Source organism: Mesoplodon bidens (genome assembly GCF_964165515.1).
Source record: "Mesoplodon bidens genome assembly, chromosome: 10".
Taxonomy (NCBI): domain Eukaryota; kingdom Metazoa; phylum Chordata; class Mammalia; order Artiodactyla; family Ziphiidae; genus Mesoplodon; species Mesoplodon bidens.
Genome location: NC_138172.1, coordinates 81,684,349 through 81,828,527, shown reverse-complemented (window position 1 = coordinate 81,828,527; position 144,179 = coordinate 81,684,349). Strand labels below are relative to the sequence as shown.

Below are 144,179 nucleotides of genomic sequence, written 5' to 3'. Positions count from 1 at the left end.
GAATCAAATTGGACTACTTTCTCACACCATATATAAAAATTAAACTCAAAGTGGATTAAAAACTTAAATACAAGACCTGAAACCATAAAATTTCTGGAAGAAAACTTAGGCAGTATGCATTTCATATTGATCTTAGCAATATTTTTTGGATCTGTCTCAGGCATGGGGAAAAAAGCAAAAGTAAACAAATGGGACTATATCAATGTAAAAAGCTTCTGCAGAGTAAAGGAAACTATCAAAAAAATGAAAAGGCAGCCTACTGAATGAAAGAAGATATTCGCAAACTATATATCTGATAAGGGGTTAATATCCAAAATATACAGAGAACTCACAACTCAACATCAAAATACAGACAACCCCGTTAAAAAATAGGCAGAGGACCTGAATAGACATTTTTCCAAAGAAAACATACAGATGATCAACGGGCACATGAAAAGATGCTCAATATCGCCAATCATCAGCAAAATGCAAATAAAAACCCACGAGATATCCCTTCACACCTGTCAGAATGGTCATTATCAAAAAAAACAACAAATAACAAGTTGTTAACAACGATATGATCCAACAATTCCACTTCTGGGTATTTATCCAAAGAAATCAAAAACATTAATTCAGAATGATATGTGCACCCCTATGTTCATTGCAGCACCATTTACAATAACCAAGATATGGAAACAACCTAAGTGTCCATCAATAGATGAATGGATAAGAAAGACATGGTATACACACACACACACACACACACACACACACACACACACACACACGTGGAATATTACTCTGCCATAAAAAAATAATTAAATCTTGCCATTTGTGGCAACATGGATGAACCTTGAGAGTGCTATGCTAACTGAAATAAGTCAGACAGAGAAGGACAAATACTGTATGATTTCACTTATATATAGAATCTAAAGAACAAAACAAGCAAATGAAACAAAACAAAACAGAAACAGACTCATAGAGAACAAACAGGTTGTTGTCAGAGGGAGGGGCATGGGGGGATGAGTGAAATAGTTGAGGAAGATTAAGAGATACAAACTTCTAGTTACAAAATAAATACAGTAAGTCATGGGGATGTAATGTACTGCATAGGGAATATAGTCAATAATATTGTAATAACTTCATATGGTGACAGATGGTAAGTAGACTTATCATGGTGATCATTTTGTAATGTATAAAAATATCAAGTCACTGTGTTGCACACCTAAACTAATATAATATTGTAAGTCAATTACACTTCAATAAAAAATAAATTAAATTAATTAAATTAAATAATAAAATTAATTTTATTTATTTATTTATTTATTTTATTATTACAGCGGGCTTGTGCCCTTCACAAACTGTATCCCAACCTGGGGGAAATTTGATGAGGAGTTTTATAGCAATGGTTCAAGGGCAGGATTGCTGATAAGGATCAGGGTGTGTGCAGGGACTGCATTCCTGTAATCTGGCCTCAGGTGATCTCCTGATGAGCTTCTGTGTTTCCTTCAATCTGGCCTCAGACGATCTCCTGATATTCTCTGAAGAATGCTTCATCAAGTAGTCAACATCTTCCATTTGTTGGGAGTTTTAGTTCTGCAGAAGAGCTCAAAGATATTGTTATGGGTATCCCTTGAGGCAGAACTAAGATCCTGCCCCAAGACTGCACTCTTGTTTCTTGGCTGCCTCCCTCCTTGTCTCTGCATCCACCCCCCTTCCCTGATTAGCCACTGTTTGAACCTGCCCTTTGGAGCTCAGAGAAGTTCATGGGGGCTAAAGCCTATTCCCTACAAACAAGAAACGGGGGACACAGACAGGCTTCCGTGCCCGGGAGCCCCACAGGGTCCTGCTTGGTTTCACTAGGAGCCAGTTAGCAAACCCAGATGGGTTTCACATGGACCAACCCTTTTTTCCCCTCGTATTTTTATAAGTTTTCACCTCCCTGATTCTACAGAGCCCCCAGTCACCCTCCCCTGTATCCTCTCATTCTCTCTTTAAAATACCCAGTCACCTCTGTTTAAGTCAAAGTTGAGTTCAGTTGACACTAGACCCTTTTCCCTATTGTCATAGTAGATTCCTAACTAAAATCTGCCCTGACCACTTTAGCTAGTGTCCAGCTTTGTCTATTAGCTGTCACCAAAAACGGGTTGAGCAGAGAAGAGCCTACAAGGGGCTGACAATCAAATAACAGACAGGGCCCACATACAATAAATACAAACACAGCTTCCAGAGTGACAAAAAAGGAGGTCAGAGATTTGCAGCAGAATTATAGTATTTGATCAAGGAAGTCTTTTGGAAAGGAGAAATTTTGAGAAAGCAATGAAAGGGTATTTACAGTTTAGAAAAGAGCCAAAGGTCACATCCGCCTGAAGTAGTCTTGTTAGGGTTGGAAATCAACAGTGGGGTGTGGACATTGTTTGAGGGACAAGTGTAGTGAGAGTGGAGGGGTGAGGATCACAAAGGAACAAGGGAGCATCGGGAGTAATCTAGATGGTTAGAGAGTCTGTAACCCAGGGAAACACCTGCTTTGGGTTGTCACAGAGCATATCACAGTGGCCGCCATCTTTAGCTGCAATGGCCTCTTCTCCGACTTGGCTGAAGAAAGGCTCTCTCCAGCACAACAGGGTGACTGTGTGCAAACCAGAAAAGGCTTTTCTGCCTCAGGCAGAGACATTTACACGGAGTGAGGGGAAGGGAGGAGTTTAAAAATACTGAATTAGCATAACGGGGCTCATCCACGTGCAGCCTCTGTGCTGAGACCCTTGGAACACAAAGGACCTGAGTCACTTTGAGGGTTGGGGTGGAGGCAGAGATTCACTTTGTTTTCTTTTAGCTTTCAGGGGGTTTTGTTATCTTTGCTTTGGATTTGGGGTGTTGTTGTTGTTGTTGTTGTTGTTGTTTGCTCCTCTCCTAATTTGTCTGGCTAAGGCCACAGCCTGAAAACCTTGAGTTTCTCCCAGACGGGATAGCACAGCCTGCACTTATCTATAAACACTCCTCCAAGCGCTTTCGTAAGTCCCTGAGTCCTTCCAATCAATTTACTTCTGAAGTATCTCTAAGCGCATTAAGAGGGTTACTTCATTTCTAGAGATTTCCTAATTCAAATCTCCAACAACTCTCACTGTAACCACCAACTGCAGAAGTTTCTTCATTGTTTCTAGCTCTCCTCTCCAGCTCAATCCAATATGTCATGGACCTTTCATCAGAATCACCTAAGACAGATCTGATCTTATCACATCCCCACGGAAAAACCCTCAGGGTCTCCCCATTTCTTAACTGAAAAAGTCCAAACCCTCAGCACAGAGGCACAGTCTGTCCCAAGATCTTCTGCCTCCTTCCCTCTCTGGCCAGAATCCCTCTCCTGGCTTTGAGATACCAGAGAGTTGCCATTTTTCAATGGTGCCCAGCATTTTCGTTTTTCCATGCCTTTGTTTGTATGGTTCCCTCTGCTCTAATGCCTTCATCCTTATACCCCCATGTCTGACCAGCACTCTTTATATACCTTCAACTCCAGCTTAACTGTCCCTTCCTCTGGGAACCACAGCAACGTTTACAGGCAAAATGAATCCTTCCCGTCTGAATCCGTCTGCTCCCCAAACCCAATCCCCCTACTGTAAATTCTCATTGCTTTGGTCTTTACTGAACACTGTAAAAATATCATTTGCTTAAATAGTCTTTTATGAGATTATAAAATCCTCAAAGGTAGAAATGAAGTTACACACATAATTTGACACATAATGATGTACTGCCTCAAACTGTTTCCCTTTTTCTCATGTCTTCTTCCATCTTAGAATGTAAATTTCTTGAGGAGTTAAATCCTTCTCTTCCTCCTTCACTTTTCGAACCCTTACTCTTGTGATGAACCTAATTTATCCTTTTATCTGTAAAAGGATAGATTAGATCACCTACTGGGTTGTATCTTGATGTAACATTTGGTAATTCTGAGAGCAAACAGGAGGAACCCAAGAAATACATCATACTGATTACACAAGGGCTGCTTAGGTGGTATTTATACTTAGCAATTGAATAGTAATTACCTTTTTTTAAGTAGGAAAGAGGCATAGAATCAATGAAGATCCTCTTCCTGCATGCTCCTGGTTATTGATGATTTACTACGGTGCCCGACACTAATCTAGACACTGGGGATACAGCAGAAAATGAAACAAAACCACACAAAGGCCTTGCCGTCTGTGGAGCTTGCAATCCAGGTGGGGAGACAGAAAACAAAGACGTATATGGTACCGTCAAGGGGCAACGATTCTATGAACAAAAATACCACACTCCCACTGTTAACAGTAACAACGATGATATAAACCTGGTGACGAGCTACAGAGCGGTGAAAGGCAGTGATGTTTAGGAATGACAATCAGAGAAGGCTCTCAAAGGGGCTGCTAACGTGTGCAGGAAACACTGCTGTGGGTCCCCAAGACTATCCTCACCACTGTCTTAGGAGGAAGACACTACAGTGTGGTTACAGCCCAGAGCTTTGCCAAGAATGGGGCAGACGGGATTGTTTACCTGATAAAGGGAAAACACTTAAGAAGGTCAGTGGAGAAACACATAAATGAGTAAACAAATTATGGTATAGTCATCATCTGTTCCAAAAGAGAACCTCTTATTTTATCTCTCATCATAAATGGTGGTTTGAAGATTTTTTTAAACCTGGAGAATCTCTGACTCAATAAAATATGAGCCACAAACTATACATACGTATGATCTCAGCTGAATTAAAGTTATAATTACGTACGTGTGTGCACAGAAAGTATACTAGAAGGAACATCACAAAATAGTAATAGTGTCTCCAGCTGGTAGAATTACAGGTGGATTTTATTTTCCTCCTTATCCTTTTTAATATTTTTAACAGTTTCTACCTCAAGCATGTCTCACTTATACTTTTTCATTTTACTTTTTTTTTAACTTGTGCTAAGACGCTTGAGATACAACATTTTAACAAATAAGTGTACAATGCAATATTGTTAACTACAGGCACAATGTTTCATTTTACTTTTAATTTTCATTTTAAAAATGATATGTGTGCATTAAAAATACTTCAAATAAACCAAAAAAATAAAAATAAAATAGCAGAGATGTGCAGAAGGTAAAAAATAAACATCTCCCCTGCCCTTTCCCACTGGTTTCTCTCCTCAGAGCTTTCACACTAACAGTATCTTTCAACAGGCTTTTCCATAGCCTTAGAAAATATTTTATGCAGGTCCAAACATATACATATACTCTTTTTCCCCCACAACTGGAATTATAATATATATACCATTATATAAGTTATTCTTTTGTTATTGATTTAGAAAGACTTAAATACATTCCTATGTCACAACACAAAGAGATGCCTCATTCTTTTTTCAACCACTGAGTAGAATTCTTTTTTTTGGTGTCCTATATTTTACCTAAATGGATTGTTGCCAATGCTTTGCTATTGCAAATAGAGCTGCAAACAGCAACTGCCTGCGGTTCAAGGGTGTCTCCAGCCAGCAGGGTTATCTGATGTTCGGGGCATCCGAAGACAGACCAGCTCAGGGGTGGCCCACTGACCTGGCTTCGCGGAGGCTGAAGTGTCTTCTGCACTCATTTCTAGGTTAAGAGATTATTTCTCAGAGCCCTTCAGCTCTAGAGTCATTTCTGAGATGGGCTGGAGGGTCTGCTGCCGTCAGGAGCAACACACACACACACACACACACACACACACACACCCTGGCAGTACTCTCTCCTGGTTTGCCCTGGGCACAGGCCCTGTCTTCTCTGAGTCCCCTGATTGCCTCCTTTCTTCCCATCTTTAGGCTGAAACCACCCACCAGGTTGGCCTTCACTTTCAGACTCAAAGACCCACACTCTGGGGTTTGGGGTCTGGCTTTTCGGGCAGCCATGGAGGAGCCAGATCACCCAACGCAGATGCATGGGGAGTCCCGATGGGGTGAACCCTAAGTAGTAAGAAAAGAGAGATGAGTAGACGGGAAAAAAAACTCCCCCAACTTTGTCTCTTCTGCAGACAACTAGGAGGCCCAGTTCTTCCCTCAGCTCTTCCTGAGACGTCCTGCCTGAACTGCCCACCCAGCCAGCCATCAGCTGAGTCCCTCTGTACTTTGTTGGGAAACAGCAGCCAGTGAGGAACCACTGTGTTGCTTCACAATTTTCCTGGCCTTGCCTTCTCTTTATTCCTCACCCACAAGTCCTGGGACCTGCCAAATAAAGTGTCAGCACTTTATTTTTGCCTCAGGCTGCTTTCTAGAGGACCTAGGCTAAGGTATACATTAAAAGAAAAAACAAGCCTTTTTTTTTTTTTTTTTAAATAAAACCACCGCCCTATAAGGTGGCTTTAGGAAGAATTCTCAGAAATAGATAAGGTCCCGTGTGTGTGTGTGTGCGTGTATGTGTGTGTTTGTGTGTGCATGCACATGTGCGCCCATACACACATATGAGTGTAAGACAAACTTTAATACCTCTTTTTCATTAAAAAGTAATAAATTCTGGTCATCACTGTTTAAGCAATAAAAGAATCAAGGCTGCAAAAAAAAATCCTTGTACAAACATACATATCTTTTCTTATGCAGACATATGTGTTATTATATACATATTTAATTTGGTGCATGTTGTGAATTACCCAGAGGATAAATTTCTAAAAGTGAAAATACTGGGTCAAGAGATATATGCATTTTTTTATTGTGATAGGTGTTATTAAATTGCTCTTTAAAATTTTTACATAATTAGGGCTTCCCTGGTGGCACAGTGGTTAAGAATCCACCTGCCAATGCAGGGGACACGGGTTCGAGCCTTGGTCCGGGAAGATCCCACATGCCTCAGAGCAACGAAGCCTGTGCACCACAACTACTGTGCCTGCACTCTAGAGCCCGCGAGCCACAACTACTGAGCCCACGCGCTGCAACTACTGAAGCCCGCACGCCTAGAGCCCGTGCTCCACAACAAGAGAAGCCACCACAATGCGAAGCCTGCACACCGCAAGGAAGAGTAGCCCCCACTCACCACAACTAGAGAAAGCCTGCATGCAGCAACAAAGGCCCAATGCAGCCAAAAATAAATGATAATAAAATAAATATTTTTAAAAATCTTAAAAGAGAAAAATTTTCACATAATTAGCTCTTCACCATAGTGGATTACTCTTTCCCCAAATCCCTCGCCTATATTGAGTCTTATCAAAATTTTAATCAATTGGGTGGTTTTGACAATTCCTACTGGCATTTTTATTAGGTCTCTATTACTGTGTAGATTAATTTAGGATTGACGCTGTGATAATTGCTATCTAAGAGCAGAGTATGTACATTTTTAATATCTTCAGTAGAATTGTAAGGTTGTCTTCATATAGGATAGGTATTTTCTGTTACGGTAGTTAGGTCTGTTAGACTACAAGGGATCATTCCTTCCATTACACTTTCTAAATATTTTCTATTTGTACATATTAATTTGGAAACCAGCTACTATTCTGAATGTTCCTATTGCTTCTAGAAATGTTTCAGTTGATTCTCTTGGAATAAAGCTATATTATCTACTAATAATGATAATTTTGCCTCCTCTATTCCAAAACAGAACCTTATTTTATCAGTCATTAATTAACTAATTCCACAAATAACGGAGTTTCTATTGTATGCCCAGTGCTGGGCTAGGCTATGAATCTAAAATGTTTGGATACTATTTTCAGAACTGTGTTCACTATAGCGTGCAATAATACACTTTCTGGTCTTTTTCATTTAATTTTCATAGAATAAGTAGTGTTTTTGTGCTTCACTATTAAATGTGAAATGGTATTTACTTTGAAATATACACATTTTTATCAAGTGGAGGATATATTAATATATACCTATTATGAGAATTTTTATTAAAAATACATGTTGAATTTTGTCAAATGCCTTTTTAGCATTAGAATGATCACAATATGTTTCTTAACCAACTAGTATGGCTGATTATATAATATTAATCCCATTTTACAACTATTTTTGCATTTCTTCTCTGTTGAAATGTGCTGCTAGATTCTACTTACCAATATTTCAAGTCCCGTTGTAATTTTAATGTAGTAATTTATTCTATGTGCTAATATTTTGTGCAGGATCTTAGCATAAGTGAGATCTGTCTGTAGTTTTTAAAATGACTTAAATGATAAGAAAAGCATGCACTCCCTGAGAGTAAAAAACACATCAGTTTCGTATTCTTGTGTCTGCAGAATCCCGATGTGAGAAGGAAACAAGAACAGCAGGAGAAGGCTCACACTCTCTACCTGAAGTCTTGGCTTGGTGTTGCTCTATGAGATTATCCATGAACCTGAATGCAGTAAAATAGCCTCACCTTTGATTTGCCAAGATGTAAGGGCTAATCACCAAGAAGTAATGCACACAGCATAAAGCTTGACAGCTTATGTTTGTAGTCAACCAGACCTGGGTTCAAGTCCTGACGTTGTCATTTCAGGCTCTGTGACCTTGGAAAAGCCCTTAACGTTTCTTGTTCTACAAAATGGGAACTATCACTCCAGCCAATTTATAGGGCTGTGATGAAGATGAAATATGGTAAAGCACATACAGTGGTTAACACAGCACTCGGTGTGTTGATATGCTTGACTAATTTAGCTATTAATAACGATTAATAAATGGTTATTGCTATTCTTCTACATAATCATCTAAAGGAAGTTTAAAGAGTTCTGAAATCCACATGCTATAGGTACCCTGACACCGAAACACTTATGCCCTCATCCTCTGGCCCACCTTGGTTAACCGTATCTCAAGGAGCAGGTCACAAATTCAGTACTAAGGCATTCTGACTCAGTAAGTTTCCAAATTTATAGAACATTGTCCTTCGCTATGCTCTACGATAACATCTTTCTCTGTCAGAAATTGAAGCGCTTTTGACACAACACTACACAGAAAAACAAGGTGATTAAATCAATAAATGTTTGAAACACACACACAGCTTTTCTGCCTAAATTAACTATGAGATTACTTCATGCCTACAAGTGGCAATTGAGTTGACATGGGGTATGGATTTGGCAATGGTCATAGCTGACATCATAGTCAGTTTCAGCTAATCAGGCTGTTCTTCAAGGGACTAAAACAAAAATGGAGTCTTTTCTGAATTTTCAGATACTTGTCTTTAATCACTGACACACCTTGCTTAGTGAATTCCGCAGATGTCAGTAAAGCTTAGAAATGTTATTTCTCTCTTCCTAACTGACCCTGAAAAGAACCTAACAGAGTGGCCACTTACATATGGTTTTCTAGAAACACAATTGAAGTTCTAGGTCTGGGCTCCACTGAAGTGGCCAAAAGCAAGGTTTCAAAAAAGAAAGGAGGTGGAGGAGATGGGGGTGCGGGGCGGGTGATTCACACTCTTAATTTCCTACTCCCTGAATGCACTAGTCTCTACCTGTAGCTGCAGCCAGTCTTGAACCGTAGAGACCATCAGGTTTATATAAATACAGCTGCAGCAACTAGGGATTCTAAGCATCTGACCAAATGATGATAAATTCTCTGAAAATAATTTTTAAGGCCTGCATAGACCATTGCATTGGGTATGTTTAATGGGATGGCCCCAGGTCAATCCAAGTCTTTTATGAAACAGCTCCTGGCACGACTTAGGACTGTTCATTTCTATCCTGTCTTGCATTAGAATAATCAAATTATACACTAAGCTACTGAAATGAATGCATATGCACTAGGATACTCTAAACAGAATTGGTGAAGTGGCAAAATTCTCCCTCCTTATATTCATCTGCTGTGCTAAGAATGTGGCCAAAGGTCCCATGCTGACCAGACACAAGGGTTCTTGTATCAAGTAAATGTGTAACAGAGGGAAACAAAGACAGCTCCAAAGTACAAAGGATTTCTTGTTTAAACATAAAAAAACACAAAATTTTCTAAGCAAAATTACAGTGAAAAATTAAGTGTGCTGTATATATATGTATATATATATATACATATATACACTAAAGTATATTTGTATAAATGGTGTTTTTATAAACAAAAGACAAAAGACAGGAAGGCAATAAAATAAAACATTAATAGTGAATTGTGATATGATGGGTAGTTTGGGTTATTTTCTTCAAACTTTAGCATTCTACAATTCAAGTTTTCTACAAGGAATCTGTATTACTTTTATAAACAGAAACATATACAAAAAGAAAGTAGGAATTTTTTTAAACTTAGATTTGTAATGCAGACAGCTGGAACCAGCACATATTTAAAAGGAAACTCTTATACACTGTTGGTGGGAATGTAAATTGGTGCAGCCACTATGGAAGACGGTCTGGAGCTTCCTCAAAAAATCAAAAATAGAACTACCATATGATCCAGCAATCCCACTTCTGGGTATTTATCCAAAGAATACAAAAATACTAATTTGAAAAGATATATGCACCCCTATATTCATAGCAGCATTATTTACAATAGCTAAGATAGGGAAACAACCTAAGTGTCATTGACAGATGAATGGATAAAGAAGCTGGTATATATGTATAATGGAATATTACTCAGACATTAAAAAGATGAAATCTTGCCATTTGCACACAATATGGATGAAACCACAGGGCGTTATGCTAAGTGAAATAAGTCAGATAGAGAAAGACAAATACTGTATGATTTCACCCATATGTGGAATATAAACAAACAAACAAAAAACAAAATAAATGAACAAACCAAACAAACACGTAGATACAGGAATAGAGTAGCGGTTACAAGATGGGAAGGGGTACAGTGGGGAGGAGGGGAGGAGGGCCAAGTGGGTAAAGTTGACCAGTGGTATGGTGACAGATGGAAACTAAATTTTTGGTGGTAAGCATGCCAGAGGGTATACAGAAGTGGAACTACAATGTTGTACACATGAAACTTATGTAATGTTATAAACCAATGTTACTGCAATAAAAATTTTTAAAATAAATAAAATTTAAAAATAAATGCAGACTTAAAATTAACACTCCCTGCTGAGCAGATCTGACCCTGATCCTAGGCCATCTCTGCATCCTGTCTGGGATGGGGCAGAGGCTTTGGCTGAGAGATACTGGGAAGTCTGCTGTAGCTGGTGGTTCCAGTCACCCTCCTAGTCCTGGGACAAAAAACAGGGGAATACAGGTGTTCCTGTTTGGTGGTCAGAGAACACTCAAGTTGAAAGCGATGACATGTCAGCTCTATTGAAAGAACACAGAGTCACACCTCCTGAGCTGTCTCATTCTGCAATTAATGATGATGTGCCATTAGAAGCCAGCCTCACAATTATTAAATAAAGCAAAGATGCTGAAAACAAAACAAAGTTTATCATCTACAACAAAGAAAAAGAGCTGATAGAATCATGGACCACACTCCTAACTCTTCTGATACTAGAGATATGAAAAAATACTGCTCAGCTGGAAGACAGGAAGCAGCCTGTTACTATGCAAAGAAAAGGGGAAACTGCAAAAAAAGGATGAGAGAAGAAGGCACATGGATGAAAACTTATATTCGTGGTCAGAAAGAGCAGGAACTGGTGTAATACTTGACATTCAGGGAAGCGTTTGCCTCCTCTGAGGCAATGGTTGGATATTTTGAGGAAATATGAAAAACACATTTTTTCATATTTGTAACTGGACCAACGAAGGAAGGAATATTTGCATGTGGAAGGAGATGGACACTGACCAGTCTGCAGCATAGCCTGGCTCTCATGTACTGCTTACCAGAGAACTCACCACTGACAGTTGGGAAGAAAAGGCATATTCGTTTTTATCAATGAACTCAGAAAAATAGTACTGAAAAATCTAGGAGTTGCAAAAGAGGTTTGTCCAAGTGCTCATAGTGTCCACTGTAGTACTTAAAGAAGCTGCCCTCAACAGCCAAGTTGCCTGGGAACTGACCACCCCAGAGAAAGCCTACTGACTTGGTTTATCAGTCAAATCATCCGGGAGCAGAAACAAGAGATCACCAAAGTGTGCACATCTCCAGTCTATAAGTATAGTCTACAGTATGTCAAAATATCCCAAATTGTCTTTGCCAGTCTCTTTTTCTTAGCTGTTTTTAGGCATGAATTTTCACCCACACAGCTCATGCCATTCCCTTGGAAGGAATTCACTAAGATTTTCGTTGTATATTCATTATACTTGGGTGCACACTGAGTCAACATTTATTAGATGTCTCTGCATTTGATGATTTCAATAGATATTTTTAGCATTTAAGAAACAAATGTCTTTTTTATGAATTTCTTTTTTTTTTTTTTTGTCTGTGCTCGGTCTTCGTTGCTGCGCGTGGGCTTTCTCTAGTTGTGGCGAGCGGGGGCTACTCTTCGTTGCGGTGCACGGCCTTCTTATTGCAGTGGCTTCTCTTGTTGCAGGGCACAGGCTCTGGGTGTGCGGGCTCCAGTAGTTGCAGCACGCGGGCTCAGTAGTTGTGGTGCACAGGCTTAGTTCCTCCATGGCACGTGGGATCTTCCCGGACCAGGGCTCAAACCCGTGTCCCCTGCAGATTCTTAACCACTGCGCCACCAGGGAAGTCCCAACAAATGTCTTTAAATTAAAAACTTATTTTCCTAATCTGTCCTATTCTAGCCATTAGAGCTTTCCCCTAAAGGATTATAGTCTTTTCCTTCTTCAGGTTTTGATGGCTTCTGTACCCCTCTTATGAAATATTGTATTTTACCTTTTATTATTGTTAGTAGTTATTTCCTTCATCTGGGTGAAAGCCATTTAAGGCAAGATTTGTCTTATTTGTCTTTGTATGGTCTCTAACACTTAACAAGTGGTAGGAACTCTGGAAATATGTGTTGAGCTGAATTAAATATAATTACTTGGCATAAATGACAGGAGTTGTACTGTCCTAGATAATTGGTACAAAATATCCAAAATTGCATTCATTATATCGCTCAAATCCATCACTCAAAAGCCTGCTTATTGCCCTGAATTTCAGATAATGAATGTCACCAACCATGTCTCAGATGCCCGTCACCTCATGAATTCTCTCCTTTTGCAGTCTCTCCCCTCTCTTCTCTGTCTGACTATAGGTCCATTATTTCATAACAGTCTCTGTTTAAGCCGCTCCTGATTTCTCTTATTCCCATCTGGCAAATCCTTCTCACCACTGCCAAGGTAACCTTCCTAACCCAGGTAAAATCTTATTTTTCTTCCTCAAAAACCTCAAAGCACTCTCAGGTACCCAAAACCTAAATGGCTTCTCCCGACGCCCTCTACTCTGATCTCAAGCCAGGCCTAACTTTCCAGCTTTCAGCTCCACAAGGCCCACACTCTGGCCACCTGGGTCAGTGACCTGCTCCCAAAATTTTACACACTTTCTTCACTCTCTGTTGCCTAATTATTTCCCTAAAATTTCAAAAATTCTTCTGAAGCTCAGATTTATGCAGACTCAAGTTTAACAGAAACAGGTAAAAGGGAGGTACCTGAAACTTCTTTAGCTATTAGAGGTCACACATTTCTTTTGCAATAAGAGGGCAGAAGAACTGAAGCTATAAGCAGAGACACTCAACATCATCCCTACAACATATACCATATGGGTGTCAAACTCCTGGAAAGCAAAAAGGTGATGATACATTTTGACTCTGGAAGGGAAGGGCTTTTTGTCTGTTTTGTTCCCTGATCTCCCAAGAGCCTCAAGCAGTGCCTACCACATAGTAGAAACTAGATAAATACCTGTTGAATGAGGAAATATATCAGGAGGCATATTCAGTATGGAAGAAATTGAGGACAAAGAGGCATTTCGTGTGCTCCCAGTCTGTACCTGGCAGTGCATGGACAATGGGGATGGAAATGGGCAAAGGAAGCCAGGCCCTGCCCACGAAGAGCTTATAGCCCAGAGAAGGCGACCAGCACAGGGGGATTATTCAGAATAACTCAGGTGGGGAGTTTTAATGTTAGACTGTGGTCTCCCCAACCATCAGAGAAGAAAGTTGACTAAACCCTCTCCAGTCCCTGGGCCCTTCTTGTCTGAAATATGCCGTTGACATTTCCCACATGAAAGTTCCAAGAGGCGCAGGGCTGTGCCCTCTCACCTTTGTATTCCTTGCAGTAGCCAGTACCATTCCTTGCAACTAATTGTTGCTTATTATCTTTTTTAAATTGAACTGATTGCAATTGTCTAATTTTAAAAACAGAGATAAAATTAGAGATAAAGAAGAAAACCTCTCTGCACATTATAGTAAAAATATATAAATTGGGAGATCGGGATTGACATATACACACTACTATATATAAAATAGGTAACTAATAAGGACCTACTGTACAGCACAGGGAACTCTACTCAATACTCTGTAATCGCCTATATGGGAAAAGAATCTAAAAAATTAGAGTGGATATATGTATATGTATAACTGATTCACTTTGCTGAACACCTGAAACTAACACAACATTGTAAATCAACTATACTCCAATAAAAATTTTTTTAAAAATCATCACACACACACACAAAAGAATAGGATGTCACCAATAAATAGATCTCAATGTATGATGTGAGGCAACACAGAACAGAAAAGGCAGAAAACCTTGCACATTCAGAAAATGAATAGCTTCTTTGGGGAAATTGCTTAGCAACTTTGTCTTGACCTCCTCAAAAATAATGAGAATAATCGACCTACTTCACAGGGTTGAGAGAAACTAATCAGATAATGGATGTGAACTTGCTCTCTAAGTATGAAGATGTTCACAGACATTAGTTAATACTATTACCACTGATCAGTTCCCCGTGTGTGGCTGCAGATCCCTCGCACCTCTGCTGCCTTCTTCCCTAAACTAGTTAGTCAACCGGGTAGAGTACGGAAGAATTTTGTCTTATATCCACTAACCTCCTTAGATTTAAACTATTGGCTGTCTCACATTTAGGATTCAACAGGTAGCTAAAATCGGGTTTACTGCTGTTGGAAATGTTTATTGATTAATGAATGTGGGGAAAGAAAAGAAAGTCAGGAGAGATTAAAAAAAGTATGCATACTTTTGGTTCAATATGATATACCAAAAATAAGAGAATTATTCAAAGAAGGAAAAAATATGTTCACAAAGATATTTATTGCAACATTAACTTACAACAGTGGAAAAGAATGACTTTCCTCTCCAGCTGTAGCAGAGCTCTAAAGGCCCTGCTGTCCTCTAACCTCAGGATGACTGCTTTTGGTAAAGCAAACTGTATAATGAGGTTCTTGAGCTCACCCCCCAGTGCAGTTGACCCTCAAACAACACAGGTTTGAACTGCATGGGTCCACTTATATGCAGATTTTTTTCAATAGTAAATACTATAGTACTACCGGTCCGAGGTTGGTTGAATCCGAGGATGAAGAGGAAGCTCGGATACAGAGGGCTCACTGTAAAGTTACACTCGGATTTTGGACTACGGGGCATCAGTGCCCCTAACATGCTCATTGTTCAAGGGTCAACTGTATTTTGAATTCAGTAGGTTTGGTTCAATGCCTAGAAATTTGCATTGAGCACCAATCGTGTAGGCAATGGCTGTGGTACCATCATTTAATGGACATTTTATAAAAGATAATGTAGCAATAGAAAAACATTATAATTAACTAGGAGGTTAAGGAAAAGCAGAATCAGGGACTTCTCTGGTGGTCCAGTGGATAAGACTCCATGCTCCCAATGCAGAGGACCCGGGTTCGATTCTTGGTCGGGGAACTAGATCCCGCATGCATGCTGCAACTAAGAGTCCGTGTGCTGCAACTAAGAGTCCACGTGCCGCAACTAAGCCCTGGCGCAGCCTAAATAAATAAATAATAAAAAAAGAAAAAGCAGAACCAAAATTGCACAACTGTGTAAAAGTTGTATGTTCAAGTTGACGAGGTACAGGATCAATTTTAAAGAACAATTTGATTTGTTAATCTAGAATACTGAGAGTGAATTATTGTCTTCCTTTTATTTTGAGGGCTGTTGCTTAGCTGATTTTAAAATCTGTACTTGTTAAAACCAATATGTGGATTTGGGAATTTATGAACACTTTAGAAAACAGAAACAGCCAAAAACGATGGCTTCTGCCTTTCCCACTAACGTTCTAATTAATGTTAGTATGTAAATACTTACATGATTCTAGGAAGATAGCTTAGACTTGTCAACAAAGGCACAAGAAACACACAGAACCATAACCATTAACCTCTCTCATAAAAATCAACAACTACAGTAACTTCTACCACAAATTTAGAAACCAGAAATGTCCACACCAGGACAATTCAGTGTGCAGACACTATAATCACATTACATATAATACCACTGGGGCTTTCTCAGAACCATCCAAAAGATTAAAGAACCTTGACATTTATATGACATAGTTATTGCTAGAATAAAAGGTTTAGATGATCTCTTAATCCCTTAGCATCTGTAGTTGAAATGCATTCTCTGGCATTACAGATAAGAAGAAATGAGTCAAGAAACTTGTTAATTTATAAAATAGTGATTTTTCATAGTCTCCTGTTTGGAGCCATATCTGTATAGTTAATCTCAGACAATCGAAGCATTTAATAGATGAGTACTTCTTCCCCATGCCTCTTCATTTCCCTGGGAAGGTGTGTTATGCTCACATTTCCCATTGAAGTGGGAATTGATGGATGCTAGAATCATTACCAAGTTAAGTTAAACCAATTGTTACTTAAGAGATTAAGGCCAAAGCAGATCCTCCTCTATTTTCAGATAACTACCTCTAATTCTTACTTGGTCAAGAGCAAACATAGCCATGGAATGTCTTAAATATAGTGGAGGACAGAAATAGAGCTTTCTTTTCAGAACTGACAAAAAGGAATAATTCACACTAGAAACTCAATTACTTATGATATCTAAAAACATAATGCGAAGTCCTAGCCATGATCTGGCCATTACAATAGGAGTTAAGGGTAAAGTCCCATCAAAGATACTATTTTCACTGGGGTTAGGATATGGGAATTTGGATGGTATTAAAAATATACTCCTTCACCCCGTACCAGCAACAATGCTGGAGACAGTTGTTCCAGGGACTGACTTTTGATAACTATTGGAATGGTCAGACCAGGATATAATCTTAGGTCTCACAGAGATCTTTAAAAAGAACTAAACTACATTAATTGAAAAACAGCAATAAATATAGATACATAGGTTTTTTAGCAGTTCTATTATGCTTCTGATTTCATTTGGGCAGAGAATGACCCTGCATTGTTTTATAAAGTACTGAATTCATATTCTAGGTGTATAGATTTTTTTTCCCCAGTGAGCTTGGGTTTTCCCCCCTTATATTCCCAGGGTCAGAGTCAGCTTCAGCCCAACCCAGGTGAAATTTTACTTCTGGAGATGCTTACCAGGCTGGACCTGGTGTCCAGCCTCAGTGATGGCCATTCTTAATCTGCGGCAAACCCAAAGAGCTGGGCTGTTTCCTAAACTGTGTAGAAGGCTGTAAGGATGTGTTGGAGCCAGGCTCAAATCCCTGAGGATCCACGAGATCAGCCCTGCATCAGTTCTGGATCTTGTATCTCCCACTGGCTTCTCTGAGCGTCAGAAAACGTGGAACAGTTGAATTTGTCTCCAACCGCTGTCTTGCCACCTTCTCCCATACATTTTGTCCTTGGGCCCAGTGCACATTCTAAGTTTGGGTCAGTACTTGCCTGTCTTCCGGGTGGTTGAAAACCTCACAAATAGGACAATGTTGGACACATGAAGACAACCATTCTCCAAGAACAACGTTCTTCAGCTGGTGACAGTGCAATTTTGGAAGAGTGGGTTTCTATACTTGAGGTATCAGGGAGTCATAACAAATGAAACTTCTCACAGTTTTATATAAAAGATCAAATATGTGGCACTGGTAGAAATAGCCCCAAAGCTCGAGCTTCTCTGCAGAAGCCAGAGCAGATGGAAAGCATCACCCTGATCACAATGGAAAAAATTTCATACCTGTGATTAACTTTACCTGCGCCTCACCTGTGCCTCTCACCCCACTCTCGCCTCAGATTAGAAAGCTCTTCACACACAGTACCCATGTGATCCCACAACAATTAAGGAACACCATGCTGGGCTTACTGCCAACTTATCCCATTACAGTAGAGATAACATTATCTCTAGAAGGTTCTCACTTCAGCCACAAAGAAAGCCCTTCCCAGATTAAATCTTACTGTGCATCCCTCCCCACTCCCCAGGCTTTTCCTCATATGCCTTTTTATACAGAGCGTATTCCACCAAATCCTAAATTCTTGGGTTCATCATTATCTGCTACCCTCTTACCCTCCTTGTAAAGCAGACTTCCTGGTGCCACAGACATTAGTGAAACCTTCATCTCAGAAATTTACTCATCCATCCCCAGGGTTCCCAGTTGTTTAACCCAGTGTCATCCAATAGAACATAATGAGAAAGCCACTTATGCAATTTTAAATTTTCTAGTAGCCACATTTTTTAAAAATTCTATTTATTTTTTGGCTGCGCAGGGTCTTCGTTGCTGTGCGCAGGCTTTCTCTAGTTGCTGCGAGTGGGGGCTACTCTTTGTTGTAGTGCATGGGCTTCTTGTCATGGTGGCTCCTCTTTGCTGCAGAGCACGGGCTCTAGGCATGCGGGCCCAGTAGTTGTGGCATGCGGGCTCAGTAGTTGTGGCACGTGGGCTCAGTAGTTGTGGCTCACGGGCTTAGTTGCTCCGCAGCATGTGGGATCTTCCAGGACCAGGGATCAAACCCATGTCCCCTGCATTGGCAGGCGGATTCTTACCCTCTGCGCCACCAGGGAAGTCCTGGTAGCTACATTTTTTAAAAGTAAAAAGGAATAAGTGAAATCAATTTTTAAAAGTGTATTGTGGTAAAAATTCACCATTTTAACCATTTTTAACTGTACAATTCAGTGGCATTAAAGTTCTTACACAATGCTGTGCAACCATCAGCACTATCCATTTCCAGAACTTTTGCATCATCCCAAACAGAAATTCTGTATTCATTAAACACTAACTCCCCACCCCCACTTCCCCTAGCACCCCGGTAATCTCTATTATACTTTCTGTCTCTATAAATTTGACTATTCATATAAGTGGAATCGTATAATATGTCCTTTTGTGGCTGGCTTGTTCCACTTAGCATAATGCTTTCAAGGTTCATCTCTGTAGTGGTGTGTGTCAGAATTTCATACCTCTTTAAGGCTGAATAATATTTCATTATATATATCGCGTTTTGGTTATTGATTCCTCTGTTGATGGAAATTTGGGTGTGACCATCTTTGGGCTATTATGAATAATGCTGCTATGAACACTGGTATACAAGTATCTGTCTGAGTCCCCATTTTCAGTTCTTTGGGCATATCCCAGAATTAGTGAAACTAATTCTAAAAATATATTTTACTTAACCTAATATATTGAAAATATTACAATTTCAACATGTAATCAGTAGGAAAAAATGAGATACTTTACATTATTTTTACATTATTTTTTTGTATGGGGTTTTCAAAATCCAGCGTATTTCTTCTCAATTCAGATGATAAATTTTCAACAAAAAATTGATCTGTTTAGATTTCATAAAATATATATTTGAAAAAGTAGATTCACACACCCACATTGTTCCAAATATACGTTAGAATATGTAAATTAATTAAAATTAAATAGAATTTAAAATTCAGTTCCTTAGTCACATTTCAAGTGCTAAATACCCACGTGTGGCCAGTGGCTCCCATACTGAAGAGCGCAGGTCTAACAAACTGAGTAGAAACACCTCTTTTTGGTACTATACAAGCCACTCCATCCTACCTTACTCAGCCTGCCTCCCACTATTTCCCAACAACTGATCCTGATCATTAACTCGAGAAATATTTATTGAGCACTGACAATGTGCTAACCACTGGATATAACGGGAAACAAATCTATGTCTGCATGGAGCCCAAAACCAGGTGGGGCCAGCAGACATTAAAAACAAGTAATTGCATAAATACATATACATATATATGTATATATACACACACACACATATTTATAGTTATAAACCTCATGGAAAAAGAGGGTGTGATGACAGGACAAGCAGATGTCAAACAGAATCACATGAATAACAATATCTTAAAATTTTTGATAAGTACCTGGAGAAAAAACAGATCTGATGGGAGTTATGATAGTGGGCTTTATGTAGAAAAGAAGCTTCTCAGAGGAAGCAACTTGAAGCTGAGAAGGAAGGACAGATGAGCTGGGGAACTGGGTATAGAAGAGAGGCAGGGTAGTAAAGTGACAGGCAGAGGGTCAGCATGTGTGAAAGGCCTGGGGTGAGAAAAAGTTTCGTCTCTGAGAAACAGAGATGAGGAGAATGGTGCAAGTGTAGACAGCGGGGCCCCAAATGGGTACATAAGCAGGACTCAGTGTAGACAGTGGGGAGGATGGGCAGGTAAGCAGGACCCAGCTTATGCAGGTTTTTATATCATAGTAAGGATTTGGGATTTTGTACCAAATGCAACGGGAAAGCTATTAAAGAACATTTAAGAAAGTTGGGCTGGCATTTCTTTTAAAGGCCACTTTGACTGGTGAAGAAAAGTCCCGACTCTGCAGCTTGGCTCTTAAAAGGGCCCTTCTTTCCTTCTTCAGCCTTTTGACCTACGTTGCTTGGTCAAAGCTGAACCATAATTCTTAGCTTGTATTTATCTACTGTCATTGTATGTACTGCCTTCCTTTACTGTTATTCATACACTCAGGTCACTAATGCACCTCACCCTAACTGTAATCTTTTCCAGCAGGTGGAAAAGCTTCTCACCCATCTTTGTGTGTCCACAGCCTGGAGTATGGAGCAGACAGACCCAGTCAATCTGTTAAATTGGATTGAGGTCAAAGTCTAATCATAGTTTGCTACTTTCTCCCTCCAAAAAGCATTCTGTGACCTAATTAACTCTTTGATCCAACTTTTCTGTACTCTGCTTGCCACAAAGAATGAAGTCCCTGAACAAGAGCTGGGCAGCCCTCCAGCATCCCGGCAGGCAATACTTAATTACAAAAAGGGGTTTTGTTTCAGGTCATGCTAGGGTTACAAAAGACATCAGCCCATATGTGACCTAGCATTTCAGAGCTTCAAGGAACTCTCCTTCTCCCCTTCAAAGTTCTGGCACGAAAACTATGTACTTGACAGAGTTCTCAAGAAATGCAAACCCATCTCCAAGAAGTGCTTGCACACTGGGCTAGATGCACCATCCTTAGCTAAGGGTGACAAAAGCATTAGATTCCTTTCTACCTTCCATTTATTGTGATTCCATGATCCGGGGGTAAGAAGTGTGGAAAGGGCCCAAACTCTGCGATACACAAACTGTGATCTTGGCCAGATTAATCTCTGAACCTGTTTTTTTTTTTTTTTTTTGCGGTTCGCGGGCCTCTCACTGCTGTGGCTTCTCCCGTTGCGGGGCACAGGCTCTGGACGCACAGGCTCAGTGGCCATGGCTCACGGGCCCAGCCGCTCCGCGGCATGTGGGATCTTCCCGGACCGGGGCACGAACCCGTGTCCCCTGCATCGGCAGGCAGACTCTCAACCACTGCGCCACCAGGGAAGCCCTCTGAACCTGTTTTGACATCTAAAACAGGTGATAATACCTATTACTACAGACTGGTTAGGCGGACGAGGTGAGAAGTGAAAATATCTAGCAGCAGTTTGAGGTCAAACTGTTTTCTGTGCCTTAAGGTTTGGGGAGGGGGCAGAAGGGAGGGGTAGGAAGAAGGGAGTGACCTCTGTCACCAACAGAGAAGCCACCAGGTTTCCTCTTAATCCTTCCTGATGAATAAGACATTACGGTAGATAGCTCAGAAGAAAAAACAAAAGCCCATTTATGAAACATAGTAGGACAGATATTTTCAATATCACACAATTTTTGAAGATACAAAGAGTAAATATAATTTTACCTCTACAGAAGCAGCCTTTTGTTTTATCCCCACCCTCGGCAGCCTGGACGAGCATTAACAAAGTCTACCACTGCGGGCTAATTCCCGGATTATAAAAGATAACTGTGAGAGATGAGTAAGGACTTCAGGCTTCTCTCCACAGCCCTCCCCTAGCACCGCACTTGGGCTGAGCTGTCCAGAGCCACATTTTCCTGCTGCTTCATCTTCCCCTTTTCTCCTGCCCCACCCAGTTCCACCCAGGGGCGCGGCTCGGGACTGGGAGCTTCCTACGCGCCAATCTGGATGCTCTGGGCTCTAGGTCCGAGGGGCGTGGGACCACTGCAGTCAAGACCACTTTCCATTCTTCCCAACCACCCTCAGATCCCAGGACTCCTCCGTCCGGCCCGCACAGCTCTCCGCCCCCTCGCCCGGCGTCTCCCCACCCTCACCCAAGTGCCCGCCGGGTCAGCGCGAGGCCGAGGCAGGTCATTGCCCGGGACTGACCCAGGCCGGGCCCGAGAAAGGATGAGCGTGTGTCCGGCGTGGCCCCGCCCCATCGCCAGATGCGGAGCTGTGGGTGCGCGGTGATTGGCGGGCACGGCCGCTGGATGAATGGGGTGACCGCAGCGGGGGAGCGGGGCGGGGCCGCGGAGGACGCCGAGCGGTGGAGCGCGGCCGGGCGCGGGGCCGGGGTGGCACCGCCCTGCGCCGCAGGCGGTTAACGGTCCCCACGCCCTGAGAGTGGAGGAGGGGTCCGGGGGGCGGGCTGTGGTCCCAGGGCCCGGCGTGGCTGTAGGGCCCGGAAGTGATGGGGGCCCCGGAGGTGTTGCGGTCCAGACTCGGGCGCTGGAGGTTGGAGTGGGGGAGGAAAAGCAGCGCCCGCCCCTCCGGCCGGCGCTAAGGGCGTCCCCACTCCCTGAGGATCCCTCCTGGGCTCTCGGAGCCTGTTGGTGCAAAGATGGCCCGGAGCTCTTCAGAGGAAGAGCTATGACAGGAATCCATGTCCGGACACGCAGCATTTTTCCATCCCTCGACCAGCACCCTTTTCTGACTTCGCATTTTACATTGGGTCATCCAGCAAATATCTATTGAGCGCATACTTTATGCCTGGCACACCCCAGTGAACAAGGCGGACTTGTTTCTGCCATCACAAAGTCTAAAGCCTAATTGGGAAGGTAGGGATAAAAATAGCAAGCAAAACAGTCGCAGATTGTGTGAAGTGCTGTGAATTGAGCGTAAACTAGTGGCTGAGGGAAAGGAGGTGAGGAACTGATTTTAGCCGGGGTAATAGGAGAGACCTATCTGAAAAGGTGACTTTTAAGTTGAGACCTGCAAAAGGGGAGGTGGGCAGTTTTAAGTGGAGGGTATAGCCTTCGCAAAGGCCCTGCTGCCTGAAAACCCTTTTCTCATCCTCTCCAATACCTGAATTCCTGTGGCACCTTTTTACCAAGTATTGTAGTTTTATTATCTCAATTCCTGGCACACACCAGGTCCCCAAAGAACATTCAGTAAATATCAACTTAGCATTAACTGAGTTGCAGATACCCTGCTAGGTGCCCAGGTTAATTTAAGAAGTGAATAGACTATTCATGAATGTTTCCTGAATATTCATTTTGTCTTTTTTGTGCTTGTCCTATATACTCACTGTAGCACCCTGTATCCCTAGTCTTTGGGAATTTTTCTTAATTTATTTAACCAGAACGCAACTTCCCAGGCTTTCTCACTTTCAGAGCTTAGCGACTTCTTTTTTTTAATTAAGTTATTTATTTTTGGCTGCGTTGGGTCTTCATTGCTGTGCGCGGGATTTTTCTCTAGTTGCGGCTAGCGGGGGCTACTCTTCATTGCGGTGCACGGGCTTCTCATGGCGGTGGCTTCTCTTGTTGTGGAGCACAGGCTCTAGAGTGCAGGCTCAGTAGTTGTGGCGCACAGGCTTAGTTGCTCCGCGGCATGTGGGATCTTCCTGGACCAGGGCTCGAACCCGTGTCCCCTGCATTGGCAGGCGGATTCTTAACCACTGCGCCACCAGGGAAGTCCCGCACAACATTTTTAACTCAAAGCTTCTGTAGGTGAGGAATCGGGGCATCACTTACTTAAGTGGGTTCTCTGCTCCAGGGTTTCTCACGGACTACAGTCAAGATGCCCACTGGGCCTGTAGTCATTTCAAGGCTGCACTGGGTAAGGATCCACTTTGTTGGCAGGATTCTGTTCCTTGTAGGCTGTCATACTGAGGACCTCAGTTCCTAGCAGTCTATTGGCTAGAGGCCACCCTTAGTTTCTTGTTATGTGAACACCTCCAACATGGCACCTTGCTTCATCAAAGCATGCAAGTCAAGAAGCTATATGGAGAGAGCCAATAGGATAGAAGTCACTTCTTTTCTACCTAATCTTGTAAATGTCATTCCATCATTTTTTCCCATCATTTTTGCCACGTTCTTTCTATCTATTAGGAGCAAGTTACTAGGTCTAATCCATGGACATGAATATCAGGTGCCAGAGATCATTCGTGGCACTTTCAGAAGCTGCCTACTGCATTATTAAAGAACATTAAACTGTTGAAATAAACTTGGGGCTCCAAAAGTCTTTCATGCATATCCTGAAACAGCCTACTATGTTTTATTTGCCGTCTTTATCATGAAGAAAGTAAATGGTCTTTGAAAATCTGATTCAATAAACATTCATTGAATGCCTACTATGTATCTGGTATAGCATAATGCTAGAGGAACAAAGATAAATGACACATCTTCCAGCCTTGAGTTGGGGAAGAGAAGTAAAAGCAAATAATTACAATATTAATATCATAAGTGATAAAACAAAGGCCTGTACAGAGTGCTCTGGTTACAGGGAGAATAGGAAAGAAACATTCTGTTCTAGGTTACATTCAGAAAGTAAAAAGGGTGGGAGGAGGTGGAGAGAAAAATGAAAAGACAACATATAGATTAAGACTATGTAGAGGGCTTCCCTAGTGGCACAGTGGTTGAGAATCTGCCTGCTAATGCAGGGGACACGGGTTTGAGCCCTGGTCTGGGAGGATCCCACATGCCGCGGAGTAACTAGGCCCGTGAGCCACAACTACTGAGCCTGCGCGCCTGGAGCCTGTGCTCCGCAACAAGAGAGGCCACGATAGTGAGAGGCCTGCGCACCGCCATGAAGAGTGGCCCCCGCTTGCCACAACTAGAGAAAGCCCTCGCACAGAAACGAAGATGCAACACAGCAATAATAAATTAATTAATAAACTCCTACCCCCAACATCTTAAAAAAAAAAAAAAAGACTGTGTAGAAGTTAATCTTCCTGATTAGCAAAATGCACAAGTAATAACATATGATTGTACTTTTAACCTGCTAGACTTTAAACAATTTTATGTGTATAGGGTATCTGACAGTTTTTGTTTTTTGTTTTTTTTTTGTTTTTCTGGCCGCACATGCAGCATGTGGGATCCTAGTGCCTGGACCAGGGATCGAACCCGTGCCCCCTGCAGTGGAAGCATGGGGTATATGACAGCTTTTTAAGTTGTATACCTGCGTCCATTCTGTTGAAATACATCTGATGGAGGGCAGTGCATCATTTAATCATTCAGATTAGAAGACAGTACTATAAAGCTATTAAACCTGAAAGAGAATTGACTGAGTGAACCTGACATCAGGGAATATAGGAATTTCAAAAAAAAAAAAAAAGTGCTTCACCAACAGATGCCAAGCAATAGTTTGCAGAAATAATAGAACTGCAACATACACTTGTAGATTTCATTTGACACTTAAGATGCCACATTTACTCTCAGCAAAAAGGGAATTTGAGATTGTGAAAAGAAATGGCACCGACAGTTTTCGACATGTAAGAACATGTCTAATATTGCAGGTGTACAGGGCTTCCCTGGTGGCTCAGTGGTTAAGAATCCCCCTGCCAATGCAAGGGACACGGGTTCGAGCCTTAGTCTGGGAAGATTCCACATGCCGTGGAGCAACTAAGCCTGTGCACCACAACTACTGAGCCTCCGCTCTAGAGCCCGTGAGCCACAAGTACTGAAGCCCGTGCACCTCGAGCCTGTGCTCCACAACAAGAGAAGCCACCACAATGAGAGGCCTGCGCACTGCAACAAGAGAAGCCACCGCTCGCCTCTACTGGAGAAAGCCTGTGCACAGCAATGAAGACCCAACACAGCCAAACATAACTAAAATAAAATAAATTGCAGGTGTACAAAAGAAAGGCGTTTTATGACATGTTATGCATATAACTAATACATCACATAACCTAGAATAATTAAACCAATTATGGCTAATGTTTGGAAAACTTGTTTCATAAATAACAGAATTAGGGCAAAGCATATACTGTACTATATCACCAACTCCAAAATCATCTAGAGCACTTATAGAACACACTGCTCAACCAGGACATAGTCCACACAAGCATGTTCTTAACAACAGAACCATGTCACTACTCTTTGCCAGTTGCACATAGTTTTTAGCCAGAAGTTTGGTTATCATCTGCTTTTGTCTACTTCCTAGAATTCTTTAGCTCCTTCGTATGTTATAGAATGAAATATATCAATTGAGAAATTTCTCTTTCGATAACCAGCAAAGTAAAAGACACATTGAGAAGCTCTCCTGATTTAAGATCTTATCTTTGACAAAGCTCAGCCTGTAAAGAGGTTGAGGACTGAGACCTGAATTCAATCTTCGTTCTTCACTAACTGGCTTTGCAGCCTTGCGATGTCACTTAACCCTTCTGTGGCTCAATTTTCTCATCTCATTATGGTGCTGAAAGGATAAAAGGAGAGTGTATTGGGAAAGGCTTTAGAAATTTATAAGTAGTAAAAAGAAAAAGAACTGGTGCCAAATTTGACTTATCATCTAAATAAATATCATAACAGTCTCTATTTCAAGAGAAAGTGCTTGATATTCAAGATAACTGATGCAGGACTTCCCAAGTGGCACAGTGGTTAAGAATCCACCTGCTAGTGCAGGGGACGTGGTTTCGAGCCCTGGTCCGGGAAGATCCCACATGCTGCAGAGCAACTAAGCCCGTGTGCCACAACTACTGAGCCTGTGCTCTAGAGCCTGCGTGCCACAACTACTGAAGCCCACGCACCTAGAGCCCATGCTCCGCAACGAGAAGCCACCGCAATGAGAAGCCCGAGAACCACAATAAAGAGTAGCCCCCGCTCAACTAGAGAAAGCCCGCTCGCAGCAACGAAGACCCAACACAGCCAAAAACAAATTAATTTTTTTTTTTTTTTTTTTTTTTTCTTTTTGCGGTATGCGGGCCTCTCACTGTTGTGGCCTCTCCCGTTGCGGAGCACAGGCTCCGGATGCGCAGGCCCAGCGGCCATGGCTCACGGGCCCAGCCGCTCCGCGGCATATGGGATCCTCCCAGACCGGGGCACGAACCCGTATCCCCTGCATCGGCAGGCGGACTCTCAACCACTGCGCCACCAGGGAGGCCCCACAAATTAATTTTTTAAAAAGGTAACTGATGCATTTATAGAAGAGTAAAACATCCCGAATTCATACCAATTTAAGACAATGGTATGTCTTTTTCATCGTAACCATAGTTATAGTCTTTCTCCTTTTATAGCACTTTAAAAAGGTTAAGTATTCTCTTAGAGTGTGTTAACTTTTCAGATTTTAACATTTCAGAAAGGTGGCAGGAAAAACTATCATTAATGGGGAACAGAAAAATATTACCCATTGACAGTAATTTTTTAAATTATTGTAGTTGTTATTTTCTTTCTCTTAGACTTAATTTTTGGCCAAGGGTTTCCTAGTAAAAGCATATCTTACTGACCTGCATTTCAATTTTCCATTCATTTGTTCATTAATTTATCCATTGAGTAAGTACTGACTGAGCTCCTACCAGGTGCCAGGCAATGTTCCAGGTGCTGGGGTTTCAAGTAGTGGTGAACAGGACAGTCTGTGCCCTCAGTGAGTTAACAAGGGGATGAGAATAAACAAATATTAAAAGTGAGCCTATAGGGACTTCCCTGGTGGTGCAGTGGCTAAGTCTTAGTGGCTAAGTCCATGCTCCCAAAGCAGGGGGCCTGGGTTTGATCCCTGGTCGGGGAACTGGATCCTGCATGCATGCCGCAACTAAGAGCCCTCATGCCCCAACTAAAGATCCCGCACATGGCAACAAAGATCCCACATGCCACAACTAAGACCCAGAACAGCCAAATAAATAAATAAATAAATTTAAAGTGAACCTCTAGTATGTCTGACAGTGATAAGTGCTAAGAAGAAAAATAAAGCAGAGTAAAAGGGAAGCAAGGAGGGAGATGTTACAAATTTAGATAGTGATCAAGGAGAACTCTCCAAAAGATGACATTTATAGAGATCAGAGTGAAGCAAGGGTATAAGCCTTGGAGATTTCTGGGTTAGATTATTCTAGGCATGGGGGAGAGTAAGTGCAAAGGCCCTGAGGCAATTCTAGTGCTTAGTGTGCTCAAGGAATAAGGAGGAGGCCGTTGCAGGTGGAAGACAGAGTAGCTTTAGAAGGTCCAAGAAATGACAAAGGTCTTATATGTTGTTTTAAGGGTTTTGACTTTTACTGAGTTAAGAGTTTGATAGATTGTTTTAAGTGACTTAATCTGGCATTGGTTTTAAGAGGATTGCTCAGGCTGCTGGGTTGTGAATAGACTGTAGGAGGAAAACACAGAAGTAGAGGTCAAGTTGGAGACTATTGAAAAATTCTGGGAAACAGCTGATAGTGACTTAAACCAGTGGCTGTCATAAGGAGGGTGAAAAGTAAACAGATTCTAGATATGTTCTGACGATGGACTAGGCAGGATTTTGCTGATGCATGAAGATAGGATGTGAAAGAAAGAGGAGTTAAACATAACTCTAAGGTGTTTGTCTTGAGAACACCACAGAGGGAGCAGGTCTGGGGAAAAATCAAGAGTTCACTTTTTAGTATTCTCAGTTTGAGATGCGTTTTAGACAGACACTCAAGAGGAGGAGTCATTAATAGGCAGTTAAGTATATAAGTCTGGAATTCAGGGGAAAGGTTTGGGCTGGAGAAATACATTTGGGAGTCAGCAGATTGTAGATGGAATCCAAAGCCATAAAAGGGGGATGATAATACACCTAGGAAGTAATATAGATAGAGGGAAGTGAGGACACAGATGCCTTTCATTGCCCAGTTGCTCCCAGATAGAGTACTAAAGACTATAAAAGGAAGTGGAGAAGAAAAGACCAGAGAATCCAGAAACAGGTCAAATTGTTCACTCATTCAGCAGATATTTATGAGCATCCGCTATTTATCGGAGGTTCTGCTAGCCATTGGGAAAACAACATGGTAGACAGGCATGGGCAGTGCCTTTCAGTAGCTCACATCCATTAGGATGAACACTCAAGGACAGGAATAGAGATAAACCTGGTTACATGTTGACCAGCAACAAGGAAGAGTAGCAGCAAGTAACAGAGGAAGCATGGAACAAACCCCAAGGTCTGAGGAGGAAAGAAAACTGCCTTTTTATCTCTAGGCCAATGGCAGCCCCTGGCAACAAGATAACAGAAAACACAAATTAGAAAAGAAGAAAAAAGTAAGATCATGGGGAGGAAAAACAAAAGGCAGAGACTGAATAGTGTTACCCTTAGCATAAACTAGCTTATACTTGGTTTATATTTTCATCAACATTCAAATGTCCAGAGGCAAACATAGGCTTGTATTTTATCTCAAAAGAGAGGTTTCATTAGGTTGTGCAAATACCTCCTAAGCACATGTAGTATTTCATCTTTAAATCAAACAACACTCATTAGAACAGCATTCTAATGAAACTTTCAATCATATGTCTTAATTCAACTTCAGATGCTACAACAATAGAACAAATCTCCCAATATTTCTCAATACTGAAGCAACCTTCTGATACACTTGGAAGTATATGGTTGGAGGAGATCTGGGATCACAGAAGGGAAAATGCTGCCAGAATGTAAAAATAAAGAAAGAAAAGCAGGAGGAGGGAGAGGAGAAGGAATGAAATAGTTAACTATTACGTGAAGATAATTCAACAATCACTTCTCAGGGGACTACCATGGATGCTATAGGGCAGGGGTCCCCAACCCCCGGGCCACAGACTGCTATCAGTCCGTGGCCTGTTAGGAACTGGGCCACACAGAAGGAGGTGAGCAGTGGGTGAGCGAGAGAAGTTTCATCTGCATTTACAGCCGCTCCCCATCGCTCGCATTACCGCCTGAGCTCCACCTCCTGTCAGATCAGCAGTGGCATTAGATTGTCATAGGAGTGCAAATCCTACAGTGAACTGCACATGTGAGGGATCTAGGTTGTGCGCTCCTTATGAGAATCTAGTGTCTGATGATCTGACGTGGAGCTGAGGTGGTGATGCTAGCTAGCACTGGGGTGCAGCTGCAAATACAGATTATCATTAGCAGAAAGGTTTGACTGCACAGAGACCATAATCAATCAATTGCTTGCAGACTCATAGCAAAACCCTATCAGTGAGTGGCAAGTGAAAACAAACTCAGGGCTCCCACTGATTCTGCATCATGGTGAGTTGTATAATTATTTCATTATATATTACAATGTAATAATAATAGAAATAAAGTGCACAATAGATGTAACGTGCTTGAATCATTCCGAAACCATCATGCCCCCACCCCCTACCCCGGTCTGTGGAAAAATTGTCTTCCATGAAACCGGTCCCTGGTGCCAAAAAGTTGGGGACCACTGCTATAGGGAAACAAGCAAGAGTTACAGGGCTTTGTACTGCACCTACTTGGGTTCATTTTTGACAGGCTGGTTATAAGGATTGGGATGGCTCCAGCACAGGGTCTAGAACCCAACTGGCGAGGAATTTGATTCTGACACTCAGGAACACACTTTCCTTGAACCCTGGCATGGAATCCTAGGCACTCTCTTGATCTATTTTGAAAAAAATACCCACAGTTAAGTTGAAGAGTCATTTCTTGCAACTTTATCCATGAATGCAATGGTGTTGCCAAATGGAGTAACTCATACTGAAGTCATGGTAGTCAGTTTACACTGCAGGGTTAAGATGAGTTGTCTGGGGGGCAGAAATTTCTCCCTAAATCATATATGTATTGGGAACCCTAAGTCTCTGGATGGGTAAAGAATGAGAACATGACCTTACTAACTTAGGTTTGAGAGGAGTCAATAGTCCCGGGACATAACTATGTGACAGAGGGTTGGAGTTCTGGAGCAGAAAATGGAAGCACCAGTGTGATGATGGTGAGGGGGAGTAAGAGCTCACACACTTATTCAAAACATATTTACTAAGCTCTTATTATATACCAGGGACTGTAGTAAGATCTGAGGATAAATAATGAGCAAAATTCAACATGGTTCCCCCTCCAATGGAGTTTACAATCTAACGCAGGGCTCTTTAAAGTGAAGGTACAAGCACCCCATGGATTGAAGAAGATGGGACAGTCAGGAAACCACAATGCAGAGTGAAAAATGCTCTAATGGAAACCAAGATACACAGACAATAACTAAGGCATATGAAAAGGCATCCTTTGAAGGCTAGGAATAAAATAAGAGAAATTTGTGTTTACTTTTCTCTTAAACTATGAAAAATCATTTAATATTTAATGTATGACTTGACAGTTACATAAGCCATAATTAAAAATAAATACAGATATTTTGGTAGTATGGCCGAAACATTTTACTGATAGGTGAACACAACAAAAACAATTGTGTGTGGTGTAAAACTGGAGATTTTTGGAATATCAAGTTAAATTTGAAACTTTTAAAACCCGGAAAGATAGAACTTGTTAGCGTGATGAAGAGCTGAACCAGCTCTGGCCTTTAACTGCGGGCAGAAGAGTGAAGCATAAAGAAGATACATTTGCCCAACTCTTCTATGCCTCTGGCATATGCTTTTCACATGCTCCTTGACAGAAAGTTCTTCATTAATCTGCTTATCTTGGTTTCCATCGTAGTGTTTACCATTCTGCATGGTAGTTGTTTCCTGACTATATCATTTCACAGGGGGAGGGGGTCCTTGCAGTTTTTTATTTCTAACACCTAGCATAGTATCTGTCAAACTGAAGTCAGTGTTTGTGGAGTTGAATGGCAATCGACTGTTAAAAATCTTGTTATTTGTTTATGTTTACATTATGTCGTTTGTATATAGTTTGTACACCTGTATTCTTAAGGCAATGGGCAATGGCCGAGGGCCTGGAACGGCTGGCACATGATAAACATTGTAAATACGTAAAAGAATAAACTTGCCTACATTAAACAGTTGACTATATTGGGTCCATGGGCATGGGGTAACAGAAATACAGCCAGTGGGCACTGGGAGAAAGGCTTAATTTCTGGGGCTTGATATGGGGAAAGCATAGGATACTAGGATGATGAAGGCCTTAAGTTATCCAAATATCAATGAAAAACAGCAAGGATCTTCCACTTGTGCCCTGAGCACAAAGCACTTTGTCTTATGCGCTTAAACCTGTCTAGCTGAAAAGATGTCACTTACTCCACCACATTTTCTCCTTCTACAAAAATTCTTGAGGAGAAATGGAGTTGGTAGTTATCACTAAAGGAAAATCAGAATCCCTAAGAAAAATCACGGTAAATCTACCCACCGGGAGTTAAGCTATAGCATCAGTTTCGAGCGCTTTTTTGTTGTTGCCTTATCTTGTTCGCGCCGGTGATCTCCGCAGGCATTTAACCCTTTCATCCAAAACCAAGAAGAACTGGCTCCCTTCCAGAACCCGCGAGGAGACGGCACCAGAGTGGGCTTCTGCTGTCCAAACGCGGCCACACAACCTCGCCACGCCTGGCACTAAGAGAATCAGAGTTCAGGGCATCGGGAACTTCACTGGTGCTATTGCGCAGGCTCTGCGTTCCACGCAGGCTTATTAGGAAGAAAGGGGATAAAATTGCCCAGAGACACGTGAACCGGAGGGGACCAACCCAGACCACGGTTCCCCACTGCGTCGGATTCTGGAATTTACAATCACGAAAGTTCTATTGTCTCGCGATTGGCTCCGGGGCCGCATGACATCATAGCGCTTGATTCGGCCTCCCGGCGGCGATTGGCTGGCCGCGCCATTGTGATGTCACTGTCAGCCCACGTTCAGATTGTAGATACCCGGAGCCTTCCTCTTCCCATCCCGGCGGCTGCTGCTGGCCCGGCACTCCCTCCCGCCTCCTCCTGGCTCGGCTGGCCCCGGGCGCTGCCGTCGCCGCCGCCTCGCCGCTTCTCGGAGCCGCAGCCACCCTCGGCCTAAGAGGTAAGCGGGCGGCTCCAGGAAACTTCGCCCGGTCGCCGCTCGGCCATGACACCCGCGCCGGCGCGCGGCCGGGACCGAGGGTTGCGACCCACCATTGGGTCCTGAGCCCGGTGCGCACGGGCGACTGCCGGCGCGGCCCGCGCTGCGCCCGCGTGGCGGAGGAGTTCGGCAGCTCCGGGGGCGCCGGCCCGCTCCCGGGCGCGATGGCGGGCTGGGGGAGAGCTGTGCGGGCGTCTCGGGAGTTTACGCGCGATGCTCTCACCTGTTCGGCGGTAGAAGCCGCCGGCGGGCGGTGTGCATGCTGACGGGCGCGGCGGGAACGCACCCGGCGCGCCGACGGGAAGCAGGGCGGGTGGGCTCTTGCGCTCGGGTCTGCCCGCCCGGGCGGGATGAACGCGCGGCCGGAGGTCCGGGGAAGAGCCCCGAGAGCGATCGCGCTTCCTCAGGGGAGAACAAAACCCGAGGGAGCTGGGAGAGCTGCCACGGGGTCGCAACGCGGGTCGGTGCGCGGCGCCTCCGGCCTTTCCTTTTCTCTCTTACCCTCCCGCCTCTGCCCCTCGGATTGGGAGCCCGCTAGCCCGGGAACGCTTCGGGTTTTATTAAAACCAGATAACTGTAGCCCGCGGATCCTCGGGGAGGCCGGTGGGGAAGCGCGGGGGAGGGGACTGGAGAGCCACCTGGGCGACCCTAGCGGGAGTCTGAGCGCGGGGGCGGCCGGGGAAGCCCTGGGGTCGCGTCTGCTGCGAGTGGCAAGGAAAAGGCTCTTTTACAGTTTACACGCAATAAGACTCGGCCCCCACCCCACCCCCGCGTCCGCACGCCCGCCTCGGGGTGGAGGGAGTCGTGCCTGGAGCAAGGCTTGTTCTTTTAAACTGTGTCTTGCAACCGTTCCGTGCCCTTGCACTTTTAGGTTGATGGTTTCCCCTGCTCACGATGGTAGTTCAGCTCAGCTCCTGGCTTCTTGATTGCAAATTGTATAATGCATTTGGCCCACTTTGGGGCGAGGGGTGAGGAGTCCCGTATGGAAGAATCCAGTGCATGACTTGTGAGCTGGGCTGCGGAACCTAGGCATGCGGCGGGAGAATAGTGGGGAGCGAGCAGCCTTAATTCTTTAATAGCGGGCCCCGTGGCAGGAAGTGCTTTCTTTATAGGGTAGGACGGAAGAGCTAACGTTGCTTGTTAGGTTTTGTAACTTGTCCGCCTAACCACTCCGTAGATAACCTGTTGGTGTGCACTTGTTTTGCTTGCACCACCTCGCAGCCAGCAGCGTTCGGTGCATAATCTCAGATAGGGACACAGCCGGTTTGGCTGTGGACGAACACTAACTTTCCATCTGCAGTTAGGGGACAAGCGGATCACTTTTTTAGTTCGTTCGGAAGCTGCCTGGGGTTCTCCAAGGAAAGCTCCGTACTTGAAAGAGAAATGTCACTCATGTCCCTTTTAGATTCTTACCCCAGATTATAACTTCTCATTGCCAGGATTTTTTTCTGTACAGTTCCTCTTTTTTGTATTTCTTTTCTGTTTCTAACTGAAGACAAAAGGGAGAGTGTTATTGATGGTTGCAGAAGGTTAATTTTACAGAATATAGAACAGAATTGGGCTGAAAAGTGAAAGTAGAAAGTGTATTAAGATTTGATGGCCAGATTTTTTTCAAGAAAAGTACATCATAACTTCAGACACTGTCCTCACCCTCTTGACTCAATTTCCTTGTCTGTCCACAGGTTTCACGTTGCAGAATTGTTAGGGATTCCAAGAGATGACACAGTTGAAAGTGCCCAGCATGGGGCTTGCCAAATAGTAGTTTGATAAATGTTTCTTCTTCACTTATTTTTCTTCTTGGGGAAGGGGAAGTGAGGTTTAGGGGATGTGGCCAAGGATAAAGCTGGAGAATCTCAAGTAACTGGGAAAATATGCAAAAACTAGGTTTTCACAGACACTAATGCCAGTATTCTTGCAAAGTCACTTTTGAAAATGAGGTGAGTTATCTCCTTCCCTGGGATCGACTGAGCTTCCTTTTTCTTTTTTGTGCAGGAGGGGTGTCAGAATTCTTAATTTTTGCATGTTTGCAAGGATCTTTTTTCCACTGCCTCCTCTTTTCCTCTTAGCATAACGATTGATTGCCCTCCTGTTTGTAGGAGTGAGTATCGGTACTTGGGTGTCTTATTTTCAACTTGAATTATACAAATCAAGGCAAAACTGTTTACTTTCCTTTAGGGTGACTTTCATGCCTAAGTAGATAGTAGAGAGTGTGAGTGATGGTTTTACTTCTTTCTTACTCGGGGCCATATCCTTCCCCTAAGAAAATTTGTAATTATGTTTAATACCTCCTTTGTGCCTACCAACTCTTCTGTTACTGATGGGATAATCTTTCCGTTAGTTACCCAAAATAGGTCTGTCTTTGCATGCATTCAGTTTCAGGTATTACTGATGTGAGCACCTTCCTATTAATTAATTAATTTATTTTTGCTGTGTTGGGTCTTCGTTTCTGTGTGAGAGCTTTCTCTAGTTGTGGCACGCGGGGGCCACTCTTCATCACAGTGCGCGGGCCTCTCACTATCGCGGCCTCTCTTGTTACGGAGCACAGGCTCCAGACACGCAGGCTCAGTAGTTGTGGCTCACGGGCCTAGTCGCTCCGCGGCATATGGGATCCTCCCAGACCAGGGCTCGAACCCGTGTCCCCTGCATTAGCAGGCAGATTCTCAACCACTGCGCCACCAGGGAAGCCCCACCTTCCTATTAATAGTTGCTTTCCGTACATAATTCTTACAGCCTCCCTGTAAGAAGTGCTATCCCCTACCTCTTTTATAAAGAATTGAGAACTGGGACTTCCCTAGTGGCACAGTGGTTAAGAATCCGACTGCCAGTGCAGTGGAAATGGGTTCAAGCCCTGGTCCGGGAAGATCCCGCATGCTGCGGAGCAACTAAGCCCGCGCGCCACAACTACTGAGCCTGCGCTCTAGAGCCCGCGCGCCACAACTACTGAGCCCGTGTGCCACAACTACTGAAGCCCGCGTGCCTAGAGCCCGTGCTCCACAACGAGAGAAGCCACTGCAGTGAGAATCCTGTGCACCACAGTGAAGACCCAACGGATAAATAAATAAATTAATTAATTAATTAAAAAAAAAAAGAATTGAGAACTAAGGCCTAGAGATGCCAAGTGACTTGTCCAAATCACATAGCTCTGTCTCCTGTAACATACCTGCTCCTTCCTCTGTCCTTGCTGCTGGGAGGATTTGGTCAGTGGGCTCTGCCCTTTATGTAACTCTGTTACTCTGTAACTTAAAAATCTAACCTCATGATTAAAGGTCCATCTTCGAGCCATCCAAGATTAACAATTTGCCATTTTTAAATCTGTGTCAAGTCTGTTCCTTCCTTTTAGCCCACATTTGATTTACTCTCTTTATTCATTTATTGACTTGTCAGTTACTGAGTGTGTACTGTGTGTGTGTGTCTTGGGGGAAGAGGTTGTATACAAAGCTGAACGACAGTTCCTGACTCCAAAGGGCTTCCTGAATGAGTTTACACTTTAATCCTTTTATACCCATACTTAATCTGCACCTAGGACTAGAAGGGTATCAGAAGCAGATTTCCAGGGGGCTTGTCTCACTGTTTCTGGGAAAGCTTTATGGTAGAGCTCACCATGTTAGATGTATCAGTGCCTGGCACTGATGGGCCTGTTTTTCGCGCAAGAGACAGAAAACCCAACGCAGATGGGCTTAAATGACCATCTGACCTGAGAAGTCCCATAGGCAGAACTTTTGCTCTGTGTCTCTGAAGTCTCCTCAGATGTTGGTTATGTCCATAGGCTGATTTTGCAAGATGACTGCCAGCTAGTCTGGACCCCTTGTTACCATATTCTCATGTGGGAACTTCCCTTCCCACCACCTTCCAAAGAGGGTCCTTGGCCTTGAGGTGATTGATTTTGGCCTTGGTTACTTGAAGTAATAACTAGAACAATGAAATCTGATAACCTGGGGCCCATCCCTAACTGAGGAAGTGGATTTAAATCTCATCTCACCTACCTGGCTGCTAACTACACTTTCAGGAAGGGCCTCTGTGGACATGGGGGTGTGTCGGCTATAAGAACCTCCAAGGATGTCAGGCCCCATCAAAGAGATGATTGGATTAAATGAAACAGAACTGAATCAATATTTGAATTTCACTTTACCGTCATAGAGGAATCTTACGGGCGCACAGAGGTCAGAGGATGGACATGCTAGGAGAGGGAGTTCGGAGAGCAAACATGTGAATCATTGGGCATTAAAGCAAGTAGCCCAGTTGCCTGAAGCTAATAGGGCAGAAGTGGAAAGAAAGGTTAGAAAGGCAAGTTGTTGATAATAATAAGGGCTAGCTTTTTTTTTTTTTTTTTTTTTTTTTTTTTTTTGTGGTACGAGGGCCTCTCACTGTTGTGGCCTCTCCCGCTGCGGAGCACAGGCTCCGGACGCACAGGCTCAGCGGCCATGGCTCACGGGCCCAGCTGCTCCGCGGCATGTGGGATCTTCCCGGACCGGGGCACAAACCGTGTCCCCTGCATCGGCAGGCGGACTATCAACCACTGCGCCACCAGGGAAGCCCAAGGGCTAACTTTTATTAAACTTATTACGTATCAAACTCTGCATTGAGCCCTTTTATGTGGATTTATCTCAAGTACTATTAATTGGTACTGTGAGCATTCCCACTTTACAGATGAGGAAATGGAGGCTCAGAAGATTTAGACTTGCCCAAGGTCACAAAGCATTCCAGCCTGGGTGGTCTTGACCCACTAGCCTGCTGTCTTTCCTGAGATGTTGGGTAACAGGACTGCTGAAGCTTTTGAGCCAGAAGGAGTGTGTTGTGAATCCTGTGTTCCAAGAATATGAGTGTGGTCAGAGTACGTGGCGGGGACTGGCAAGGACGGACACCGGGGCTGTATAGGGTGGACTGGGAGGCTGTTGGAGGCCAGGGCAGTGGTGAGGCCTCACCTGGAGCCACAGCCATGAGCACAGACTGCAGTGAGCTAATCACATGAGGTTGTTTCTAGGACAAGATCTACACAACTTGGAGACCAGCTGGATTGAGGGCCAGCAAGAGGAAGGGCGCTCTCAGGCCTGGGAGTTAGAAGAAATGCGGTGTCATGGGGGAAGAGGGAGGAGGCTTTGTCCTCAGGTGGAAACATCTTAAGGGCCCACGTTCCATCCAGACAGGCCCTTTCTCCCCCTCTCGCGTCCCCGGTCCTCTTTGCAGCCGGTGTTTGTCTGCCACTTTACAGGTGTGTGTTTCCACCACATTTCATCCGTTTTCAGGCAGTTTTTCACATTTTAACATATCTGGGTAGAGATGCAGCTTACTGTCAGTGGCATGGTAAAATCACACAAGCCCTCTTTCGCATTTTAATATTACTGAAATCAGGATGCTTCCCAGCTTTTAATGAAGTATTGTTGGTGAGAAAAGTAAAGTCTCAGTATTGCTGAAGCTCATGGAGCCAGTTGCCGGCAGAGCCAGGAGTGAGAACCAAGGCCTCTGGGTTCCTCTCACCCACTGAGTTACCTCAGCTCACGTAAAAGATATTAAAATAAACATTGCCTCCTAATACAGGATTATGGTAAAGCACACGCATATTTCTTTGTTATTAAAACGGAAGTCAGCTGAGAGGTTTGGAAGGCACCGTGGTTCAGGTAGAGCGCCTCATCCTTGTACAGAGCCCGGCGGTCCTGGTTCCCTATCCTGAACTTGCCATCAGCCTCAAGAAAATCAACTCCGGGCATTGGTCCCTTTCTTTAAAAATAAACAGTTAACACCAGGGTGATTTTCAAGTCCGTCTCAGAACGAAAATTTTTTATTTTCACTTTTGCCGAGAGCAAATCCTTTGTTTCTGTTTGGCCAGGGATAGAGAATGAAAGTTGAAGTCATTTAATGGGTCTCAGTAAGGGAGATGTCAGAATCAGTGATGGAAATTACAGTTTTCTCCTTAAGAGGTTAAACGTAACCGCTGGAGATGTTCCGGCCTAGCAAAGTGAGCTGTTCAGGAAGGTAGACTGACCTCATTTTGAGTTTCTGTCATAGAATCCCTCCTCCCACCCGATCCCGATTTCAACCCATAAATGTTATCATTACCAGGTTCTTTGATTCCCACTGGCACGTTTCCTCTACGGGGACACTTTTATTTGACTTAACGCATTTGCTTTTAGAATTGTGTGGGCCCTGGATTGAAAATATTCATACTTGGTGAGTTTTTAGGAAGACTGAATCCGTATGCTTCCTATTTAAGCACAGTTGTGTGCTATGTCTCAGTATTCCTTGCATCTTAAGTTAGACTTTGGTACCTTTTGTTTGATGTATGTTTTCTTGCTGACTGGGATTTAGGAAATAGTTTTTCACTTAAGATTTTTAGTGCTGGGACTCTCATGCTTTCTGCAGTTAGAATAACCATTTTCTTGAAACACCTGCAGTTTCGAATGACAGTCCTGACACTAGGTTCACGTCCTCCTGCTAGCACACGCCCTCTGCCCTTTTCTTTCCCCATTGTCAACAGTTTTACTGTGTCAGAGCTAATCTCTGATAAGTGCATACTAAACAGACCTAATTAAAGCCACACTGGAGAATTGGCCACTCTGGTCCTTATTTTATCTGAGTTGTTTTGAACCCCAGAGTACCTGTTCCTTCTGTCTTGGGATAGCACACACTCCTACAGAGTAATTGTGAATTTCTCCTTCCCCAAAGAAGAGTTCTTATGACACCGAATTCAATAATTATTCATTTGCTTCCCTGGGAAGTTTGGCCGTGCGCTGTACGTCCCTTGAGGGTAGCGTTCAGGGTACCTCTGCTTCAGGTTTTGGCAGAAGAAATACATTACCTTAATATCTACAGGAGTTGTTGACACCTCTATCTGCCCTGTTTGTGAGCTGATATGTACCTGTGTGAAAATTTGAGTTTACTTCTTACAAAACTTCCGAATGTTTAGCTCTACTGTGGATCTGAGGTGCATTTATTAAGAGCATCTACTGTGCTTTTTTTGAAGTTAGCAAAGCTATAGGAAGGGGATTGGCGAAGAGGCCTTTCAGGTTAGCACCTGCACAGGATAGGGACCCAGCTCTACCCCCCAAGGCTGGGCAGGCTCCGGCAGGCCAGTCACTGCACTTCTGAGACTTCTGTGTAGAACTTGCAGGTGATGATACCCGTGCCTCGTTTGGAGGGTGTCCAGACTATCGGTATTATACATAAAAGTTAAGTAGGGGACTGACTTAATTTGATGAGCGTAGTTAAAAAACAGTCCCTCGGGGCTTCCCTGGTGGCGCAGTGGTTGAGAGTCCGCCTGCAGATGCAGGGGACACGGGTTTGTGCCCCGGTCCGGGAGGATCCCACATGCCGCGGAGCGGCTGGGCCCGTGAGCCATGGCCGCTGAGCCTGCGCGTCCGGAGCCTGTGCTCCGCAACGGGAGAGGCCACAACAGTGAGAGGCCCGCGTACCGCAAAAAAAAAAAAAAAAAAAAAAAAACCAGTCCCTCTATTGGATAAGATGTTCACTGAAGCATTGTTTACTCAGCTGACTCAATCGTCTGTTATAACGTTCTTCAGAAGAATAAATGACACTGCAGTTGGCAGTGTTTGCAGTTTATGAAGAGAATGAGGCTGTCCTGTGCGTGCTAAATACACTACATGCCAGGCGCTTTTCTAAGGTGCTCTACGGCTGTCAATTCATTTTGGCCTCACCAAGTCCTCCCATGAGGTAGGTACCCGAGTTTTACAGACGAGAAACTAAGGCACAGAAGGGTTAGGTGACTTGTTCAAGGCCCCCCAGCTAGCAGGTGACAGAGGCCGGGTTCAAACCCGGACTGGTTGAGGGCATCCAACGTCAGTTTCCTTGTCTGACCCCAGCGCCACCTGGGTTTGATCTACAAGGTGTTTAAGACCTGAGGGGTGTGGGTTGGGAGGAAAGGGCACCCACATCCCCCAGGGAGCTTCCATTTGCGGATTGTCTGGTCTCCCTTGAGTAGAGGTGTACATCCTGTGTGTTTTGAGAACATCTGGGTCATTCTGACGCAGGCCTGGTTAAAGGCTGCTTGTTCGGGCTGTTCAGAATAACATCTTCCCCAGCCCTTCAGTTCTCTTGGGATTCTTACTCTTTTAGGACTTCCTCGTTTTCTTTGTGGGTGTGAGTCGCTAGGTCTGACAACATTATGATGCCTGTTAAGTACCGTAATTCCTAAAATACGAGGATCAGAAAATTCACAGAATGGTTTATGTATTAACATGGAATGTTACCAGGTGATAAAATAACTGTTGGCTTTAGACACTCTGTAGGGGACATGATAGATTGATTGCTGGGTTGTGTTTGCTTTTAAAAATGCCACATCGTACCAGGCTTTTTTCTTTTGGAAACACATTTTAACTCTGCCTGTTCCTCCCATTCCCACCCCCCACCCCCCCACACACCTGAACAACAGTTATAAAATATGGAGGTTTAGATTGAGGTGTTTGTTTGTTTGTTTGTTTGTTTTTGGTTTAAACATTATTAGGTTGCTTTCTTTTTATTTGGTAAAGTGACACTTTCCCATTCAAAATGTTGGAAATTTGAGTGCCAAGAGTCAATAGATTGAGTTTTTAAAAAGAAATGTGTTTTCGTGTCACACCCTTATTTATGTTACACAGGTCTGAATTAAAATCTAAGACATTTTCTCTCCAGGGTGGTACATAGCTTATCTTTGTTAATTATGTTTCTCCACCCTCTTTTAATTTCAACCAAGGCTGTAACGCTGCCTTTGTGTATTTTGTATGACTTAGCTTGGAGAACATGACAATTTATTTTGAATATTCAAGTAATCACGTCAGTTAATCAAGTAATCACATCAGTTAATCAAGTAATCACATCAGGCTACAGTCAGATTTAGAATTATAAGTAGCTGCCCATAGCACAGAATGTTGCTTAAAAGCCTCTTAAATGTTTGTCTCCCAGCTATTTGCTGCAATTGCAGTCTGATTTGTATGTTAGAAATGGGGTTGAAGTAGAGCTCGGCCTCTTTTAAGCTGGGTCTTTAAGGGACCAGTTGGAGGCTTGCAGAGGATCTCATATCCAGATCTGTGCGGCCTTCCATCGTCTGCAAGTTTGTTTCAGCCAAGAAGGAGGTTGTCCTGTGAAACAGGTCGGAGCTTCTCCAAATACCCCCTTAAAGACAGTGTTTCAGGACTTCGTGAACCCAGGAGAATGCTGTATGTACTGGGCTTGTTATGGCAGATCCTTTTTGTTTTCTTTGCGAGGCGGGGTAGGTTTGGAAGAGGCTCGGCGACCCAGAGGAAGGTGGCTGCGAGTGCAGAGTGAGGTGGATGCTCTGCATTGAGCCCTGGTACAGAGCTCCATGCTTGAGTTTACCATCTTTTAGGAAATGGGACTGGCATATTTTAAAGTGCTTCCCGAAATTCAAGATGTAGGTGAATAGTTGCAAAGTACTGTTGGAAAACCAATCTCAGTGGGTGATTTACTTAACCCATGGATTCAAGTATTCACCCACCCACCCAACCCATTGTCCATCTCAGACATTTCTTTTTTTTTTTCCTGAATTTTACTTAAGAATTCATATAAAATACTCCAGATAACTGAGTTTCAGTCCTCATCTTCCTCCTTCTATTCATCTTGATTAATCTAGAAGTAATGTTAACTCGTAACTTTCTTTGCTGTTAGCAACTATGCATAACCGATCACGTAGATGATGATTCTTCAAATATTTTTTGGTGAGATATTTCAAATACTTTTTGGAAAAAGGCACCTCGGAAGTTACAGTGATTTTGCTTTTGCTTCTTTCGATTGTTATAACACCTCCTCCGAGATTCCCAGCTTTTCCATGCACTTTCATTCTTTCCTGAAGGAACTGCTCAAAATTGGCAGCATCCATGATTCCATCTTTTACAGGACGGGTACAGTCAAGAGTAAACTTCTGGACCTGCTTTTTCTTGCCACCCTTCGCCACAAGCTTTTTCCATGCTTGCACTTTATTGATTGATTGATTTTTAAATTTATTTATTTAGGGCTTCCCTGGTGGCTCAGTGGTTGAGAGTCCACCTGCTGATGCAGGGGACATGGGTTCGTGCCCCGGTCCGGGAAGATCCCACATGCTGCGGAGCGGCTGGGCCCGTGAGCTATGGCCGCTGAGCCTGTGCGTCCGGGGTCTGTGCTCCGCAAAGGGAGAGGCCGCAACAGTGAGAGGCCCACGTACCGCAAAAAAAAAAAAAAAAAAATTAAATTTATTTATTTATTTATTTATCTTTGGCTGTTGGGTCTTCGTTGCTGCACGTGGCTTTCTCTAGTTGTGGCGAGCAGGGACTACTCTTTGTTGCGGTGGCTTCTCTTGTTGCGGAGCACAGGCTCTAGGCACGCGGGCTTCAGTAGTTGTGGCATGTGGGCTCAGTAGTTGTGGCTCGTGGGCTTTAGCGCGCAGGCTCAGTAGTTGTGGTGCACGGGCTTAGTTGCTCCGCGGCATGTGGGATCTCACGGACCAGGGCTTGAACCCATGTCCCCTGAACTGGTAGGCGGATTCTTAACCACTGCGCCACCAGGGAAACCCCAACACTTGTACTTTGAAAAGCCTTTCAGAATCTGAAAAGACCTTTCCAAGAACACATCCTACCTCCCTTCATGTCTCAAAGAACTTCACCTAAAACTTGTATTAATTGGGTCAATTTTTCAAACATTTAGCTTTCGACAAAAGTCACTCTTGGGCTTCCCTGGTGGCGCAGTGGTTGAGAGTCCGCCTGCCGATGCAGGGGACACGGGTTCGTGCCCCTATCCCGGAAGATCCCACATGCCGCGCAGCGGCTGGGCCCGCGAGCCATGGCCGCGGAGCCTGTGTGTCCGGAGCCTGTGCTCCGCAACGGGAGAGGCCACAGCAGTGAGAGGCCCGCGTACAGCAAAAAAAAAAAAAAAAAAAAAAAGTCACTCTTTTTTTTTTTTTTCTTTCCCTAACATGTCTTCCTAGTAACAACCAAAAGGACTGCTTTAAAATCTAGCCCCGGAAATATATAATCAGCAAGTAAAAGACCTGCCAGCAATGGGCTCCATACCTCCCCCCATGGTTTTAAACCAAAAGCATACAAACACCTAGAAGCCTTAAAAACCCACCCAGGCAGAAAGATGCAGGTGAGCCGAAAATATTAACAAGGGCATCCCAACAAAGGAGGAGGGTAGGAAAACTTTCTCCCAGTGACCTGGGAGGTGGACCATCTGCAGCCAGAGTGACATGAGGGCGCCGCACGGCCCAGGCCCAGCCTGGCTGAGAGCGAATGGAGCTGGGCCCTACCCCGACACCCAAAAGGGTCTGTAGAGCTGCACCCTGAAGATCTAACTTTCTCCACAGTGGCTAAAGGGCCCTCTAACCTGGGCCTCCCTCTGAAAACAGGCTGACCAGGTCCAACTTCCATGGACCTTCCCACTGGTCCCCGGGGGTGGCAGGTCCCCACTTTCCCCGCCCTCTGCCCAGGTAACCAGGCCCAGGCCTTGGCTGCCTCACGCCGGCCGGGCTCCAAAGGCCGTTGACCGACCCAGGCTGCAGTCGCTGCCCTCCGCTGGCCGCAGGCAGGGCCCCGAGCACCAGCTGCGGCCTCCGAGAATCCCGGGTCTCCCCATCACGTGGGGGCCCCGGCGGCCGCCCCAGCCCGGCCCCGGCAGGATGCTGCAGAGCGCCATGTGCTGCAAGCTGCCAGCCACGCAGGGGCCGGGCGGACGAGGCCCTCGTGCCTCCCCCAGAGCCGTGCTCCCCCCTCACGCGGAGTCATACTCCCCGCCCCAGACTTTTATTTCTAATCCACGTCTTTCTTTTGAGCTCCAGGTTCAGAACTTTTTATCAGCTGATTCACCTGGTTGCCCTCCAAACCTGTCTCCTGTTGGCCAGCATGGCCAGGAGCACCGCCATCGCCTGTGTGCCCAGGCCGTCAGGCTGGGGCACTGCCTGGGTCCTTCTCCTGTCAGCTGCATCCTTGCCCCGCTCCCTCCAACCGTCAGTCACCAGGTGTCCATTCGGGCTCTGCCCCGTCTGTCCGCTGCCCCCCAGCCTTCACAGCCCCCCTTTCCTTCCTAGGTGCCTGGTTTCCCCCTCCTCCTTCCTGCCTCCCTGTGTTCTGCTCCCAGCTGTGCTGTCACGGAGGTCTTCTGACAGGTTAATGGGATCATGCGCTCCACCCTAAAACCTTCCTTTACTCCCTGTTAGGGCCATCCTTGGTCCAGCGTCGTTTCCTGCCTGCACTTTTCACTCTGCACATACCACAGACTCACATCTCCCCAGATGTGCCTTGTAGGCTGTATTTGGATGCTTCTTCAATTGCTCCCCACCGACAGAAACACAAAAGCAAAGCAAACTAAATAACGGAAAAGGCCCTGATCTTTGTAAGTCAAACTCATACAGCCTAGAACCTTTGATGCTTCTGACTCAATTAGATGTTCCCACCCCTTCCGGTTTGTGTAACCTTGGTTATACATAACTAACTAACCTCTGTGTGCCTCAGTCTCCTCATTCATCAAGTGAGGATGACTAGTGCTTTCCTTCTCTCTGTTCAGTGTCTGGCGTGCTCCCTGCGTATCCTTGGTACCTGTGTACTGTCTGGCATGTAGTAGGTATCTGGCAATTATTTGTGCGAATGTCTCTAAATATGTACCTTTCAAGTATGATCAGTTCTGTAACCTGTGCTTATGGCTGTGTGAAGGTGAGTATGCCTCCATAGCCTGAGAAGCCTGAGGCTTCGTAACACTGCACAGATGAGGGGCCCACCTGGGGAAGCGGGCTCTGGGGCACTGGTTGCCCTGCTTCGGGTTGCTGTTCCCCCAGCCAGGCTGAGGGAGTAGAGCAAATTGCTAGACACCCACCTGCCCAGGAGCAGAGGCTGTTCTGTTAATGTCCGTGTGAAAGGACCTTGCTGATTTGCATATTACCTTGCAGAGCTTTCAGGTGGAGTAAGCCAGTGATAGAGTACACTGGTGACCCTGTGCCCGAGGAAGGAAGAGAGTGAACTCTGGTGTCTAGGCTCTGAAGTATTCCCTGATCAAAGAATGGTAGGAACTGACACTTTTTTTTTCTTCTTTTTAATTGGAGTCTAGTTGCTTTACACTGCTGTGTCAGTTTCTGCTGTACAGCAAAGTGAATCAGCCATACGTATACATATATCTCCTCTTTTTTGGATTTCCTTTCCATTTAGGTCACCACAGAGTTCCGAGTAGAGTTCCCTGTGCTCTACAAGAGGTCCTCATTAGTTATCTATTTTATACATAGTAGTGTAGACACTCTTTTTTTAACTGTATTTTGGTTGGCTGCAGCAGTGAGCCAAAGTTAAGGTAGCCCGTGTAGCTTGGACTGAGTCTGTCTGCATCAGTAGCCACGTGGTCATCAATTCATTGACCATCCACACTTATTCCCCGTTGAGGAGTTCTGTGTGCTGCCCTCTGCTTGGGTGCATGGATCCCGCAGAGACACATGACAATACACCTACTGACAAATAGATTATAATCCAGTAGAAGAGGTGAGGTATGTACTGGATGCAACAGATAATTATTGGTGCTGTGGATATGGCTGTGTCTGTTACAATTAAATTTGAGTGCAGGTGACAGAGATTCCAAAATAATTATGGTTCCAATAATGGCATCTCAAAACAAGGTATTGTATTTCCCATAAAGGGCTGGAGAAAGAGGTACAGGTATGACCCAACTGTAGGCTCCTAGCTCACTGTGTGTAAGGCTTAGAGGCAGCAGGATGGAGGAAGAGACAGGCAGAAAGGACAGAGGATTCATTCGTGCTTTCTCTTAGGGAAGTTCCCAGAAACTGCCCCTGGACAATTTTGCTTATGTCTGCTTGGCCAGAACTTTAAACATGCAGCCACATGAAGCTGCAAGACAGACCGGGAAATCTCATCTTGATTCTGGGTGGCTGTGAGCAGCTAAAAGTCCTGCTGCTCTATCCAGAATTTGGGTGAGCACCCCCAGTCTGTACCTAGGGTGGTGGATGAGGTTGGCTGACGGTGCTGCCCGTGTGGAAGTTGCAGTCTGGAGGATACTGACGGGGAACAGATACCAGTACCACGGTGATGAGAACGGAGAGCGTCGTGTGGGGTGCTATGGGCGCAGACAGGAAGGACCTGTAAATCAGACCGGGAGGGCCAGGGCACGGTGCCTGGAGAACGAGCAGACATCTGCCTGGTGGAAAGAGGAAGTAGGCATTCAGGCAAAGGCTCTGAGGTGAGGAAGCAGGTAGCATATGAGGAACTGATAGTGAGGAAAATCGAAGGAGGAAGCAGGGGTCTGGGGCCACACTCAGGGGTTTGGACATTTTCCTAAGAGCCTTTAACTGGTTTTGAGGTGAGTAACCTAGAAAGATGCTTTTTGGGGAGTGGGGAGCAATGCAAGACTGGAGGCAGGGACCCTCTATTGGGAGGGAGTGCACTGATCCAGTTGACGTGATGGTGACCTTGATTGGACAGTGACTTTGGGGGTTGAGAGAAATAGATACAAACCCCCCCAGTTCGTAGAACTGGGAACGGATTTAGAATAATTTGGGCTGCTTTTCACTTGACAGATGATGAAAGCAAGGCTGTCAAGTGGCATGCCCGGGCCACACAGCCGGCTCAGAGCAGCACTGGGTCATCCCTCTGCCTGAACCCTTTGTGTCACTGCTGAATGGCTAACTGGCGCAACAGGGCTTTGTGAGCATTCAGAGAAGGCAGAGAGAGGGCAGGTGGCGTGTGAACTGGAACGCGGTGTGCGTGTGGCTGTGGAGCAGAAGCCGGTGTGTCGGGTGCTCCCGGTTCTGCAGGTTGAGGACAGCGCTAGGGTACTTCAGGGAAGGTAGTGTGAGATAATCCTGCAGGAGTGTTTCGAAATCATGGAAGGCTTTAATAGAAGCTTAAGTGGTTTAGGCTCAATTCTTTTTTTTTGTTGGTTTTTTGTTTTTTGTTTTGCGGTACGCGGGCCTCTCACTGTTGCGGCCTCTCCCGTTGCAGAGCACAGGCTCCGGACACGCAGGCTCAGCGGCCATGGCTCACGGGCCCAGCCGCTCCGCGGCATGTGAGATCTTCCCGGACCAGGGCACAAACCCGTGTCCCCTGCATCGGCAGGCGGACTCTCAACCACTGCGCCACCAGGGAAGCCCCTTCTGGCATTTTTTGTATGTCTGATCATGTAGAGTTCTGCTCTGGGGACTCGTCAACCCGGCATCTGCCTCCCCTTTCCTTTACTCTAGGGACTTCTTTCAAGATGTTTATAACCTCAGGTTCTGTGATGTCTGAATGCGGTGCCAGTGCACATCGAGCTGCTCGCTTCCAGATGCTGAGGTGTTTCTCTGGGATATATTTTGCACTGTCCAGTATAGTAGTTACCAGTCACAGAGCACTTGCAGTGTGGCTAATGCAAGTGAGGAACTGAGTTTTTTCATTTACTTTTAATTAATTTACATTTAAATAGCCATGTGTGGCTCAGGTCTCTCTAGACCCTGCACCTCCCAGGGTGTCTGACAGCTTCCTTTTACTGACTCATGCCCGGCTCAGTCTTGACCTCAGAGTCTCTTGCAGGTTCGTCTATTCATTTTTATAAGTTTTGTGTATATTTTATCTGCCAATTTTAGAAGTAGCACATAGGTTTCAGCATCTGTAGACTGCCTTAACTGCCGGAAACAGAACTAAAGGGAATATTGGAGCTAAAAATGTGAAGGCTGTTTGATGTTGGCTGCTTTTTATGAGATCTTGAGGTGGTTCTAGGTGAGATTCAAGGGTAAATAGGGTTAAGGGGAAAGATTTTAGGTTGGGGAGACATGAACAGATTTGTCAGCTGATAAAAGGATCCTACAGAGAGAGGAAATTGAAGGTAAAGGGGGAAGTGGAGTTGAATAGTCAATTCTTGAAGGAGGCAGGAAAGTAGGAGATGCTAAGCCTCCTTTTATGAATGGGAGGGGAAAGAGTAGGTTGTTTTGGGGGGGTTTTTTTTAAGTATTTGAATTTTTTTTTTTTAAGCAAAAGTCTACGAAATCAACCTTTTTTTTTTTTTTTTTTTGTGGCCGTGCAGCATGCGGCATCTTAGTTCCCCAACCAGGGATCAAACCCATGCCTGCTGCAGTAGAAGCATGGACCATCAGGGAAGTCCCTGAAATTAACCATTTTGAAGCGGACCGTTCAGTGGCATGTAGTTCATCCACAGTGTGGTGCTCCAGCCACCTGTGTCTAATCTTGAAACATTTTCATCCCCCACAGGAGACCCTGTGCCCATCAGCCGTTCTCTGCCTGCCCTTTCCCTGCAGCCTCTGGGCAACACTGATCTTTCTATCTTTATGGATTTGTTTATTCTGCATATTTCATATAAACAGAATCATACAGTATGTTGCCTTTTGTGTCTCGCTTCTTGGCATAATGTTTGGAGTTTCATCCACTTGTAGCATGTAACAAGCGCCTTGAAATTTGAAGGCGAGGGAGTTTCCGGGAATTCATATTGACAGCCTGAATCTCAGCAAAATGAGTCAGTTCGGCCAGTTGGATTTATCGAGGATTAAGGCTCCACAGGGGCAGATGTGGTGTCAAGAGTATTTGTGGGATGACCGACTGAGGTCCAGGCTGAGGGGAAACACACCACCGGAGCCAGCGCTGGGGGGGGGGGGATGGGCATCGAAGTTCTAGATCAGGCGATGGTAATCACCACAGCGAATTAGCTGCCAGTGGGGACAGGCGGGGGAGGACCCTCCTTTAAGAGGGGGAGGAATGTCCTATTTCCGAGTGGGGTAAATTTGGGGCCCTGAGTTAGAGCCTATCTGTAGTGGAGGGAGCCTCTTCTGCCTGCAGATCAGGGGGCACCGTGCCGCCTGCTGCATGAACCGACCGACTGCACATCTGAGGCAGGTGAGGTGGAAGCCGTGTCCTCCTGCCCCACTGGGTGGCGAGGCAGCCCTGCTGCTCTGGGGACTTCCTCAGAAGCGGGGGGTGGTGTGGGGTGGGGCGTGGGAAGCAGCCCCAGCCTTTCTTGCTGCTTCCTTTGATGAAGGTCATAAAGGGAGTCAGCCCCCCTGGTTGGTGCTGGGAGCAGTGATGGAGGCAGCGGCGTTGCTGGCGAGGCTGCCTGGTGCCCCGGCTGTTTTCACCGACTGCCTATGGAATAAAGGTCAGAGGACTTTCAGAGTCTTCCCCATCTTGTCCCCAGTCTGCTCTCCAGCCTCTTGACCCTGCAGCACTCATCCTCCAGATATGCAGTGGGCACCCCTGTGTGCCCAGCACCGAGCTGATGGTCCATGTGAAGCAGACACACACAGCTCTTGTCCTCGAGGACTTAGGTCCTCAGTGTTTGTTCATATCTGGGCTGTGATTAGAGTGTAAACAGAGGGACCTCACCAAACCTGGGGCTTTGGGGAAGAGGAGTCAGGGAGGGTTTGTCTGAGTGAAGGACCTCTATGCAGAGGTGAGATCAGAGGGACCTTTATGCAGGAGGCTGAGGGAGCTTTCCCCGCACAGGACGTGCCTGCAGAAAGGAGAAGGTGGAGGGAGGTGGGTGTGGTCGGGGCAGTGGGCACGAGGGGAGGGCATTCTTGGGCTGGAAGCAGGTGTGAGCCAGTGATGGAGGGGCTCTAAGCAAATGAGGGATTGTAGGTCATATCCAAAGAACAAGGGACACCATTGTTGAAAGGCTTCAGGCAGGAGTGGGCCTGTAAATTTTGGTGGCTCTGATGCAGTGTGTGGGGATGGATGGATGGGAGGGGACAGGGCTGGATGCCCGGGACTCACCAGCTGGGAGTCCACATGGAAGAACACGGCCTGGGATAGTGGTGCGGATGGGAGAGGTGGATGTATATAAGGTACTAGGGGAGATCATCAGCATGCTTAGAGATGATGTTGTTGCCCAGGTGTGCTGCCCCCTACCTGCCGTATCCTTCCACGCTTCCACGCCTCCTTTCATGCTGTGCTTCAGCTTGAAACACCCATCAGCATTCTGCCTCCTAGGCCTTCCACCTTGTAAAAACCCTTAATAACCTGGCCCCATGCCACTTGTGTGAAGTCTGCCCTGATCCACTGCTCGGAATAACTTCATTTAACATTTATGGAGCATTCACATGTTTTAATGTGTTTTAAGTCATTGCCGACACTTCTCTGGTGAAGGCGGAATCGTATCACATGCCAGTCAATCATGTGACCGCTTCATTCTTCCCAAAGGGTGGCAGCCCCCTTCCCCCTCTGCTCCTTGGATGATGTCCTTCATTTGGAATACCCTTCCCAAATCCCTTGGCCTACCCACACCTACTGCTCTTTGAAGGGCTGGTCCAGGCCTCCCTCCTCTGGGGAGCCTCTCTGGGCATCCCAGCCCCAGATCTCTCCCTCCTCCCCACAGTGCTCAGTGCTTTGGCGCTCCTTCTCTTTTACTGGGTGCTCTTGTGGTATTAACTTTCTCTGTGTGTGTGATTCCAGATAAGTTAGACAGTTGTGGACTGTTTCCTGTCCACTCCATCAAGAAGAGTGCTTGTACATAGTTGGCACATGTACATATCCGTAGCGGGCTCATAACCACCCTAAATTCCTGTAAGTGATAGATAAGATATGGGTACTGAAATAGATAGATGTGACACTTGGATGTAAGTATCATATGCTGATCTATGACACAGTAATGGGTATCTTAACCTAGAATTTGTTTTGGATTGAAGAGTAATATCCACATGATTCTCCTCTGCCGTAGCTTTCCATACATTGTTTTGTTTTTGGACAGGACATCCAACCCCGAGGAGGTTGGTCGGTGGTAAATAGAGTGTGAAGCAAATGGCATTTTGGAGGATGAGCTGAGCACTGACCTTCCTGATGGAACTTAACCCCAGGATGGGATCCTCACCTTGGAACTGGGCCTAGGGGCGGGGCAGAGTCAGGAGACCCAGCGACCTTTGGCACAGTGCCTTTCTACCTTTTTCAGGCTGTGTGGGAACGAGGTTATCAGCGTCCAAAAAAAGTCCTTGGCCTCAGGTTAATCTGTACTCCCAGCTGTTGGGTGGGGGGAGGTGCTTATTTATGCAATATCCCCACAGGCCCTCTCTGGTGTTTGTACTTTCTGAAAGTTCTATGTCAAACCTCTAGCTAATGCTTCTCCTTCTTGATACTCTTTGGAGTTGGAGACATTCTGATTTTATGATAGCCCATTCCTCAGCTTTCTGTCTTGGTTTAAGACTAGATCGTTATCCCAAACTCATTGCCATGGGTCTCTTTATTTTTTAAATCTTTTAACTATATATCCATGTTCTAAAACGAATTATGTACTTTTAATTACATCAGTTGATGTAATATCTAGAGATAGAGATAGGCCCATACTGATTTAATTATATGCTGCATATCCATATTTTAAAGGGATTTGGGAACTCATTTCATTACTCATCCTGGCTCTAGAAACTGACCAGTGCTGCACGTGGTGGACACATTTCTTGTTCTGTATCATGTTATCCTCCAGGGCACTTAAACCAGAAGTTTCCACTGGAGATTTTTTTCAGCTTATAGCCTCACTGAAATTACATTATCACCATTATTTGCTTTTCTGTCATTTCTAAGCAGGCTTGCCACCTGAGATTTAATATGACCTCATTGATGCTGTGAGCAGGACACCAACCTTCTTTCTGACTCATTTGAATGGGGAAGAAAAACCAAATCAAGTGTACGTCCCATGAACATTGTAACCAGTAGTAACCATGGGTCCAGTGACATTCTGTTTTGTACACCATTGTCTTGGTGTTAGGATGCCTTGGGCATAAATCATTCCTTACAAAACCTTAGATTATTACTTAGAACCCAGTAGTGTGTTATAGGTATTCGTAGGTGGCCAGTTGGATGTACTTTAATTTTTCCTAGCAGAGTTAAACTTAGTCAGATTTTAGCATGAGAGGCAGCTAAGAGCTTAGTTTGTGTGAACCCCCTGAACCAAGTACAGCCTCTGTCATCGTGTGCAGTACCCTCTAGTATGCGAGCCTCCATTTCTTTCTCTGTAAAGTAGGGAAAAGACCCTTTACAAGGTTACTGAGAAGACTGAATTAAGTGGTGCACGTGAGGGTGCCTGGAGTGATGCTTAGCACACACTGAGCGTTCAGTGTTAGTTACTATTCAGATAATCATCACTGTGTTTTCTATTTTTAATGATCTTACCACCCTGAAGCCAGGGATTCTCTAAAGGAAGAATATTATGATTTCATAACGAAGCCTTCTTAACTCATTAATGAGGCATTACAGTCTGTGATGATCTGAGATTTGTTTGATGCTGGGATAAATTGGACCAGAGTTAATGCCATTTCATCCTGTTAGACCTTGTATAGCTTATCTCATTGCCTGCCTGACATTTTGCTGATCAAAATCTCCTTTCCCCCGATGGTGGACCACTTGTTGTTATGAGGATTTTTATGATCCAAGTAGCAGTTGGTTGATTCTAAATTGAAGCTTTGGGTTCAACCTTTTTTGTTCTGGATTCAGGTGACTGAGCTGAAAAGTGCAGGCGAGAGGACACCTTGGGGTTTCTCATTTGTATCCTGTGAAATGCATATGAACTTTCTCTGTGAACAAGTCAAAATATTTTTCTAACTGCTCCCTCAGTGCCTCCACATGGGATTGGAAAAATCAAGCTGTTTTTTTTTTTTTTTTTTTTTTTTTTTCCTTTTTGTGGTATGCGGGCCTCTCACTGCTGTGGCCTCTCCCGTTGCGGAGCACAGGCTCCGGATGCACAGGCCCAGCGGCCATGGCTCACGGGCCCAGCCGCTCCGCGGCATATGGGATCCTCCCAGACCGGGGCACGAACCCGTATCCCCTGCATCGGCAGGCGGACTCTCAACCACTGCGCCACCAGGGAGGCCCCCAAGCTGTTTTATGATGCTTTATTGATAGTAATACTAATGCCATAAACTGGATTTGGCTGACTTGGCTGCTGATGAGCAAACAATGCCCTGTCTTCTGCAAAATGTTACGTACACAGTTAAAAACCACCTGGAAGCATCATCTTAATTCAAGTTCTTAAATACAGAAAAACATTTGGCTTTTTTTCCCACCCCCCCACCCGGTACGCAGGCCTCTCACTGTTGTGGCCTCTCCCGTTGTGGAGCACAGGCTCCGGACATGCAGGCTCAGCGGCCATGGTTCACGGGCCCAGCCGCTCTGCAGCATGTGGGATCTTCCCGGACCGGGGCTCGAACCCGTGTCCCCTGCATCGGCAGGCGGAGTCTCAACCACTGCGCCACCAGGGAAGCCCCAACATTTGGCTTTTTAAAAGCTAGTTTTATGAGCCTCTGTTATTAGAACCGGATTTACTGTTGCTTTGTGGGGCTCCTTTGTGGCTGGGTTTGTAGAGTCCACTTTTTAAAAAACAGTCCATGTCCCTAGATAAAGTAGATGCTTAACAAATGCTTGGACTGTGATTTTTAAATGCATGCTGTCTTCAAGGATCACTATTGTGTATGTAAGACGAATGCTTCTCTTAGAGGTTTAAAAATTGGTAACTAGACTGAGTTCCTGGGTTTGAGGGGGGATCTTTGTGGAATGCAGACAGTTCCATTTACTGATAACCTGAGAGAAGGAAAAACTCTTAACATAAGTGGCCAATTAAATTCCAGCGTATATTCACAAATCAATTCTTAAGTAGAGGATACACAGAATTTATTATTCATTTTTCTTTTATGACCATTAGCCAGAAGTGACTTTTTATACATTTATTCAATGTTTATTCAGCTGTTGGGCTTTCTGTATGATTTATATTTCTAATATACACATAGAGTATTTTGTATTAGACTAAAAAAAAAAAATCTCTTTTTCCTTCATGACATTACCCAGTCCTGGCCAGGGTGCAGCTTATATATAGGCTGTTCACATAGTCCCTGCTGGTAGGAATGTTAATAGGTGAAAATGTTTTGGAAAGAAATTTTGCCATATATATTATGTGAAGACCCTTAGACATGATTGGCCAATTTCTGGGAATCTCATTCAAAGAAGTAATTTAATATACAGCTAAAGTTTTACGTCCAGAGATGGCCATCACAATATTATTTAAGGGTAGTAAAAACTTGGACGTCCCTGGTGACGCAGTGGTTAACAATCTGCCTGCCAGTGCAGGTGACACAGGTTCAAGCCCTGCTCCGGGAAGATCCCACATGCCGCGGAGCAACTAAGCCCGTGTGCCGCAACTACTAAACCTGCACTCTAGAACCCGCAAGCCACAACTACTGAGCCTGCGTGCTGCAACTACTGAAGCCCGCAGACCTAGAGCCCGTGCTCTGCAACAAGAGAAGCCACCACAGTGAGAAGCCCGCGCACCGCAACAAAGAGTAGCCCCCACTCACCGCAACTAGAGAAAGCCCGTGTGCAACAACGAAGCCCCAGCGTGTCCAAAAATAAATAAGTAAATTTATTAAAAAGAATAGTAAAAACTTGGAAACAGACTAAATGACTAATAATGGGGGAATAATTAAAGCATTTATATAAATATTGCTCCAAAACTCAGATTAGGTTCATGAAGATAGTAATTGCTGCAGTGTTGAAATGCAAGATTATACAAGTATATGCTTTTTTTAAAGCATACAGAATAGTGGAATATATTTATATTTTATTTATATATTTATTATATAATACTAGCATAGCTCTGTGCTAAATGCTGTACACGAACCATTTCATCTGAGTACATAGGTATTATTTTTACTCCCATTTGAAGGGAATATTTCAGGTGAGGCACCTGAGGCTTTCAGAGGTTCACTTGCCCAAGATCACTCTGCTTGTAAATGACAGAAGGAGGGACATGGATTCTACCACACTCTCAGAGGCTTTTTGTTTTTACCTTAAAATGAAACCAAAAAAAAAAAAAAAAACTCTTCTATTTTTTCAAGTTCCTGCAATAAACATCCCTTTTTTATTTTCAGTGTAACATAGGAACTAGAGTGCAGTGGTTAAAAGAGCAGGCTGTGGAGTCACTCTGCCTGCTCTTGGCATGACCTTGGATAAAGGACTTAGCTGCTCTCTGCCTCAGTGTGCTCACCTGTGAAAAGGGGCTGTGTGAAAGGGCTGGTGTGAGGGTCAAGTGAGATCATCCTTGTAAATTTATAGCAGAAAGACGGGCACGTAGTAGGACTGAGCGTTAGTTGCTCTTGCTATCATCATGATGCTCTTCAAAGAAAAGGACTTGAAAATAAGAGAAATCATTTGAAATGGTGGCCTGCACTGTCCTAAGTGGTTTTCAGATCCTGGCAGAGAGATGTGATGGGAGAGTGACTTTGGAAAGCTTTTTTGTGGCAGTCATTAGCAGACCATTTAGTGAAGGGAAATAGCAATTTGCTAAATAATTCAACCCCCTGAAGTGTGTAATTCATGTTGGAGTGTAGCTGGGTTAGTGTTTTCTTAGGACAAGAAGAACATAAACCCCGAAACAAATGCGTGGCTTAGGTCCTAGCTTAAGCTTGAACTTCTTATACTTAACATTACTCAGTCAGTGCACAGTTCATCTTGCAGATTTTTCCCTATAAGGGAACACATCACTACAGTGAATGTTCACTAATTTGCACTCCAGTAATTCACAACACACGGCCTGCCTGTTGACTCAGCAGGCACGATGCGTCTATGATGAACAGAATCAGTGGCCGGGCGGTACATTTCTAGATGGTCAGAACCTTCCCTATTCCCTTCCTCCCTCCTACTTGTCCCTGTGCTCCCTGACTCATTAGGATAGCACTGTGTGCAGGGTGCAGAGGCAAAACCAGAATTGGGGCTTCCTCCTCTCGCTCCCCTCGCCTTCCTGACACCCCTCCTGTGGCCCCTGGTTCCCTCCCCTGCTGTGGCCTCACGGTGTCCCCATCTCCTGTGTGGACTATTGTGGCAGTCTTCTGACTTGACCTTGATATCACTCTCTTTCCAGCCTCCCGCCAACCCTCACTTTCACCCCCTGCCGCCCCCAATTTAAAATTAACCAGTAGAGCCCTTAGCTGCTTCTCCAACATGGGTTTTCACTTTTCTCTCCCCTCCCCTTTGTCCTGTCCCCCACTGGCAAGCCTTACACGTGACTGTGCCCCACCGGTCCCTACGTAGAATCGGTACGTCCTTTGTCAAGGCATCTCCCTCAGCTTGCTAATTATCATTTCTCCCTAGCGAGACTGACTTCTCCGGAGGCAGGTGTGTGTCCTGTGGCTCTGTGTCCCAGTGCCTCCCACGGTGCAGTGACTGTGCTCCAGGATCATAAAAGCAGCTGCCGCGAATTGAAGTGCCCCTGCCTTGCCCCAAGCGTTTCATATCATCTCACAACAACCCCGTGGGGTGTAGGCATCATTACACACGTGTTTAAAGTCCAGGGAACCGGTGTCTGTACAGCTTACCAAAGATCATATTACAGTGTTAAGTGTCAGAGCCCAGAGGGTAGTAGCCTCACATTATACATATTACATGAAATTATTTTCCTGTAGAAATAGTGAGAGTCTGTACTCATAGGCACCATTTCATTATGAGTTAAGTAGTTTAGGGCCCATCTGAAGATTTGTCAACTACTTATAGCTAGGGTTCTTAATTTGGGGATTGAGGGTCCCTAGGATTTTGGGGAATTTGTCAATTTTACCCAAATTCTCTGTCATCTGGGGATAGAAAGAGGGTCATCTTCACTTTTTTTTTAACCTTTGCTTTAATCATATTTTTACAATTGGAGTGGGATCCCCAAAAGGTCCAGAACTGCTAATTTCACATTATTTCTATGGAAAGTAGAATACAGAAAATAGAATTTTCCAAAGGCCAGATGACTAGTTTACAAAGTAACATCTGGAACACAACCCTTTTGTAAAGTAGAGATTATATGTTTTGATAACTTGAGGGAGTAAATGAATGAAAATGATTCACCTTAGAGACTAGGTTTTCTAAAAGTAGCAATTACGGTCATTCCCTTTCCCTCTCAAAACCACCCTTCTGTTATACACTGAACGTTTGTGTGCCCTCACCCCCCATTTCATATGCTGAAGCCTTAACTCTCTGTGTGATGATGTTTGGAGGTGAGGCCTTTGGGAACGGTTAGGTGAACCTTGACCTTGGTCTTGCCAGCCCCCAGAACTGTGAGAAATAAATGTCTGTTGTTTAAACCACCTGTCTGTAGTATTCTGTTACAGCAGCCCAAGCTGACCAAGACACTCTTCCTTTCCTTCTCCAACCTGAGGGCATATATTAAATTGTTCATGTATATGAAGAAAATTATTGGGGAAAACCATAATACATTTTAAACATGTCACTGCTTCTGTAGTCCTGTTAGTTTTCTTCAAGTTAAGTGTGTTTATTTGGTTCTGCCTAGGAATATGTGATAACTTTTCCAAATCAAAGTAGGATATTGTGTATTCTTTTATATCTATCCCCCCCCAATTAAATGTTCTTGTCTTGGAATATTTGTGGGGGTTTTTGGGGGGGGTTATTTATTTTTATCAGAGTATAATTGCTTTACAGTGTTGTTAGTTTCTGTTGTATAGCAAAGTGAATCAGCTATATACGTATATCCCCTCTTTTTAGGATGTCCTTCCCATTTAGGTCACCACAGAGTATTAAGTGGAGTTCCCTGTGCTATACAGTAGGTTCTCATTGGTTATCTATTTTATACGTAGTTTTAGTTTCGGAACATTTGTGTTTTTAAATGAGCTAAGAACGTGGTTTCCAGCTGGGTGATAGATTTCTGAGTTTAGGGTGAAGGACCACATTCCCTACTCTGCCACCTACCGTGATGCCTTAAACACATTTGAGGCTCACGAAAGGCATGTTGTTAAACAGTATATGCTGGTTTATATGCCTCAATTCTTTTCCTAAAATTTTCACCTGATTGACTTCTTCAGGAAAGATACCTTACAAGTTCTTTTTTTTTTTCACACACACACACTGTATTTTATTTTTACAAGAGATAAATAGACTGACACCAAGCATTGTAAATGGATGACCACAACAAAAGCAACAATGATTGCAATTACCAAACACGAAACACACTCACACTATGTCATAATATTGACAGTCAGTCCAGGAATCCTCCACGGTAACAGCTTCTTTACTTTGCAGTGCCTTACAAGTTCTAGACGTAAATATTTTTGCCCCTCCTAACTGTGTCCTTAATTTTCATTTTCAGATCTGTTGGTGTCTCTCCCTCGGTGTTCCAGCTGTAGGTGGGCACCTAATTTTCATGCTAATTTGATCACTGGCTTGCCTTTCTTCGTTTTGTTTTGTTACGGCAAAATGGCTTTTATGACAGCTTCTAGTTGGATATTGGTACTTGGGGAGAATTGAAATGAAGGGAAAATCTTGTTATTAGCCAGTCAGAATATTCATTTACATTAATGTGACTTGCTAAACTACTTGGAGTTCCACTAAAATGTAATCACTTTAGGGCCTAATTCTCAGTTATTTCACCTTTAATGGTCGTCAAGGGGGTTTTAAACACAGTGGCACAGTTGTTGAAAGTAGCACTAGGTGAAAAGGAGAAAAGCTTTGCTAGGAAGAGATCTAATCTTACTGGAGAATTTTGAGAGAGGGTTACAGAAGTCTCCGCAGCCCTTGCTAGACAGTGTCTGTGCTCTGGGCAGCTGTGGGCGTGGAAGGCTCCTTCCCATCCTGAGGGCAGCAAGGCCCCCTGCAGGGCACAACTTGTGCCCACACTGCACACACCCAGGAAACCGGAATCACAGAATGGCAGGACTCCTCCACTTTATAAAAGTGCTTCTTTGCCACTTTCTGTTTTTCATTGGATTGACAAGAAAGTGACCCAAAAGATAGAAGAAAGCAGTTTTTATTTTTCATAATGAAGTAAGTTTTTCTTCATATTTTTCATTTATCAAAAAACGTCTAGAATCTGACAACTCAAAACTATTGATGATGCCTAAAGTTTTCTATGTTCTGTGTAGAATAGAAAGCGACACGGAGATAACGGATGGCAGGAACTTCTTATTTAAACCAGAGAGGCATAATAGATTTACAGATTTATCCCAATTAGCTATGCCTGCTCATCCATGGTTCTGTAAAATGGGATTGGGCGTTCATAGTTCAGACTCTGGAACACTTCAAGATCACAGAATGCCCCCGAATCAGCAAAGCTTTGATTTTATTCGGGAAGATTTTATTTGATATGTTTAATGATTTTCTTACTCTCTGAAAACTGGCCTGTGTGAGAGGTATGGGCCCTTGAAGTCAATCAGAACATTAGGCTGGTCAAACAGTATTCCTGTCGCCTGAGTAGTCTGGGTAATTAAGCGTTTACTGGGAAGCTAAATCAGACAGCTCTGAAAATTAAAGTAGTGAAAACTCTAGCGTTTAGGTGAAGGGTTAAGTTTTCATGAATGAGGTTATAGTTCACACTATTCCTTTCCAGCAGAACTCATTAAGAGATGCCAAAAAGTCACAACTGTATGTCAGTGGGAGGTGCAAGGGGGGCGTGAGGGGGTTGAATTTTTTAAAAAGTCAAATGCTTAGTCTTGTTTATTGGTTTTCCACTTTTGTGGATTTTTTTTTAATGTAACTTGTTATTTTGAGGTAATTTCAGGTTCATAACTAAGAAATAACACAGAGATCCCAGATGCCAAGTACCCTTTACCCACCACAATGAGGTTGCTGACGTTGTTACAGAAAAGATACAGGACGTTTCCATCAGCACATGTTGCCCTTTTATAGTCACATCTGCTTCCCACCTGCCTTCACTCCATCTCTAACCCCTGGTAACTGCTCATCTCTTCTCCATCTCTATAATTTTGTCATTTTAAAAGTGTTATATAAAGGGATTGGCTTTTTTCCACTAAGTCTCTAGAGATTCATCCAGGTTGTTACATGTATCAGAAGTGTGTTCCTTTTGTTGCGGAGAAGTATTCCATGGTGTGGATGTACCACTATTTGTTTAATAATTCACCTGTTGAAGAGTATCTTGGTTGTTTCCAGTTTGGGGCTATAATAGATAAAGGTGCTGTGAATATTCACATATAGGTTTTTGTGTGCATATCAGTCTTTTCTCTGGAATAAATACCCAGTAACTTTATTTTAATGATGGCATGCTGTTTGTATGCCTGTACCATAATTTATTTAGCAAGCTACTTTTAGATGGGTATTTTTCTGCTGCTTATGTCACTGATGACAATCTTATAATTAAATCTTAATGCACATCTGCTTTTATTTCCTTAGTAGAAGGATTTCTACAAGTGAGCTTGAGTGTGCAGAATTTTAAAGCTTTTTTTCTTAAGTATCTCTCATTTTTTAATACTTATTTTTAATTTAAGTGCATCTGATTCCAGAGCATTTTCATTACGTCAAAAACCCCATACACGTCAGCAATTACTTCCCATCCTCCCCTCCCCCAGCCCCTGGCAACCACTAATGTACTTTGTGTCTGTATGGATTTGCCTATTCTGGACATTTCCTATAAAATAGAATCGTGTAATATGTGACCTTTTGTGTCTGACTTCTTTTTTTTTTTTTATATATATAAAGTAAGCATGCAACTTTATTTTATTTTATTTTTATTATTATTATTATTTTTTGGTACGGAGGCCTCTCACTGTTGTGGCCTCTCCCGTTGCGGAGCACAGGCTCCGGACGCGCAGCCTCAGCGGCCGTAGCTCACGGGCCCAGCCGCTCCGCAGCATGTGGGATCTTCCTGGACCGGGGCCAGAACCTGTGTCCCCTGCATCGGCAGGCGGATTCTCAACCACTGCGCCACCAGGGAAGCCCTGTGTCTGACTTCTTTTAACGTAGCATAATGTTTCCAAGGTTCATCTATGTTGTAACGTGTATCAGTACTTCATTCCTTTTTATGGCTGAAGAACATTCCATTGTGTGGATGTACTGCCTTTTATTTATTCATCAGTTGGTGGATATTTGGGTTTTTATCCCCCCCCCCTTTTTGGCTAATATAAATAATGCTGCTGTGAATACTTGTGTACAGGCTTTTATTTCTTCTGGGCATATACCTAGGAGTAGAATTGCTGGGTCATATGATAGCTCTGCGTTTGACTTTTTTAAGACCTACCAAACGATTTTCCACAGCAGATGTACCATTTGACAATCCCAAATGATGTATGAGTGTTCCAATTTCTCCATATTCTCACCAACAATTGTGTCTGTCTTTATGATGATAGCATTCCTAGTGGGTGTCACATGGATCTTTCTAAAAGAGAAAGGGCCAGAGCTGTAGAGGTGGCCACCTGACCAACCAGCTACGGAAAGCCCTTGGGCACTGCTAATATGGAGGTTCCCAGTGGTGTCAATGGGCTGTCTCTGAGCTTCTGTAGAGGAGGAGGAGATTGTAGCCCTGCCTGCACCTCATGCCAGAGCCCCTGACTTGGGTGCAGTCCTGTGAGGGCCCAGGAGGCTGGGTGAGGTGGGGGGGTTACCTACTCATCCTTTGGGGACCTGATTGCAGAAACTCTGAGGCTGAAAATTTTCCTTGCTAGCTTTTATCATAACAGCAATTGTTTTACTCATTCTGGGGCGGGGGTGGAAAAACACCCTTTCTTGGATACTGTGGATAAAAGCTAGAAAGGCTTGTGGTTTCCATTTTCATAGGTGACATTTCAAAAGTCATTGCAGCTAACAAGCTGCCAAAATGATAGCTTTAAAATGTACTTAAAAAAATAAAAACCTACTGTGTAGTAGTTTGTAAAGAAGACAAGATTTGTACATAGTAGGGTAACTAACTCTTCCCAGTGTGCCTGGGACTTTCCTGACTTTTTTTTTTTTTCCTGATATTGAATCCCAGGGAACCAAGTTCCAATAAATTAGGACACTTGGCCACCCTAAGTCATATAAACCTGCAGATAATTAAATGGGTCTGCTTGTTGTTTGACCAGGTTACTTAAAGTCTCTGAACTTTAGTTTCCTCATCCGGAAAATTGGGATAATTCCTTACTGAGTCTTTGAAAATCTGTTATGTAATAGATGCTCAATAAATTTTAGCTCCCTTGTCTTAAGCTTCAGACTAGCAATGAAAGTTATATTCTTTTTAAAACCAAGTTCTATATTTTCAATTACAAGCCTTTTCATTTCCTTCCCCATTCCAATTAAATCAAGGGGTGGGGGTGTGTGTTTATTTTTTAGGGCCATGCGGCCATGCTTCTAATTGGTGCCTTGGTTGAGCGTAGTAACCAGCAGAAAAATCCGGCAAGGGAAAGGGGAGTTGGCTTTGAAGAACCCCCTCTAACCGCCCCCAACCTGTTAATTTAGTCTATTGCTAAATAACAGATTACTGCAAAATTCAGCAGCTTTAAACAGCAAACATGTATTATCGCACACAGTCCCTGAGGGTCAGGAGGCCCAGAGAGGGTTAGCTGGGTGGTCCTGCCTCAGGGTCTGTGCTGAGGTGCCAGTGGGCCTGCAGTCCGCTTCCTCACTCACTCGGGCGTTGGCAGAGGCCTTGGTTTCTTTCTGCCTTGGCCCCCCCATAGGATGGCTCATGACAGGGCAGCTGGCGTCCCCCGAAGCTAGTCATGTGAGAAGCATACTGACCATGATGGAAGTCGCAGTGTCTTTTATAACCTCATCCCAGAAGCGACACACCATCCCTTTTGCTGTGTTCTATTGGCCCTACACACAGCCCTGGTCCAGTGCAGGAGAGGATCCCTGGGGACCACGTTAGAGGCTGCCTTCCACAGATGCCAAGTTCACATGAAGACACCTCTCTCCTCTAATCCAGGGAATGAAGCCGATAGGAAGTGGCTCAGTGTAGGACTGATAATAACGGGGCCTGAGCCAGAGCCCACCTCTTGGCCAGTGTCCGGATGCTTCCTGTTGTCCACCTTGCCTCCTTCCAAGTAGTACGTCCAGTGGGCTGTGGGCAGGTATGTGCTGTGAGTTCTGGTGTTGGCAGCCACTTGGTGGCACCTCACACGTCCCCAGCTCGGTGTGACCAAGCCCGTGGTTACTAAATCCCTCCTGTGTCCTGAGAACAGCTGCTGGGGGTGACAGGGAGCAGGATAGACCCTCCCTCACTGCGCTTTACAGGCCTGGCCTCCAATGACACCTGTCAGCCTGGGAAGTGCTGACAGAAGGGTAAGGGGTCCCTCCTCCTGCCCGGGGTATTCCTTATAACAACATTCCAGAGTGGAGGAAGGGCTTACACTACTTAATGCCTGCTGGCTGTATGTTATATGTGCTATGTAACACTGTGTCTAAAAGGTAGGAGAACTGATCTCTGACTTAATGAGGTTTATTTCAGCTTAAGAGATGATCCCCCCCTCTCCCACCCGGGCTTTTGGAGTTAGAGCAAACAGGGAATTGTAACCTAATTTGTAGGAATCAGAAACATTTTGTCCTTGACCCCTGTCCTAGTCTAGACTCTGTCATTGTAATATAATACATGGATACTGTCTGCAACAGATTTCATTAGTCCCAAAGCCCAGTTTATATACACAGCAGTAGTCCCCAGAGAAACCTGGCTGCTCATCAAAATTACCTGAGGAACTTTTCAAAAAACAAATTTCTCAGCCTCTTGACTACTGAATCAGTTTACAGGAGTGGGTCCCAGAAATCTGTTTTTTAAAGCTTCTAGGTGATTGTGAGATGCAGACAGATTGGCAAACCCATTGATGTGAAACTGAAAGATGTGAAGGCATTCATTCATTCATTCATTCATAGTTTCAGCCAGTAATCGGCAATCTGTCAGGCACAGATCCAGGCTCTGAAGGCACAGATGGGAACATCAGAGGTTCTGCTCTTGAAGAGCTTGGAGCTTAATGGGGATTATGAACAAATGAGCAGATAATTACAGTATAACTGACAATCACAACACTTTCAACATAAGCCTATAATTTTATCACTGATTGACATAGTGGAAGTGATGATGGGCATATGAAAATGAGGCCAAGGAGGATTGCCACCCTTTTCCCACTGACTTCCCAAATAGGTCTTAATATGGAGATTTCTAAGGTCTCTCTTACCAAGCATCATGAGTGAATACAACTGGTTGTTTTTGGTTTTTGTGTTTTTTCATTTTGTTTGTTTTTGGCTGCATTGGGTCTTCGTTGCTGCGCAGGGCTTTCTCGAGTTGCAGCAAGTGGGGGCTACTCTTCATCGTGGTGTGTGGGCTTCTCATCGCGGTGGCTTCCCTTGTTGCAGAGCGTGGGCTCTAGGCACATGGGCTTCAGTAGTTGCAGCACACGGGCTCAGTAGTTGTGGTACGCAGGCCCTCGAACAAGCATGCTTCAGTAGTTGCAGCGCGTGGGCTCAGTAGTTGCAGCGCTTGGGCTTTAGGGCATGCGGGCTCAGTTGCTCCGCGGCATGTGGGATCTTCCCGGGCCAGGGATCGAATCCGTGTCCCCTGCATTGACAGGCGGATTCTTAGCCACTGTGCCACCAGGGAAGTCCCTACAACTGATCTTTTAAAATTTTAATTGAAGTATAGTTGATTTACAATATTGTATTAGTTTCAGGTATACAGCAAAGTGATTCAGTTATATATTTTCAGATTATTTGCCATTATAGGTTATTATAAGATATTGAGTATTGTTTCCTGTGCTATATAGTAAATCCTTGTTGCATATCTATTTTACATATGGTAATTTGTATCCGTTAATCCCGTAGTACTCCTAATTTATCCCTCCTCCGCCCCCTTTCCCCTCTGGTGACCATAAGTTTGTTTTCTACATGAGTCTGTTTCTGTTTTGTATATAAATTAATTGGTGTTATGTTTTAGATTCCGCATATAAGTGATATCATATGATATTTGTCTTTCTTTGTCAGACTTACTTCACTTAGTATGGTAATCTCTGGATCCATCCATGTTGCTGCAAGTGGCAATATTTCATTCTTTTTTATGGCTGAGTAATATCCCACTGTGAATATAACTGGTTTTGTTTTTGTTTTTTAACTTGATAGTGTTATTTAAAATTAATTCTGCATGTATTCTCATGGATAAAGCTGTGTGAACTCAAAACCGCTAATACATATTGTCACCATCCTCTTTACAATGATCTTATGAAGATGCCCCTTGAAAGGCCATACCGGGTATTTTAAGAGAGGTAGGTTGTGGGATGGGAGACTTGGCTTCAAACTTCGGCTCCATCCAAAGTCTGTGACCTTTGGCATCTCAGCCCCCTCTGCAGCTGTAGTAAATGAACGAACTCATTGGGCATCTACCATGTGCTAGTTGCTAGGAGTACAAAAGGCATGTCAGGTGCAGACTGACTTCTGCTCTGTGCTGATGGTATGAACACTGATCTTCTCTGCCACTCAGAAGCCAGTGACCAGTGTCCCCTTAACATTCCAGAGAATTTATCTAGAGACTCTTAAAAGTCTCCTGGATTTGCACATATTATGTCATCCCATCCAAAGTAGAGAATGCCAGAGCTGTGAGGTGTGGATGTGGGCAGGTTTCATTGCCCATGGACTTTGCAGGGGACCCCAGTCTATGGCTTAGCAAAACCTCTCATGAACATTGAATGTGAAATTGGTCAGTGCCAGAGGTCTTTGTAATGATGATAATAACACAGATACATTTGCATCTATAGTGTGCATGCATGATTGTAAATATTTTACATATATTATTAACTCATTTAATCCCATGGAGAAGACACTGTCAATGGCCCTTCTTTTACAGGTGAGGAAATTAAGTAACTGGCCCAAGGTCACACAACTAGTAAGTGGTGGAGCAGGGACTGGAACCCTGGCTCTCGGGCTCCTGACCAGTGCTCCCCACAGGGTCTTTGCACACTGCCAACCACTTTGTTTCAGGAGGGCAGAGTGATGTCTCTGTCACCGTCGTTTTCCTAACGAGCAGTACTGTATACTGCTTGGCACCTAGTAGGCGCTTGTTAAATATTCAGCTGCCTTTCTGACGACTGGTAGCATGAAGGACAGTCGCTCTCAGCATCACCGGGAGCACAGAAATAAAACCAGTCATGGGAGGACCTGATCCCGGCACTCGGATCTTTCACCTTGTCTCACCGCAGCCTCGTGTGGATTGATGAGTTACTGTCAGCAAAGCTCTTTGTGGCAGCAGAGCTCTCCATCCGCCCACAGCAGCCTGGCCTTCATCCACCGACAAGGGGCTTTCTGTGTCTATATTCGCTTCGTCTTCTTCCAGATGACAGTGTGCTTCAACCGAAGCCAAATGTCACTGGTTTTATTCTTCTGATTTCAAATGAGAATTGAGTCATCCAAGGGTAATTTTCTACAGTGAACCCCTCTCCAGATGCTTGTGGGGTAAGTGGGTTGGTGTGTGGGGTCTTTACTGGGGAAGAACTCTGGTGATATGTTCTGTTCCTTGGCTCTGAATAAGAATTCCCCTAGAAGCTACTAGAGGCCAAGGGGGAGTCACTTGACACCTAACCTGGGACTTGGAGAAAAGGTTGAAGACAGAATGAACAGGGAGGAAGGACCACAGATGATTCACTTAAGAACAGAGTGGGTGTGACCCTCCACCGCTTTAGAAGAATAGAATGTCCTTCTCCGGCAATGGTTAGAATAGTGCTTTTCAGTTAACTGGTGGCAACCAAGGAGTTGGAGGTGACGTGGGCTTCCCTTTCAACCTGTCTCATCTAACTTTTGTATAAGGGAAAACTTGAGTGTGGCAGCATTTACAGTCCCCGCTCCCCCCACCCACGCCCCAGTTGTCCATTACACCAGAACGAGGGGCTCAGCCTTTAACCGCAGCGCTGACCTGTAGCAGGACTTGGTGGTGCCTGGCAGTGCCCCAGCTTTGCAGTGACTGGCCTGAAGCCCGGCTAGAGCTGTGTCCTTTCGCATGTGCTTGCTGTACAGTAGGAGAGAATGACTCCATCAGAGTATTAACGAGAGTTGGATGTGCCCTTAGAATGAGGGTAAGAAAGTATGAGAAGCCTGTGGGGGAATGAGAGTAAGCATAGATTCCTGGGTTGTCGGAATGAGGGGACCACTGTTGATGTGGCAGATAATTTCTCCCGAGCCAAGATTTAATCCGGAGTTATCTTCTTTTTAAGTGCCAGCACTCTAAGGGGATTCTCTTGTCAACTTGCTTTCATATCTGGAAGCTTGTTAGTGCTTAGATGTTTTTCTCCTTAGGGTCTCTATGACAGTTGTATATTTTAACATTTCTGAGCACATGTGGTTATTTTCCTCCTCTCATTCCCAAGCTGATTTTCTCCAACCAAGAAAAACCTTTTTAAATTCAAGAAACAGTGTTGTGACTACCAAATTAAAGCACCATTTAATGTTTTGTGTTATTGGCAGCAACTTGGAATGTTCCCATGCCTGCTTAACAGGAGTTGACTGTTAAGGGGATGAATGGGTCGGAGAATAGGAAAGTGGAGGGAGATTTCCTCCTGACCCCTGGGAGCTGGAAGCTCAGTTTAGCTGACTCATTTTTAGATGAACTGTGACAATTCTAAATGAATAAATAAATAACACAGGACACGATGAGGAAGCTAACGGTAGTTAAATGTCTGCAGTAAACACATTTTTAAACCAAAAGCAATGTGACTTGACTGATTTCACAGGAAAGGGGGCTTTCAAAGCAAGCTGACTGCTCCCTGCCACCATCTGCCTTGGCAGCAAGAAAAAACAGGGCTTGACCCTGAAAATCAATCGTCACTGCTAAGCTTTAGAGTCAGCAGACAGCCTGGTTGTGGGTTTAGGTAATTAACTTCCTTTACTATGATAATTTTTTTAAATCTTGCTATCCTTTAAAACAAAGTTGCCTTAAGATCCCAGTACTTTTCACGTGCTCAGTAGCTTTCTCACTTTCTCCTGCTCCAGGTATAAATGGCCCAGATGCTCAGCATTTGCGTTCTTCCCAAGACCAATAACTTCATCTTGAGAATCGCAGTGGGAGCAGCTCTCCTTAACCCCAGCAACCTTCCCTGCGGTCACCCCACCACCCCACTTGCTCACAGTTTGTTGTCTCTCTTGGGGGCCACGTGGAAAGGGGGGGCACTGGTGTGCCATAAAGCTTGTTGTGTCTTGTTTCAAGCCTCCAGCAAATTCTGTGTGATACTAGATCACAGTGAAAACGAATGCTTGTTCAGCCTCACGCAGATGACTCACCTGGGCCTGCTCCTGGGGAGAGCTAACTCATGGACAGATGGATCTTCCACAGGAGCCCGGCTCTCTTTGGGGGATTCGGGTTTTGCCCTTTGGTGCCCTGTTTTCATCAGTATTTCCAGGTTTGTGTATTCTGAGCTGTGGTAGTTTGAACGTTTGTCTTGAATTTAGGCCTGAGGCTCACCTCAACCCTAAAATACGTAGTACACGTGCCAGGAACTTGCCGCGCGCGGGTCACAGAACTAATCCTTGATTTGGATGAAGGTGTACTGAACGCTCTCTCATCCCCTTTTAATACAGGGTAATTACTGGCCCTAGTTAATCATTTCTTTTCTTAGTGAGATACTTACAATGAGGCGCAATTGTGATACAGCTGCATGGTTACCAGAAACACTCCAGAATTTGATAGTGGGAAGTGGCTTTCAACTAAGAGTGTCTTTTGGGAAATGTGCGTACAAGAGGAGTTCTTTAAAGTCTATTCTAATTTACCTGCCCGTGTTTTCTACCCTTATCCTCTTTTCATTGTTGTCATTTTCTGTGTGTGGCCCTTGAACTCGTGAAGAGCTTTTGGATGCTGTTGTGGTTGGAATTTTCCTTACTGTATCTGATTACTCCCTGTCGTGACCTGTCATTCTGGGAGGCCCCGTAGGTTGAGCGAGTGCCAGAGACTCCTGGTTAAAGAGGGTGGGGAGGCGATGCTTGGCTTGGTGTCAGCGTGATCTGGCCCCTGGGAGGTGCTGACTCTCCCTTTTTCCTGTCTGAGTGTGGGGAACCAGTCGCATCAAAGAATGGCTTATTCTTTTGCTGCGCTCAGGACCAGAGCTCCTCTTGCGTGGGCCCAGCGCATGGGCTTGGTCCCTGCTAGTACAATTGTCCAGAGCAGCTGTGTGCCTGCGTGGCCCAGCTCGCCCAAGCTGCCAGTAGGTTGCCTGGTTGTTAAGAAGTGACGTTCCCGGCCCACGTGCAGCTTGGAAGATGGAGATCTGCCGCAGTCAGAAGGGCCACAGACCTGGCCGTGCGGTTGGACACCTTGTGCAAAGTGGGTCATGCCATTCCCGTGATCCCAGATCGCCAGGCAGAGTGTCAAGGGCTTTGCAGGGCCCCATGCCTCTCCCGTTCCTTTAGAAAAGGACAAAAGAGTACAGCTCAGCCCACAGGCTGCTCAACAAGTGCGCAGTTCGCCCAGCAGGGCGGGCCAGGCCGGCGGGAGGAGTTCACTTGCTGGGACCTTTTGTCCTGTTCCTGCCGGGCGGGCCAGCCGGGGAGCTGCGAAGGGGACGCGGGGACCGGTGTGAGTGCAGCTAAGGAGCCGCCTCCCCTGCCAGCCGGTGGCCACGAGCTCCCCGTGCCGTGGGGTTGATTTCTGTGAACCCCAGTGGGCGGGGAGGGGAGGACAGAGGGGCGATGGCCCCAGGCCACTGCCCCCAGCTGGCCCTCAAACTGGAGTGCCCTTTCTCTCCGCTCTGTGGTCACCTTCTCCGAGTGGCGACTGCATTTTCCAAAGTCAGTTTTCTCTCCGTGATCCCATCCCCTTTACCCTGCTTTATTTTTTCTTGCTGACAGTCCCTTAACGTCACATATTTTACGTGTGTGTTCCTGCCGAGCCTGGAATTTTGTTCCCTGCTGCACCCGTCAGGGCCGTCCTGCCTCTGCGCCTGGCACGGGGCAGGCGCTTGGTAAGCGTGTGGTGTGAATGAGAAATGAATCCATGGTATTAAGGGATCTGGACGTGTGGCCAGCTGGACAGGAACTCAGAACTGTGCTGAGATGATGAAAGCAAACCTTTGCTGGAGAAGCCTCCTGGTGACCAGTGTAAAAACAGCCCCTTCTGAGCAGGTCACGGGACGTGTCCAGTCGTGGGCGTGGCCCGGGGAGAGGATGGGGAAAGCCATGAACGTGGCCGCGTCCAGCCCACAACCACGCCTCCGATTCCCCGGCCAGGGACTCTGCTGGTTAGGGCCTCATGTTCCCCCTTTTCAACATAGACGTTTCAGGAGTTATGAGCAGCTCTCTGTGAAAATTACTACTGTTGTGACTGTTCGGCTAGCTTTGTCACGTGTTCCTAAGTTGGATGGTGAAAAGTTCTGCTGGCCTGAGAGAATGCTCAAGCTGAGAAGAAATGTGGTCTAAGAACAGCTGGGCCCTTACTGACAGAGCGTGTGGAGATGATCCGTCTCAGAATGAGCCTCTGCAGGGCTCAGGACGGGTTCAGATTCGGATCGTTCAGGGCAGATGGCCTGTAACAGAAGTCTTCAGTATCACCGCATACTAGATCCCGTAGTCTCTTCTGGGGGCCTGCTGCTGGGTTCAGTGCGATGGGACTGAAATTTTACCTTCGTGTTTAGCCAGGCTGCTTTTCTGTGGCCATGATGTCAGCATTGTCATCTTTGTAACGATGGGTCATTTATACCCATTCCTGGGCCTCATTTTTTCCCTAAGTCCACGAATGTTCTCCCCCCACCTCCACCCCACAGGTCTGTTTCCTGTCATTTTTGAACATTCCTTTACTCCTGTTTCCAGCTTGTCTACATCCTCCCTATGTAGAAACCAAAACTGGTCACAGGCGCCTGTGAGAGGGCTCTTAGTTAAAAATGAGAAGGACGTTCTTACTGTTTTCGTCAGGTGTGTTCCTGATGTTAGATCCCAGAATGCTGTTACTTGCTAGGACGTTTACAGCTTGTTGTTAACGCGCATATGCATCATTTCCAACATCTGCTTGTTGGCAAGCTCGGTTGGTTTTGGTGTTCAGCACGTGCCTTCTCCCCCATCGTGAAAGTCTAGTCTGTTCTAGGCCTCCAGGCGAACTCTTTGTGTTTTTCCCTATTCAACAATCCTTTGTACACGGTAGGTTTAGTACGTTCATTTCAGCCTCGTCTTTCATGCTCAGGTAATGCTTCGCGCTGACAGATGCCTCTCTGCTGAGATGTTGTCAACTCTCCCACCTTCCATTGCTGCCCCCTGGGGGTGTTAGGACTTGCTTTGGACGTTGTGGGCTCACTGATGGGAGTTTAGTGGGCAGGGCACACGGACGCTGGCCGTATCCACCGTGGAGTGGACCCCGCGGCAGACACACAGCAGGAAACCTTTAGGGGAGGGCTTGCTGCGTGCCAGGCACTGCTCTAAGGACCTTAGGTGTATTATGTATTAGATCATTTGCTCTTCTTAACAGCCTGAAGGGCAATGATTATTTCCCACATGTTACAGGTAGGAGGCTAAATAAGTTGTCCAAGGCCATATTACTAGTAGGTGGAAAAAATGGGTTTCAAACCCAAATTGTCTGATAAGGAGCCCAACGTGGAACCTCTTAATCGCCTGCCAGCCTGTCATGCTTTTCTACCTAGTTGTGTAACTGTTGAACGACAAAGGTGGCATATCTAATTGTTGGCACTTGGGTGTGTGGGAGCTGGTGGCTTCTTGGCTGAGGGAGTCCGCCGCGCCCTGCAAGTCTCCCCCCAGGGCAGGACGGATGCTGGAACGGAACCCTGGTCGCTGCTGCTTTCAAGGTGTCATTGATGGCAAATGATTAACTGCCTAGTTGATGAAACCGATTTTGCCTTTGCCCTTGGAAGCAAAAATATTTGTGGTTATTTCTATGAGAGTAATGACCAAGACAGTTAAACGTATGCCTCCTAACTTTAATATAGAAAATCTAGTCAATACACAGATGAAAAGATGCTTCGCTACCCTGTAAATGTAAATGTAAATGGGGGGGAAATAGGGGGTTTTAAAGTACCCTGTGAATGTAAATCTTAAATGGGGGGAAAATAGGGAGTTTTAAAGTCTTAAAGATGGAGGTAGGTCTGTAACCAGTGATAGGAGATCATCTCCAAGATGTTGTCAGTGAAAACAATCAGCAATATTTTTCCAAGCTTTTTTTCTTTTTGCAGTTACCACAGTAAGAATATATTTCACATCGCAGCTGAGTACATGATACTCATAAGTATGGTACAGTAATCCTGAAGATTCATGACAGTATTCATTCTCACTAAGGGCAAAGCACTCTGATTATTATGATCAGTTTATTATTTCTAATGCGAAGTTGACTTGATCATCTGTTAATGGGTTGTGACCAACAATTGTAAAAACTCCCATTTGGCATGACTTCTTTTGTGCTCAAAAGAGAGAAATCTCTGGAAGTATACCCAAGAAATGGTACCAGTAGGCTCCTTGTAACAGTGGGGTGGAGGGATTGTGTTGGAGCAAAGTGATGAGATTTTTCTTACCTCCTCTTTTCATTTTAAATGTTTGAATTTTTTTTTTTTACTATGGACGTGAGTACGTTAAGACAGTAATTTATAAAAGTACCCAGCAGAGGAACTGTCTTCTCCCTGTGGCGGTCCTGTTTGCCCCGATGGGCGCTTCCCTGTCTGCCTCCTTTCTATCCAGTTCCATCCTTCTCCCCACTGAGATTTCAGCTTCACAGAGAGAGTTTTTACAGAGCTGAGAAAAGAAGCACAGAAAACTGGCACTTCATTTATAAAGTGGATTCACGGGATTGTGTCTTTTCTTTTGATTTTCAAATTAGAACTTAGCCCATAAGTTACTTTTGTGAGTTTAAAAAGAAATTGTTTGAACATGAGGAATTTAACCTTGTCCAGAGCATGTTCCCTGAAAAGAATTTGTTCTTGTTGTTTTATGAAAAAATGCAAAAAGCATTTTGAGTAGAGATTTAATCAATGTCTCTTTTTCTTAATAGGTTTTAAAATGGAACACTTTGATGCATCACTTAGTACCTATTTCCAGGCATTGCTCGGCCCCCGAGGTAAGGTGGTTTTGGGTTTTGCTCCCCCGCTCCTTGTTACAGGCACATGTAAATATTGCACGAAGACATTCTAGAAAACATGAGCATTTTCCAGTGATTAGACTAATGCTTTGTCCTGGATACCAGGGGCTTGGCGTCCTCTGAGGTCCCCTGGCTGCTGGGGCAGAGACACAGGTGCTGTGACCCTCTGCTGACTTTGGCTGGAGCTCAGGTTTGCTGTCAAGCTTGCAGCCTGAGAATGCCACAGATTTCACCACTACTGGCGGCATGGTTTCCTCAGTTCTTGTGAGTCTTCAGCTGAAACTGACTTCCAAAATGCACTGCTGCAATAGGAGTTTAAAACTCTTCCCCTTTTACAATTCTAAGGGCTTTTTTTTTTTTTTTTTGCGGTACGCGGGCCTCTCACTGTTGTGGCCTCTCCCGTTGCGGAGCACAGGCTCCGGACGCGCAGGCTCAGCGGCCACGGCTCACGGGCCCAGCCGCTCCGCGGCATGTGGGATCTTCCCGGACCGGGGCACGAACCCGCATCCCCTGCATCGACAGGCGGACTCTCAACCACTGCGCCACCAGGGAAGCCCCTGAGGGCTTTTTAATGTCCTTTTGTGTTGTGTCACGTCAATGGCTAGATATATACACCTGAGCTCTTTTGCTCTTCATCTTTCATTACCTTTTAGGAAGTAGGTCAGCTCCATATTACACCTTCTTCTAATGTCATCTATAATGTCTTAGTTGTAAAGAAGGAACTTTGGGAGTTCCCAGGAAGATTCTTAGGAAAACTACAAGAGGCTTTTAAACAGATGAAGAGATTCTCAGTTTCACTTGTGGTTTTTAAAATACAAAAGAAAACAATAAAAGGAGCTTCATCTGTTAGTAAGGCAGAGATGAAATAAGGCTGATACCATCTGTGATAACAGTGAGGATGTGGAGAAAGAGTCTAACTTGGGGTAACCTCTCTGGAGGGCAGTTGTGTTTTCTGTTGAAATTAAAATGCTCGTGTCCTTTGACTCAGCAAAGATATGTATAAGGAAGGTCCTTAACAGCATCGCTTGTCAAAACCGGAAATAATCTAGAAGCCCATCCATAGGGGACAAGTCAAATTCGTGTGCAGCCCTTGGAAAAGAACAAGCCAGATCTATCTCTCTGTGCTGGTGTTGGGACGATGCCTTCTTTGAGTATTGCTGGTTCAAAAATCCAATTTTAAATGGCTGAAACAATAATAAAGATTATTAGCTTACATTATGTGATCTGAGTCACTTCAGGGGCTCCGTGATGATACCCAAGAACCCCGTTCTTGTCATTTCCTACCTTGCATCCTCGGTATATCAGCAGCTCTCTCCTCAGGATAGGTTTCCCCACCTTCCGTGGTTGCAAGGTGGCTGCTGCTGCTCTAGGCTGCACCTCCAGAGGAGGAGGGAGAAGTCTGATCATTTGCGTGGTTTTAAGAACAAATAAATTCTTCCCCAGAGCTCTTCACAAACTGTCATCTCCTCAGAGTTCAGTGGCCACAGTTGCTCCACATGCTTATGTCTGAGCCAGTCCCCAGGGAGTGGGTTAGGTCTCCACAGTTGACCAGATCCCTAAGGATTTACCGCCTGGGGTTGGGGCCAGCCACCCAGGAAGTACTTGGATACTTGGTCATATAGAAGAATGAAGATCTGTGATAAAATTTAAAAAGCACGGTGCAAAACAGTGTTAAGTAAAAGGAAATGGGAGGTTTTTGTCGGCGCATTTATTGTATTTGTGATTATGTACACATCAACATTTGTAACAGTCTGATGTTAGTTGCTACGGAGGAACTTGTTTTCTCAGAATTGACGGCTTCCAGCCCAGAGCTGAGAACAAAAGGGGTTAAGAATCGTCTTGTTAAGTTCACTGGGGCAGCCGCTTCCCTGAAGGACTTTTGAGAAGCACAGTTCGGCAGAAACTGGCAGCCACCACCCTAGCATCAGTAGTGGGGAGAGGGTGGAGGGCATCTCCCACTAAAGCCAAGAGAAGAAACACTGGGGGAATTTAGGGTGTCTGCAAGAAAGGAGACTGACAGTGGTTCCCCAAGTGGATGCATGCTCCACTTAACCTGTGCTTGTCCTACAAGGTCAAGGGAGAGAACACTGGAGAGAGTAGCAAGATGGTCCAGCCAGGAGCTCAAAGAAGGGGCTGAGACACTGTCCCCACTTAGCTGCTGCTGCTTAGAAGATTCGGAGGTGAAACCAGCATGTGCCTCTGAGCTCCACAGTGGGGGGGCCTTGGAGGGTATGTAGAGCAAAGGGCGGGCTACAGGTTTGGGGGCTCACCGCAGCAGGATGCAGAGGGGGACGTGCTGCAGAGGTGGGTGGCTTCCTGGGAGTCAGCCAGAGGATGGAGTTGAGTCTTGCAGGGAACATATAACACCCAAGGGATCCAGCTGCCAGGGAGTCTGCTCCCAGCCACGGGAGGGCTGTCAGGTTGCCGCTGGCAGCCACTTAGAGTGAATTTTCCTTTTCCTCCTCCTTCCTGCCTAGGAGAGGGGAGGGGAGCCAGGGAGGTCCCTCCTGTGCCAGTAATTTCCTTGAATCAGTATAGGTCTTCCCTCCCAAGCTTCTGTTCTTCACTTACCTGGTCATTGCTGCTTCACCCTCACTTTTTAAAATATCACCCCCGCTGCTGTTACCCATGGCACTTGTGGCAGATGCTGCCTGTTGAATCAGACAATCTTTGAGCTGGCTGAGTGGCACGTTTTCTGAGTCTGCGCATGCTGGGCAGACTGGCTGACACTGGGCTGGGATGGAGGGCTTTGGAGCTCAAAGACTGCCATGTCTAGGGTTTCCTTGTCCCATGCATAATTCAGCAAGCCTGGTTAATCAATCCAGTTAATGGAAAATTGAGCTTTCTCCTTGGTTTCTTTAAGATTCTTTGGAAAGGATTTTTTAAAATTATTTAGCAAAACCTGTGAATAATAACGCATGTCGTTATTCAGAACATGAATGTGAGCCTCACCTTGAGGCTGTGTATTGAAGACTCACAGTTCCTCTTCCAGTTGCTTCGTTGGCTTGGGAAATTTTAATTAATGTTTGGAAAACATTGTTACTATTTTTGTATCTGCTTTGTTAATCACTAAAATGTTGTTTCTTCTAATATTTTCCAGATCCCAGAGTAAAAGGATGGTTTCTTCTGGACAGTTATATCCCGACTTTGATCTGCTCCATCCTATACTTGCTAATTGTGTGGCTGGGACCAAAATACATGAAGAATAGGCCGCCGTTCTCTTGTCGGGGGATTTTAGTGGTGTATAACCTTGGACTCACGCTGCTGTCTCTCTATATGTTCTGTGAGGTAGGTCAGAGGTTAACACAGCTTCCTCTCACTTAAATGTACTCGTGTCACCGTCCTGAATTGTGCCCCTAAGTGGAGAAAGGCAGCTGCGTTGGGGGAGAGAACAGGGAGGGCAGGTACAGTAATGCGTTTCGAGGATATTATAAAATCGATGTTTCAAAACGCCAGAGTTATTTGTACAAATGTGCCTTCTGGGCACATCTATCTAAAATAGAAGGCTTTGCTATGGATTCTTTTTTGTTATTTATGTTCTGTATTATACTCAGAATTAAAATTAATATTTTCAGAAATACTCTTAACGCAAGCAGAACACAGAGTAGAAAATGAACAGAACGCAAAAAAACAGATCTGTGAGCGTTTTATTATGAAAAATGCCTGGTTCTTGTTTGGAGGCAGCCGGGGAAGGAAGTGGGCGGAGTCTGCGTTCAGTATGTTTGTGGTTGGTCAGCCCTCTCCATCCTGATCTGATCACTGTAAACAGCTTGGAGCTTTGAGAGGTTATTTTTTTCAAAGCTAAGAAGAGTAGATAGGTCTGCGTTTAGTGTTGGAATGGTCTAAGTTCAGGCCAGATCATTTTTTCTATAAAACAGGGATGTTGAAAACCAAGTTTGATGATCTCGAAGGCTTAAGTAAGAGTGAAAGACACATCGGAATCAAAACTTAAGCCTCGGGCTTCCCTGGTGGCGCAGTGGTTGAGAGTTCGCCTGCCGATGCAGGGGACACGGGTTCGTGCCCCGGTCCGGGAAGATCCCACATGCCGCGGAGCGACTGGGCCCGTGAGCCATGGCCGCTGAGCCTGCGCGTCCAGAGCCTGTGCTCCGCAACGGGAGAGGCCCCAACAGTGAGAGGCCTGTGTACCAAAAAAAAAAAAAAAAAAAAACTTAAGCCTCCTATTTTGACAGTATAGTCACTTAACCGTTAAAGCTAGAAGGGGAGGAAAGCTCCCTCCGTGATAAGTACGATTTGTATGCATTTTTAGGGGCAGAACTACACTGTTCAGGTTTACAGCACAAAACTACTGCTGAATCTCTGGGGCTGAGACTTAAGCCATACATAAAACAAACACTTGCAAGTACTCCTGTTTGGATTTTTAACCTTTCATTGTGGCTTTAATTCTCCAAGGAGTAGTAAAGGAGAAGAAAAGGGGAAAAATCAATACGAATCTTGCAGTGAATTCCCCAGCAGCCTCGAGCTGTGACGGGGGTCTCCCCGTGTGCGTGTGGGCGTGTGCGGGGGTGTGTGTGTGATGCAGGAGCTGGTGGGAAGCACGTGTCTGATCGTCAGAGGCACTGCCACTGGGAGAGGTCTGGGTCTGGTCCCCCCACGTGTGTTTCATAAGCCAAGGTAAAGGTTTTATGACTAGGCTGGTAGATGCTACTATCATTGCTTTTATGACTGACAGCCTGTGAAATGCTTCTTTTTCGCTTCCTTTCTGGCCTGTTCTAGAGCGAAAGCCATTTAATTACCCTCCGAGGTAGAGATTGCGGGCCTGGAGGCAAGGGCAGTGCGCAGGAGTGGGCCCAGCACTGTGCTCATCTCTGTGTTCCAGGGACAAAGCCGCAGCAAGCTGTCAGGTGTCTTAGAGCGAACCGTTTACTTTCCCCTACTTGATAGATGGTAGAGCCATTTCCTTAAGAAGACTCTTATAGAGTTTATTATTACGCCTAGCAATATTCTAGAGAAAAAGTATTTAAGACTATTAAATCTTACAGAACTTAAGTATCTGCCTTATATGTTTCTCAAGCCCTAGAGATATAATTACAGCTTCATAATTAACCTCTCAAACAGGTAATGCCCTGGTAAAGAGGGGAAGAAGAGTGCTGGGTAGATCACTTGCAAGTGCATGTGGCTGGATTTGGGGGGTTCTAAAAGCATTGTACCAGGAAGTACAGATTTCCCTCCAAGACAGCTTGGCGAAAACACTGGAAGATGTTGAGCAGTATCTAAGCCCTGAATAGAGAGATTCAGGAAACAGAGGAGGAAAATAACGTGCTTAACCCACAATTTAGAGTACATAGAGAAGTAATGGATAAGGGGGCAATAATCTTTAAATTAAATCAAGTTTATAAAAATAGGCCCAGATCAGATATTCCCGAGTTGAAAATAAACCCTAGTACCCACATTAGATGATATTTCTTTTTGATTTTGTCTGACTTTTTTTTTTCCTGTACTTACATAAACCCCTCAGGAATACCCTTATAACATATCTTTCATCAAGTATTAAATTTCATTTTAGCTACTGGTTTTTCCTGGTTTTTTTTTGCTTAGCATTTATAGTCCAATGAGTACTGAAACACGGGGCAGTCATGGCATTTTACAGCAGAACAAACTGAGGGGACCATGGCACCCAGCTGGGCCCCTCATTTCAGGGAAACATCCCAAGAGTTGGAGCCATTGCCTGTGGTCACACCATTGGCATGGTCACAACGATTAGTCTTTATTTACCCACCTGCTTATCTACATCTTTGGGTCTGTAAAGAATCTTAAAAATAAATATGTAGCCATTGATATTTTTGTTTGCTTAATCCTGTGGTATGAATTCTCAGCTACCTTGGCAAAGTTCTAGGTTAATATAAAGAAAATTAACTGTTGCAAGGAGAGAAGAGAAATTTTGAAAGAGGGAGATAAAAAGGAAATGAGAGAGAGGAGTCACGAAGTTTTAAAATGACTAGAAGAAGAAAAGTAACCAAATGACTGTCTTATAACTGTGAAACTGAGTTTAAGGTATAGAAAGAGCTTGGTCATAGCTTCTGCATTTGGTAGAAAGAAAATTAAAAAGAGAGACGTGGCTTTACTTCTAATTGCCTCATGAACTTGGTGTTTATTTCTGGGAAAGAGGTCATAATCCCTGAATAGAAGTATGTTTGAAAGTGGTTATGTTTTAGATTAGGAGTAAAGGACTTCACGGCAAGCATTTTTTCAGTTATTAAATTAGGTGTTGTCTAAGATAACCGTCAGTGGTAAAGCCTCGAAAATAAAATGTCAAGTTATAGAAAAGAAGTTTGCATTACTCACTCAGCTTTGTAAAACGGTGTCCTCATAGCAAACATAAAAACCTTGTGTGCCCTGCTACCCACACCCCTACTCCTCCAGCCCCCCTCCCCCCTCCCCTACTCCTCCAGCCCCCCTCCCCCCCACCTCCCAGCTCCAGGGCATGTTTCATCTGAATGGAAGCCCCACTGTGTTTTCAGACAGTGTATCCACACATCTTTCCCTTTGTCCCCAAGATTGAGAATCCCCACCCACCAGCTGCCAGATTGTGACTTTTCCCTCATTGTGCAGGGTGTACCTGGGCTGGACTCAGGTTTCCCCTGGCTCACCCAGTGGTATAACTCCTTAGTTAACATGTCAGACACTCAGGGGGCTGCTCTGTCCTGACCTGGAACTTTTTTGGTATATCCGCCCTGCTCCTGGCCTCTGGCCTCTCGTCAGCAAAGCAGGGAGGATCCAATTGCTTGGTTTGTCACGGTCCGGAGGGGAGCATCCCCGTGCAGGGATCGCGGGACTCAGCAGTAGCAGCAGGAAGCAGAGTCAGCACACACAGCACGTCAACCTTGAACTTGAATGGAGAGAACTGCTGGCTGCCCTCCTTAGCAGCCTGCCCCAGTGCCCCATCCACTCAACCCCCCAAGACCAGTTTCTTCCTTCCTTTGGGTCTCTGCCCACCTAGAAACTCCACTTCCTTCAGACCTAAGCCTGCCTCGGTTCGACAGTCCCCGTCTCGTTTCTGAGGACCCTTCTCAAGGTCAGTTCCTCTGTGACATCTTGAGAGGGCTTGGCTTTAGAGCAGTGATCCCAGCCTCTCCTGCCTCCCCGTGGTCCCGAGGAGCCTGACGCCTTCTCTCCCATCACGGTGCCCCCGGGGGTGCCCACGGTGCCTCCAGCCTTGCGTCTCTCACACGCACCTCACTGGCTGTAGTTACAATGTTCCTTCCACATCTTTTCCGTCCCCTTGTTAGCATGGCTTCACCATTAAGACATAAAAAAGCAAATGCCAGAAGGACGTTTTACTTTATTTTATTTAACAAAGATAAATCACAGATTACAAACAAGATTATTTTGATTGTTTATTCCCTTGCAGTTAGAGCTGTGTGTTGTGAAGTAGTGTGAGAAAATTCAGTGAAATGAATCAAACATTCAGAACATTTAAAATGTAATTTTAGAGAATGATTGATAGCTAACTCGATAGGTGATCTGAATTGGCATAGATTCAAAACTTATTTTTTCTTTACCTTTGCAATTTTTACTTAAAATTGTAAGTCTAAAACTACTTCAGAATATGGAAAATAAAATCATAGAAATATATTTATCTATGTACCTAACAAGTATTGACATTACTGGTTTGAATTTTTTGTTTAAAAAGGAAAACATGACAAAAATGCATCTAAAGCACAGCCCCTTCACAGATTTAACTTTCTTCTGAAGTTCGTTTCTTTTCTGGATATGCTTTTATACTTTTACTAGACATGTATGTATATGTGACAACTTACAGAATATTCTGAGACAATTTTTTTAACTTACATAAATGGTGTACAGTTTATACTCTTTATCAAATAGCTTTTTCAGTCAGCATTATATTTTGAGAATATATGTTGAATCTTATGGATTTCATTTCATTAGTTTTAACTTCTCTGTATTATTTCAGTGTTAAGAGTTTATTATGCCATTTTTCTTTGGATGGACATGTACGTTATTTCCAATGTAACAATTTTGCATTGAGATCCTTGGAGAATTCTCTCCCAACACTATCTTTCTCCTTTGCAGAAACTTCACTCGTTTTGCATTTTTTAATGTATTACAGAAACAAAATTGTATTATTTTCATAGTTATTCTCCAAAGCAGCAATTCTCATGTGCCTTACTAGCTAGAAATAAATGTATATGCTGGCATTTGAGGTAAAAGGCTTTTGCAGTTAAGAAGGAATTTAAAAGTGTGTTTTTTTCTTGATCAGAAACCTTCCTCCCCAAACAAACAGAAACAATGTTGCATTGAATGTTATTGGACATGTCCCTGCGTGCAAATTTTATTTATTTATTTATTTAGGCCAGGTATACACTTAGGAGTTAATGACTGAATCTTGACACTCTCTTGTCTTTTAGTGGGGAAATTTTAATCCATTTTCATTTAGTATAATCGTTATATTGGAATAATTTCTATCACCTTTTTGTGTGTGTGTGTGTGTGTGTGTGTGTGTGTGTGTGTTTGTATGTTTTCTTTGCGCTTTTTTTATTCCTTTCCTGCTTTCTGTTGCATTTTTTTTTTCATTTTACTGATTTAAAAGTTATTCTATTATTTAGTAATTACCTATAAGTTTTTAACATGCACCCTTGACTTAATGAAGTCTAAAGAGAATTACTGTTTCTACTCCTGAACAATACAAGGACCGTAGAAGATTTGGGCTCTGATTCCCCCATCTTCCATGTTATTGTTGGCAGGTGTTTCATTCCACCTCTTTCTGAGGTCCTAAACAGTCATCATTACAGTCTGTGCTTACTGATTTTCTTTGCACACTGTTCATTTGTGAAATCCATTCTTTCCTTTGAGGTTCAGTTTTCTTCTGAAGTAGTTCCTTTTCTGGGAAGGGTAAACTCAGTCTCTGTTTGAGCATCATTTATGTGACTTTATGCTTGAATAGTATTTTAGCAGGGCGCAGAATTCTAAATTAGCAGTTATTTTCCCCCAGCACTTTGCAGATTTATTTCAGAGAAGTCTGCCGCACTCCCATTTTTGTTCATTTTGTAGGTAGTCTTTTTTTTTCCAGATATTTCTAAAATTGTTTAAGAATGAAACAGAGTGTGCCTAGATAGTAATCCACTTTTATTTATCTCACTCAGGACTGTGTGCATCCAAGCTGAGAATTTCTGTGTTTCTGAATTTGGGAAAGTCGTCAGGCATCATATCCTCGATGCTTCCTCCTCCTTCACCAGCTCTGGCTGGAGCTCCTATTAGACGTGTGTTGGACATTCTCACCCCTACGTATTCTCTCTCGTGTTTTTTGCATCTTTATGTCTCTCCTGCATTCCTCTAATTCACTCGTATTTTCAGTGGTGTCTAATTTGCTCTTTCAGCCATTTTTAGTTTCAGTTACTATACATTTTTTATTTCTAAAAATTCACTGCTTGTTCTTTTTTTCACTTCATAACATGGAAATGTTAGTTTTTTTCCTAGTTAGATACAACTATGATCTCAAACTTAACCATTTGCTGTATCGCTATTTGAAAATATCCTTTAAAAAATTTTCTTCCAACTATATCTGTGAGGTCATGCCTCTGGGAATAATTATTATATCAATGTTAATTTTTTTTGTTTCTTTTGGCCACACTGCACAGCATGTGGGATCTTAGTTTCCCGACCAGGGATCGAACCCACGTCCCCTGCATTGGAAGCACAGAGTCTTAACCACTGGACTGCCAGGGAAGACCCTATGTTAAATTTCTTTACCTTTTTTTTTTTTTTTTATGCTATGCGGGCCTCTCACTGTTGTGGCCTCTCCCGTTGCGGAGCACAGGCTCCGGACATGCAGGCTCAGCGACCATGGCTCACGGGCGCAGCCGCTCCGTGGCACGTGGGATCTTCCTGGACCGGGGCATGAACCTGTGTCCCCTGCATCGGCAGACGGACTCTCAACCACTGCACCACCAGGGAAGCCCCTCTTTACCTTTTTTAAAAACAAAAACAGGACAGTTTGTTGGGTATCCCATGTAAGCATCCCAAGCTAGTATTGCTGGGGTCATCTCAGGTAAACGTGTCTGCCCCAAATAAAAGAGATTTTTAAAAGAACTTGAATGTAAGCTCACTTCCTCTTTTCTGACTTATTTTTTTAAGGGAAGCCTCACCTTACAGTTAGGCATCAGTGGTGTTGGAGTTTTTTTGGCGTTTCATGTAGCATTTCTGCCTTGTGTTAACGGTGGGGAGGTGGTGCAGCTTTCGCGCGGTTTGTTGCCTTGCCAGGACCAGACGTCAGTGGTTTTTTTCTTTGAATCTTCTCTTGAAGATTTCCGATGCTGCTTTATGCAGAGGATAAGAGAAGTTGAGCATTGGACGGGGAGGGTGTCTTGCTGGTGCTTTCCGCTCCCTCTGGGATTGTGGCGCCGGTGCTGTCAGCACTGCCTCCCCGGCTCTGGCTTTGAAGGTCCTCGATAGAGCTGCAGAGCAGTTGCTCTGGAGACATTATATTCTAAACAGTCTTGTTTTTCTTTCCCTTCAGGCTTTCTTAAAATAGATATGTTATTGTGGAAAAAAATAGGATTTGGAAAAACACTTAAGAGACCTGGCAAGTAATTACTGAATTTTATTTAGAAATGATTTTGTTTCCCAAAATACTTTGAAAAAGACATTTAGTACTATTCTGCCTTTCCCCATTGAACAGAGGTTGAAACTCTGGTGAGATTAATACTTATAGGAAAGGCCCAACTATTGCCTAAAACACTTCTCACTCACAGTTCCCTTACCACTGAAACTCCTTGCTCAGAAAGAAGCTTCTCTCAGGGAGAAGCAGCGCCTCAGTTACCTGCCTGTCCATTTACCTGGCACTGCCCTGAGGGAATGCCTGCAGTGGGAAGATGGAGAGAAGGATTCAGCCTTCTGACAGACAGCCTTCCCCTCAGCCACACTCCCAGGGGACAGGGAAGGGATGCCTTCCAGTAGAGAGGAAGCTTTGGCTTTGGTCCAGAGCCAAGCCTGACTCCTCTAAACTGACCCTACAGACATTGGTAACTGAGCCTTACAGCTGGTGTAACAAGGAACCAGTCTACAAATCCTCAACTAAAGCAGACTCAGTTTGTAAAGCAGGAGTCAGTAGGTAAGCTGGAGGTCTCTCTTTAAATTCTGCAGAGGATGCTCTGGTGGGGCTTCTGTATACAGTAGGAGCAGCCGCAGTGCAGACCTAGTCACGAGCCTTCAAGCACTGGGGCAGAAAGAGCAGACATTTGTGTAGAGTCATAGCAAAGACTTATATATATAGTGCCTGCCTTATGCCAGGTACTGGGTTCACTCACTGTTCATCACTGTCCCCTTTCTGCAGAGGCAAAGCCCCGGGTGGACCTGGGATTCGAGTCTGTGCTTCAGGCCATTGTGCGTCACTGCCTCAGAACACTGAGCCTCAGGTTGAGTTTTCTCTCCCAGCCGGTCCCATAAAATATAAAATGAGTGTTTCTTGTGGGGTATGTGGAAGCAACTTACCAGAAACCACCTCTCAGGAGGCTGAATAGTGAGAGAAAAGGACTGCCAGTGTAAGTGGACAGGGCCCAGGGTTGAGGGAAGAATGCCAGACATACCTGTGTCAGGCTGGGCTGAGGACAAGCTGTTTCTTTGTGCTTTGTTCTGAAGCCTTCTCTAGTGTACAGAGCCTGTCCTTATGACGTAACCAAGAGTATTGCAGTCAGCTGTAACCCAAGGGGTTCCTGGGCCTCAGTGGAAAAAAACACTTTGGGAGGTCACGGGTATGAAATTATCTTAATGGGCATCCTTCTGCTCTGGACAGGAAAGATTTGAAATTCAAAACCACATGCTTTGACTTAACCCTGTTCCATAATGGCACTGCCAATATTGGCCAGCTAAACCTTGGAGAAAGAGGTACTTTTAATTTGGGAGTAGCTGATGGTTCATTTGAAACCAAACATCTGCTGAAGATAAAGATGCAGTGAAAGGTCTGCTTTTCCATAGAATTCTTCATGAATAGAGTATCTCCATTGTGTTCTTACCAAAGACACAAAAACAGACCAAGAAGGTCAGAGGAGCTTGGAAGTGCTGTTAGAGACATTGCATTTGGACCAAGAGTCAGCATTCCTAGGGACTGGTCCCAGCAGTGCCACCGAGAAGCTGTGTGACTTTGGACCAGCCATATCACTACTCGTCTCTGTTTCCTTAATAAAAACATGAACTTGTACCGGTTCTAAAAAATACACACTTGTAGATGCCCACAGGACCAGTCAAATCTGGGAAGATGTCAGCCTCACACACTTTTGGTGGTGTTGCTTATTTTAGCAAAGTCCCTCGGGTCCTGGGATGGTTGAATTTCAGCATGGATAGTGCCTGTTCCGGTTAACTTTCATTCCATTTCTGCTTAGGGGGAAATAACCACACAGCTCATCAAACCCTCATCACTAAATCCATTAGCCCCTTTTGGAAAGCGGTCACCTTACTGCTCTGACATCTTGCGTTTTGGGGGTGAGTGACTGATAAGGGCCACACAGGATGACATTCTTCTGCTTAAAGTGTTTCAAATGATCTTGTTTCTTGAGATGCTTTGGTGGCATTACAGAAAGTGCCGTGGAAGTGGTTATCATGCTGTAGGGTATACATTTGTGGTTAAATTGTGGTGTTAGATGAGAAAAGTCAACTCTCACCTAGACAATCAACTAGAGATGAATCACTCCGTGAACTGCATCGTCCAGACCCAGCTGTGATATTCACCTCAGTTTTCTTCTTTAAGTGAAAAGATGCATGAAACCACTTTTGTTATTGAATTTGTCTCATAAGGAGAGAAGAAAGCTTCTAGCGAGGCTTTAATTATAGCTCTGCACACGCCCATGGCCTAATTGAAGTTTGCTTTACTCCAGAGAAGGAGTGGTGGTTCACAGCGGTGCTGTGTGTGTCTTGGTTACTGGGGAAAAGCCAGGTGTAGGGTACTTAGTGCTCCCTCGGTTGCTCTTGGAGTGGCCGGTGGGATCCGGAGCTGGGGAAGTAGTGGCCAGCTGCTCGCTCTGGCCTGCTTTTCCGCTGGAGCACGGACCTGCCCTCTCGGGGTGACCTGCAGAAGTCAAGGTAGAGCCCTGCCCTCACTTCCAGTGCCTCCCCTTTGGTCCCACCTCCTGGGCCCTCCCTGGGGCTACAGTGTTGAGCTGCCCAGAGCAGCTCTTGGAGGGAAGCCAGGCCTGGCGAGAGCACTGTCTCCTCTGAGGCGCTCCTCTCAGGCTGGAGGGAAGGCCAGGCCTTGGCTGAGAGCCTCCGGGGTCTGTTACTCAGACATGCTGTTTTTTTTCTGATGGGAATGGAGAGAGCAGGACCCTGATACTGGCCACTTGTACGGAGGGTGGCTGAGAAGCTTAGGTGAATAAACTTGAACTCGGGTGCTTGATCCTCATGTGTTACATATCCTATGCCTTTGAAGACAAGGATATTTAAGAATTAAACTCCATGTCACCAGTATGACATTTGATGAGGACTGGTTTTCATCTTGTGAACAGAAACTTTTTTTTTCCCCTGCAAATAAAACATTGGGCCTAGATTTAAGGGGCAAGAAGCAGCACCTTGAACACTTCGTTTGTTGTTATTGAGCAAATATTTGTTCAGCATCTCTTATGTACGAGTCCCCGTTCCATCTCCCCCCACCCCCGTGATGGATTCTGTGGTTGCAGATATGCAGCCACAACCTCTGAGAGCTTACAGAGGAGCTTCAGACAGAGCCGGTGACGGGTCTTACACCTATGTGAGCAAATAGGTGTAAGTCACGGCACCTAGGGTCAGAGGCAGGAGACTGGCTTCAGCTGGAGTGCTCAAGGGGTCAATCATGAAAAACAATAAAATTTTAGCTGACCTTTGAAAGATGAATAAGATTTTGAGAGCTGGAGATGGGGGTCCATGGGTGCAGAGAGCATTGCAGTTGAAAAGTATAAAGTAATGGTCATTTCTAACAGTTGCTGTGCTTATCCTCTATACCAGGTTGGGTGAGGTGAGCATTACACACATCTTGTTAACGTCTCACGGCAGCCTGAACAGGCCAGAGTTATTGTTTTTATCCTGTTTGAAGAGTGAGGAAAATGAGGCCTAAAGAGCTGCCATTTGTTTTCATAAATAAAGGAACAGGCATGGTTTGCTGTTTCATAGTATTTTTTGTGCTCCCTCCCTCCCATTGGTGATGTAAAAGAACTACAAGTTTCTGTTTTTAAGGAAAGGCTTCTGTGAACAAAGATTTTACATTCTCTTCTGGCGTTTTTGAAAGTTGTTTCCCCTTTTTTTACTGCCAAGGGGCAAAAGCAGATGTGCTTAGAGGGGATGCCCAGAAGTGGTGACGAGTTTGCTTTGAAGTCTTCACACTGTCTCTCCTAGTTGCTTCTGGGACCAGAAACACGGAATCATGAAACAGCCAGCTGGGCTCAAGGGGTGGGACTTTCTACAAGGGAAACAGATTTTGCACTTGGAGCATGTATGTCACCTGGGAAAGACTCACACCTGTGATCTAGGCTTCTTTATCTCCATCCTTTAACCCAGTGGAGTTCCAGAAAGTTCTTTCCCTGTACCCTCCAGCCACAGAAGAAAATTTATCAGCACCCTCATGGCACAGAAGGAAGGGTAGCAAAGAACATTGTGCCAAGATGACACCTCTCTTCCCTCAGGTTTCCACCCCAGCACAGGCACACACGCACACACACGCAGTCCACTTTAGACTCAGACTTTGTATCTTGATTGTTGGGACTTCTGATAGGTCTGCATGCAGTGTGCTTAACTGGCATGACTTGAGAAAGGGGACGACCAGAAAGATAATACACCTTCCAATAAATTACCTATGGGTCTGGTTTTTCAAAGATAGTATAGTGTCGTTTATGTGTGGTCTGTTTTCAAAAAAATCTTAACTTAGTAACTGTAGAAAATTAAAACAGAACCTTTGGAAATAATTTAATCCAGCCTCTTCTGCTTACAGTAAAGAATGACCAAGGCCTAAGGGAATTAGCTGGCATGTCCCAGGTGGCTAACTAGCCCTGGTACTTCTGCTCCCTAATCCTGGGTTCTTTTCATCATAAAACGATGGGCTGGTCTTTGGCCGCAAAAACCATGTTAGCTCTTAAAGAAGTTAGTAGAAGGAAAACCAGATTGAAGCAGGGTGTTGAGTGTGCTGACTTTTGTCTCTGAGGGTGGAACTTTGTTTGTCTTCAGACCCTTGCGATCAGTTGATGTTCCCTGAGGGCATCTGTGTGCCGCCACCCTCCCCCCAGCCAAACTCTGTTGGAGGACAGTGTAGGGGAAGGTGGTCAGTGCGAGGTTCTAAAGTCCTGTGTCTCGGTTACATCTTCCGTGCAGCGCTGGTAGGTGAACCGTTTCTTACGTGAATCAGGTAGCATGAAACCAGTGGTTCCCACTCCTAGTTTCACACTGGAATTGCCTTGCAAGCTTCTGCTTTAATGGTCTGGGGGACACCAGGCATTAGCAATTTTTAAAAGTTCCCCCGGTGAGCCTGTCCTACAGCTGGAATGGGAACCACAGCTTAACAGTTCTCAAACATCAGCGGCATAAAAAATCACCTGTGAAACAACCTGTTTTCACACCGCGGAGCTTCACACCCAGAAATTTCTGATTCAGTGGGTCTGGGGTTGGGCCTGAGATTTTATATTTCTAGCTAACTCCTGGGTGGTGGTGTTGCTGCATCGGGACCACAGGATTGGATTCTCTAGGGTTTTGGCTCTGAAGCTCCAGGTAGGGCTCAGGTATTTGCATGTCTTTTGAGTTCCCACGTGATGCTGACGCAGCTGGACTGGGGAACACGTTGAGAACCACACTTGGGGCCCAGTGGCCGGCTCCTTGTGTTGGCTCCCCAGATGAGCTCAAGCACGACAAGACAGACCACCTGACGTTTCTCCTCCCATGGCCCCACTTGACTACCAGAGGGAGAGCCACCGGGAACAGTTGAGGATGCCGAGGCTTCAGGAGGAGGTGGTGAGCTGCGGTCTCCATGGAGAAAGGCGCATCTCGTGGGTGTCTGGCTGGCTGAAACATAGTGGACACGCACAGGGTGGTCAAATCACACCTTCCCTCTGGACCGTTGGATCAGGTCCTTAGGTCTCCCCGTAGCCGGGCGTCATCCTCACGTGTGGGTGAGGCAGCTGAGGCCCTCATGGAGAACTGGCAACCCTGCAGCTCTGCACCCCAAGTCCAGGGTCCTTGCTGTGCCACCACAGTGCCTCCTCTGCTGCAGGTGAGTTCTGAGGCATGGGCACAGTTCCTCAGCTCGCAGAGGTCTCACTCATGGATCCGGAGATGACACAGCAGCGGAAAACAGTGAAGAGGCTCAGGCTGGACTCGGTTGCCCCAGGCTTGCGCATCAGGATCACCTGGGAACCTGCTAGAAGTAGGAATTCTTGGGCCCCACCCCAGACCTGCCAGACCAGAAACACTCCCTAGCAATCTGCCTTTCACTGTGCCCTTGAGGTGATTCTGGTCCTACACAGTCAGGTTTGAGAAAAGCCTGTGGTTTCCCCTGAGGCCGTGGCAGGGCAGGACCCAAGCCTATGATTGGAAAACTTGGGCCTCGGGATTGGCGAGGTGCCTGTGACGGGCCCAGGGGAACTGAGGGTTCTGGAGAGAGGCAGCCTGGCAAAGCAGGGCCTGCCCCTTGTGACATTGAGTCCCTAGTCATTTAAAGCCCCCTTGGTTCACACTCCCTTGTCATTATGGTTTTTTGCCTGGAGCAAACTTGCCTCAGCACAGCCCAAGGTCAGTCTGCACAGATTCCCAAATTAATGAACTTTAATTGAATAGGGCTTCTCCTGGTTCTTATTTTGTTGGTGATTTGCTTTTTCCCTTTTTCTTTTTTTTTCCAGTTAGTGACGGGAGTATGGGAAGGCCAGTACAACTTCTTCTGTCAGGGCACACGCAGTGGAGGAGAAGCAGACATGAAGGTATTGTCTTTTTTTTTTTTTTTTTTTAATAACTAAATTGTTCAAAAGACAAGATGGCTGTCCAGGTAATCCCTGTGGACATTTTTTAAAGAACTTTAAAAGCATTATGTGCACATGGTATGAGAACTTAAGCAGCATGAAAAGTATAGATTGGAAACTAAAATCTCCCTCTCTGCAAAAAGTAAGTCCTGTTAACAGCTTCCAGGGAAAAAAATGTGCATGCATTTATCAGTATTTGTGCTCTATTTATATAAACAGGATCGGAAGGATGTCTTAAGTGTTCTAATCATTCCTCTAAGTGGTCTCTGGGTGTGGTCTGCCGATTCCAGCTTCCACTCTGGCGAGTTTTTTGGGTTTTGTTTTTAACAAAACGCTGCAGTCTACCCTCAGCGTGGCAGTCATTTCCTTAGAGACCCCGTGTGGCACGTTTAATTGGGCAGAACCTGGCACTGGATACCCTGATTCCTTTCTTCCTTTGCCTTGTGTCTGTCACCTGCCCCACACCAGCTCCTGAAAGCAGAAGTTCCTTTCATGTGGTTTTCTTCCTGCGATGGCTCTGTAGGCTCCTTCCAGAGGGAACAGGAGGCCAGCAGGGATCTGTTAGAGTCTTGAAAGGGGTTGGTGGACCTTTGAGAGCTTTCCCTGCCTTCACTCCACCCAGCCCCCCACCCAGCCCCCGGTGTTCTGGTTGTGAAGGCACTGCAGAGAGACTGGCTTTGGCGGGGCCAGTCGGCGGGGGGCGGTGGGGGGCGGTGGGATCCTGGGGTTGAGCGCAGAACCCGGAAGACGCTGATGGCCTCTTCCTCCTAGATCATCCGCGTGCTCTGGTGGTACTACTTCTCCAAGCTCATTGAGTTCATGGACACCTTCTTCTTCATCCTGCGCAAGAACAACCACCAGGTCACAGTCCTGCATGTGTACCACCACGCCTCCATGCTCAACATCTGGTGGTTCGTGATGAACTGGGTCCCCTGTGGCCACTGTGAGTCTGGCATCTCTGGGGACAGGTGTGAGCGGAAAGGCTGAGTTGAAACTAAGGCTTTGAGAAAAGGTGTTGTTTCTGTAGATATCTAGGTCAAGCCTTTGAACGTGGTGTCCGGGTTGCCTTTAATGATAGTCTGCGTGGCCTGTGCTCTCAGCAAGCTGACAGAACCTTTTTCTAGTTTGGTGCACATCCTGTGCTGACTTGGCAAGATGAGGGAAAGACCAGATTCCCAGCCTGGGGCACATGAAGAAATCAGGACAGAGTTCTCTATTCCAGATTGTTCCTGATCCTTGTTCCCCTATAATTTGGAAGATGTTTGACTGACAGGGACAGACCAGGAAGATGGAATCACACCATGGAGTGGGCACCAGAGAACAAGCTTTAGCTGTAGTACCTCAGGGAGTCTGCACATACTCTGATATAGTGACCCTCGCCTTCCTGAAGCGTGTTTAGCTGAGCAGCTTCTGTGACAAGCACCAACATTTGAAGTAAATTCTCTAAGAAGGATGTGGACCGCTTGTGGCCTGTCCTATAATTTCCAGAGATTTAAGTTGTCCCCGTCAGTTTCAGCCCAGGAGTTCTAACATGTCCCAGTCAAAATTCCTGTCATCCATCACCAACAGATTTTGACCAGGACCCCTTGAGTCTATTCACATATGTTTTTCCCCAGGATAGCACCACCCTTGATTAACTTGGCCCACCAGGATTCACATAGAGGATTTTAGAACCAGAAAGGACTTTCCAAGTACAGCTCCTTCCAGTTTGGGAGAACCCTGAGACAAAAGAAGGGTTGGTAGAACTCACACCTCATGGCCGTGAGTTACCTGACTTAACTTTCTAATAGAAACGGCACCTCCCCACATTAGAAGAGGACTTTAAATGTCAAAGATCCCACAGGATGACAGATCATCACCAGCCCCACCTGGCCGATGAGAAACAACCAGAGAATGGACGTGACTTGTCCAAGGTCACGTGGCCAGTTACTGTCATAGCCCAGCCTGGTGTGTCTGACCGCACACGGGGGAAAGCTGGTAGCTTTGCTTGATTGCTTACTGTGGGGGCAGAGGGCGGAGAGTCTGAAAAAAGACCTGCTGGTCCTACTGGAAATTATAAATTAAGACATAAATAATGGGTCTCTCATCACTAAGGAACGAGGCTCTGGACTCTATTATTGATAAGAATATATGGCCTCCGCACTGCAGTCCTGGGGAATAATTAGGAGGTGATTTCAAAGACCTCTCCAGACCTCAGCAAATGTGTAGAGACGGCCAGCTTTGAACGTACCGCCCGTCGGCTGTCTTCCCCACGTCTTCAACGCAGCAATCAGAGGCACTTGGGCAGCTGCCTCTGGGAGTCACTGGGGGCCTGGCAGCAAAACCTTTAGGTGCCAGAGTGGGGCAGGTGGTCTCCTGACTCCTGTGCTGGATGCCCACCTGGTAGCTGCAACAGACCCTGGGCTTAAAGCATCATGACGACTGCCTTCCCTGGGTGGAAATTGAATTCTGATTGCATGCCCGTGCAGTGCCAGATTGCTGCCGTGGTGTCTGCTAGCCCCTGTTCAAAAACACTTTTTTTTTTTTTTGATTTAAAAGGAATCTTGGATTTTATTTGTGACCTATTACATATGAAACATTGAGGCATCCTCCTCCCCAATTCCCTCTGTTCCTGCAGCTTATTTTGGTGCCACACTTAACAGCTTCATCCACGTCCTCATGTACTCGTACTACGGTCTGTCGTCCATCCCTTCCATGAGGCCATACCTCTGGTGGAAGAAGTACATCACGCAGGGGCAGCTGGTGAGTGACGTGGCCTCTTTCCCCCACGACTTGCCACCTGGGGAACGCCAAGCTCTTCCTGGGGTGCTCTTGCTGCCCTCCTGGCTTCATTGTTGTTTACTAGTACCTAAGATGTGGCTTTCCCATCCTCTCTCTCTCGGTCCAGTTAAACTCCTTGAAGTGGGCAGAGCAGGGAATCGTGTTCATTTCAGTCGATGGAGAGACCGTGCCTCTGAGCGTGCAGCTAGTTGGATTGCGGAACAAGGATTAAATCTAACTCTCTGACTTCAGGTTCAGCCATTTGTTCTGAGTTTGTGCACAGAGCCTATGTGTGTGCACATGTCTTCTAATTAGAACCCAAATCCAAGGTGAAATCTGTGTATCTGTGTTTCCAGGATTTGCTGGGAGGATCATGAGCCCGGCGTGCTAGCTTATTAGGCAGCAAGGGTGCAGGTGCCGGGCGACCTCTCAGCCTGTGTGGTGGTGAGGATGGCACTGCTGTGCCTCAGGTGACGGCCCCCTTCCTGGGCCCACGTGCCAGGGCCAGCCAGCAGCTGTTTGCACTTGGTGGTTATTTCCCACTGTCCTTCTTGAAGCTTTCCTCAGCTGTCAGTATATTATACACCCCATTTTTCTCCCTTCCTGATTTCTTTCGTAAACTAATTATTAACACTATTACTACTCACAGTAAAATCCTGACGTGCCAGGCTCTCATGTCAAGTAAGCAGTTTTACATGGATTGTCCCAGTAGCCTGATTTCGTGTTATTACCCCTATTTTTTTATAGATGAGGACATGGGGGCAATAGGCCAGAGCTAGCTAACCTGTCGATATTAGATATTAAACTCTTGGCCCTGGCCTTGCCTTATTGGTACATTTTTTTCTAAGGAAACCAAGCTGATTCATATCCCTCCATGTCAATTGCGATTTTTCAATATTGAAAGATAACCTGGGGAAAAAAAAAATCTGAGGAGACCTCCTGAGCTGCTTATGTGTTTGGCATTTCGTTATCATCTCTTTGCCAGCGGCTGGACAGTCCATGTTAATTTTCTCCTTACCCACCTGTGAGGAAGGATAATTGTTCTTCAGCCTCCTTGTTACACTTGAGAAGTGACGCAGAGATCGATGTGCTCCACGCAGCGTGGCTCTGCAGAAGCAGAATTTAGAGCTGCGTGGAGAGTTGGTCTCCCATTAGGCTCTGCCCTTTGAGGTAGAAGATCGCACCCAGTTCGCCTAGATTTATTCTACACACCACTTACAGTTTCTTCTCAGTCTAGAATACTTAACCTTAAAAAAGGAAACAAACAAAACCAAAAAACAGTTCCCTACATGGAGGGACTGAAAGGTGGGCCCGAAATCCAGTGGGCAGAGCCCTGCCCTCCGCTGTTACTCCTTAAAGGAAGCAGCAGCCACGCCTTATCTTAGCCCCTTCTCCCCATTTCCCCAGGCCCTTCCCCTGCTTCTCAAGATTGACTTGTCAGAAATAATCTAGGGAATTAACATTATATGCCAATCAGAGTATAAGTCTGGCTGCCAGCCTCAGCCTTCACCAAACCAGAAGGTCCACGGATAAGGATGAGGAAAGTGTCCCGTGGGATTGCACGTCCTGTAGTGAGGTCCCTGGTCCCTCTAAACATACACCCCACACCCATCCTTCCTCTACAAAGAAAATAAAAACCAAAACTCTTGCATCTCCTATACTGTATTCCTGAAGTGTGTGTGTGTGTGTGTGTGTGTGTGTGTGTGTGTGTGTGTGTGTGTGTTAGGTTTTTTAAACACGTTTTCCATTTTTCCCTCCAGCTTCATTGAGATATAATTCACATGTAGTCTTGTGTAAGTTTAAGGTGTACAACGTAATGATTTGATATATGTATCTGTTGTGAAATCTACCCTCAGCAACTTCCAAATATACAACGCAGTGTTGCTGGCTATTCCCCAAGCTTTAGAGAAGATGGTTTCAGTAGTTGGAAGGGGAGGAGTGTATACATAGGACCCATTCAGATGTATAACGAGTTTGGGTACGTTTAGCATATGCACCGTGTTTTTGAAATGACCTCTGCACCTACAGAAAAGTTAATAAGTGTTCCTTCCCAAACTTGGGGGTGCGGGGTAGAGCGCCCATCTGGCGGATGCCTTGACGCTGGGCCATGGCCACGTGCTCAGCTGTGTCTCCTCCCCCAACAGCTACAGTTTGTGCTGACCATCATCCAGACCAGCTGCGGGGTCATCTGGCCGTGCGCCTTCCCTCTTGGTTGGTTGTATTTCCAGATTGGATACATGATTTCTCTGATTACCCTCTTCACAAACTTCTATATTCAGGTAAATCTCACTCTTCTGTGGCGGTTGAGATTTGGGGTCCTTGCAGCCAAGGCCCTCATTCGTTCCTTTAATGGGGAGCCCCTGCCTTGGTGGGGCTGGGGTGGGGGTCACTGCCAATGCAGGAGGAGGTACTGAAGTCTGTCCAGGCTTCTGGAGTTCCAGGTCTTCGATGAGGGAGGCTCGGGGTCCCTGTGGGAAAGCAGAGCTGTCCAGCAGGCCCCGTACCGCTTCCCTCGTGGCCACTGCAGACCCGCCATAGGTGAGTCTCAACCCCATGTCCCTCAGCCCCACTGCCCTAAACTTTGGGGCTTCATTAAATGTCTGAAGAAATTTCCATCACAGACCCCAGCTATAGACAGAAATCAGCCTTTCGTCCTGGTTTTCTTACACTTTCTCTCCCCGCTGCTCAGGTTTGGGGGTGCGGGTCGTTCCCAAGTGCATGATGTGATGTAGGTTTTTGCTCGTGGAAGGGTCTGTTTAGGGCAGATTACCTACAGGGGAGCCTGACCTTTTGTGGCCACTGTTGACTCCCCTGTGTCCCGTCACCCCTGGGGCTCGTGTGTTCGTGCTCCATGGGCAGGGCCTGGTTCTGGGCAGGCATATAGGGGGTGGTCAGGAGCAAGGACAGAGGGAGTAAAGCCGGGTCACACTGAGCATCCCTCCCCCCCCGGGGGTGGGGAGGGGGCAGAGCAGCATGTTTGCCCTCCCTGCGCCCCACGCAGACAGACACCTGTCCCCAGACACACCTGGGGTGGCGGCTTTGAGTTGCATTCACATGTTGCTGGGCTGGTGGTTCATGCTACACTTTGGGGCAGTCACCAGGTATGAGGGAGGTTAAAAGATAGGGCCCAGGCTTCCCTGGTGGCGCAGTGGTTGAGAGTCCGCCTGCCGATGCAGGGGACGCGGGTTCGTGCCCCGGTCCGGGAGGATCCCACATTGCCGCAGAGCGGCTGGGCCCGTGAGCCATGGCCGCTGAGCCTGCGCGCCCGGAGCCTGTTCTCCGCAACGGGAGAGGCCACGACAGTGGGAGGCCCGCGTACCGCAAAAAAAAAAAAAAAAAAGGATAGGGCCCGAGGAAGCTGAAGCCACACCTGTTTTGACTGCCCTCGTGGCAGAGCGCTTTGTACATAAAGGGACGAAATAGTTGCTGAAGCCATGAGGCAGTTTTGAAGGCAGAGGATGTGAGTGACAGCGTGGAAGGGCAGAGCTGAGTGAAGTGTCAATTGTGTTTTCTGTCTGACTCTCAAATAACACTGACACAGTGAGCCTGTGACTCACTGAACTTACCCAGGCTGAGCCTCAAACAATGGAAGAGTGATTGAAACCAGTGGCAAAAACACGTTTTCCTGGTCGCTTGACCGCAACAGACGTTGCTTCTTGATGTGATAGCACGGGTCCCCGAAGGCTCTAACGTTAGGGATGCAGCTGGGCCCCCACCGTGGTTCCCATCTGCCCGTATGCCTTGCAGACCTACAGCAAGAAGGGGGCCTCCCGGAGGAGAGAACACCAGAAGGACCACCAGAACGGCTCCGTGACAGCCGTGAACGGCCACACCAGCAGCTTTTCTTCTCTGGAAAACAATGTGAAGCCGAGGAAGCAGCGTAAGGACTGAGGCCCGAGGGTTGACAGCCTCTGAACCACGTCGTCTGATTGGAAGCACAAATGAATTGTGCCCAATGCTCGTTAACAGCTGCTGTAACTAGTCGGCCTACAATAGTGTGACTCACGTAGGACCTCTTCCATCAGTTCCAAACCCCTAGAAAATGTAGACAGATTACCCAAGTAGGCATAAGATTTTTAACATTTCTGGGCTCTCACCGACCCCTGCGCTAGACTGCGGAGGGCGTGTTGTTGTAGTACACGACACTGCTGTTGCCTTATTAGTTATAACATGATAGGTGCTGAATTGTGATTCACAATTTAATAACACTGTAATCCACACTTTTTTTTTAACTGTAGATCATGCATGTGATTGTAAATTTGTATAATGGTGTTACAGTAGAGAAACACACATGCCTTAAAAGTTAAAAAACGGGGCCCAAAGCGTTATTAGTTTAAATTAGGGTATGTTTCAAGTTTTTACTCATTTCTAATAGCTCTGTTCAGAAAAATCAAAGACCATGATTTATGAAACTATCGTGTGACACATAGTTTCCAGTGACTTGTACATGTGAAATCGGCACCTTCAGTTTTGTAATATCGGCTTTAAATCAGGCAGGTTCAAATCTAGTGGAACAGTCAGTTTAACTTTTTAACAGATCTTATTTTTTTATTTTGAGTGCCACTATTAATAATGTAAAAAGGGAGGGGGGGTTCTAAAGCAGTCTTGATGAAACTTAAAATATATATTCTTTGTCTTCGGGATTTTAGGACGTGTGTAGGATGAGCAGGCCGTTTTAAATTTCAGAATTGCTAAGTGTTTTTATACAGGAAACAAAGCCCATTTTGCTTTCCAGTTGTGAGAGAAGATTTATACTTTTCAAGAGAGATGATTAAATGTTTACCATTTGACAGAGCCCCATAGATGAGCAGTGGGGAACTGGTTGCCAGGGTCCAAATTTGGGTTGATTTCTGTACTATTTGTTTTGACACAAACTTCCTTTGAAAATGTGCCTAGCTTACCAAAAGGAATTAAAGGTGGGGAAAGGACCTTAGAAAAATGTAAGGTAAAATTAAACAGATAGCTGCAGCGTGAGAGAACTGGGGGACTCGATAGAGATGGTTTGTTTAATGTAAATCTAATAGCACCTGTACTTTTTTTACCCTGCTTCAAATCTAAAGATTTGTTTAGAAATACTTGTTTAAAAATAAGACTGCTTATCATAAAATCATGTCTCATACCCTAGAGGCAGTGGTCAAACAGATAAGGACTGTTGTGTGTGTCATTTTAAAGTGTTGGAACTTAGCCTCTGAATACCTTCTCCCTTGGAGGAAAAAAACATTCACTGAACCACTCGTGACACATCTGAGAAGGTCACTGACAATGTATGAACGAATTGTTGGTTTGATATTTATGTAAATATCAGTTTATCATGCTTTAATTTTGCACATTCATATTATAGGGAGCCAGTTGGTTCTCTTAATTAGTCTTGTGGGATTTCTGTTTGGAAGGAGTCACAGCATCTGTTTACATTTACCTTATCAAATCTAGAATGTGTGTATTTGTAAATGTGTGTCTTCCTAGGTACTAGTTTGCAAATGTCTTTACATATTTCAATACAGAAAGTATAACATTCAATAGTGTGCTGTCAAAGTGTGCTTTAGCTCATCTGGATATACCCACAATGTTAAATAATGTCTCAACATTAATCATTAAAATGTTTTTGATTACCTGTGCTTAGTTTTACATTGTTTATATGCTGCTAATTCTGAATGACTGGAGAAAAATCCGCTTTCTTCACCATCTAGGAACTCACCCAAATAGATGTAACTAATTCAGTTTGGAAGGTTATATTGTGGCTCAGCTCACAGGAGGAGGGATCCCCACATCGTAAGACATGGTGGTGGCTGAACCCCAATTCCTTTCTCTAAGCCTTTCCCAGTTTCCCCAGTAAAGGCCCCAGCTGGAAGTCCACTCCTTTTTCCTTCCTCCCTCCCTGCCCCAGGCTATTGGAGTTACTTTCCTAGATCTAGACCAGAGGTCTGCACATTCTTTCTGTAAAGAGCCAGATAGTACATGTTTTAGGCTTTGCAGTCCACACTGTCTCTGTCTACACTGTTCAGCTGCCTTTCGTATAGAGCTCCAAAGCAGTCACAGGTAATACGTTAAGTGGGTGGGCGTGGCTGTGTTCCAGTAGAACTTTATTTGCAAAACTGAAGGCCTGTGGCCATAGTTCCCTGACCCCTACTGTAGAGTAATGAGGGCCCACCTGTGTCACATTCTTTGCCAAAGACCATTTCACGTCCCAGGCCCTGGCCCCCAAGCCTCCCCCATTCTGACTTACCAGGTCAGTCCACATCCACGATGGAAATGAGGACACGGACAGCCCCTCTTCCTTTCCCTCCACTTCATACCACAGAGTCCCCAGTGCAGGCATGACCCTGGCTTTGAGTGTGTTCTGGTTTGTCAACATCACCTTAAAAATATCATCAGAAACTGAATTTAGTATGAGGGATATCATCTGAAACATGCAGAGGACTTTGGGGTTTGATGGTGATGATTACTTATATCCTTGTCCTTCCCCTCTGGGTCCAGAACGAATTGAAAAGACGTCAAAAAAACCAGACTGGTGGAAACCAGAATAGCTCATCTGTCACTGAGAAGACTGGTTGGTGATACGAAGACCACAGTAGGGCTCTGTGAATACCCTGGTTGCTGACCCTGTTGACGTACCACGGTCGGCACTGGCACACCAGTGGTTTGTGGCTGCCCCCGGTCTGTTGGTCTGGTGATGAACTGATTATTAAAATATTTTGAATATCAGTCCTGGAATTTACCCACCTTCGACTACAAGCTCCCTTGCAGTGTCAGGTTCTGCCCTGATGACCTTACCTGCTCAGCAGTATCTCCCAATCCTGGCAACCAAAAAGACACCCTCCTCCCCTCAGAGAAGTGAGTGGGCTGAGCAAGGCCCGACGTGTTCCCACCCTTTGCTCTCTCCTGTATGGAAGTGGAAGGGCAAGTTCACACACCCGTATGGAAAAGGGAGGATTCCCACTTCCCCTCTTGAGCAGCCTTGCCATTTATAGGAAAGGCAGTGTAGCCTAATGTGGGAAGTGCAGCTTGGGGGCCACACTGCCTGGTTAGAATCCTATCTGTATGATCTTTAGGCAAATTGCTTTAACTTCGCCTCAGTGTTCCCATCTGTCAACTTGCAATAATGTTAGTACCTACATTACAGGGTCATTATGAGGATTAAATAGATTAATGTATACAAAGCTCTTGGAACCACATCCAGCACAGAGTGAACTCTGGTGTTAGCTGCTACCTCAGTCCGCCTAGCTGGTCTCTTTAAAGGAGCAGCTGTTGTTTTACTGTTACTTCCTTGATTAGTTGCTCTAACAATCCTATCAAAAAGGAGAGGAAGTTACTTGGGTTAAATCAAGAGTTGAAAAGAAGGGGCTTCCCTGGTGGCGCAGTGGTTAGGAATCCGCCTGCCAATGCAGGGGACACAGGTTCGAGCCCCGGTCTGGGAAGATCCCACATGCTGCGGAGCAACTAACCCCGTGCGCCACAACTACTGAGCCCACGTGCCACAACTACTGAAGCCCGCGCGCCTAGAGCCCGTGCTCCGCAACAAGAGAAGCCACCGCAATGAGAAGCCCCCGCTCGCCGCAACTAGAGAAAGCCCGCACGCAGCAACGAAGACCCAACGCATACTAAATAAATGAATGCATGAGTTGAAAAGAAACCAGCAATTGTTGGGAGTCAAAACGTGTATAGCTATGTTATTCCAGATTTTGTCAGAATTTCTGGAATCTGCTTTATTTCCTCTTGGGAAAACAGGACAGGTTCATCAGTCTCTGGTCTGGTGCATTATTCCTCCAGATCCCTGACAGCAGTTCTGCGATTCCATCCGCAGACACAGTGTATTTCATGTGAACTGATTTTAAACAGGTGTCTCCCACTATCCCCATGTCAGTCGGAGATTTCAATACTAAGCAGCTTCTCCTCTTCAATATTAATTTGGAGAATCTTGTCTTCTATGGAGAAGGAAGATGGCAGCAAAAGAGTGGTTGCCTTAGTTTGCTTTTTGCTTTCATAGCATTGCATCACCAGCCTCTACATCTCATTCCAGACATAGATTTAAAACTCATCTTTGTCGTCCTTGACATTTTTGTAAGCTTCATTTTCTCTCCTTTCCAACATATTTATGGCACTCACCCAAAGCGAGAAAGTTCCCAGGCTGACGTTTGCTATAGTTTGCACCCAGCTTGTGGAAGACAGCTTGGGCTCCGGGGCAGAAGTTGTAGGAACAGGCAGAGTAGGACCCAGTAACTGGTGATGTAGTGGTGGCAGAGAGCCAGCCAATCATGGTGGTCAGTGGCTGTCCCCTTTCTCAGATCATTCAGACTCTCCTGAAGGGTGCTCACCATCCCATCTGTTGCCCGTGTATGTTTTTTGTGTTGACCGTCTGGTTCACTGGGAGAGCGCCTGGTGCAGAGGACTGAGTGAGGTGTATTGGGCAGACAGGGATCCATGAGAAAAGACTTCAGTCCCCAAAGGAGCCTTTGTTAGACTGGGATCAAACATACGCACAGGGGCTTCCCTGGTGGCGCAGTGGTTGAGAGTCCGCCTGCCAATGCAGGGGACACGGGTTCGTGCCCCGGTCCAGGAAGATCCCACATTGCCGCGGAGCGGCTGGGCCCGTGAGCCATGGCCGCTGAGCCTGCGCGTCCGGAGCCTGTGCTCCGCAACGGGAGAGGCCACAACAGTGAGAGGCCCGCGTACCGCAAAAAAAAAAAAAACCATACACACAGATGACTCCCACACAGGGTGGTTTGTGGTGAGAGCATGAGATTGACACAAATCATAAAGAGGCCAGGGAGAGAGAATTCTTCTAGCAAGGTGATTAAGGAGAGCTCCTGCAATCTGAGCCTTCAAAGATGACTTGGATTTCTATAGGTGGTGGCTGAAGGTTGCCGGGGAGACAGCATTCCAAGTTCAGAAAACAAATACAGCAAACGAGTAGAAGGCTGGGACAGTGAGACACAACACATTTCACTGAACTATTGGATGTGTGGGAGAAACTGCTTATTTTTAAAATAAGAGGTAAAGTGGAAAGAGTACGTAATTTGGGTGTTCCTATTGATCAAGTGTGTAGAATGTTGCTCCGAGTTCCCAGGGCTCTTTCTCTGGAATTACGCCTGCCTTCCTTCCTTGCTTCCTAGTAATTAGCCTTGAAAGAATCATCTGTAGCTATGCCTCCTGCCCAGATGACCTCCTCCGCTTCTCCAAGGGTGACTGCAGCAAGAATTGGCACTCGTGTCTTAGTTATAAACTGGTGGGAGTCATTTATCAGATGGGGCAGACTCAAAGGGGCCTCAGCCCTTCTGAAAATTCCTCCGAACCCAACTTGGGGCACCCAAGGGTATGGATCGGGGGTAGGAGTCCATGTTGGCGTGTAAACAAAAAATTCTTAAGTGATTATATCGATACCTATTACTACTGGCATTCTTTATTCAAATAATGGGTGTAGATGTGGATTTCCCTTGATGGTTGAGTTTCACAGTGTTTCAACCAAGCTAGCACTTTTTAGCAAGTTGTGTGCCTTCCCCTTGACCACCTTCCCGATGAAACAGCTACCTATTTGTAGCAAACCATCAACACCAGGCTCCAGCAACCTCGTGTCTCCTGTGCCCCCTCGTGAAGTGCCGAGGTGGTCCGTCCTTTGTAAGGCCACGTGACTTGGGGTGACCAAACCCCGCCTGCCTGCTCACCCTGCAGTGCCGCTCACGCAGAGCCAGCCCCCCTGGTAAAATATATTTTAAGACCAAGGCCCAAAGTCGGGCCATGCCCACACAAGGGAGCAGAGAGGATCCAAGTCTAGCTTTCCTCAGGACTCCAGAAGAGGAAAGTGACGGCCCCAAGCTAGGTCCTGAACCCCATCCTTATTTTAGAACTGGGTGTGATGGGATACGGGCACAGTGTCTTAGGCCACAAGCAGTGCCCCTGTCTGCTGGAAGTGGTCCAGCACCGAGTACATGTTAGAATACAGGCTTTGCTGTTGACTGTGGGACCGCAAACAAGTCACCTCACTTTCCGGAACCTCAGTTTCCTCAACTGTGAAGAGCGCTGTGGGTGTGTGACAGATGGCTGAGGTTAAAGGCAGAGATGTGATTCGGAGTGTTTGGCACAGGGCTTTACAGTAACAGCCACCTATTTATCATCAAGGATGAAAGACCAAAGAGGTAAGGAAATGTTGCACATTCATCAATTTTTCATCAGATTTTAAATGCTGTTGCTCAACACAAATTATTTCCACTAGGTTATCCTTGGTTGAAGCTCAGTTAATACTAGCTTTTGGTAAGGGAACTCAAATTTCTTTTTTTGATTTTTTATACAATTTTTAAAGGTAAATTTCCATTTACAGTTTTTACAGAATACTGGCTATATTCCCCGTGTTGTAGCTTATTTTATACCTAATAGTTTGTACCTCTTAGTCCCCCTACTCCTATATTGCCCCCCCCCACTGAGAACAACTAGTTCTCTGTATCTGTGAATCTGCTTCTTTTTTCATTATATTCACTAGTTTGTTGTATTTTTTTCCACTTTTTTTTCCACTTTTTAAATCAAAGTATAGTTGATTTACTGTATTTTTTAATCAGATTTCAAAAGAAGTAAATTGGATGTCTTAAATTTAGTTGTCTCACCAAATGATTTTAAGTAGGAGAATTTGTCTAATCATAAGTGGTCACTCAAAAACAAAAATTATCCTTTATAGCACTAACTGCATGTAATTCTGGTAGGACACATAAGTCTCTGGGTCTCATCTATAAATGAGAGGGTTGTAGGAGTGTTCTAGGCCCTTCCATGGAACATTCTGTGATTCCAAAACAGAACCCAGACAGAGCCCCTTGCCTCTCCAGGACACTGACATGCGTCCTATGCATCTCTAAGGCGAGACTTTGAACACAGTGTACAATGCAGAGAATCCTGCACACAGTCAACTGCTCTGGCTCTGTGGGACCCTGGGCTGCTTGGAAAATACAGCCCTGAAGAGGAATAGTCAGTGTGAAATTGAGACCTTCTTGTCTGGATTTAATGTAGCATAATTTTATTTGGCCTGTTTTAGATTCATCCCTAATGTTTGGGGAATATATTTGAGAAAGAACTTTATGTTTTTTACAGTACGTTTTAAATGTATCTCAATACAGAAAAGCATGGGTGGGAGGTGATTGAAATAAGGCCCTTTATGAAAGGAGGTCAAGGGATTCAAGAACCTCTCAAGTGTCCACACTGGACCAAGATCCAAGCGCACATGGCCTGTGTCCCAGGACCTGTGGTGGGATTTGTGATGAAGTTTCTGAAGAAGCAGGGGCAGGAAAAGAGGGAAGTACCACGTCCAGATAAAAGGAAGAAGACAGGAACACTGATGGAATAAAAGCACCGGAGAAGGAGCACTGTTCTAGAGGCTTCTCTTTTCCTTTCTATTTTACTGGAGTCTAGTTGATCTACAGTGTTGTGTTAGTTTCTGCTGTACAGCAAAGTGACTCAGTTATACAATTACATGCATTTTTAAAGTATTCTTTTCCGTTATGGTTTAGAATAGGCTATTGAATATAGTCCTCTGTGCTATACAGCAGGATGTTGTTTATCCTTTCTATATATAATAGCTTACATCTGGCAGCAGCTTCTCTTATGATCTGAGCTGAACAGCTGCGGTGCCCTCACCAGCCTTACAAATCGCTAAAAGGACTCAGCTTGGTTCAGGTGTTCCAGAAGGGAGTCAGGTGTGGAGCGCTGCCGTGGTCTGCATGTTTGTGTCCCTGTTAAGTTCACCTGTTGATACGTAATGCCCAAGGCGATGGGATTTGGAGGTGGGGCCTTTGGGAGGTGATGAGATCATGAGGGTGGAGCCCTTGTGATTGAGATTAGCGCCTTTAATAAAGGAAAGAGGCCCCAGAGAGCTAGCCCGTCCCTTCTGCCAGGTGAGGTTATAGGGCGAAGATGACCGTCTGTGAGGAAGCCAGGACTCACCAGTCACCGAATCTGCACCTTGATTTTGGACCTGCCAGCTTCCAGAACTGTGAGCAATAAATGTTTGTTGTTTATAAGCCTCCTGGTCTGTGGTGTTCTATCACAGTAGCCCCAACTGACTGAGACGTGTGCCTTGTACCAAGCGCCCACTGAGCACAAGACACAGGTGCTTTCCTCCCCGTGTCAGGTGTTAGCGTCTGTCATCTCCACGTTACAGATGAGGAAGCTGAGACCCAGAGAGCATCCGAGACCTGCCCAGGTGAGTGTGACACCACAGTTCAAATGGGCCCACCTGTTCCAATCTGATGAGCTCACCCTGCAGGGAGCTGCCCAGAAGGCGGTCCCTCAGACCAGCTCCTAAAGCACAGGATTACAGCTCCATTATTCCCATGCTGGCTGCTTCCCTTCCAACCAGGGTGATAATTTACCTCCACGCTTACATCAGTGTGATTTTAAATTATTTGGAAAGTACACATTATCTAATGAGGGGTTTCAGTTAATGGATTAGAGATGCTGGGAGAATTGTACAGAGATCCCCAAATATTAAATTATCTGATTTAATGCTTTGTCATATTTAAAGGACTTTCACACTTATGTACTATCTCTTCCTTCTGTGATGCCACTGAGTAAAAGAAACTGCCAAGTCATACAAGGTAACGCCAAATCATATCTGTAAATTTAATAAAAATTTTTGTCAGGGGACTTCCCTGGTGGTCCAGTGGTTAAGACTCCTCCCTTCCAATGCAGGAGGTGCAGGTATGATCCCTGGTCAGGGAACTAAGTTCCCACATGCCGTGCGATGCAGCCAAAAAAAAAAAAAAAAAAATTGGTCAGAAAAATAATCACATTTTGCATTCATTATTCTGTTTTTAAGGAACTGACAATAGCATATATTTACTTAGATATCAATATAGCACTTATTGCATCTGCATTACCATAAAACTTTTGAGTCAGTTTCTCTCAGACACTGAAGACAGTTCCAAATTGCTTTGGTCACTGGTAAGTATACGGCGTCTCAGAAACGTGCTGTTTCCCCAACTCCTGCTGATGCTCCTGCTCTGCTCTGGGCATTTTGCCAGTTGCTGGGGAAACAGCAATGAAAAGATAACCTCATTCTGGAAGAAAGACAAAAACAAGCAAACCAAATAATTACAAATTATGATAACTGTTCTGAAGGACATAAGCAGGATACTGACATTGAGAATAATCGCAGGCACTGTTATACTTGAGATGGTTTTGAGGCATATGGAAGGATATTGGAGTGTCTGTGGATGTGTCTAAATCGGTACTTATTTTCTTGAGCCGAATAAGATATCACTGGAAGTTTCCCACCTTCTCTAGGAAGCCGTCAGGAAGGTCTTGATAGAGTTGTCTGTTCTCCACCTGAATGGCCGCCCTTCACCAAGCATGAGTGAGCCCCATGCTGGGCTCTGACAGTTCTGTGAGTATCTGGGATTCCTGCTGCTCTCCACGTGACGGGCAGGCTTGTACCCTGATATCTTGTCATTTCAGCCCTGCACCATAGGGTGATCTCTTTGAAGATTTTTTTAAGCAACAACTAAGGATTCAAATATAAGCAAAATCCAACTGTGAACGGTAGTACCAATGTCATCCAAGGACACAATGGGTCAACCACTGCTTTTCATGCCTGGCCGTGGCTCATCCTGCCTGGCAGTTGCCAAGGTCCTTTAATGAGAAGGATAAGACAGATCTCCATTTCAGAAAGACTAAAACTGTGTGGGTGGGTGGGTGGTGGAGGCTGTGTGTTATAATGTCACTCCATTCTGGAAGATGCCAGTATGGATTATAAACAGCCCATTCGATTCTAAGACACTTGAGGGCAGGAACTGTCACTTATTTGTGTCTAATCCCTAGTGTGTGCCCAGCACAGAACCTGACACAGCAGACGTTCAGTAAATGTTTTGATGAATGAATGGAGTGATCAGGAAGGGCTGGACAACACGATGTACAGTAAGAAAAACAGGCTTTCCAGCCAATCAGGACCAAGTTTAAATCTCACCATGTGTCATGGACTGAATGTTTGTGCACCCGCAAAATTCATATACTGAAACCCTACCCCTCAGTGTCATGGTGTTAGGAGATGGGCTTTGGGAGGTGATTAGGATTAGATGAGGTCATGAGGGTGGAGTCCTCGTGAATGGGATTAGCGCCCTTCTAAGAGTGGCAGGAGAGCTTGCTTCTCTCTCTCCATCATATGAGGATGCAAGAAGTCGGCAGTCTGCAGCCCGAAGGAGGGTCTCACCAGAACCTGACCATGCTGGCATCTAATCTCAGACTTCCAGCTTCCAGAACTGTGAGAAATACATTTGTTTATAAGCCACCTAGTCTATGGTGCTGTTATAGCAGCCTGAACTAAGACACAATGTGACCTTGTCAAATTTCCCAACTTCCTATAACTCAGTGTGGCTGTCCAGGATTGGAGAAGACACACATAGATCACAGGGTCTGCAGGGGGGACTCTGATACAAATGCACTTCTTTACAAAACAGAAACAGACTCATAGACCTAGAAAACAAACTTATGGTTACCAGGGGGAAAGCGGGTAGGGGAAAGATAAATTAGGAGTTTGGGATTAGCAGATACACACTACTATATATAAAGGAGAACACCCACAAGGACCTACTGTATAGCCCAGGGAACTGCATTCAATACCTTGTAATAACCTATAATGGAAAAGAATCTGAAAAAGAATAGATATATACATGTATAACTGGATCACTTTGCTGTGCACCAGAAACCAACACAACATTGTAAATCAACTATACCTCAATTGAAAAAAAAAAAATCCCTAAATGTTCCCAGCTTGTTGGGACCCCCTAAGGTGGGAACCCCTGTGTTCAGGGACTCGAGACTCAGCTGTGAATTGGCATTTAGAATAGCGCATGGTAGAGCTGACCCAAGGTCCCCTCGGGGTCACCAGCTTCCCCCACCTCAGGGCCACCTCCAGACAATTGCTCAGCAGCAAATAAAATCCTAGATCTGTCCATGGCCTGCAGGCTCTTCCGGAGCTGTCCCAGCCCCCTCAGACCTCCCCGCCCACCCCCGGCTCATGGCTTCAGCCACAATCCTCTTCGCTGGTTCCCTGTAGCCGAGCCCTGCCCATCTTGAGGCCTCATCCGTGCGGCTCCTCCCCAGATAAGTTATTTCCGTGACTTGTTCTGCACTTAAATGCCACCTCCCTAAATTTAGAGGCCTCCCTAAGTAGCAGGTCTAAAATACCTCCCTACACCCTCCTCACACACTCCTTTCTCTTACTTGGCTTTATTTTCCTGTGTAAGAGTTTCATTCTCTTATGTATTTATTTGTTTGTCTCCCGCCTAGAAGACAAGGGCCTTTTCTCTCGCCTGGCACATAGGAGAGTCTCAAATGTTTTTTTTGTTTTTTTTTTTTTTTTGCGGTACGCGGGCCTCTCACTGTTGTGGCCTCTCCCGTTGCGGAGCACAGGCTCCGGACGCGCAGGCTCAGTGGCCATGGCTCACGGGCCCAGCCGCTCCACGGCATGTGGGATCTTCCCGGACCGGGGCACGAACCCATGTCCCCTGCATCGGCAGGCGGACTCTCAACCACTGCGCCACCAGGGAAGCCCTCAAATGTTTGAAAAAATGAATTTGTGAATGAATGGACAGGAGATGATTATCGTGGAGGTCGCTCACACCCTCTGGTGGGGGGGGGTGGGGGGGAGGAGAGCTGTGACCTTGTCTCTCATAAGAAGGGCACCCTGGTAGAAGAGAATGTAAAAAAAGAATGTGTATATTTATATTGATATGTATATGTAAAACTGAATCACTTTACTGTATACCTGAAAGTAACACAACATTTTAAATCAACTATATTTCAATAAAAATTTTTTTAAAAAAGGAGGGCACCATGGTTATCAATAAGATATCTTAGTCATGTCAGCAAAGCGGGCCCAGATATATTTCGGAATCGAGCATATGATGGTGAAGAGTCATATCCCACCAATGTTAGGAATTAACGAGCTGTCTGTTCTCTTATGAACTTAATGTATAAATTCTGCTGCTCTGTGCCCTTCAGATTTAGAAATGAAGACGAAAATAATTGTGAAGGTGAGGGATGGGGCTGGGAACTATTTTTAGAAGCCTGCAACCAGCGAGATTTTATTTAAAGACGCCTCAGTTGGGCCTTATTTGATTTTACGACGTCTCTTCATCTGTTTTCTTGAATTACAGCTTGGAAATAATGATCATCCCAATTGTTCTACTTGTTATTAGAACTAACAAACTCATGGTGCCTGATGAGAAGAGAATGGAAGGATGTTAGCCGGGTCCAGTGAGGGAACGAGAGAAACCCAGAGGTGGCCCCGTTGTTAATTACTCCTGAGCTTCCCGCCACTTGCCGGGGCAGCTCTAGCTGGCCGTGGGCTGCAACCACAGGAGAACCGTTCAGTGATTTGCCAAAGAGCTTTGTGGGCATGACTTGTGACAAGGATCCCTCAAGGACGTGCTGCCCTTAGAAATAACTTTTTGGGCACTGAGTCGAGACATAGAAAACATTCATCAACAGCCAGGGAGACCAGAGGGGCTGTGATGAGAGCACACCCACAAGGCGGGGACAGGAGGGGAGCAGAGGGTGACAGCTGAAAGCAGTGGCAGCTGCTGCGGAGGCCGAGATGATACATAGTGTGAAAGCCACGTTAGAGGAGCAGAATTGAGAGCACAGGGGAAGGAGGGGACCTTTATAGAGGAGACACCTTTATAGAGGAGAACCGGTGGCCTCACTTCTCTCCCTTCTCCAACTGACAAAAATCATAGCCTATTAACTATCTCTATGTCGGCCCTCATTTTAAATTTTTTGCAAGCCAACGCCCAGACAAGATCACTGGGTGACTTTACATCAGTAAATTTTTAAAAGACCAAGGATGCCCATTGTGGTGGTGTTTATAATTAAAAAAAAAAAAAAAAAAAAAAAAAGTTTGTGGGGCTTCCCTGGCAGTCCAGTGGTTAAGACTCCATGTTTCCAATGCAGGGGGCAAGGGTTCAATCCTTGGTTGGGGAACTAAGATCCCACATGCCTTGCAGTGAGGCCAAAAAAAAAAAAAGGTAACAACCTAAAAGTCCGCATGGGTTAAGTAAATTAGGTACATCATTCATAGGATAGTATGCAATGGATCAAACATGCTTTGAAGGGCATCCCTGGTGGCACAGTGGTTAAGAATCCACCTGTTAATTCAGGGGACACGGGTTCGAGCCCTGGTCTGGGAAAATCCCACATGCCGCGCAGCAACTAAGCCCGTGCGCCACAACTACTGAGCCTGCGCTCTTGAGCCCACGTGCCACACTACTGAAGCCCGCGTGCCTAGAGCCCGTGCTCCGCAACAAGAGAAGCCACTGCAATGAGAAGCCCGCACACCACAACAAAGAGTAGCCCCGCTCTCAGCAGCTAGAGAAAACCTGTGTGCAGCAGCGAAGACCCAAAGCAGCCAAAAATTAAATAAATGAATAAATAAATAAATTTATATTTAAGAAAAACATGCTTTGAAAAAACTTGAATCATGTGAGAAAAATGGTCATGGAAATATTAAATGAAAAAGTGAGTTATTAATCAGTTTATACCACATTTTTTCCAATTTGTTAAAATATGGTTCTATGTGTATGTAAAAAGACAGGAAGGATACATATCAAAATGTCAACAGTGATTGTATCTGAGTGGGAAGATTACAGGTGATTTTTATTTTCTCCTTTGTGTTTTTCTAAAATTTCCAAAGTTTCTGCAATAAATACTTATTATTTGTATAATGGGAGAGTCATTAAATTTTTTTTGAGAGAATCAGTCAGTCCATCACCCAGAGATTCAACCTATCTGAAATGAGTGCTTTGCAAAAAATTGAAGACACCCTCTTTCCCCTTGAGGATACTGCTCTTGATGTCTAAATCGTCGTTTAATAGAAAAATAACATTTTGTTTTAGAGGCAGCAAGAAGCTATGTGATCTTTTTTTTTTTTTTTTTTGCAGTACACGGGCCTCTCACTGTTGTGGCCTCTCCCGCTCCGGATGCGCAGGCTCAGCGGCCACGGCTCACGGGCCCAGCCGCTCCACGGCACGTGGGATCCTCCCAGACCGGGACACGAACCCGTGTCCCCTGCATCGGCAGGTGGACTCTCAACCACTGCACCACCAGGGAAGCCCGAAGCTATGCGATCTTGCATGAGTCTTTAGATAATTTCCAGGTGAATTGACAGCCTCTACTGTGTTAGAAAAGACCCAAGTCCAAGGTCCAAGTTCCTGCTCGTCCCCTTGAAACCTGGGGCAAGACGGTCCGTTTGTAGTCAATTTCCCCATGTATAAATGGAGAGAACGCTTGCTTTTCTGTTCACCTCACAAGATTATTTTTGAGTCTTAAACCCCTACATTACATGGAAAGTAAGGCAGAGCCATTCTCACAGAAATGCTGTCAGGACTCCTTTCAACACAGGGCATCTTTTACTGGAAGGCCAGAGGGGAGGCTGGTTCAGATCGATAAATCCCTGCGGAGATGAGCCATGATTCACTCGGTGAGTCACGGAAGCCAATGGCAGAGGAGGCAGGAGACCGCCAAGGTCTGTGGCAGGAATGCAAGTTCAGCCTTTTCCCAAATAGTGTGGCGGTTTCCCTGGTGGCGCAGTGGTTGAGAGTCCGCCTGCCGATGCAGGGGACACGGGTTCGTGCCCCGGTCTGGGAGGATCCCACATGCCGCGGAGCGGCTTGGCCCGTGAGCCATGGCCGTTAAGCCTGCGTGTCCGGAGCCTGTGCTCCGCAACGGGAGAGGCCCACATACCGCAAAAAAAAAAAAAAAAATAGTGTGGGCTTCACAGTAAATATTTTGACTGCTCTGCCATCTGGCAGTATCAGTTCATAGCCAGCCTCGTTCTTCCAAGAGATTCTTGGGCACCTTAACAGAGATGGGGGGGCGAATTGCTTTGTAGTTCTACTCAGCCAACACTCAGCTTCAGGGTCACAGCTAGGCGAACTTGTCAAGCCGCCGGCGCTTGACATCAGCACCCTCAAATTTCCCTTCTTTATTCTTTCCCCATCTTCCCTTGACCTACATGCTCTCTCCGTCCACACTTTCAAAACACTTTCTAGTAGTCATTCACACACTAGTAAGAATTTGAATCCCCAAATCTCTTCTCCCAATAGCTTTTTAAGCTCATTTCTTATGGTATAATAAAAGACTATCCAGTGCTAGGAAAACTGAAGACAGTAGTGAATGGGTGGAAGGAGATGGGGGAGGTCAAGTGAATTTAGGGGAGATATTGCTCACTTTCCCTCAGGCCAGGGTCACCTACATTACTGAACCCAACTTAAGTCCTCTTGCCTGATGTGCAGTAAAGCCAATCTACTGACACTGGGTTGTGATGAAGGAAAGTACCGCATTTATTGCAAGGCACCCAATGTGGGACCAAGAAAGGAGGACTGGCAGCTCATGCTAAAAAGACCTGAACACCCACATGGCTTTTGGAGAAGGGTTTTTTTTGGTTGTTGTTTTTTTAATTTTTTTATTTTTGGCCACACCACATGGCATGTGGGATCTTAGTTCTCTGACCAGGGATCGAACCCATGCCCCCTGCAGAAGAAGAGTGGAGTCCTAACCACTGGACTGCCAGGGAATTCCCTGGGGAAGAGTTTTTAAAGGTAACATTAGGGGTAAAGGTTGCCGGATCCCTATCAGCTCGTGGGCATCCTTCTGACTGGTTGGTGGTCAGGTAACAGTGGTATTTCAGGAGTTAACATTATCAACCTTCTGGTTCCAACTGGTCTGGGGTCTACATGCTGGTGGTCAGCAATTGATTTCTTCCACCTGGTGAGGGTTTTAGTATCTGTAAAACAACTCAAGGATATGGCTCAAGATATTATCTATAACCCTTGAGGAAGAACTAAATGTCCTTGACTTTGTTTATGACTCAACTATTTTTTTTTTGTCTTGCTTCATTGTTTTCTTTTGTTTCTGTGTTTTCTCATTTCTCTGATTAAATTTGCTCTTTGGAACTCAGGGAAGGACAAGGAGGCTAAAGCTTTTCTACAAACAAGAGGCAGGGGACATGGCGGGGGTCTGTCCCCAAGAAGGCCCTGCAGAATCCTGCTCAGTTTCAACTACTCTCCAGTCCTAAAATCTGGTCTTAGAGCGAAGTGAGTGGCACCTGTTTTGGAAAACACAATACTAAATTGGAGTATTCATGAAAATGCATAATTGCAGTGCTGAGAGCTCTCCTCAAACTTCCACAGATCAGAATAAAATGCAAACTTTTCACACTGGCCTGGGGCCCACGTGATCTGGCCCCTGCTCCCCTGTGTGAGGTCATCTCTACCACTGTCCTCCCTGCTCCCTCAAATCTGACCACGGAGGGCTTCCTGAGCAAGCCAAGCTCATTCCTGCCTGGGAATCTTTGCACTCCTTGTTTTCTAACCTGGAACACTCCTCCGTGGGGGTCCCAGAAGGGGAGAGGTATTACAGGATAAAATGCAGGATGCTCAGTTACAACTGAATTTCAGAATAATGACAAATACTTTTGTAGTACATGTATGCCCCCAAATATTGCATGGGACATACTTATACTGGAAAAGTTTTCATCACCTATCTGAAACTCAGACTTAGCTGTCTGTCTTGTATTTTTATTCGCTAAATCCGGCCACCCTAAATAGAAGTCTCTCCTTACCCCTCATCTAGATACCCCTCCCCCGGGCAACTACCTTTCAGCTCCAACACCCTTGCATCTCGTTACCTGTTTTATTTTGTTCAAAGCACTTACAACCACATGAAATTATGTTTATTGTTAACCTCACCCACTAGTCAGAGAGAATGTTCCTTGGTTCCATGTGTAGAGAGACCTCAAGTATCTTGTTTCTGGCTGCCTCTGATACATGGAACATAGTAAATACAATTGCATTTGGATGAGTGAATGGATGAAAGAGTAAATGAGCTGAGTTTTACATACACACTTGCTTTTCTTGAATGTTTTATTTGAAGGGAAAAGCAGATAACTTCCAACATGAGTTTTCAGTTCAAGGTGTTTGAGGCTCACATCTCAGCTCCCATCACCTCTTTTATCTGCTGCTAGACCCCTTCTCCTGACTTCACCTTCCTTTCTGAAAATGATGTCCTGCTTTCCCACTCATTTTCCTGCCCACCTTCCCCTGCTGCACTGCCTGCCCCTAAGCAGGTCCCTCCCCTCTTACCTAATTTCTTTGACTCTGACATTGCACAGAGACCCATCACTTTTGCTTTAAGTCTTCACAATGCAAATGCACCCCAGAAGATAACATTTGTCCATTCTTCTTGATGCAAATGAATTTATCAAGTTGTTTTCCTGGAAGCAGGTTTTGGTTTAGAGAAATGAAAGAGGAGGGAAGCTCCCGGAGCCGGTGATTGTGTACAGGAGGCTCGAACAGAAAAAAGTGGTTCAGAAAGGTGAGATCAGGGGTAAGTTTTCATTTTATTAAACCAGAGCCCTCTGTCTGCACTAACGCTTCTCAGCTCCCGGCTGCCTTAAGGATTGTGGGCAGTCCCAGCTCTGTCCTTCCCTTTCCCTATCAGCCCCCCGAAGGGGTCAAGAGGACATTTTGGTACTGGTTTCAAACCTCTATCAGCTGCTGTTGGTAGACACAGGAGAGGTTAGAGGAGCATCTCTTTATGGCTCTGGGTATCTGGCAGAGATAATGACCCAGGGTCAGTCCCGGGGCCTGGCACTGGACTGGGGTCTCCTCTGCCCTGTCCCCCAGGCAGGACCCTAACTGGACGCCACGTGAATCCCAAGGGATGGAGCCTTGCAGAGGCTGAGACACAAGGCTCTATTCCTGTAATCAACCAAACTGCTCCTGTGGGGCCTCCAGACTGATTGTAGTTTCCTTTGTGTGCAACTTAGAATCCGTGCTTCATATTTGGGTCAGAGCAACGGGAGGGGCACATGACTTGCTTTAAAATTAGCCTCAAAACTCATTGTATAACAGCTCCTGTTGTCACTAAATGGAAGGCTTCCTGGGAGGATAAGCCAGCATTTGTAATTAAGTCTGTCTGGAGGAGTTATCTCGGAGAAAACTCTTTCAGTGTACCAGGACTCAACGTTTCCACCTGTAAAATGGGGTAGCTTTGTGTGAAAGAAAAGAAAGGGCAACAAGAGTAACCACTTCATCCAGACCCCCTTCCCCCAACCACCACCACCACATACACACACACACATATATATACACACACACAAACTCACACTCACACACATACACACTCACACACAAACTCACACTTACACACATACACACACACAAACTCACACTCACATACACACACATACCCTCACACACAAACTCACATATACACATATACACACACACAAACTCACACACACAAATTCACACATACACACTCACACATACACTTACACACACATACACATATACACATACTCACACACAAACACATATACACTCACACACATACACACACAACAAACTCACACATATACACTCACACACACATATACACTCACACAAACTCACACATATACATACACACACAAACTCACACTCACATATACACTCACACACACATACACATATACACACATGGTTATTAGGGTCATCAGCAGATAGAGAAAAACATCCCATCTAGGCCCCAAAAGATAGGACAAAAGCAGAGCAGGAAAGAAATGCTTACTTCCTAGATCATGCCATCAGCAGAGTCCAGTGATGATGTTCTGATAGTTTAGTGAGCTTGGAGAATATAGTTTAAGTCCTAAGAAAATAAACTTTTCTAACTATTTCTCCCGGGACACAGAGATAGTCTTCACACAAATTCAAAGTCAGCAAAAAGAAGCTAACAAAAAAACATCCTGACAGCTCTCTTTCTCCAAGGACATGTAGTTTCCCCAGATCTCTGATTCATCTTGGCAACATCTGCAAATAAACCCCAATGACCTAGAGGCTAAAGAGGTACAAAGAACTATGTGTGATTGTGTGTGCCTAAAATGTTTCTTTAAACAGGAAAGGGTGTTCCCATGATCCACTGAGTTAGAAGAATAGGCAGTTGTAATTTACACCTCACTTCTGAGGTGGTGATGAGGAGGGCTTGGGGAGAGGGCGCTGCAAGACCTCTTTTTAAGTATGAGGGCAAAGAGCACGTGACCCTCAGCCAGAAGCCACCCAGCTGGATGAATCAGGCAGGGAGGCTTCCATGAGTGCTTAAAGGAGGTCTTTGTAGTCAGAAAGACCTGGGTCCAACCCCAGCTTACAGGACATGCAAGCTACTTTGCCTGTTTTAACCTCACTTTGCTCATCTGTAATATGGGGATAATAAAAGCACATATCTTATGAGGCTGTTGTGAGGCTTAAATGAGATAATGCTGGAAAAAAAAGTGGGGGGAGCTTAGCAGAATGCCTGGCACATAATCAGGCCTAATAAATGCTCAACATATTAGTAATCATTGTAATGAGCCCTAATTTCCTAGGGCTGCCATAACCAATTACCACAAATGTGGTGACTAAAGACAATGGAAATTATTCTCTCACAGTTCTGGGGGCCAGAAGTCTGAAATCAGATGTTGGCAGGGCAGTGCTGCCTCTGAAGGCTCCAGGGGAGACTCCTTTCTTTCTCCTCCAGCTCCGGATGGCTGCCAGCATTCCTTGGCTTGGGGCTGCATCACTCCAACCTCTGCTGCCTGGTCACATGGCCTCCCCCTCTCCTCCTTCTGTCTCTCCTCTGTTTGTCTTATAAGGACACTTATCCTCTCTCACCCCAGGCCCTGCAAGTGTCGGCAGCTTGCCTGACTGTGCTTCTGGGTCTCCATCTATAACACAGGGAAACCTCTGCGCTTAATGAGAGTTTTCTTGATTTAGAATGTCTTTCTTGGGACCTCCCTGGTGGCGCAGGTGTTAAGACTCTGAGCTCACAATGGAGGGAGCCTGGGTTCAATCCTTCGTCAGGGAACTAGGTCCCACGTGCATGCCACAACTAAGAGTTCGCATGCCACAACTAAGGAGCCCGCCTGCCGCAGCTAAGACCCAGCGCAACCAAATAAATAAATCAAAAAAAATTTTTTTTAAGTTTATAGAATGTCTTTCTCTGTCCCTTTGGCAGGATGACACCTTGCCCATCCAGGAAGAGGATTAGCACGGTTGGTCTTCCAGGGTCATCGAAGGAAGTTCACAGAAATGCACGCAGCAGACCATGGGTAGCTTTGGGGAACGGCATCTCCTAAACTAGCGGCCTTGGGCCATGGGTGCTTGAAACTCAGGAGAGCCCTCAGAGGTCTGCCCTCACTCGTAAAAGCGCACAGCTTTTGTTCACCTCTGCGGCCCCCTCATCATCTAGGTCCTAAAGTTATAAATGAACAGGCTCGTCCAGCAAGATGCACAGAGGCAGCTGGTACAGCCTCTTCTAACTGCCCGTTTTACTCTTTCCTTTCCTCACTTAGAATATTTCTAAACTACCTTTCACTCATTCCTACAGAATCATTGCCTTTGTTTTCGACCATGTGTTGTATGAAATTCTGATTCTGCTGGTATAAAGTTTAGGATCTCTTGGGACTCCCCTGGTGGTCCAGTGGCTAAGACTCCACGCTTCCAATGCAGGGGGCCCAGGTTTGATCCCTGGTCAGGGAACTAGATCCCACATACCACAATGAAGATCCTGCACACAGCAGCGAAGATCCCGCATGCCTCAACTAAAACCTGGTGCAGTCAAATAAATAAATAAATATTTTTTTAAAAATAAGAAAGTTTAGGATCTCTCATAGTTAGGGACTCCCCAGTGCCTCATCTGAGTCCCAAGGTTTTCACATGTGAACGTCTGTCTCCTGGAATACGTGGGATGCAGAGTGGGAGGTGGAGATTGGCCTCCCTGGGCTGGGCAGCTGCTTGCTGGGCTCCCTGCTGAGTGGGCCCAGGGCTGCAGATCACATGCCATCTGCTCTCCCAGCCCTGCCCCTGACCCGCCCAGAGGGACTCGCTATTCTAATTCACCCACCAAAGATGCACTCTTTCCGATCTAAACAAACTAATCTGTGTTGGCTTGACGTGGCCCTGCTTGGGTCCCAGAATCTCCACCGTCCTCCTTTTCTCCCTCCTTTACAAACCAGGGGTCAGAAGAGCTGGCAGTTAACTTAGATGAAGTGAAATAAGATAATAGATCCTAAGCTGTTTATACTGCAAACAAGCCTGTCACCTGCCCAGGTGAATTGCCCTTTGAAGCCTGTGCTTGCAACCCCTGAACAAATGGACAATAGCCAGAGTGCAACCCCTGAACAAATGATCCTGAGCTCTCCTGACCTGGAGGCCAAGTTAGAGACCAACATGCAAACCAGCTGGACTCTCCTGGTGGCTCCTTGATAGCCCGAAAGCTCCAGCCAAAGGACCTGGCAAAGGCTCCCTCACTGAGGGTCCTGGCAGGCTGAGAAACTCTGCAGGTTCTTGGACTTCACCTACTGGCTTGCCACTTCTCCTCGCTGGTTTCCAGTCTACACCAGTGGTTCTCAACTAGGGATGTTGCCCCTCAAGGGACATTTGGCAATGCCTGGGGACATTTTTGGTTGTGACAACCTGAGGAAGGGTGCTCCTAGCATCAGATGGGTAGAATGCAGGGATGCAGCTAATCCTCCTAAAACACACAGGACAGCCGCAGCATAACAGAGTTATCTGGTCACAAACACCAACAGTGCTGAGGCTGAGAGAGACTCCGTGTATACCTGCACTTGGATCTATTTACTGGAATTTGGTTCTTCCCGTCTTATTGAAACCGAGCAGGACCCTGTGGGGCTCCTGGGCCTTTCTGTTCTCCATTTTCTTGTTTGTACGGAACAGAATCCAGCCTCCACGACCTTCCCTGACTTCCAAAGGGCAGATTCGAACAGTTGCTTATCAAGTGGGGGGAGCAGCCAAGAAACCACCTGAGGCCAGGAACCAGAGAAGCTCATCAAGAAGATTACCTGTGACCAGATTAGAGGAGTGCAGGCCCTGCACACACCCTAATCTTGTCAGCAATCCCACCCTTGAACTATTGCTATAAAACTCATCAAATCTTCCCACAGGAGCCCGCTATGGCCCCCTTTGCCTAGAAAAGCAGTAAAGCTATTCTTTTCTACTTCACCCAAAACTCTGTCTCTGAGATTCCATTCGGCACTGGCGCACAGAGGTCGAGTTTTCGGCATCATTACTGACCCTTGGACTGATGCTTCGGCCACCCTTGGTCCCAAGCCCACTCTCACCTTGGATGTAAATACCAAGTACCTTTCCATTCCACAGCCCGAAACCACTAAACAAAGGCAAGGCTGCCCTCACCTCACCAGGTTCCTGTAAATTCTTCCAAACGCTGTCTGGGGCTCTGTGATGATTTCAGACCATGCTTGGGGCTCCCGCTACGGCCTTCCACCCCTGAAAGCCAAGCAAGGCCCTACAGCACTGACTTAGTTCATGCTAATAAAGTCTTGCTTTTTTTTTTTTTTTTCCTGTGGTACATGGGCCTCTCACTGTTGTGGCCTCTCCCGTTGCAGAGCACAGGCTCCAGACGCACAGGCTCAGCGGCCGTGGCTCATGGGCCTAGCCGCTCCGCAGCATGCGGGATCTTCCCGGACTGAGGAACGAACCCGTGTCCCCGGCATCGGCAGGCGGACTCTCTACCACTGCGCCACCAGGGAAGCCCAAGTCTTGCTTTTTAAATGATGTGAGTTTTAGATGTTTAGTTCTGTTTTGTGAAGGGATGATACTTAACAGAAAAAAGCAATCCCACACTGAGCCTCCATTCTGCTCAGTGCTTCTAACACGGTTAACTAGTGTTGTCCTATTTTTGTTCATGTTGTCACTTATCTCCTTTCTTGGATTTTTTTTCATATCAACTCTCCCTACCTCTTTGTACCCCGCAAATTATTAAGCCTAATTTCAATTTTTCGTAACATCCTTTAGTTTCTCAACCCCTGCACTACTTTAAACAATAGATTTCATCCATATGGTAGGCAGAATACTGCCCACCCCGACTCCCAAAGATGTCCACACCCTAATCCCCAGAACTTGTGATGTGTTACCTTACATGGCAAAGCAGCAGATGTGGTTAAGTTAGGGACCTTGAGGGGGGCTAATCCTGGATTATCTGGGTGGGCCCAACCCAATCACATGGTTCCTTAAACAGGGAGACCTTCTCCCAGCTGTGATCAGAGAGGCAGATGTGACAGGGGAGGGTGGTCACTGAGATGCAGTGTTGCTGGTTTTGAAGATGGGCCAGTGGAGGGTGGGGGGAGCCACGAGCCAAGGAATGTGGGCAGCCCTTTAGAAACTGGAAGATGCACGGAAGTGGACTCTCTCCCAGGGCCTCCAGAAAGGGATACAGCCTTGCTGACACCTTGGTTGAGCCCAGTAAGACCCAAGTCGGAGCTCTGATCTCCAGGACTCAATCTGTTGTTGTTTTAAGCCACCAAGTTTGTGGCAATTGTTAGGCAGCCATAGGAAACTAAGGCAATCCCACATTTTCCATCCTTCATATTCATTAAGGTATTCCTTTCCTCTTAAAACTATTCTTGACTTCTAAAAGACTTTTCTATCTTAAGCTTTTTTTATTTCTTGTCTCCCATTAGCAAAGAGTTATCCAGACATTCCTTCCTGATGTTTCTAAGAGCTGTGAAGTTGCAGATTTTTAGTTTTTTGGGATGCAGCCTGGTGAGAGCCTACAGATCTCATTTTGCAAATAAGAGCAGGAACTTCAGAGAGGGCAAGCCCTTGTCAAGTTCACTCTGTTATCAGACAGCAGATCAGAACCACACCCCATGTCCTGACTCACCAACTGCTCCTCTTTTCATTTCCTTCCCCATAGAAAAAATTGGACTATCTCATTGATTCGAGAAGAGCATACTTACTTTTTCTGACTCTGGGGTCTCTGAAAATATACTCCTAATTGATACTGTATGGATCAGGGTTTCCTGGCAAAAGTCCCATGGAAATTAGTTCAGGGAGATACTCCAAGAAAATTGTTTTGAAGTTTCTGCTGTCAAATAACTTGGGAAACACAGCATGTTTAAACTTGTCTTGGAAAGTCATTATATACATAAGCATAATAGAACTTCACAGAAGTCCCATAAAAAGAAACAAGTTCTGGGGCTTCCCTGGTGGCGCAGTGGTTGAGAGTCCTTCTGCTGATGCAGGGGACACAGGTTCATGCCCAGGTCCAGGAAGATCCCACATGCCACGGAGCGGCTGGGCCCGTGAGCCATGGCCGCTGAGCCTGCACGTCTGGAGCCTGTGCTCTGCAACGGGAGAGGCCACAACAGTGAGAGGCCCGCATACTGCAAAAAAAAAAAGAAAAAAAAAAAAAGAAAGAAAGAAGTTCTAACCCAGAGTTTACCCTTTTCATATCATACCCATTTGCCTGCAACAAGAAACGCTGGTGTGGAAAGTCTCTCCATGTGCTTCCTTTGGCCCTTCAGCTATTGTGTAGTTGGTTTAGTTCAGGATGTGGACTTGGCCTGAGTACACAGTGTGGGATCTTTGGGAGTTGAGCAGGTGAATGCTGAGACAGACTGCTGGTTACCACCCATTCTTCCATTTTCCTTATTAACTGAACCCCATTTTATTTGGGTCAACAAGCGTTGAGCTAAAACTATGATTTCTCTCAGACTCCTTTGAAGTTAAGTGTGGCCATAGACATAGTTCTGGCCAATGAGATGGGAACAGAAGTCTATAGAGGAACTGCCAGAAAAGCTCCCACATGCATATCTTCTTCATCTTTCATCTTCTTCCTGCCTAGAGTACAGAGGCAATACCTGGAGGTGCAGCAACCATCTTGTGACTGTGAGGTCAATAGCCACTTACGTAGGGTGGCAGAGAAGAAAGCTAGCAAGAGCCTGAGCCCCTGGTCGTGTGGAATCATCTCACCAGCTTTGGGCAGCTTCTGGTCTACTGGAGAATGTATGAAAATAATAAACTGCTCTCGGGTTAAGCTTCTGTGGTCAAGTTTCTGTTCCGTGCCATCGAACATCCTTCTAACTGAATCGTGGTTCAATATTTACTTCTGAGTCTCATAGAATTTTGCTCTATGAATATAGTCTTGGCTTTCTTTATGAAAGGCAATTACTGGGGAGAGTATAAGACGTTTGCAGAGCAGTCCAGCACCAGCGTCAAGTCACCCAAGTCAGTGGTTCTCTAAGTTTGGCCCCAGACTAGCAACATCAGCCCAACTTGGCATCTTCCTAGAAATGCATATTCTTGGGACTTCCCTGGTGGTCCAGTGGTTAGGACTCCACGCTCCCAATGCAGGGGGCTCGGGTTCAATCCCTGGTCAGGGAACTAGATCCCACGTACTGCAACTAGAGCCCACACGTCTCAGCTAAATATCCCGCACGCGGCAATGAAGATCCCGCGTGCCGCAACTAAGACCCAGTGCAGCCAAATAAATAAATAAATAATTTTTTTAAAAAAGAAAGAAAAGAAAGAAATTCACATTCTTAGGCCCCACCCCAGATCTGCTGAATCTGAGACTCTGGGGGTGGAGTCCAGCAATCTGTGTTTTAGCAAGCCATCTTGGTGATTCTCAGGTACACTGAAGTCTGAGAGTCACTGACAAGTTAAATATGTTACCTTCAGTGAGTTCAAACCCAAGGCAGGAAACACTTTGAACAAAACAATTGCGTCTGAACAGTAAGACCCATGCCAACAGCTAACAAATCACAGGCTCTCTGGGAAGAGGTGTCCTGCCGTGCCCTGACAACTCAAACTGATATAGAAGTAAAGGTAACGACACAAAGAAGCACCACCATTTGACAGCAACGTTAATCGTGGCTCATGTCAGGGTACAAAGGGGCCACGGTTGCAATTTTTTTTTTTCACGGTTGCAATTTTGACAGGAAACCTTCACTTTTCTTTTTTCTTAAATTTTTATTGGAGTATAGTTGATTTACAATGTTGGGTTAGTTTCAGGTGTACAGCAAAGTGATTCAGTTATACATATATATCTCCACTCTTTTTTTCTTTTTTAGATTCTTTTCCCATATAGGTCATTACAGAGCATTGAATAGAGTTCCCTGTGCTATACAGTAGGTTCTTATTAGTTATGTTTTATATACAGTAGTGTGTATATGTCAGTCCCAATCTCCCAGTTTATCCCTCCCCCGTTCACTCTACTTTTCTTTTTCTTTTTTTTTTTTTTTGTGGTATGCGGGCCTCTCACTGCTGTGGCCTCTCCCGTTGCGGAGCACAGGCTCCGGACGTGCAGGCTCAGCGGCCATGGCTCACGGGCCCAGAGCTGCTCCGTCGCATGTGGGATCTTCCCGGACCGGGGCGCGAACCCGCATCCCCTGCATCGGCAGGCGGACTCTCAACCACTGCGCCACCAGGGAAGCCCCACTCTACTTTTCTTTGGTTACAGATTACTCTCTTACCTCCAACTCTGATTGCAACCAGATCAGAGTGGAGACAGGATTTACATAAAGCTCAGCAATTTAAAAAAAAAAAAATTTTTTTTTTGGCCACACCACGCTGCATGTGGGATCCTAGTTCCCCGACCAAGGATGGAACCCTCACGCCCTGCCGTGGAAGCATGGAGTCTTAACCACTGGGCCGCCCGGGAATTCCCTAAAATGTGTATATGCATTTAAGAGCAGGGTTGGGATGAGTGTGTGACTGGAAATGATCAGTGTGTCTGGAAGTGTTATGAGGATGCTTCAGGGTCTAAGTGAGATCACTTTCAACTTGAGATCTCTAAACCCACCCTGTGCTGTCCCAAAGTGCCTCCTTTCCTCCCTCAGTTAAACAACCAACAATACTGATCACTCTCAGTTTTCCAAAGACTTATACTCTTGTTTAATGAGAGTCCCAGGAGGCTGGTCTTTGTAGTGGACATTTGTTGAATTCTTGGAAGCAGAGGGGACAGGAGGTCCCTGTGCTGTGGAACTTTCAGGGCACAGAAGCAGTTGAGAGTTACTCAGAGCGACAGCGCGGTGCTGAGAATTCAGCTCTGGTAACAATACCCAGTGTCCAGTGGACGTGATGTCAATACCAGTCTCCCAACCAAACCCATCCTGAGGCTTCAACCTTGCGTGACCTTTCTTGCTCCCAGGCCTCCCTTGATTCCTGCGCATCTTATGAGCCTCAGTATATGGCCCTCCTTTCTATTATGTGAGTTGCCCCAAATTCATCCAATAAGTTCCCCTTTTGCCTAAGTAAGCCAGAGTCATTTTCTATTGCTTGCAACCAAGAAGTGTGACTAATGCAGTATTATTACCGTCTTTTTCAGGTGAAGAAACCAAGACCTGGAGGTTAAGCAACTTCTGAAACATGTGGTAACCAGCCTCCAAGATAGTCCCCGATGATCCTCTCCTCCTGGGTGTTCACGCCTTTGTGTAGTCTCCTCCCACACTGAATCAAGACTGGTGTGTAGAGTATGACACAGGTAAGCCTGCTCACCCCTCCTTCCTGTTCCTTCCTGTGGAAACCACAATAAAGACTCTTGCCCACATGTTTCCCTTATAACCTCTGCCTCCTGACTGACCCAGTGCTTTCCCATGTAGTGGAAGTACCCCTCCTCAGAATCTGTAAGTATAACAAGCTATCTTTTCATTGGCAGTCATCTCCTGATCTGTTGGCCTTGCCATACCTAAGTAATAATAAAACCTTTATTTAAAACCAAGGCCACTCAAGCAGCCCCGGGAAGTAGCCCAGGTGAGAGGGGCTGAGGGTTCCCTCCAGCCCCAGGTGAGCCTTCAGCTGAACAGCAGCCCTGGTCAACGCCTGTTTACAGTCTCATGAGAGGAAGAAATCTAAGCCAGAGCTGCCCATCCAAGCCAATCACAAATTTGCAGCCCACAGAAACTGAGAGATAATACATGCTTGGTGTTTTTAAGTCACTAAGTTTTTGGGTTTTGTTTTCTTAAATATCTTTTTTTTAAATTTATTTATTTATTTTTGGCTGCATTGGGTCTTCATTCCTGTACGGCTTTCTCTAGTTGCAGTGAGCAGGGGCTACACTTCGTTGCAGTGCTTGGGCTTCTCTTTGCAGTGGCTTCTCTTATTGTGGAGCACAGTCTCCAGATGCATGGGCTTCAGTAGTTGTGGCACACGGGCTCAGTAGTTGTGGCTCACGGGCTCTAGAGCACAAGCTCAGTAGTTGTGGTGCACGGGCTTAGTTGCTCCACAGCATGTGGGATCTTCCTGGATCAGGGCTCGAACCCATGTCCCCTGCATTGGCAGGCAGATTCTTAACCACTGCTCCACCAGGGAAGCCCTAAGAAGCCACTAAGTTTTTGTTTGTTTGTTTTGTTTGTTTTTTTTTTGCAGTGCACCGGCCTCTCACTGTTGTGGCCTCTCCCGTTGTGGAGCGCAGGCTCTGGACGTGCGGGCTCAGCGGCCATGGTTCACGGGCCCAGCCGCTCGTGTATATAACCTCCTCCTCCATTAAGATGAGAGAGGGTCATTTGTTTAAATGGTAGTTGGTATGACCAGAAACATTTGGCCTCCTCTATCCGTATGTGGACTATCCAACACAGATCGTCAGAGATGTAAGGAGACTAAAAGCCCAAGTTGAAGTGACTTGGCCAGGCAAAACTAAAACTAAAACTGAGTCTTAAGTCTCTTGGTTTAATGCTCTTTCTTATTATACCTTGTGGAAAAATTTTCTATGCCGAATTCTATGCCATATCTATAACCTCATTTTCTGAAACACAGAATTGTTGGCTAAAATGTTCTAATAGTCCTTCATGTTCATTTGGAAATATGAACTATACTTGATACTGAGACATTAATTAATTTATTTATTTATTTATTTTTGCAGTACGCAGGCCTCTCACTGTTGTGGCCTCTCCCGTTGCGGAGCACAGGCTCCGGACACACAGGCTCAGCGGCCATGGCTCACGGGCCCAGCTGCTCCGCGGCATGTGGGATCTTCCCGGACCGGGATGCGAACCCGTGTCCCCTGCATCGGCAGGCAGACTCTCAACCACTGCGCCACCAGGGAAGCCTGAGACATTTATTTTTAATGTTGTTTAATTAGGCTTTCAAGCTCTATCCTTAAAATGTTGTATTTGGTATTTAACCAAACAGGCCAAAAGTCCAGCTAATAATATTGTCAGCCACTTTTGTTGCTCTCCAGTAAATTACATAGAAAATTATGGAGAGTAATTCTTAATTTTCCAAGTGACCAGAACTATTAGGGACTTCAAGTCTCCAGTTCAAGGGTTCATTGGACTCATTACTTCAAAGAGAGTAGAAATAAACTTCCTGGGATTATCTTTCTAAAATAACTCTTCTAACAGCTGACTTGCAGAACTGACTTTGTACTCAGATCCACATGACTGGGTGCTATGGACTTAATGGTCCTGGGAGAATATTCCAAGTTTTGCCTTCTTAGAGGATTTTTCATTCTTGGTTTCTCGGTTTGTTTGAAGGGGTCAAAGGGGAGCCTCATATGCCAATTGAATGGGTCTCTTTATCATCATTTTCTGTAGTTTTCCTTTACAAGATTCATTATGACTTTGGAAATGTGCTAACATCTGTCTTAAGGGACTCTATTTAATAAAGATGAAATCTGGTAAGGTGGCTCTAGGGGACTCTGTGTGTGTGTGTGTGTGTGTGTGTGTGTGTGTGTGTGTGGTGTGTTGGGGGTGGACAGGGTGGGGGAAGAAGATAAATTTTGGAGTTGCAATTGTAGCCCTTGGAACAAAAAAGGATGTTTAGCATATACCCGTAATAAATGTGGTCTTCATTATTTTAAGTTATTATTATCCCAAGAAAAATAATTTAAAGCATTCAATTCACAGGTTAAATAAATGATCCACAGAAGATAAACAAAGGCAGTCTGTTCGGCAACTATCATTACTTCCCCCACTAATTTTCAGGTTGCCAAATGACTATCAGGAAAATATTTTTAAGGACTTCCCTGGCAGTCCAGTGGTTAAGACTCCGTGCTTCCACTGCAGGGGGCATGGGTTCAATCCCTGGTCAGGGAACTAAGATCTCACATGCCACGCAGAGTGAACAAAAAACAGATATATATAGATATATATAGATATATAGATATATAGATATATAGATATATATATATATATATATATATACATATTAGTCAAGCAAACTATTTAAGATTTATTTGTCCTCACATTTAGGCACATGAGTAAGCTAAAGCGGGCTAGAAACAAGATGAACAACAAACTCTGATTAAACAATTCATTCATCAAATGCAGATACTTGCTATGGGACAGGAACTTGTGCTACTATAAAAGAAACAGGAAAAGGAAGAGTCTTGATTCAGTGTCACACTGTAGTAGAGCGTGCATGGGAAAACACCTGTGAGGTACCAATCCTGATTTGAGCAAGGAGATAGTCCAGGAATGTTCTCAGGAGGAGGTGACATTGAGCTAAAAGTGGAGGGACGGGTCAGTGTTAGGCAGACATGAAGGTAAAGGGAGCAGGAAGAATAAAGGTTTGGAGGTGCAGGGGTGGGGGGCAGGTTCCAGGACCTCAGAGTCAATATGAGGCATCAGGAGGGAGGGAGGAGATGGATGGATACAGGGGTCCAAGGGCCGGCTCCTGCGGGGCTGCACCTGCCTCGCCAGAGCAGACTAAATCCCGAGAGAAGTGGGAGCTATTGAAGAAAGCATTTCAAGCAGATAAGATTTATTTTGGGTTTACTGGCAGAGTGGGGAGGTTGACATTTGTGTGTGTGTGTGTGTGTGTGTGAGAGAGAGAGAGAGATTAACCTTGCACAGTCTTCTTAAGCTTAGTAAATACAAATACAATACAAGGTACTTAAGATGAAAAGCACCAACACACTGTGTCATACACTATTGCAACATTCTCTTCATTTACATAGCACATGAGGATGAATGTATTCTCACCAAGTATTTCCTTCTCTAACATGTGAGCAGAGTCGTTGTTTGGTGGGAGAGAGAGAAAATAAAAGTGACGCCAAGCTTCAATGACCTTCTTTTTTTAAATTTCATTTTACTTTATATTTTAAGGTTTCACATTTTGCTTTTTTATTTTTTTAATGAAGTCTAGTCAACATACAATATTATATTAGTTTCAGATGTACAACATAGTTTTTCGACATCTATATGCATTAGGAGTTGGTCACCAGGATAAGTTTAGTAATCATCTGTCACCACACAAAGTTATTGCAATGTTACTATGTTCCGCATGCTGTGCATTACACCCCCGTGACTTATTTCTTTATTTTCCAAATGGAGGTTTGTACCTCTTCATCCTAGTTTGCTCCTCCCCCACCCACCTCCCCTCTGGCAACCACTAGTTTGTTCTCTGTATCTGAGTCTGTTTCTGTTTTGTTATGTTTGTTCTTTTGATTTTTCAGATTCCACATATAAGGGAAATCATACAGTATTTATCTTTCTCTGTTCAGTGACCTTTATTTGTCTCAAATGTGGTTTCAGCACTGATGTTTCATCCCAGCATTTCACACTGGCCTCCTCAAACTTTTTTTTTATCAAAGTCTTAACAACCATCATGTCGAAGTGACCTTAAAAACTGTACAGAAGGCGCCTTTTGGGGACAATATATTCATGGGAAAAAAAATCTCTTTGTCCCCCTTCTCCCCACCCATCTGTGCTTCTGCCTAAAGGCATTTGTATTTCAGAGCTTAACACTCTGTTCTTTAGAGCTTAGGTGCCAATTTTCATTTTCAGAAGCCATACCAGAGAAACTGAGAAATCCCTTTTTTTGACTTGACTCCTTGGAACTTTGTAAAGAATGAATGTCAGATTCGGGCTTTATTTAAACCCTGCTTTAGTTCATTAAAGGACAAATTCTGTCTATTTAAAATTTTAATCATTACATGTCAAGAGCCACCATAACCAGACTCAGTACAACTTTAAAACACATCAGCTGATTTGGGCAGGGTCACCAAATGCATCCATTTTTCATTGCATTTAATCTCAAATATCTTTTAGATTTTGCATTTAATCTCAAACATCATTTTTGGCTCTCTTTTTTAAAAATTTTTATTTATTTTATTTATTTATTTTTGGCTGCATTGGGTCTTCATTGTTGCACGCGGGCTTTCTCTGGTTGCAGCAGGCGGGGGCTACTCTTCGTTGCTGTGCGCGGGCTTCTCATTGCGGTGGCTTCTCTTGTTGCAGAGCACGGATTCCAGGCGCGTGGGCTTCAGTAGTTGTGGCACCTGGGCTCAGTAGTTGTGGCTCGTGGGCTCTAGAGTGCAGGCTCAGTAGTTGTGGCGCACGGGCTTAGTTGTTCCTCAGCATATGGGATCTTCCTGGGCCAGGGCTCGAACCCATGTCCCCTGCATTGGCAGGCGGATTCTTAACCACTGCGCCACAAGGGAAGCCCCATTTCTGGCTTTCTTACTGGTCACCACAGTCGCATCTTTAAAAAAGAAAAGAGACAATACATTTAATCAGATAAGTCAATATTAGGAACTATTCACTACTCACATAGAGCATGTTTTTATGTTGTAGGCACAAATATTCCCCAAATGTAACTATCTGTGTGTAGTTTTCTCTTAAGAAAATTTACCTGAAAGATGATCATAGATTTTGAACTCCATGAAAGAAAATTCTAATTTTCCCTCTGAGATTTTTTTTTAAGATTAATAAAGAATGTTTAACAAAAATGAACCACAGAATGAAGTTAGATTTTTAAAGTATTATTAAGATCTGTAAGTAAACAGTGACTTCACCTGCCTACTCTATGAAAGACCGTGGAAGTTTTAAATGAACCCCCCAATGCTGAGCTGTGTGTCTCTTTATCCCTTTACCCCAGCCTCTGCATTTTAATGACATAAGTCAGGTAATGCTATCCTCTGTTTGAAGATCCAATGAAGTCACTTTTTCTAAACAAAGGACGAGTTAGACTGGACTTTAAACATTGCTAAAGGTTTATCTCACAAGCTTCTCCCAACCTAATGGTTCTGGAGACCTAATGGAGCTGATTTTAATAGGAGGGGTGGAGGTGAGGGCAGAAGATGGAGAGTTGGGGTTTGGGGAAGGAGGCAGATTGAAAAGGATAAAAAAAACCACAAAGACATCTGGCCTCTGTCTGGGTTGAAAGTGCACTCGCTTCTTGCCTCCCCAGAAACAACTGGAGAGGAAACATGGGTTAATGTTAGGGAGACACTAGGAGTTAACCATTCAGGGTACAGAGGAAAGCAAGAAGGAATTCTAAAAATTGTGCTCTCCCTCCCTTTCAAAACTGAAGCCGTTTGCAAGAAGCAGAATGGGAGAGCTTATTAGCTTGACTCCTTTGCCCTCGGCAGCAGGTGCTCCCAGGTGAAATCCTGGCACTTCGTAAAATGAGAGTTCGCTCTGCAAAATCAGAATTGAGGGCACCAAAGAACAGCCATCAGGTGAGTTTGGCACAAAACTAAGTCGAAATTCCACGTTTGTGTCGGGGGCTCCTCGACCTCCCCACCCCCCCATTGCCTTCCACAGAGGTTAACTGAAAAGAAGTCAGACAGACAGAGCAGCCACTGACGGAGCTGCCATCCTCATGGGCCACTGCTCTGTCATCCTGCAGCATCAGTAGCTTTGGGAGGAGCAAGGGAGGGTTGCCAAGGCATTCGACTGTATGTCCACTTCCATTCTATTTCCAGTGCCCTTTATGCAAAAGAGGCCCTGCTGCAGCCCCACTTCCTCTTAAGAAGCTTGCCACCCAGATCCACCCCGTGCCTTTCCACAAACCCTGAGAATTGTTTTACTCTCCATGGCCGACCGACCCCATGGCTGGTGCTATGAGGTGGATCCCTTCCTCCTTTCTTCTCCTCCTTCCTATGTCTTCCTGCCCTCAAACAATTTCAGCCCTGTACTTGATGCTAGAGATACAAGGAAGACCAGAACGTTCCCTGCCCTCGAATCCTTCTCAGTCCAGTGAAGGAGACATAAACTGAGGTCTGAAAACTCTGGCTAATAAAGCAGCATGTCGCAGAGTTCCAGCTCATATGGAAAGTAGAACTGACGTCTTCTGACTCATAGCAAAACCTCCGTCACAACGCCACATACGAAACAAGCTATTTATACATGGATGAGTTCCATTAACAAATAGATTTATCATTTCAGGAAAGGCCATTGGTGCCAGGATAGCAGCATTTCAACTACTACCTTATCTTCCTCCCACTCGCTACAGGAAGACTTTATCTGAAAGAATATGTTCCCCCACGGCTAAAGAGGCTGCCCAAAGGACACAGGCTTTTCTTACCGACAGGTGTGCAGCACATGTGGGTAAGGCCCTTCCCTCAGCATAGGGACCACACCCCACACTGCCACTCATGAGCTCCTGAGGCAGATGGAGAGGCAAGGCCTGGCCAGCCAGTGCCGCCTTCTGGAGGGACGAGGGCCTTGCAGGTGTTGTGGTTGGTGGCGCAGTAGAGGCAGATGTCAGGCCTTCCAGGAAATTCTTCCCTTTGTATACAACAGAGTGTCCTAATGCAGCTGGGCTTTTAGCGGTTGGGCACATTAGCAGCATCAGGAAATTCAAATCGGGGATGGATGCCAGAGACCAGGAGAGGTACCAGAAAGACCGAGAAGCTTACAAGTTTACAGATAGCCTGGTGACACAAAATCAGAGAAAACATGAGGGACCTTTATTTAGTCCCTTATGAGCAACTCTCAAATCTTTCTGATGTCAGATGTTACAAATTCATCCCACCAACATTGGACCTGTGAGTCTCAGAGAAAACAAGTCTCCATTGCTTGAGGAACGACTACTTCATTTACTGTCTTTCAACCCGATCCTGCTGCAAACTGTCAGGTCCCTACCCCTTTCTCTTCCTTCCAGATCCAAAAATGGTTCTATAAAGCACAGTTTGAAAACCACTGCCATGGTACATTACTGGGAAACTTGTTCATGTGTTAAAACTCAAACATCACTTCTATTTCAAAGATCACCTCCTCAATGTTTTGGTTAGCTATAGCTGTGTAACAAACTACCCAAAGCATAGTGGTTCAAAACAACATGGATTTTATTTGCTCCCAGCACTGTCACTTATTAGCAATGTCAATGTGTATGATTCCATGAGGTAGGAATTCAGGACAGCTCAGTGGAATAGTTCTCCTCTATGTGGGGTCAGCTGGGGTCATCAGGTGGCTGGGCTGGGCTGGTTGGGCTGGGCTGGAAGGTCCAAGAAGTCTTCACTCTCATGGCTGGTGCCTGGGTGCTCCTCCAAGTGGCCTCTCTCTATCCGCATGCCTAATGAGCTTCCTTACAACATAGTGGTCTTTGGGTAGTCAGTCCTAAGTCCATGATGGCTGGCTTTCAGGGGAAACCATTCCAAGCAACAAAGGCAGGAACTGCAGATCCCCTGCCTCGGAAGTTAGCGTCCTGCCTCAGAAGTACATGGGCTCACGTCTGCTGCACTCTGTTAGTCAAAACTAGTCGCAAGGGCTTCCCTGGTGGCGCAGTGGTTGAGAGTCCGCCTGCCGATGCAGGGGACATGGGTTCGTGCCCCGGTCCGGGAAGATCCCACATGCTGCGGAGCGGCTGGGCCCGTGAGCCATGGTCGCTGAGCCTGCGCGTCCGGAGCCTGTGCTCTGCAACGGGAGAGGCCACAGCAGTGAGAGGCCCTCGTACCGCAAAAAAAAAAAAACAAAACTAGTCGCAAGACCAGCCTAGATTCAGAGGGAAGGTAGGTAAACCTGCCTCTCTGTGGGGGAATGGCAAAAGAATTTGCAGCGACCTTTAATCTACCACACTGAGGGCAGCTTTTCCAGAACTCCAGTTGAAGCCTCAGACTCTATTATGGTCTCTCCTTGCCTCTTGAATTTCTGTTTCATGACATTTATCATAAGTTAGTTATGTGATGAACTGTCTTCCTCATCAGGAACCTTATGGCCAATAAGGGCAGGGAATGAGGTGACTCTGTTAGACTCACCATCACATACCCACTGCCTGGGGCAGTGCCGATGCATCGTAGGCTTTTGGAAAATGTTTGTTTAGAGAATAGGATAAACTGTTACCAGGAAAATAGAAAAACACACTTAGGGAAAGTCAGAACAACATAATGTAGTTCATGTGGTATAGTTATATTGGAGGAAAAAAGATAAAATAGTGCTCTGAGTCTTTGAAATCCATCTTTTAGGGTAACGAACTTCTCATTAGCCACTAGAAATCTCATACTCCCTATCTTTTCCACCACGGAGGAAAAATCTGATATGTTCCATTTAAGCACATCTGTATATGAATTTTCCAGAGTATCTATATATTTAAAAAAAATTTTTTAATTGTGGAAAATTACACACACAGAAAGTTTACCATCTTAACCATTTCTAAGTGTATATTTCGGTGGTGTTAAGTATCTTCACATTGTTGTGTAACCATCACCACCATCCATCTCCAGAACGCTTTTAATCTTGCAAAACTGAAACTCTACCTATTAAACAACTCCCCATTTCCCCACCTCCCCAGCCCCCATTTTATTTTCTGTCCCTATACCTCTACTCTATAGATACTCCATGTAAGTGAACTCATACAGTATTTGTCTTTTTGTGTCTGGCTTATTTCACTGAGCATAATGTCCTCAAGTTTCATCCATTTTGCAGCACGTGTTAGAATTTCCTCCTTTTTGAAGGCTGAATAATATTCAGAATCACCTATATTTTTAAACCAGGTTTTTTCTTGTAATTGTGAAATTAATTATATCTATTCTGAGAAGGTGTAAGAGAACGGCAGTGCCTTGAAACACTAAGCTTACCTACCCATGCACACCGTATAGCCTTATTCTTTTTTTTTAGAGTTGCTTTACAATATTGTGTTAGTTTCTGGTGTACAGCAAAGTGATTCGGTTACATATATGTATTCTTTTTCAGATTCTTTTCCACTATAGGTTATTGCAAGATACTGAGTATATCAATAGATCCTATGCATTTTAGTTATTCCTCATCTTCTCCGGAAGATGTCGCTAGTCCTTGAAAGTGGAAGGTCACATCTGGCCATTAGGCAATTAGGTGATAGATTTTCCTTCAAATAAATTCTACTTGGCCCCCCAGACAAAGCTGTGCTGAGCATACCCAGGGAATCGTGCCCCTGACATCCTCCCGTCTGCCTTTTCAATCTCTTTTCTTCTTGTTACAACCTCCCTACCCCATGCCCTCCCCCTCCTCCCATCTTTTAATACTGACCTGTTCCAGGAGTCTCTCTCCTGGGCAGTCACCTTGGAGTTTAGTAATCCCCTTCTCATCCTGCCAGACTCACCTGCCATGTCTCTTGTATCCCAGAGACCCTTCCCAGTAAACACCCAAGTGTGAATAAGATCACAGATGATATTTCTGAGTGAAAGGTTCATAGCTGGGTTTTTTTTCCTTTATTTCCCAAGCTTTCTTTGAATTGGTTACACATTTTATAATTTAAAATTGATCTTAGGGACTTCCCTGGTGGCACAGTGGTTAAGAATCCGCCTGCCAATGCAGGGAACACAGGTTTGCACCCCGGTCCAGGAAGATCCCACAGGCCATGGAGCAACTAAGCCCGTGCGCCACAACTACTGAGCCTGCGCTCTAGAGCCCGCAAGCCACAACTACTGAGCACACGCGCCACAACTACTGAAGCACACACGCCCTAGAGCCCTTGCTTCACAAAAAGAGAAGCCACCACACTGAGAAGTCAGTGCACCGCAATGAAGAGTAGCCCCCGCTCGCCACAGCTGGAGAAAGCCCACACACAGCAACAAAGACCCAACACAGCCATAAATTAATTAATTAATTTAATTAATTTTTAAAAGTTAAGTCAAGTTTTTACCAGGTCAGCAGTGGCATAATTCTACTCTGTCTTTTTTTTTTTTTTTTTTTTTGCGGTACGCGGGCCTCCCACTGCTGTGGCCTCTCCCATCGTGGAGCACAGGCTCCGGACGCGCAGGCACAGCAGCCATGGCTCACGGGCCCAGCCGCTCCGCGGCATATGGGATCCCCCCAGACCGGGGCACGAACCCGCGTCCCCCGCACCGGCAGGCGGACTCCCAACCACCGCGCCACCAGGGAAGCCCTCTACTCTGTCTTTTACACCCAATCTTCCCGATTTTTGCCATTACTGAGCACCATCTGTGTTATTATTTGCTTAATAACTTAAAAATATATTTTTTTATTTATTTTTTTGTTTTTCATTGACGTATAGTTGATTTACAATGTTGTGTTAGTTTCTGGTGTACAGCAAAATGACTATATATGTATATATGTATTCTTTTTCACATTCTTTTCCATTATAGGTGTTATTACAACATATTGAATATAGTTCCCTGTGCTATACAATAGGACCTTCTTGTTTATATATTTTATATATAGTGGTTTGTATCTGTTAATCCCAAACTCCTACTTTATCCCTCCCACACCCCCATCCCCTTTGGTAACCATAAAGTTTGTTTTTTGTGTCTGTTTCTGTTTTATAAGTAAGTTCACTTGTGTCATATTTTAGATTCCACATATAAGTGATATCATATATTTGCCTTTGTCTGACTTACTTCACTCAGTATGATAATCTCTAAGTCCACCCATGTTGCTGTAAATGGCATTATTTCATTCTTTTTTATGGCTGAGTAATATTCCATTGTATATTTATAACACATCTCTTTATTCATTCATCTGTTAATACACACTTAGATTGTTTCCATGTCTTGGCTATTGTGAATAGTGCTGCTATGAACATAGGGGTGAGTGTATCTTTTCGAATTATAGTTTTGTCCGGATATATGCCCAGGAGTGGAATTGCTGGATCATGTGGCAACTCTATTTTTAGTTTTTTTAAGGAAACTCCATACTGTTTTCCATAGTTATTTGCCTAATAACTTTTATTAAACTTATTCACTTTTCTACAAAGTTAAATAAGTATATCTTAAAAGATAATTTTATGTGACATTTTAAAATGGAAAACGCATTTGCCACAAATATAAAGTAACCATAAAAATAAATACAACAGAAATAAAACAATATTCTCAAATCAACTTTAAACCATTGCCTGCAGGAAGCTGGGATCCTTCTTAAAAGGGTGATTAGCAAGTGTTCGGGGTCTTCTCCCAGGGGTCATCAGATTGATTGCAGGAGCACTGAGTCATTGTTAATTAGTACAATGGGCCTCATATCTCTTTAGGGTTCATTTGCACTTTAATGAAGTAATCTTGAAGACTACACCTTGGCTGGAGGGAAAGACTTTCTCAAAGTTGTATTTCAGATGTAGGGGCTGGTGGGCGTGGAAGAGGTGTGTGTGCACCCATTAGGGTTAGGTGGCCTTGTCCCAAAGGTGATACCCCCTGGGGTGCACTAAATTGTTGGGCCTGCACCCAGGCCCCACAAGCAGGGATTAAGGTACGAAGATGATAGAGTCATCTACCAGGGCCTGACCATAGCTCCTGTACTCATACAGATATTCAAGCATGCGAAAACATGCTTTTCTTGTTTTTTCGACCATGAGCATTAATCACAGACAGGCAGAAGGAAAAAAATGCAGCAAAGCTGAGAGCAAAGTGCTGCAGAAATAGACTTCCTGCAAAATTGTCTTTGCAGCTTTTTCCCTCTTCAATTTAGTCTTTGCTCATTGCTACAGTTATTGTCAAGTCACTAATTACAAGTGAAGACCCAAACACTAGATAAATCTATGAATATTAGGCTGTAGTAGAAAGAGCTCTAGAGCTGGAAGTAGGAAACCTGAAATCCAGTCCTCTTCCAGCACTTCTTCGCTGTATCATCACCAAGACCCACTTATCCCATCGCTCATCACGTCTCATCTGCCATTAAATCTTCAATTCCCTCCTCCTTATTTGAATGAATTAGGATCTGAGGGCTCCAACAAGAACCTCTGTAAGATGAGAGCAACATCTTATCCCCACCCTGGAAGGCTGGGGACTGGACCAGATAATCTCTTGTACCCACCAGTTTGGAGGTCATAGAATCCTATGAACTAGCAAAAATCAACTGTACACCTGTGCCTAATTCTTGAGCATGAAGCAAATACAAGATATACCAGTGTCTGAGATGTCAACAGAGACAGTTATGTATAGATAACCAACAATGCACAGTAAGGATGATGAAGATATGTAATTTTTATTGAACCCTCACAACAGCCCCATGAATTAGTTTCTATTACTATCCCCATGTTAAAGGGGTAGAAACCAAGGCACAGAGAGTCCAAGTCATTTGTCCATAGTGCACAATCAATATGCAGGAGAGAGGCTTTTGAACAGAGGTGGTCTCCCTCGGGGCGGGAGTTGTGCTCTAAGTGCTAACATCACACCACTTAGGCAAATAGGAGGAAAAAGATATACAAACCACTGCCTCGCCCTCAAAGCCTTGCACCTTAAAGGGGGTGGGCACAAATGCAAGCACTAAGCCAGGTAGAATGCAGTCAGGGGCAAATACAGCTGTTAGGAGAAAGTGTTCCTTCTGGATGGGCGTGTAGGCAAGAGTGAGGGGCAGTGGGCCTGGTGATTCCCTGGGAGGGAACACAGAGGATCATGCAAATAGAATAGCACAATTTTCAAAAGATGGCCTGATGGTCCCCTTCACGCCTGGCCTGCCACCTGTGTTCTGACATCAATCAAACTTAACATCACTAATAGGGACAGCAGGCAAGGGTCCCTGATGGGGTGGACAGGAAGCCCACTGCCCCTCTGAGGAAGGAGTCTTGCTCCTGTTAAATCAGTTAAACAAGGAGGCTATAGACCCGAGGTGGCTTTAATGCCATGGCGACCTGAATAAGCAAAGCAAAACCTAAGCCTGTAAATGCCTCAAGGTTACGAAATTGAAACCTAAGGACAACCAATCACAAACAGACAACTAGGCTTTAAGCTACAGCCAATCAATAATTTCCATGCTCTGTTTCTGCCTTTTCTCTCTAAAAGTCTCTCCCAGTCCTGCTAGTGGAGGACTCCTAACCAGCCCTGGTTTGATGCTGCCCAATGTGGAATCAATTTTTGCTCAGATAGACTTAAAATTTTTAATATGCCTCAGTTTATCTTTTAATACTCCCAACAACCTAATGATGTCCTCAGAGCTAACTTACATGAAATGCAGGAAATAGAGGAGAAAGTTAAATGATACCACAAGGAAGCAAGGCAAAAAATCCAGAATATGGAAACATTCTGTAGGAAAACAGACCTGTAAGTCAATGACATGGGAGGTCAAAGGAGAGGGGACTAGTGTGGATGAAAACACTAAAGAGCAATAACAACGTCATGTAATATGGACCCTAACTCCAAGAAGCCAACTGTAAAAAGACATTTTTGAGATAATCAAGGAAGTCTGATTATGGGTGATGTAGTGGATAATACCAAGAAAAAGTCATTTAGTTAGGAGTAAATGTAGCATTGTGGTTGCATAAGAAAATGTCATGCTTTAGAGATCTGTCATGCTTTTAGGGATCTGATATAATTTCCAGCATCTTCTTTAAAATATTTTAGCAAGAAAGAAAAAAAGGGAGAGATATAGAAGACACGGCACAATTTTTATACTATTGAGTTTCACCAATGGGGGGGGTGGTCACTCCACTGGTCTCTCTCCAATTTTATGTATGTTTGAATATTTGTAACAAACTACGAGTACACAGCCCCAAGCTGGAAACAAACCAACTGTCTGTCCATCAACAGGTGAATGGATAAACCAATAGCCATACAATGGAATACTACTCAGCAATGAAAAGGAATAGACAGCTGATACACAAAACAACATGGATGAATCACGAAACCCTTGTGCTGAGTGGAAGAAGCCAGATTCGAAAGGCTGTATGCTCTATGATTCCATTTATAAGACATTCTGAAAAAGACTAAAGGGACAGAAAATTGATCAGTGGTTGACAGGGCCTAAGGTAGGAGGATGGGATTGAGTTCAAAGAGGCAAGGGGAATTTGGGGGGTGGGGATGGAAATGTTCCATATCCTGGTAGAAATGGTCTATATCTTGGTGGTTATGTAACTGTATACATTTGTCAAAATTTATAGAACTATGCACCAAAAAAAGGTGAATTTTACTCTAAGTAATTATACTTTAATTACTTTAATATACTACTCTAAGTAGTATACTTTAATTAACCTGAGTTTAAAAACAAATAGAATGAGACCAAGAGCTAAGGAAGAAAGGGAGGGAGGAAGGGAGGAAAAGAGAGGACGGGGGATCCTCTGCATAGCAGGCTTGGAGCCTGGAGACGGAACAAAACTCTTTGCAAACACTGCCCAGTGCAAGGTCAGAGACATCTTGAGAACCACTGCTTCCCTGTGACCGTTTCCACAGTCTCAGGGAGAAAAACAAAAATATATAAATTCTGCTTCTCTTTTCCCTTCGTGTTTGTTGGGCTGTGCTTCTTTTCCTCTGCTGTGGCCCCTTCTCCTTACCTTATTCATACTCTCTTAGGAAGACAGTCTCCGCATAGACTCAAGTGCTGGCTGATGAAAGCAGGACTGAAACATTTGATCTCACCTTGATTTAACTAGAACAGCCTGTTCCGGGGTTGAAACAAGCAGTGACCCAGAGGTTTTTGTTAAAGAATCTGACTGTATTGATCCAAGTAAATGAAAGATAAGTATTTTTACTGCAGCATCTGGCTAAGAATTGATGGGAAAATATTCATGAAGAGTTAAATAGAAAACAATGGTGTTCTCTTGCCAGCATCCTTTTCAGGTAGTGGAGAATTCATTTCATTTTTTTAAATTTAAGTAATGAATTTATTTATTTATTTTTGGCTGTGCTGGGTCTTCATTGCTGCACGCGGGCTTTCTCTGGTTGCAGCAAGTGGGGGCTACTCTTCGTTGGGGTGTGCAGGCTTCTCATTGCGGTGGCTTCTCTTGCTGTGGAGCACGGGCTCTAGGCACATGGGCTTCAGTAGTTGTGGCGCGTGTGCTCAGTAGTTGTGGCTCGCAGGCTCTAGAGCGCAGGCTCAGTAGTTGTGCACAGGCTTAGTTGCTCCACAGCAGGCATGTGGGATCTTCCTGGACCAGGGCTTGAACCCATGTCCCATGCATTGGCAGGCAGATTCTTAACCACTGCGCCACCAGGGAAGCCCCGAGAACTCACTTCAGATTTCCATTTTTAGCAAATATGTCCCATATCTCCCTAGGCTGGAGCCCCTGACCCTCCTCGGGACACCTCTCAGACAGAAGAGTTGCCTAATCACAACCTGTTTATTTCACCCTAAATTTTACAGTCCTAAGTCCTTTGCCGAGCTGTCATTTTCATGAGATCAAAGTACATTTGCTTTAAGAGGTACAAACTACTATGTAGAAAATAAATTAGCCACAAGGATAGGGAATATGGCCAACATTTTATAATAACTATAAATGGAGTATAACCCTTTTTTTTTTTTTTGCCTCTCCACACTGCTTGTGGGATCTTAGTTCCCCAACCAGGGATCGAACCCAGGGCCTTGGCAGTAAGAGCAAGGAGCCCTAACCACTGGACTGCCAGGGGAGTATAAGATTTAAAAATTTTGAATCACTATGTTGTACACCTGAAACTTATATAATATTGTAAATCAACTACACCTCAAGAAAAAATAATAAAAATAAATTCTACTACTAAAAAAAAGTATGTTTTCGAAAGACTGAAAGTTGATTGATTAGCAAAATAATAAACTTGTTGATGAAGTATTGTCTCTTGTAACAAGAATTTTGATGACCATCAAGAAATCAAACTATTAGAATTTTTAAAAAGTGTTATTTTCATTTCATATCTTAACCTTTTATTTTTATTTTAAAGTTTATTCTTTAAGTGTTAGAATGGGTAATCCATTCCAATGGTTGAAAAAATAAGGAAAAAGTAGAGTGGAATGTTTCCTTCCCTCAGTTGTCCCCATTTGCCCACTACTCCCCTCCCTAAAAGTTTCTTTTGTATTCTTCTAGGGATTTTAATGCATATGAATGTGAATATTTACTTACTTTTAAAACCTAAACTTTCTATTAAAGTATATATGTCTGGAGGAAAAAGTACACAAATCATAAGTGATCAGCTCAATATTTTTTCTCAAAGTGAACATACTCACGTCCTCCTAGATCAAGAAAGAAAACTTTCTCAGACTCTCATGGGCCATGATACCTAAAGAGCTTCCCTATTTTATTTCTTGAAAGCAGAATAGTATTCTAAAGAAGAATAAGCCATAAGTTATTTTATCAGCCCCTACTGATAGACAATTAGGTTGATTCCAATCTTTTTTTATCATTCATATGTCTAATGAAGACATTAAGACTTTACACAAATTGTTTTCTTTGGGGGTCATAAGTGGAAGTTGTAAGACATTTGTAAGTTGTTCTTATTGTTCATATACTGGGAATATATAAAATATAACAATATAGCATATGATCAAAAAGTCATATAGAGGGATTAGGGAGACCTCTATATGGCTTTTGGCCAATATTGGCCATTTTAGCAATTATAGTAGCTGATACCAAAAATAACTAACATTTTTGCAGAGCTCTCGTATCATAGAGTCACTCAATAGTTATCGCACACACATTCATCTCACCAGTGAGGCAAGGATGTATTATCATTTTCACTTTACAGATGAAATGCCAAGAGATTAAATGACTTGTCCAAGGTCTGTAAGGAGAAATGAGGTGGAGTAGCCAGTTGCCTGACTTGATGTCTAGCATAAAGGCAGCCAAGCAATTATTTCATTTAGCCCTAGGGTGAATTAGAGCTCACTCCACCGTGCAAGCTCCATGCCATAATCCTTTAGATTAATTGCTCAAAACTAAAGCCAAGCTTTCCAGTGGTAATGACTTAACTTGTTAAATATAACCATGACCCTCGGGAAAGTAATATTTTAGATCTAACTATCTTCTTAACTTGGATTAGGTAAGAAACTTTAAACAGGTTTGAAGCAAAACTATTCTATTGATCCACTGTGGGTCAATAAAAAGACATTTGCTAAGGATCTGATTCAACTGATTTCTTCCACATCAGGTACAGGATGGGCCAGAACCTAGTTCTTAGATTACCACCCACTCATTTTACTAAGTGAATGCTTAATTACATCTTTGAATATTTTGCTTAACTGTGTTTACTAGGTGGAGCCATAGGGGATATGGCTCTAGCATCTGGAGATTTGTATTTAAAAAACAGATCGGGGACTTCCCTGGTGGTCCAGTGGTTAAGACTCTGCGCTCCCAATGCAGGGGACCCAGGTTCAATCCCTGGTCAGGGAACTAGATCTCACATGCTGCAACTAAAGATCCCACATGTCTCAGCGAAGATCCCGCAAGCGGCAGCAAAGATCCCACATGCCGCAACTAAGACCCGGTGCAGCCAAATAAATAAATATTAAAAAACAAACAAACAAACAAACAGATCGAACAGACCAGGACCCCAGCTCTTGGTGTTATGATGGAGCTTCACATTGGTAGAAAGAGTTGCACAGGCTTCTCCTCCACAACCGATTCATGAGCTGGGACTAGTTTTGAGTTAGGGGTCGTCAGGAGTCGTCCCAGGCTCATTCCCTTGGATAAGGGAGCGTGGAAAGCCAACCTGGGACCCACACTGGAAACCGGTTAACTTCTTTTTCAAAAATTGGAGCCCGTGAAGCGCAACCCTCTTGGGCAAGAAGGGTAGTTTAGGCTAAATGGCTCTGACCCCACATCCTCTGATTCCATTCAGTTTTGTGGCCATCTGCCTATTGTTGTTTCTGTCTAAAACAAGTAAGCTTGGGAAGAAAGAGGAAGAAAGATGGCTAGGAAGAAAGATGGTTAGGGCTCTCCACTAAAGGGTCCTATCTCTTCTTTTTACATCGCATTATTAATGCAATGAGAAGGCTTACTTAGTTATGGGCAGCATAAGGTTTTTTAAAATGAATAATACTAACATGGATAGATGGACGCTTTTTGCGTTTAATTATTAACTGGTAGAGATTCTGCAGTTTTAATACTTATCTTAAGTGAGACTTTACGGCGACATAGAAAACTGTCTCCCTCCCGACTCCCTACAAATCTTAGGGCCAATTCCAGCCCTATCCACACGTTGGAGTGATGAGTGTACTGTTAGGCACAGCTGGTTGCCAGTTTCCCAGGTTTCCCAGCCTCCTCCTCCAAAACTTCTAATGCAAGTCTGAGGGCTTCCCAGGGCGGAAGTGGGAGGAGCTTAAGTTTGGGGATGAGAAGGTAGTAGGTAGTAGCTTTTCTACTGGTTTTATCTTGGTTTTCTCTTCTAGGTAAAATAATCTTGATCTGGACTATAGCGGTTGGTTCTTCTGAGTACAAAAGACAGTGCATTCTAAATAGTCTTTAGATTTTTTAAAACAAAGACAAGTTCTCTGAGATCCTCATCCTCTAAAGGTCTAGGAAACATCACCTGTCCAAATTATTTAGGTAACATTTTTTTCTCTATTTTTCCCATCTTCCTTCACTCTTCTCATTCTCCATCACTTCCTCTTGTCCAAAACCTCCAGGCAGACGTCAGGTCAACTTGATTCTCTTCAACTGCAACTTCATCAAGGAAACCTTTAAATCCCATAAAAGTAAGTGATTTGTTATATGTTTACTTCTTCGTGTATTTTTAAAATATTCCTACCTATTTAAATAATTTAAGTTTATGTTATTTAAGTGTGTGAATTATTTTAGGAACAAATGGAATTATAATCACAAGCAAGTGTCCACTCCTAACTTTTCCTTTGCTGTTATTTTGGGAAGTTCTGCTTTGATTTACTGAAATTTGCTTTCCTTATGGTCTCCAAGACTGCATACATGACGCGAGTGCCCTTGTCATGCCTTGGATCCTCATGACAGGAACACAAGGTAGCCTTTAGCAAGCTGGAAACAACACTATTTGTGGGGTGAAAAAAGACTGAGGTCCTCAATTTCACTTTTCAAGCTAATAACCTGTAATCTGTGCAAGTGACTTAAACTTTTTAAACATTGCTATCCTTATAGGTTACTAAAATAGAAACTGAGGCATATTAAAAATTTGAAGAGTTCATTTGAGCAAAAACTCATTCAAATCAGGTGGCACCAAACTGGACATGGTTAGGAGAGCTCTGCTGACAGAAAAGACATACAGAGGGAAAAGACATACAGAGAAGGTGCAAAGCACAGAAAGGAAA

The 144,179-nt window shown here is 44.9% G+C and overlaps 1 protein-coding gene and 1 pseudogene across 2 annotated transcripts; one reads left to right on the top strand and one right to left on the bottom strand.

Moving 5' to 3' along the window:
* The first annotated feature begins 32,765 nt into the window (after nt 1-32,765).
* ELOVL5 (ELOVL fatty acid elongase 5) lies at nt 32,766-98,931 on the top strand. The gene is made up of 8 exons (XM_081247755.1): nt 32,766-32,930; nt 73,536-73,601; nt 76,723-76,910; nt 90,446-90,523; nt 91,334-91,505; nt 93,180-93,304; nt 95,467-95,601; nt 97,070-98,931. Exons 2-8 carry the CDS (start codon nt 73,544-73,546, stop codon nt 97,211-97,213), a joined length of 900 nt encoding a protein of 299 aa, XP_081103881.1. The 5' UTR covers nt 32,766-32,930; nt 73,536-73,543; the 3' UTR covers nt 97,214-98,931.
* LOC308624310 (large ribosomal subunit protein eL22-like) lies at nt 40,403-44,582 on the bottom strand (annotated as a pseudogene). Its single transcript has 2 exons — nt 44,438-44,582; nt 40,403-42,890 (listed from the first exon to the last, which is right to left on the bottom strand). The product of its transcript is annotated as a large ribosomal subunit protein eL22-like (transcript).
* Nucleotides 98,932-144,179: the final 45,248 nt, after the last annotated feature.

Coding starts and splice junctions, on each gene's coding strand:
- ELOVL5 (XM_081247755.1), top strand. CDS start 73,544: ATGGAACACTTTGATGCATCACTTAGTACCTATTTCCAGGCATTGCTC. Junction 91,506..93,179: donor CTGGGTCCCCTGTGGCCACT/GTGAGTCTGGCA, acceptor CTGTTCCTGCAG/CTTATTTTGGTGCCACACTT. Junction 95,602..97,069: donor TCACAAACTTCTATATTCAG/GTAAATCTCACT, acceptor TATGCCTTGCAG/ACCTACAGCAAGAAGGGGGC.